Below are 144,179 nucleotides of genomic sequence, written 5' to 3' on the forward strand. Positions count from 1 at the left end.
AGACATTTTTAGGTGTCTACAGTGTGTTAAATTTATTTGAGTGGGTGGGGGTAAATTTATGGTGGTTGGAGTGGATAATTGGGGCTAAGTGTGTGATCAAATGCAATGACTAGGAGAATTAAGCTAAGTGTCGTGCAAAGATACCATGAGGAAGAGGAAAGCCAGAAATAGAGGTATCCAAAAAAAAAAGTTCCTTTGCAAGAACTGGTGCTTCAGAAATGAAAACTTGAGAAGAGAAGGTTCCTCTCAAGGAATAGAAGCTTCACCAGAGAAGAGAAGTTCCTTCCAAGGAACAGAAGACTCGGCGTAGAAGCTTCATTAGAGAACATGAAGACTAAATGTATTTTTATATTTTAGGATTTATGTAAATTTGAGATATTAAGTTACACTCAAAAATAGTTGTGTTGAATTGGTCTAAAAGATTAAATTATGCATGCTAGTTGTGAGGTAAACTGTTTTTCTCTAACGACTATCTTTCCAAACAAAAAGGATTTTATTTTACTCTGATTTTCAAAATATCTTTTTAAAAAATAAAATCTTCCATGTTTTCCAAAACTTGCGGCCAACTCCCCATGATCACTTTCATGTCATGGTCAAGCACATTAAGGAGTTCATGTTTCCTTGAATTTAGGAACATGATCTTCTTAGTGGGTTAGAGCAGTGGCGTAATGGAGTTGCTGCACATTAGAGGATTTTCCAAAGCGTTTGTTGCTCTATAAATAGTTCTTGATTTCTGTTGGAAAACTCACCCTTGCTCACATAAATTTTCAAGCTTTTGCTTTCTTAATTTGAGTTACGAGTCTAATTCCACATTAGTGAAATAATTGTTCTTATGTTCTTATACTAGAGTTATTTTCTTTCGAGTTGTAGTTTGGGGAATGGGGAAGTTTGAGTGAACTTCTGTTTGTGAGTAAGAGAAGTGAGAAAGAGAAGAGAAAGAGAAGAGACAAGTGAGAAGAGAGAAAGAGAAAGAGAAGAAAAGAGTAACAAGTTGGGTGACTTGTTCCTCGGGGATTTAAGTTTGTTGAGGAACCTGAAATAAGAGTCTTTAGTTTGTAATAGGATTTATTGCCCTATTCTAGTGAAAATTCTTTTCCTAAAATTCGAAGTGGTCGTGGTTTTTCTCCTTGATTAGGGCCAAGGAGTTTTCCACGTAAAATTCTCTCTTGCACTTTTAGTTCCTTCAGATTATCTTTTGTTCCTTTAGCTTAGTTAGTTTTAATTCCGCAAAAAGTTTACCTAAACAGTCATACTACCCCCCTTCTTATAGTATTCATTGAAACAACAGATAGGTCTTCAAGTAGGTGGTCTGGATATATGGAGGTGGGGGTGGGGGTGATGGATATTCTAGAGTGGTGGTGCACATAACTGAAAAAAAACATTAAAAAAAAAAAAAAAGAAATCAATGCCTGAAAATGATAGTCAAAGACGGAATAATACCAACGGTTTCATCTTACCAAAAAATGTAAGTTGGTGGTTTTTGTTTACAAGAAATTTTAAAAAGTTTTTCTTTTTATTTTTGGAGGGAGGACATATGCTACATTGCCGACAATTACTAGTTTAGGAATTTGCTCTCTCGTTTCTAGTATTAGAATTTTCAAATGAACTTTTCAAGAAAGTATCCATGACATTTACATCTATTCGAATTCTGAATTATTCAAGGAAGTCTCCTACCACATCTTAAAAGTCGTCTTTCATAAATGGTGAATCAAATCATTAAACGATTTACTTTTTGTTAGATACTCCCACCGTCACTTTTAATCTTTACGCTTGATGATTTGTCTCTCATAAATTAGGAAATTTTGTCAACAATTATCAATTATAGCCTCTGTTTTGAAAACAACTACCTTTGAAATTTTTTTTTTAAAAACAACTACTACAAAATTTTAAAAGTTAGAGTAGCACTGCCACATTAGTATTTTCGGCTAGATTCTCCGGTGAGAGAGGCCCACAAAAATTAATTGATTCTAAATGTAAAAATAAAAACACTGAGGGAATACCAATACTTGTGATAATAATATCTTTTGTATTATTTTAATATTGTATTGGAGACTTGGAGTACGTGAATACAAATGGACATTGAATTCAAACAGTAGGTTGTTTTTTAAAAAATAAATATTTTTTTCTTTTTTTTTTGAGGGAAAATTCAAACTGTACTCTCTCTCTCTCAAAAAAAATTGTCACTTCTTTGTGGAGTATCTAAAAATTAAAACTAAGTACTTCGTGATTTTTTACGACACTCTTTGTTCTCCAATGGTCATTTTAATTTTCATGTGCTAAAAAAATTTATCATGAATAGCACTTCCAGTCGGATTCAAACTACTCAACTATTGATGTATAGAATAAAATTAGGATTCGTCTAAAAAAACAAAAACTCTATGAATAGTAAGACCCGTTCTATCACCTATTGCCTTTTGTATATATGTGTCAATTATTGTAATTTTCCTAGTGAAAATAAACGAAATTACAAATTCTTATTGCATTAAGATTTGACTTATAGAAATTAGAACCGCGGCCGTAAAATTAAAATTAGATAACCAATTGCATAGATTGACTAAAAATTCTACAATGTCATTCTTCAAAAAAGGCACCACAATATGATGACGTGGCGAAATCTAATTGGCCTGTATTTAGTATTTTGATTTTCATTTTGAATTAGTTTAATGTCTATAATGTATTAAATTTGTGTTTATATTATGTATTATTTTTTTAATATATGTATTTTTTTTTTTTTGCAAATACAATTTTAAATTATAATTTTTTTTTATAATACCAATTAATTGTAAATTGAACACCGTAAATTGACGCAACAATTGTAAAAATTCAATCAAAACACACAACTCCATTAAAATATCACCAACTAAAAAAACCCTAGAAAAAAATTAAATGAAAATGATGAACCAAATCAAATCAACTTCCAGATCAAAACATCTGAAATCCTTGGAAAACCCCAAATTAAAATTTAAAAAAAAATCGAACAAATATAAAGTGGAACTACAATTTTAACAGTAGCTTTCTCTCTGGCTCGATTAACCTTGCCATTACTCCATATATGGCGGGCAATGCTATCTTCTTCTTCTTCTCCCCCCCTATAGTTGCTTCCATTTTTTAAAAAATTAAAATTATCGAAAATTGTATACCAATTAGATTTGAAAACCCAATAAAAATCCAATCTTTAATTGGACGACTTGTTGATTGGAATTTCAGTTTGAGTTCCGACTACATTATACAAGATTTTGGGATGGTTAATTAAGAACCTCATTTACGATGATGAACTGACGAAACGATAATAAACTATGATGAATATTTGATTTTCTAAATTTTAATTACTCGTATAATTTAAATTTCGAAAATGATTTTAAAAAATAAAAATAGATTTTCAATTACTATAATTATGTATTTTCTACAATTATACATGTATTTACAATTATAAATACTTTATAGTAAATTTTAGCCTTTTAAAATAAATGAAAAATTGACCAACCATAACATGCCACGTCAGCATGTTATGGTGTCATTTTTTGAAAAATGACATAGTAGAAACATCCATAGATTGATACTTTATTTGGTACGAAATAGTCTAGTCTTAGCTTTAAACTTTTCAAACGTTAACGCAATGAAAATGTCAAATGTTTACCTAAGAGGCTAAGATCAATAATTAAAAAAGACAAAGTACGCGTCAAATATCAACAAATTTAAATCGATCATACATAATTTTTCAATATAGTTTTCAGAGGGTAATTCCAAGTTTCTCTTCTTGATAAACATGATAAGTATCTCAAAGGGATATTTATGTCATTTTGGGTATGTAAGTGGGGCTAATTATGTAAATTGCTTTTAAATTGACATTCTTTTCCTCAGTCCTTTCTCCTTCGTTCCTCCATCTGTTCTCCATTCTATCACCTACTTTATGAAATTCAATGGAGAAATCAGAATGCATGAACATTTTCGATGAAGGTAGAAGTCGAACTGTGCCCTAAAGGGTTAACCAAGTCCCAATTTCTCTATTTTTATTAGGGTTTTTCGTTTAATTTGGTGGCGAAGCCACCGGATAGGTATGGAGGTTGAAGAAAATATGGGACGACGAAGATGATGATGGATTATGAGCAATACGATGATGGTAGTTTATGGTTTATAGTGGTTTGATGCCATTAATGGAGTACACCGGTGATTTGGTGAAGGTGAGGGGACGAAAGATTAGAAACAAAAAAGTATAATAAAATAAAATAAAATATTAAAAAAGTTGCTTCTACTTACCAATATGCCATTTTGAGATACAATGATGTTTATCAATAAGAGAAACTGGGGCATCCTCGTTTTCAGATAAACGCTGGATGATAGTAACATGCGGAATAATAATAATAATAATAATAATAATAATAATAATAATAAACAATGTTCCTTATTTTTAAAATGTTAGGTTGAATTTATTACTTCACATCCTTTTTATGTTCAAATAAAAATTTCACGGTTTTGTCACCTTCATATATCTATATCAATCATCAAAACCTTAATCCCATAAGTAGGGTCGATTAACATGAACCAAATTTGATTATTCCATTTAGTCATTGATATAAATCTTCCTCCTCCATCCCATATTAGCAGACTTGTGGGTTTTCCCACTGCCAGTCCCAAACCTGGATAACTTCGCCAGTGAGTTTTTCCACTGCCAGTCCCATGCTTAGATAACTCCACCAGTGGATTTTTCCGCTGCGAGTCCCACACCTGGATAATTCCGCCTGTGGGTTTTCCTGCTGTCAGTCCTAAGCTTGGATAATAGAGAAGGGTTTCGTTAGGCCAATGACAGCCTGTGTAAAACTTTGTCACATCCCATGACATGAGCCGAATTGAGATATCTCCATGTATATAATTCAAATCAGTATAACGACAAATTGATATATTTTGTATCTAATGACCTTAAAAAATGCAAAAAAATAAATAAAGGACAAAATGATCTTGTTAACAAACCCCCCCCCCTCCCCTGTGGATTTTGGACTAGTATTTAAAATATTTTTTTAAAGTGGTATTAATTGAAAATACATGATAAAATCACGTGTTAATTGGTGTAATTAATGTCATTTTTAATTTGATATTTATAATTGTTATCGAATGCCCCGGGGCATTAGTTAGCTAATAATCAGAAGAGTAATGCAACTAGTTTGTTTGTTTGTTTATTTATTTATATATTTATTTATTGAAAATGTGGTTTACTAATCCAAAACAACTTTTACAAGTCAATCTAATCCGACTTACTGGTAAAGGTTAAGGACCCATGAGAATGGAAAGAAGGATAAGGACACCTCATTCCACATATGCCCTTAAGGAAGATGTTATTTCACAACCTTGATGGCACGACTATTCTATAAGTTAATTATTTATTTTTTGTAAAATTTAAATGTGATTGACTGCGGTCCCAGTCTTTGAGGTCACAATAGGCTATAAATATAAGTTCAATCCTTGAACTTGTATCACCCAAAAACAAGTTGTAATGGCTTCTTCAAAGATCTTTGTTATTACCATTATATTTGCTGTTCTTTTTCTAGTCCCAAGCGAAATTTCTGCTCGTCAGCTAGCAGAACCTTTCTCAACTAAAAAGACACGTAAGCTTCTGATTCTTTGCAATGTCATATAAGTTCTAAATCAATTAGTTTATTTGATTTTCTTTTTTTCTTAATTGATTCAAGTATATATATATATATATATATATATATATATATATATATATATATATATATATATATATATATTACCTTGCATTTATTTAAATATTTTCTTTTCTTTTCTTATTTTTTTTTTTACTCTAAAGTAGATAAGAAAAATTGCCCAACCAATTCTTATAGAAATTACTCCAAACTCGATCTTTTGACACCTAATTATAGGAGGAGGGGACCAATTGAGTGTTTATGTAGTGGTGATTGGGACTACACTTAGTAGGGAGGACTCGTGTTCGATCCCCCGCAACAATAATTGGGTGGGGACTGGAACCTAACCACCCAAAACTGATCCCCGAATCCGGATTAGCCCAAAGAGTGAATCGGGTGAAACACCAAAAAAAAAAAAATTATAGGAGGAGGGGGATATATAATGAGATCACCACCTTTAAAGTACCTCTAGTCGGATTGATTCCACCTTTAAAGGTATTAGAAGGGCCTTTTTTTTTTTTTTTTTTTTTTTTTTTTTTTTTTTTGATCTTGTAAAATTAGGCATGCACTCAATTAATGAGTAGATTATTAAAATGATAAATATGTGAAGGATTTGTTATGCATATGTTTTATATTGAATGCGCATATAATTTAAACTAAATTTGCAAAAAATATTGACTCAAATTAGCTGTGCAAATTATTTTATGTTTAGTACAATGCGCATAATATTAGTTTTCCACAATTCCACATAAATAGTTTGAATGTTTGATTTTTGAGCTTGTAAATAAACAGGGGTGGAATCAAAGGGGATGTAGCAGGCCATGGAATAAAATAAATAAACAGATGGAATAAAAAGGTGAACGATGTTTTTTCTGTGTAGTTGGCTATACCCTCTGGTCGGCGGTACTTATTCAGAGGTTAATTACTTATTTAGGGGCTACTTAATTAGACTGTCAAAGGTTACATAACTTGGGGTTACTCAGCCGATTAACGTGTTTTCTGTGTGAAAGTAACCCATGACCAAGTAACCTCTAGTTGATAAAATAACAAGTGACCAACTGAGTAACCCCTGAATAAGTAATCCTTAACCGATTAACCCCTTATTGACCGAGTAACCCCAAAAGAAGTAACTCATGAACAAGTAATCCTGGCCACACGGTGTGACCAGTCACATATAAAAATTTGTGAAAGGCGAATGGAAATAATAAATACTGTTAGGTAAGAACGACCAATATTATGTAAAGTTTACTGAAAATATAATTTTGACTTTTACCACCTCCATAAATCTACTTATTGACTTTTACTACCTACATAATTTTAAGTTTTATTACTTTACCACCACATAAAAAATAAAGTTGGCTTTTCCCACCAAAACCCAATTTTCAGCGATGGAAAAGTGTTGTGGGGAAAAACCAACTAACCTTCCAAAAATAGAATAAATGACTGGTAACCTGTTTCATAGGATATGGAAAACACGTGTCGAATTGTGATTGATAAGGATTTTTTTAATTTTGTTTTTAACATATTTCTAATAAAAAAAATGATATATACAAAATTTTAAAAAACTTAATTAACAAAAAAATAATTCCTTCCCTCCCTCTCCAACCCTTTTCCCCGATCTCAGCCTCCCTTGCAACAGCCAACCAACCCCTTTGCACGCTCGCAGCGTCACCGTTCCCCTTCATGCCGCAACCCCGCCCTTGCCATACCATGCAACAATCCCCCTTTCCGACCCCAACCCTCTTTCCAATTCTCACTAGTACGCCCAAGCATCCCCTACTCTGACCCTCAACCCCAACCCTGACCTTTGCTATATCCTAAACCACCATGCCTTGACCCTCCCCAAAACCCAAATCTCCTTGCCCTAACCCTCTCTTTTTGAGGGGTTCAGATTATGGTGAAGGTTGGTGTAGGGTTTCGAGCTGGTGGTGGAGTAGGGGGTTTTAATAAGCGGGTGGGCGTAGGGTAATGTGGCCGGAGAAAGGGTGCCTGGCTGGTGGGGTGGGGCCGGAGAAGGGGTCCCTTCTTATTTATAGATTACAAAGCAATCTACCAATTACAAAGTCACATATGTCACACTTAACCTATTAATTAAACAGGTTACTAACTGGTTTCGTTCTATTTATAGAAGATGCATGTCAAACATCATATTAATGGAGTATAATCAAAAGGTCGTTTAATTTTTGGAGCACTAGGCAAGGGTCGTATTATTATTCGTGACAATATTTTCATAAACTTAATAGAATAATAATTGTATTTTATCTCAATTTATTTGATCTTATTTGAACTTGTTATACCCAAAACTTATTTTTGTAAGGTTAACATAACATAACTTAACTTAAGGAACATGCTTAATAGTCAAACTCCCTTCGTTTTTAAGTATATATACCTCTTCCACTTTTCATTTTCGGCCGTTTTAAATACTTACTCCATTTTCTTTTTTTGGAAAGCTTTTACAATATTTAATCAATTTCTCTCACTAGTGGGCTTAACATAAATCATATTTTACTCAATTTCTCTTACTTAGTAGTATTAATTTCATATTCTCTCTCTTCCAATTCTCTCCACTACTTTAGTTTTATACAATTTTTTATTTTTCTACCCACCCTGCTACTTTCATATTTATTACTTTTTTAAATTTCTCCTAAAACTTCGCGCATAAAAAAATAAAGCAAGTATTGAAAACAGAGGGAGTATTCGTGTACTTTAAGAATATTGAACTTTTATGTTTGGATTATTCTACTTATATAAATTTTCAGAACCATTTATCGTAAAAAATGTGCATTATATTGCAGATCATTATTCCGTATGTATGTACTTTTCCTGTTTTGACTATCTAGTTTTGTTTGTTTTTTATTTTACCAGATTTTGTGAGCCACGTTGGTTCTCCTGCTGTTATTTACTACCCTAATCCACCAATTCCTGATGAGTATCCAACTACTCCGCCATGTGCAGGGTGTATTCCCCCTAATAATTAATGCAACCTCAGTTTCCTACTGTTCTAAATTTAGCAATTTCCGATTTCATACATGTTATGTAATTTGTACTAGAATGTAATAAGACAAATAAAGAAGCGATACGTATAGTATCATACTATCATTTTAATTCATGTTCGTTTCTCCTTCAAAGTTGTATGTCTTGGGTATATCATATTATCATGTAATGTTTCTTAGTTGTGTAATGATCTCTATTTTGTTTATTTTGCATCATAAATAACATACAAACTTCTCCATTTATGCTAGTATATAAACTTGTAACATCAGTTATGTAAAGAGTAGGGAACGTATATCAGTATATTAACTAAAAGAAGTTTAATTTATGGATCTAGTATACCTTTAAACTTTAAAGAATCTAGTATAACACTGAATGTACACACCTTTTGAAAGAAAAAGTAATAGTTTGTATAAAAATATTATAGCAATGAATTGAATATGGACGAAATATTCTTCGAGATACCTATCCTAATGAACGGCGTACCATCTTGCACGTATAATACACAAAGTTACACACTGCTAATAGTTGAGACTATTTTAAGCAAATTTTTCTATAAAATATTACTAATATTACCATGTAAAGGGATACAACCCCTTATGTGCATTTATTGTGCTATATATATGCTCTAGGCTTATTATTAATGAAATTGTTTTTTTCATTCGAAAAAAAAAAAAAATTTATGCATTATTCATAAAATTTCATAGAAGATTATACAAGACCATTTAAAAAATATCCAAATAATTGAGGGGGCTCTAAACTTTAAAAATATGTTTTAAAAGTTGTGAAGAAGACGCAAATGTTGTACTCCCTCCGTTTTTTTTATTTGCATCATTTTATTATTATGGTTTTTTTTTTTTTTTTTTTTTTTTTTTTTTTTTTTTTTTTTTGTATCACTTGTACATATAGTAACTATACACTACACATTATTATTTCTCTCTCTTACTTTAATCCCCACTCAAATTAATTTATCATTTCTCTATCTCATGGTCCCCACTATTTTCTCACATACTTTCACTTTCATGGTCCTTATATTACTTTTACCATTATTGGTAATGCTATATGTAGCCCTAAGGGCTATATAAGCATTAACTATACTCTTGTAAATTGTACTTCCTCCGTTTTCTTTTAGATGCAACACACACTTTTTCACGGTATTTAAGAAATGTGGGGTTCACATGATATAATACACTTTAAAATAGGATGAGTGGTTGTTAGGAGTGTAATTTAGTGGCCTATGTGCTTTAAATAAGGGAAATAATATAGATTTTCCTTAAAGTAACTTTCCCTTTATAGTGTGTTGCAAGTATTGTGACATTTTCTTTTTAGGGAAGTGTTGCAAGTAAAAGAAAACGGAGGAAGTATAAAATTAGGAATTTATGACAAAAACATGAGTAAATCAGTGTAATTAGTGTTTATATTATGATGATTTCTTAACCTTTTACGATTTTTAAGTGTAAATTTAATGCTTATATGTAGCCCTAAGGGCTATGTATATCATTTTCCATAAATTATTCATCCACTCACCTTATTAATTCATTCTCCTAAAACTCCATGCACTTGCAAGTGCGTGATGCAAATAAAAAAACGGAGGAAGTAATAACAATAATTATCAAAAATATTGAAAAACCCCCTTAATACACAAGCTCATGCATCAGGTGCATATAAGATCAGTTACATACATACCCAATCAACTGGCATGGACACTATTTAACTTGTATATAAAAAAAAAACAAGTCTCTTATCGCTGGTCCCACATAAATTTCACAAAATGTGCTTAACACTATTATATATAGTTGTAAGTAAAGTTGTTAAAACCGACCCAACTTGAGAATTCGAAAGACCATCCGTTTGAAACTTTAACTGATTTGATTCGACTCAAGGTATTCATTTACGACTCTAACCCGATCTGTGATTGACCTAAATTCAATCTAAATTCGAAATTTACCTGATCTAAAGTTAATCTGACACCGATTTTACCCGACCTTAACTCAACCAAACTCGAAATTGACCTGACAAACGACCTTAACTCAACCAAACTCGAAACTGACTTGACAAATACCCAACCTAATTTGATGTATTTCGCCCCGAATTAATGTCAGACATATTTTAATTTGATCTAATTTTTACCAGACATGCTTTCAAACAAAACATATTTTAATTTGATCTAATTTGATCTTTTTTTTTTTTTTTTTGTGTTTTCTTAATTATAATGACTTTGATTCATGTTGTTTAGGGTAAAATTACCCCATAAATGTGGTCCGATCCCATAGTGACTCGTGACCCAGTCGGAGGGCGACACGTGTCACCATGGGAAGATGACGCGTGTCAAATGCCTTAAAGGGGCACCTGAAATCAGCAAAGAGAAAAGACCCTCATTACATCAAGGTCCAAATCCCGAGAAATGTCAAGCCGCAAAACGGCGCCCCCAAGTGACACATGACACTCTTAGATTGCGCAGCCAATCACGTCACAGAATTTTTGAGTACAAACCCCTATAAATACCCCAATTATTTATGATGGTGTAAGGAGAGTGTTCCCATCGTAGGGGGTCCTTCTCCTTAGATGTACATGGCCCTTTAAAGCCTAGGATTTTACACTTATTAGGGTGTATTAGGATTTGAATTTCTAACTGTTTGGGAGACCTTGAATTAGAGATGATTCTATCATACACGTTTTTTTGTAAAAAACAAGTAGGAGTCGCCAATGAGTTTTAGGAAAACCCATAAACCTCGTTCATGCCTTTCTCCCAAGTAGAGTTTAAGGGATATTTAGCATGAATCATAAGTTTACCCATGCCCAAATTACTCTATATAAACCAGAAATGAGTTCGGGAGCGAGGGTACCAAGATAACGTTCCTTTTAGAGGGGAACCGCGATCCTATCCCTAGTGCGACCTCTACTAGCTCATCCTTTGCACAATTTCATCACCAAACAATATATGCAACGCGATACCTAAAACTATGTTAGTTGATTTTATTTACACGCGTTGATCATGTAGGAATTACATTGCAAAAGTCGTTATTCTTATTTAATCAAATTTGTGAAAATAACAAGAAATAAACAATATTCGCCTGGTCTTAGGTGATAAAACAACAATTAATTATCAAATTCTAGTCTTGATTAATGAACGAATACTATGCGAATAAATTAATTAAAAGTTTGTTCAAAGTGATCAAACAATACTAATTAATCAATTAAAGTTATTTAAACAATAAAATAAAAGTGATTTATCTAAGTGCTTAGGAAACTAACCGTTCTTCTTTTATATTAAATCTCCGTTAAATACGTTTATGGACTTTCTTTCTTCTTCGTACAGCTTCAATGGATGGATTAGGGTTGAAGAGTAGATGGGAAGAAAGAGGGAAAAGTAGCATGGTAGTAAGAGGGTTTGAGAGATTAGGGGTGTAGGGAATATTTCAAGCATTATGACCCCAAGCTTAAACCCCACTGTGATCATATACTAAAGTATGGTGACGTTCCAAAGGGAAGAAAGCTAGAGCAAAAGAGTCGCCAACAAGTTTTAGGAACTTATAAACCCAAAACGATCCAAGAGATCGTCAACTACATAAGGTCTTGAACCAAATAGGGTTCGGGGATGACGGTACGAATCCAATCTACAAAAGAAGGGACCCGCCCTATAAAATAGGCCTCTACTTTGTTCTAATCGTATTCATGTGCGCTTTCTGACTAGCATGCAAACATTAGGTTTAATCCTAACCTGTTTATCTATGTTGGTTGAATATTAATGCACAAATAAATCTATTGTTGGCGATCACTTGAATTAACATCATATTAGCCTAAAACAAATTATTAATTATCTTATTAAGCGTGATTTCAAGTACAAAATCCCTTAAACAAGTATAAAAGGTGTGATCAAGCAATAACAATAATAAATATCAAGCAACATAAGAATAATCAAAATCATAATAATAATCAAAATATAATCATAATAAGGCATAATAAAGCTTAATAATAATAACAAGATCCTAGGCATGATACTAACAAGATTAATAACAAATCCTAGCATGTCACTAAACAATAAACATCAAAGCTTTTAACCTAACATGGTACTAACTTGATATTAGAAATAATAAAGATACCCTAAACATGATACTAGAAAGCAATAAAAAACATCCTAACATGATACTAGGAAGCAATAAAAACATCCTAACATGATACTAGGAAGCATTAAACAATAATAAACATGCTTTCTACATTGTGAAAGAAATAGAGAGTAAGCTAAATCTACTTACTTTGAAGCCTCGTACCTCTTTCTAGTAAAAAAATACACGAGTTAGTAAACTTCAATGACAATAATAAATCAAAGAATTAAATTAAATGAAGTTTTGACTAGATTTGGACCACACCCTCATAAAATATTAAACCTTGCACGTCTAGGAAGAAGGCAACTTCGAACTTGGCTAGATGATTCTAAATCTTGTGAATGCGGAATATTGTTTGTAAAAGCTAGTTTAGAAAGAGAGAGAGAAAGAAAGCATATATTGCTTAATAGAGAATAAAGAGAATTGGGTGATTTTAAATGAGAGTTGATTAATAAAAACAGAGGCCGAGGACTCTATTTATAGGAAAATAGTCCAGAAAAGTATGGAATTTGATAAGGAATAAAATTATACGCTGTCGCCAGAAATTCACGCTGTCGCGAGGCGATAGACTTGTCGTTTGGCAACAGTCTGACTTGGATGCGCTTTTCCACGCGGAATCCGATCTTTAATCAACTTGATCTACGGAATCCGTACAGAAGATAAAAACGTGTTTAATAACACTACTAGAAAAAGGGTCATTTCCGACGGAAAAATTCCGTCGAAACCACCCCAAAATCCGTCGGAAAACACCTTTCCGACGGAATTCCGTCGTAACCGGTTGTCGGAAAAGCCTTTGTAGGAAATTTGTCTTTTTCCGACGAAAATTCCGTCGGAAACACTTTTCCGACAGAATTTCCGACGGAATTTTCCGTCGAAAAAGATTTTTCAGCACCAGGAAAATCCATCGGAAATTTTCGACGGAATTTATAATTCGGTCGGAAATTTCCGACGGAAATTCCGTCGGAAACGCTTTTTAAGAAATTAAAAAAAAAACGCCGCGCCACCACGGCACGGCGTATCAACCACCACCAATCACCAAATACACCCTTACCCAAACATCGAACCACCGCCGCTACCACCCACATCGAACCACCGCCGCTACCACCCACATCGAACCACCGCCGCTACACCAGCCTACACCACAAACCCCCTAACCCACAATCGCCACTACACCAGCCTACACCACAAACCCCCTAACCTATATCCTTAGCCCTCCTAACTCGTCCTGTTCCACCACCCACACCACCAAAACCCCTATCCACCTAACCCTAACCCCACAAACGAGCCAGATCTACCACCCCACCTAAGAAAACCACCCCCCCACGCACCTAAAACCACCACCACCACCAAAACAAAGTATCACAACCCAAAAATTAAAAAAAAAAAGAAAAGAAAAAACGTCAAAATCCCAACCCAACAACCAAAACAAAGTCGAAACAAGTAGATCGAACATATCGAATTTCAGTAAAAAGAAAAATAAAATTAACAACAAAAATTAAAAGAAATCAAATAAATATACAATTATCCTCAAAAATTTTTAAACTAATATTACAATTACTTGAAAAATTAACCATAATCAGAAATTTATTAAAAAATACAACTAGATCTACAATCTAAACTAAAGTAAAACAAGATCTATAATACTTGAGCAGTTGACGATTCTCGCGACGGTGGTTGTGCAGTTGGTGTTGTTGCGCGTTGCTGGTGTTATTGTGGTCGCCGACTCGCCGTTGTTGTTGCACGGTTGTTAGGTGTCGATTGTTGTTGGTAGTAGGTATTGGCGGTGGTGTTCGGAGAGAAGAAACAGGCGGACATAGAAGTAGAAAGAAGAGGGCGAACAGAGAAAAGGAAAAAAGGAGAAGAAAAGAGAAGAGGAAAGAAGGAGAAGGAAGGAGAAGAGGCGGATCAGAGATTCAGAGGGAAGAAGGAGAGGAGAGAGAAAGAGAAGAGAGGAAGGAGAGGACAGAGAAGATCGAGAAATGGAGAGGAAGGAGAATGAAGAGGAGAGAGAAGGAGAGGACAGAGAAGAGAGAATAGGAAAGAAAGAGAAAGTGAGAAGGTGGGAAAAGAAGCGGCGCACATAAGGGTAGATTTAGGGTTTTGTTTATGTCACTTTAAAAAAGTTTTATTTTTTAAAAAACAATATGTTCCGACGGAAATTTCCGTCGGAAATTTCCGACGGATTTTAATTTCGTCGGAAATGTTACTTTACGACGGAGAAATCCGTCAGAAAGTACATATATTCCGACGGATTTATATTCCGTCGTAAATTTCCGACGAATTTAACAATTCAGTCGGAAATATCCGACGGAATAAAAATCCGTCGGAAATTTAGAATTTTCCGACGGAATTATGGGTCCGTCGGAACTCGTCCGTCGGAATTAGGCTGTTTTCTAGTAGTATAATAATATAATTTTATTCCAAATAAAAACCATTTTAAAATAATAATTATTAAATATAATAATATTAGAATTAAAAGAAACCTTTCTAGAAACCTCTAGAAAGTTATAATTAATCCTAATAATTTTTTTATAATATATTGTTGGAAAGGTCTCTTCGAGCCCCATCCAACTACACTATTATTGGACCTTAATTATGGACCAAACTTAACTGGTTTGGCTATTTTTATTATATAGAGTTATTTTCGAAAACAGAGAGAAAAGAAAAAAACTAAACCGCAACACTTGACTTTTCCTCACTTTCACCACATTCGATTATGGTTCGACGTGAAAGACATTCATCACTGGGTTTGGTTTTAGGGAGACACAAATGGGTGTCTACGAAAGCCCCCACTTTGACTGAATTTGGAGAAACGAATGTTTCGAAAACAAAAGTCAAAGTAGCGATAGGGATGAAGAATGATTCAGAAAGTTCTGCGATCCCAAATCATTTTTATAACGTCGATACCTGCAAACTAATCATTAGTTAAAACGGATAAAAGAGTTAAGAAACGCGTATCTTGAACCGTCGAGCACGCGCTGGAGGTAACCATCTTGTTGTTGCATTTTCGTCTTGACAACCTTCTACAAGACAGAGAACGCCATCTTTGAAGGTAACATTGCGTCGTCATCTTCAATATTTCTTGGTGACAATCCTCCACGGTATCTTGGGAACATCGTCGAAAATATCTGTACGTTGTTATCTTTAAGGTTGTGGCAGTATGTTGCCACGGCAGTGCATCGCCGCTATAGACAATCTTTTCTTTATCTTGAGGGACCGTCGAAGGTGACCATATCTCGCCATCTTCTGAATTTGTGACAACTCTTCACATCCTGGGGAACATTGTCTATCATTGCTGCTACATCTCAAGCTTTTCCTTGAATCATGGTGACAACCTTCCCAATCATAGCGAATGTTGTCGAAGACCGCCTCATCACAAACCGCTCTTCTCAAATATAGGTGACAACTTCCACAATCTTAGCGAATGTCGTCGAAGACCGCCTCATCACGAACCGCTCTTCTCAAATATAGGTGACAACTTCCACAATCTTAGTGAATGTCGTCGAAGATCGCCCATCTCGTGCTATCTTCTCAAATATAGGATACAACTTCCACAATCATAGCGAAGGTCGTCGAAGATATCCCATCTCGTGCTATCTTCTCCAAATCAAGTGATAACTTCCACAATCTTAGCGAAAAGCAATCAAAGACCGCTTCATCTTGAATCGTTCTTCTCAAATCTAATAATAACCTCCCCAATCATAGTGAAAGCTATTGAAAGTCGCTTCATCTCAAACCGTCCTTTTGAAATCCAAGTGAAACCCTTTAAATTTTAAAGCCCCCCCTGTTGAAAGCTTTGTCTTCTTGATTCTTCAAATCTTTCCATCCTAGGAAATCGTTGTGAACTGTTACTTCGGTGCTTGCGATGAGCCAATGCTTAGGCACTTTAAGCTAAGTGAGACGATCTTTTGTCAGGTCGATCACCCATTGTGATTGTAATCGAGCCGATCACTAAATCATGTTAAATTGATTAGAGGGGCTAACTGGCGTACCAAGGAACCCAAACTTGTGCACTAGGTCCATATGACCATATCATGAAGCCACGTGACTTGTCGCCACGCACGCGCATGCCAGAACTTCTTGTCGCCGCGATATCATTCTGTCGCCAAGCGGCAACCTTGTCGTTTGGCGACAGATTTCTTTTTCAATTCTACTGCCTGATTTCACTCCGAACTTTCAATTTAGTCGTTTCTTTAAAACCAAATCCGCTCAAATCATTTGCAAATTAAAGCTCTTCATCTCTAATTTACTGATCTATAAAATTTTGCTCAAACTTCTCTCATCTTGTAAAAGTTTCATACATCTATATTTGCGGTTTTTCGAAAAAATCCGGAAATATTCTTGCTCGCTGGAATGTACCTGCATCTATATTTCGGACTATAGGACTTTGCTAATCTTTTATTATTTTTTAGTTATCTCAGGTTGACCTAAGGCTTAGTGTTGCTTGACTCATAAATTTGACATGACTCGACTCTTATGTGTTAGACTCAACTCGATGTGATATGACACGATATGACTCAATGTACATGACTCGTGTGTGATGTGCGACTCGAAAATGCAAAAAAGGTAAAAATTTTCCGTCATTTTTGTGGAGGGTATCGACTTTCTCCCAAAAAAGAAAGACGCAAAAAAAAAGAATCGAAGTGTTTTATGGTGCATGTTGAATGAACTTAATCAAATATATGCATTTGATGCTATCTCTCAAGGTGCAAGGATTAATTCATCCTAAACTATCTTAGTTGACTCGTTTATGAAAGGATTTAGGTATCTTAGGCATGGAGGCTATGCACTTCATACTTCCTGATACAATGATGATTATGAGTGATGTTGATGTATGATTTTGACAAAGCATGCTTCAACGTTATGTTAAGACTTCATGACAAAGGGTTCCTAATTAGAAGTCTATTTGGTCATGTATCTGTGCAGTATGTGAAAGTGACACTAAAGTTAGGCTGCAAAGGCTAACGGTATGGAAAAGTATTATTTGGTAAGAGTCAAATAATGATGACTCTTAGGCTAGGTAGGCTAATGATGTAAGGATCAAGCCCCCAAGTCTAGCTCTAAGTGAATAGGGATGAGCATTGGAGATCCCTTGATATGATCACGGTGTAAGTGTGTGAATGTGAATATGAATGCATTTTTATTATGGCCGCACCTCAATATGAGGTTGCCTACGTATCCCTTAAGAATCAGGCCAAACGTAGCTCTAGCCGAACCTCGCACAAGTGTATGTATACCTCAAAAAGGTCTTTTTAAGGGTTGTAACGTGGTTAGGCTAAAGGTTGAAGAAGAAGGGGATAAAGGCTCAAGACCCTAGATAAGCCCTCAAGGTGTGCAACCTTGCTTTTGAATCTTTTTTATTTTTATGCTTGAGTTTTCTCACTTTTGAGCTTTCTTTCTTTTTTCTTTTATTTTTGCTCTCTATTTATTTTGCTTATGCATTTTTATTTTGATAAGTGTGGGCAATCCCGATCATGCGGTCTATCACTCACTTGGCATTCATGTTTCTCAGGCACGGTACCGAGCACTCGATAAGAGACGCAATCTGAGACGTGTTCTTATCAAAGATATTTTCATATCATAGACATTGGAACACTTGCCCTTTTGTACACTTTTATTTATTTTTATATTTTTATTTTATTCTTTTGAGATCACTCAAGCTTTTGTATTTTGAAAATTGCATAAGTTACACACCATCCCTATCCCAAGGTTAAGTAGATATGGGTTGAAAAATGAAAGGTCTATCGTTAGAGGAGGCTCAAAGTGGAGTATCAAAAAAAAGTGATTGTATTTTTGAAGGGTGAAAGGTATGATATGGCTACAAGAGGTGCCTCTAATCATGGGTATACCTTGTGCTTAGTTTGACCTTGATTTTTTTTTTTTTTTTTTTTTTTTTTTTTTTTTTTTTTTTTTTTTTTTTTTTTTTTGCAATGCAATGATCATATGTGAGGGAAGAAACACTCATTTCATTAAAGGGGAACAAAATAAAAAACCTATGTAATAAATCTAAAGAAAATGCAAGGTGTCTATGCTAGACTTATGGGGGAAAGGTTTGAAAAAAGAAGAAGAAAGCATGAAATCTTAGTGAGAAGCTTGCCTTGTGTTTTGTCTCATCATTACCTTTTTTTCTTGTCAATCATATGACTCAAACTCGATTCAACATGCATAGATGGGAAGAGATCATGAAAGAATGAAAGAAATGATAGGTGTGGAGAAAGTATGTGGAAAGTGGAAAGATGATGTAGATGAAGAAATATGAAGAAAGTATGTGGAGAGTAGGAAGAAGATGTAGATGAAGAAATATGGAAGAAAGTATGTGGAGAGTAGGAAGAAGATGTAGATGAAGAAATATGGAAGAATTAGGAATAGAATGGACCCCCCAACTCAAATGACGGAAAAATCGACTCACCTAAGATATGGTCATGATGACATATACAAAGTGTGTGCTAAGACTAGTGAGTGTAGGTGACATGTTAAGACTTGCGTCATGACCATGTGGCTAGACTATGTGACTAGACTCAAGCAAAGACTAAGTTAGGACCTCACGTGTATGCATTAAACTGGATAGGCTGTGGTATTTTATTCATAACTTTTGATCTGTGACTCTGATTGGGACGAAACTAACGCCAAATTAAAGATAAAACTCAAGGCTACACCTCCATAGGTTGTACAACTCATATTTCTTCCTAGAACTCCGGCTACGACCAAAAAAAGTTGACGCAAGTGCAGTATACTGGAAAAAAAATCCGGGTTGACTTAAAGGAACTATGACTCGACTTAAGACATATTCATTAGTTCAAATTAATTAATTAATTAATCAAACAAAGTCCTTTATTCATTAATTAATTTATTTAAGTGTACTTACAAACACAAGTCAAACCAAACGGTTAACACATATATAGTATGCACAAGCAAGGATGCACAAGTAGTTCATATAGTCACAATATGATGCAATGAGTTTGCAACCTAACCATGGCTCTAGTTCTCTAAAGTTCAATGATATGGGTTAAGTCAAAGAGGGTAGATGGTTATGAGTCCGGATGTATCGTGCGGAAGCCTAACCGTGAAGGGTTGGCGCGTATGGATGGGACCCCGCAAGTTAAAAACTTGCTTCCATGGTTAGGTGGATTCACAAACTTGCATGTACCCGTCGTTGCCAGGAGCGTTCGATTGGGTAGATGAAGAGTGAACCCCCAGAGGGTTATGTCCATATGTAGAACACATCTGGGTTTCAGAAAAGTGAGAAAAGCTCAATCAGGAAGTATAATCGAGCCAACATTACTAGAAATGGTCAAAACAAGAAGGCAGAGTTCTGGGTCGGTATTGGAAGAACTTGGCGCCAGACTACAGGACTGTCGCCGCAAAAGAACCCCTGTCGCAAAGCGAAAGAAGCTCTTTACAGGCGACAAGCCCTGTTTTCTAGACGCTAGTTCCTACATGCCTCAGCAGGTATCTGCGTTCTTAGAATTTTCCAGATTTCGCAGCATTATTTCGATTCTAGTTGTGAAAGAAATTTCTCAAATTTCCTACGTGTAAAAATCCTATGTTTTTGACTCATTGGTCTATCCAACGATGACCTTTTTATGCATATGACAATAATGTTAATCAAAATTACGCACATGAAATACTTAGAATTTTTCGAGTCTCATCCCCTCATTCTAAATAATTGCCAAAATAAATTTTAGGAATATAAATAGAAATCTTCCCCAATAGAGTCACCAAAAAACTGTAGGGAATATTTCAAGCATTATGAACCCAAGCTTGAACCCCACTGTGATCATACACTAAAGTATGACGGCGTTCCAAAGGGAAGAAAGCTAGAGCAAAAGAGTCGCCAACAAGTTTTAGGAACTTGTAAACCCAAAACGATCCAGGAGATCGTCAACTCCATAAGGTCTTGAACCAAATAGGGTTCGGGGATGAGGGTACGAATCCAATCTACAAAAGAAGGGACCCGCCCTATAAAATAGGCCTCTATTTTGTTCTACTCGTATTCATGTGCGCTTTCTGACTAACATGCAAACATTAGGTTTAATCCTAACCTGTTTATCTATGTTGGTTGAATATTAATGCACAAATAAATCTATTATTGGCGATAACTTGAATTAATTAAATCATATTAGCCTAAACCAAATTATTAATTATCTTATTAAGTGTGATTTCAAGTACAAAATCCCTTTAAACAAGCTTAAAAGGTGTGATCAAGCAATAACAATAATAAATATCAAGCAACATAAGAATAATCAAAATCATAATAATAATCAAAATATAATCATAATAAGGCATAATAAAGCTTAATAATAATAACAAGATCCTAGGCATGATACTAACAAGATTAATAACAAATCCTAGCATGTCACTAAACAATAAAGATCAAAGCTTTAAACCTAACATAGTACTAACATGATATTAGAAATAATAAAGACACCCTAAACATAATACTAGAAAGCAATAAAAAAACATCCTAACATGATACTAGGAAGCAATGAAAACATCCTAACATGATACTAGGAAGCATTAAACAATAATAAACATGCTTTCTACATTGTGAAAGAAATAGAGAGTAAGTTAAATCTACTTACTTTGAAGCCTCGTACCTCTTTCTAATAACAAAATACACGAGTTAGCAAACTTCAATGACAATAATAAATCAAAGAATTAAATTAAATGAAGTTTTGACTAGATTTGGACCAAACCCTCAGAAAATATTAAACCTTGCACGTCTAGGGAGAAGGCAACTTCGAACTTGGCTAGATGATTCTAAATCTTGTGAATGCGGAATATTGTTTGTAAAAGCTAGTTTAGAAAGAGAGAGAGAAAGAAAGCATATATTGCTTAATAGAGAATAGAGAGAATTGGGTGATTTTAAATAAGAGTTGATTAATAAAAACAGAGGCCGAGGACTCTATTTATAGGAAAATAGTCCAGAAAAGTATGGAATTTGATAAGGAATAAAACTATACGCTGTCGCCAGAAATTCACGCTGTCGTGAGGCGATAGACTTGTCGTTTGGCGACAGTCTGACTTGGACGCGCTTTTCCACGCGGAATCCGATCTTTAATCAACTTGATCTACGGAATCCGTACAGAAGAAAAAAACGTGTTTAATAATAATAAAATAATAATAATAAAATTTTACTCCAAATAAAAAAACCATTTAAAAATAATTATTAAATCTAATAATATTAGAATTAGAAGAAACGTTTCTAGAAACCTCTAGAAAGTTATAATTAATCCTAATAATTTTAGGAATAATAATTAACATTGGGCCCTCCTCTAGATCATTGGGCCGTAAATAATTAACCGGGCCCAGTTTAGTATTTTGGCCATAACTTCCTCAATATTCATTGGAATTGGGCTTATAATATATCGTTGGAAAGGTCTCTTCGAACCCCATCCAACTACACTATTATTGGACCTTAATTATGGAGCAAACTAAACTGGTTTGGCTATTTTTAATAAATAGAGTTATTTTCGAAAATAGAGAGAAGAGAATAAAACTAAACCGCAACACTTGACTTTTCCTCAATTTCACCTCATTTGATTATGGTTCGACGTGAAAGGCATTCATCACTGGGTTTGGTTTTGGGGAGACAAAAATGGGTGTCTACAAGGGGTTTTAGAAATTTAGGGTTTTTCAATTTTGATTTTTTGTGTGTTTAGAGCTGTGCGAATACCCCTTTTTATAGACATAGGAATCTCAGTTTAGGGTTTTAGAGCCGCACCGTCAAGTGGCGCGCGCAACTCAGAGAGACGCGCTCGAGTGCCGCTTATAAGTTGTTATTTGATATGATTTTAGAGTGATTTTGAGCCTAGTTTACTCGATATATTGGCATTATGGTTCACTTCTATCCTATTTTCGTTCAATTTTTGTGTATCCCTTGCTTCACGGGTTGTTAGTGTTTTTGTTGAGATTTTAGGTCCAAAATCGATCATTTGAGGCATATGGATGATAAACCAAGGTTAGAAGCCGTGACAATGGAGCAAAACCGAAGAAAATGTGAAGAGAAGGGCCTAGAAGACCGTGCACGGCCGTGCCATGTCCTGCACGACCGTGCAGGAGTGCCCCAGCCAAACCAAGCTACTGCCTGATTTGGCACGGGCATGCAAGGCTTCAGCACGTCCATGCAGCTCAGCCAGCACATCCGTGCCATAAGCTGCACGCCCGTGCAGTTCACCTGGCCAAAGTTTAAGCTACTGCCCAAATCTGCACAGCCGTGCTTAGGGTGGCACGTCCGTGCCACTTAGGCTGCATGTCCGTGCCACCTCTGGCACGTCTGTGCGCACTTGCAGAAGTTCCCGACTTTTGTTTTGTCCGTCCTTTTTATTTGAGGGCCATATAAATACCCCCTTTGGGCTCAATTGTACGGCATCTAAGTTTTTAGTGCTTCCTCTTAGTTTGTAATTGTAGAAACACAAATACTCTAAAATCATTAGTTAGATTTTAATTATTAGCTTGGAATTTTCAATCTCAATCATTGTAGAAGACAAGCTCCACCATTGTTATTCAAGTTCAAGCTTCTAGTAATATTTTTCTTACTCTTTTCCCCTATTTCTTCTTGCTTTGTTGTTATTTATTTGCTTGATTCTTGTATGTTTAGATTGTTAATTAGCTTAGTTCTTAGTTTAATTATGCTCATGAGTTGTTTGAAATCCTTAATTGCTTTAATCTCCATGGATTGTGAGTAGTCTAATTTTCTAGGGATTGGGTAAAACCCTAAATGTAGTCACTAATTACTTGTTGCATGTGCTAATTTCGTACTTGTTGGGTGTTAATTACTTGAGCTTAAGTGGTTTAATTGCTTAGTTCTTGTATATGGCCATTGCTAGAACTATTATCCAAGCTTTCTCAATGAAGGACGAGAGATGAACTTGAGTTAGCTCCCTTATGCTTGATTGACTTGAAATGCCATGAGAATAGGAATTTCTAGTCAAGGGAATGTTTGTGTCATCGTGATTATGCTTTAACACTTGTTTTATGCTTTGTAACCACGGGAAGGTTGTATTCATGATTTAAGTAATCCCTCTTGCTTGAGAGAGTAGTTGGGTGCTTTAGATGACTTCCCCTATTATACCCCTTATTTTACCTTGTTTGTGCATGCTAATCGTGATTTGTAATGAAGTTGAGTGGTATAACCAGCTCCCTTATGCTTGATTGACTTGAAATTGAGAATAGGAATTTCTAGTCAAGGGAATGTTTATGTCATCGTGATTATGCTTTAACACTTGTTTTATGCTTTGTAACCACGGGAGTAGGTTGTATTCATGATTCAAGTAATCCCTCTAGCTTGAGAGAGTAGTTGGGTGCTTTAGATGACTTCCCCTATTATACCCCTTATTTTACCTTGTTTGTGCATGCTAATCGTGATTTGTGATGAAGTTGAGTGGTATAACCCGAGCCCTAGAATCCTCTAAATATTGTTAATTTCCCCTTGCTTTAGTTAACTGGAACTAGTACTTGTTACAGAAAACCAAACCAACTTCGAATTCACTTAGCTTATTTATGCGGTAGTATTTTGGTGGTTGATTCAATGCCTCTCTTGAGTTCGACTCTTTCTTACCCTTGCTATTAGCTAGTGAGACCAAGATAGGACTTATTCTTTGGTAGGCTCAACGATGGCCTATCAAATTTTAGGCGTCGTTGCCGGGGAGGCAGAGTCACATTGAATATATTATTGTTGAATGAGTCTAAGTGTGTGAATTTTTGTATCATAATTTTTCTTATTTGTTTTTGTATATATGTGTTTTCATCTTGTGATAGTCATTGCTAATGTTTTTCTTAGCTTTGTTTGACTTTGCATGACACGAAAGAGTAAGCCTTCACCGCTTATTCCCGTTGATCCGGAGCTAAATAGGACTTTGAGAAACGTCAGGAGACTTTGGAAGGCACACCCGAGTTCTCCATTGTGTATTCGGATTCGGATCCGGAAGAAATCTTTTCAACCAACGAAGAAGAGAACATGGGTGACGGCAATCCTCCTCCACCATTGCTACGAGATTATGACCACCCCAATGCCTTCACACTTCGGAGTGGCATACGTCTCCCCACCACTAATGCAAACAATTTTGAGCTATCGCCTCAACTCATCAGTATGATACAGGGTGATCAATTTCGTGGGAGTTCTCATGAGTGTCCTTTTGCTCATTTGGACAACTTTCTCGAATTGTGCACCACCATCAAGCAAAACAACATTACGGAAGAGTTCATCCGTATTCACATGTTTCAATTCTCCCTCCGTGACAAGGCAAAGCATTGGTTGAGAAGGGTAGAAGAGGGATCATTGACAACATGGGATGAAGTCACTAGAGCTTTCCTTGGAAAGTATTGTCCACCCGAAAAGACCGCCGAACTAAGGAGGAAAATCACCAATTTCAACCAAGAGATTGATGAGACTTTGAGTGAAGCTTGGGAGCGTTTCAAGGACTACACTAGAAAATGCCCACACCATGGTTTCACATCATGGATCATTGTTCAAAGCTTTTATAATGGTCTTACTCCTACTTCAAGAGCTAATCTTGATAACGGGGCCAATGGTAGCCTTAAAACGCTATCGGTGGATGAAGCATACAAAATGATTGAAGAAGTGGCTAAGCACTACGCATATGGAGGTGATAGAAGGCAACCTCAAGTAAAGAAGGCCAGAATCCACGATCTTAGTGCAATAGTTCTATTGCATCAAAGTTTGACATGCTAGCTCATAAGCTAGATCAAGCCACTCTTACATCTCCAAGCTCTTCCACGCAACAAGTCCTCTTATTGCAACTCAACTAACCAAGAGCAAGCGGCGGCAATTGGGCAAAGAAATGAGCCATACCCCCAATCCTACAATCATGGTTGGAAACCCCAACAAAGTACGGGATGGAAGCAACAAAACCAAGGGCCCTCACAAAATAGCTACAATAAAAACCAAAACCAACCCCAAAACCACTACAACCAACCTCACTCTCAAAACCAACAAGCTCCATATCGCCATCCCAACCAAGACCAACAAAGGAAACAATATAACCAACCCGCTCCCCCACCACCTCAAAAGTCTACCCTTGAAGCCGCACTTGAGACCTTCATTGCACAACAAGGAAGAAGCAATGCGGATATGCAAGCGAACATCCAACAACTTCAAGCACACAACAAGATAATTGGGAATCAATTGGCACAAATAGCCCAACAAGTTGGGAGTTCATCCTCAAATCCTAGCGGTCACTTCCCAAGCTCAAAGGTGGTAAACCCAAAGGAGCAAGCTAAGGCCATTACTTTGAAGTCGGGAAGAGGTTATGAGGGGCCAGTCATGAGAGAAGAGGAGCCTCAAAAGGGTGATGAGGGAGTAGTGGTGAAAAATGAGGATGATTTTGAAAATGAATTAGTTGATGTTGAGAAAAAGAAGCAACAAATATAATGACGAGGGAGTCATAAAAGAAAGTGAGGGAGATTGGAAAAGAGTAGAAAAGCCCCCAATGAGAGTATACAAGCCTCCAATTCCATTCCCTCATAGGATTGTAGAAAAGAAATTGAATGAGAAGTTTTCAAATTTCTTGAAGTCATGAAAGGACTTCAAGTGAACATCCCCTTTCTTCATGCCATGTCACAAATGCCTACGTATGCAAAGTTTTTGAAGGATCTTCTATCCAATAAGAGTAGGCTTGAAGAGAGTGCAACCATCTCCCTTCTTAAGGAGGTGAGTGCATTCATTCAAAACAAGCTTCCTCAAAAGCTTGGTGACCCGGGAAGCTATGCAATACCGGTGAAGATTGGAGATATGGAAGCTATGGATGCTTTATGTGATCTTGGGGCAAGTGTGAGCTTGATGCCCTACTCAATTGCTAAGAGTTTGGGTTGGAGACTTAAAGCCAACTATAATGTCCTTACAATTGGCCGACCGCACGGTTAGGCTACCTTTGGGAATTCTTGAAGATGTGCCGGTTCAAGTTGGAAGAGTGTTTGTGCCATGTGATTTTGTGGTAATGGAAATGGAAGAAGATACTACGATGCCCCTAATCTTGGGAAGACCGTTTTTGAACACCGCAGGAGTGGTGATTGATATGAAGCAAGGAAGATTGACCTTGAACGTGGGAGATGAGAAAATATCATTTTCATTCCCACAAGCATTAAAAAAGCCATTGTATGATGAAGTTCATAGAGTTGATACTTTAAAAAGGGACTTAGAGAAGTTCCAAGAGAATTTTTTTGAAGGAGATCCTTTACAAGCTATCCTAACGGGAGGCTTAGTTGAGGAAGGTGAAGAAACAAGGGGGTATGATCTTTTGCTCAACCAACCTTTAGTCCACAACGAAATGAAAGTGGAAGTGCTTAATGTGGAGGTAAAAGAGGAGAGGACTACGCCTCCTCATAAGGTTGAACTTAAACCCCTTCCTCCTTTACTTAAAATATGCTTTTCTTGATGATAGTGAGAGTTATCCCGTTATTGTCAATGCTAAGCTTGATCACACCTCTCTTGGGAAACTCCTAAATGTTTTAAGGGAGTATAGAGGTGTCATTGGTTATAAAATTGATGACATTAAGGGGATAAGTTCTACTATATGCATGCATAAGATTTTACTTGATGATGATTATGCTTCCTCGATTGAGCACCAAAGAAGGCTCAATCCAAATATGAAGGAAGTTGTGAAAAAGAAGTTTTAAAACTTCTTGAGGCAGGCATAATCTACCCTATCTCCGATAGTAAGTGGGTTAACCCGGTTCAAGTTGTGCCTAAAAAGGGAGGCATGACCATCATCAAGAATGATAAGGGTGAGACCAAATCTACGAGGTCGGTCACCGGGTGGAGGATGTGTATTGATTACCGGAAATTGAATAAGTCCACCCAGAAAGACCACTTTCCACTCCCCTTCATTGATCAAATTTTGGAAAGACTAGCATCACATAGTCACTATTATTTCTTGGATGGATACTCGGGATTCTTCCAAATCCCAATCCAACCCGAGGATCAAGAGAAGACTACATTCACATGCCCTTTTGGCACCTTTGCTTTGGGCTTTGTAATGCACCTTCCACATTTCAAAGGTGTATGATGTCTATTTTTTCCGACATGCTTGAATCATCAATTGAAGTATTTATGGATAAGTTTTCTGTTTTTGGTTCATCTTTTGACATATGCCTTTTGAATTTGATTAAAGTGTTGCAAAGATATCAAGAGGTGAACTTAATTTTGAATTAAGAGAAATGCCATTTCATGGTAGAGGAGGGCATTGTTCTTGGTAATGTGATTTCTAGTAGGGGCATTAAAGTTGATCGTGCCAAAATTGACGTTATTGAGCGCCTCCCAAACCCCACAAATGTGAAGGGGATAAGGAGATTTCTTGGACACGCGGGTTTTTACCGCCGGTTCATAAAGGATTTTTCAAAAATCGCAAAGCCGCTCCCTCAATTGTTGGTAAAGGATTCCCCTTTTGTGTTTACTAATGAATGTTTGCTAGCATTTGATAGGTTGAAGGAGGCATTGATTTCGGCTCCTATTATTCAACCCCCTAATAGGGAGCTTTCTTTTGAGCTCATGTGTGGGTCCGTTTTTGGACAAAGGAAGGATAAGAAGCTCCATGCTATCTACTACACTACCAAAACACTAGATGATGCACAAAGGAATTACACTACCACAGAAAAAGAGTTTCTAGCTATTGTTCATGCAATCGAGAAGTTTAGATCTTACTTGTTGGGGTCTAAAGTCATAGTCTTCACCGACCATTCGGCCTTGAAGTACCTCTTGTCAAAGAAAGAACCGAAGCCAAGGTTGATACGGTCGGTCTTACTCTTACAAGACTATGATATTGAGATTAGAGACAAGAAGTGTGCCGAAAATGTTGTGGCCGATCATCTTTCACGGTTGCCTATCTTTGTAGGTGATCTTGATAACTTGCCAATTGACGATTCTTTCCCGGATGATCAACTATTTGCTATTCTCCAAGCACCGGCACCATAGTTTGCAGACATTACAAACTACTTGTCTTGCTCTATTCTTCTTCCCGACCTCTCTTATCAACAAAAAAGGAAGTTTCTTCATGATGTTCGCTAATACTTTTGGGACGACCCCTTGCTTTTCAAACAAGGTGTTGATGGCCTTTTTAGGTGTGTCCCGGATAACGGAATTGAAGACGTTATCACAATGTGGCACTCCTCACCTTGTGGAGGATATATGAGTGCTAACAAGACCTTGGCAAAAATATTGCAATGCGGTTTCTTTTTGCCAACAATGTTCAAAGATGTGTGGTGTGTGGTGAAAGCTTGTGACCGGTGTCAAAGAACCGGTAATATTTCAAAAAGGAATGAAATGCCTTTTAACAACATCCTTGAACTTGAAATTTTTGATGTATTGGGCATCGATTTCATGGGGCCTTTCCCGAGCTCTTTTGGGAACAAGTTCATTCTAGTGGCCGTCAATTACGTGTCAAAGTAGGTGAAAGCAGTTGCATCTCCTACTAATGATGCTAAGGTTGTGGTCAAGCTCTTCAAAAGAGTAATTTTCCCAAGATTTGGAGTGCCCCGGGCTGTGATTAGTGATGGAGGTTCACACTTTGCAAAGCGATCCTTTTAAGCTCTCCTTGAGAAATATGGTGTGAGGCACAAGGTGTCATTAGCTTACCACCCCCAAACAAGTGGTCAAGCTGAAATTTCAAACCGGGAGGTAAAAATGATTCTTGAGAAAACGGTGGATAGGTCTAGGAAAGATTGGTCTATGAAGCTTGATGATGCTCTATGGGCCTACCGCACTGCGTTCAAAACTCCTATCGGCACCACACCATACAACCTTGTTTATGGAAAGTCATGCCACTTGCTGGTAGAACTTGAGCATCGGGCTCATTAGGCTATCAAAACATTGAATTTTGACCTTCAAAGCGCCGGTGAGAAGAGGTTGCTTGACCTCCATGCCTTGGAAGAATTAAGGTTGGATGCATACGAGAATGCAAGGATCTACAAAGAAAAGACCAAGGCTTGGCATGACAAGCATATTATCAAAAGGGAGTTTAAGGAAGGTGACAAGGTCCTACTATTCAATTCCCGGTTGAAGTTGTTTCCGGGTAAGCTCAAGTCAAGATGGAATGGACCTTTCACCGTTAAGAAGGTATTTCCATATGGAGCCATAGAAATCTCAAATGACAATGGTGAACCGTTCATAGTGAATGGCCAAAGGCTTAAGGCATACTTTGACGGTTTTGTGCATGAGGAAGCCAAGGTTGTTCACCTTGATGAGTTTGATGTTCCCTACTCTCATTGATCCCGCAATGTCGTCAAGCTAGTGACGTTAAAAGAGCGCTTCCGGGAGGCAACCCGAGTTTCTCAACTCTCTCTCTCTCATAACTATTACTTAATTTCCATCACTCTTACTATTACCAATTTTTCTCAATGTTCCCTACTCTCAATGTCTTTTGTTGGTGTTGATGAAAAGAGAAGTAAGAAAAGGTTTTGTGAAAGTAAAGTAATAAGGATTTTAAAAATAATAATAATAATAATAATAATAATAATAATAATAATAATAATAATAATAATAATAATAATAATAATAATAATAATAATAATAATAATGGTGATAATAATAATTTTATTATTATTATGCCTTACTATTATTACAAAAAAAAAAAAAAACAGAATAAAGTGCAACATCAGGTCTACACGGACGTGCAGAACGTGCAGAATCAGGCAGGATTAACAAAGTGCTTCGAAGTTCAGCACGGACGTGCCAAAATAAGCACGTCCGTGCGTGTTATTAAGCAAGGACGTGCACAACCCCGGCACGTCCGTGCCAAATAAGGTAGGAACTTCCCTAAATTCTGCTCGAATCTGCACGTCGTGCCAAATTTGGCAAGTCCGTGCGTCCCCAGAAACAACTGATAACAACACGGTTTTAATAAATAAAAAAAAATTCTCACTTCTCCTCTTCATACTCACAATTTCCTCTCTCTCTCTCTAAAAAAACTCATCTTCCCCTCCTCCTTACTCACTCCAATCTTCATTCTCACTCAAATTTTCACCCAAATTCAACTCTTTTTCACAAAAATCTTCACTCCTTTTCACCAAATTCAGAAACTACTACCCCTTTTATCACATCTAACCCCAAAAATCACCCAAAAACTCAAACCCTTGAAAAAAATTGATTTGGGGGTTTTCTTTGGGAGTAAATTTTGGAGCAATTGGTTGAAGGTGGGTTCTCAAGCAAGCAAAAGGAAGGCAAGAGAGGTTCATTTGCGGGTTTTACACCCACGATAAGTTCGGTATAATTGTTCCTCCCTTTTACTAATTTTATGCTTGAATTCTTGGATTTTTGCATGAAATAGCTTGAGAAAGTTTGTTGTTATGAGTGATTGATAATTGATAATTGTCAAGATTTATTGAGTTTGAATGAATTTGGTGTGTTTTGAGGATTGAAATTTTTGTAAGTATGGAATTAAAGGGGTGATTTTGGTGAAGGAAGAACATGCTTGTTTGAGTAAATTGTTGTGTTGAATTATTTGATTCTAGTGCGTGAAATTAATGAAAAATTGTTGTGGATGCACTATTGAAATGATCTTTGTGGCTTGGTGATTTACTTGTTTTAGGTGGGAGACTTAGAGCTTAGCTTGATTGTGTAGTAATTGTTGGCCTTGTTTGAGCTTTGGTTGTGTATTAGTGGACTTAGTGCCTATTGTGTGTTTATTGTGTTGATTATTTGGTTGTGGTTTGTTTGATTGCATTGCATAAATCCGACCATGTCTAGAAGAAATTGACCTAGAAACACAGACGCTAGGTACCGCAACCCTTCTCCTCCTCCTCCCGTTGATCCACCACAAGTGGATATAATGGGAATAATTTTCAATGACCAAACTTTTTCGAACAATTTTCTAAGAAATAGTAGGAGGAGAATTAGGCCGACCAAATTCTACAGCGAGGATGTAGCCGAGTCCCTAGGGGTGGGGGAGGACACAAGAATGTTATTCGAGGGATGTGGACTAGGTAGTTGGCTAGACTTACATGCCTTGACCTACAAGAGATTAACTCTTGAGTTCCTCTCCACCCTCCAAGTCCAACGGGACACAAACAGGAACCCCCGACGTATTACCTTCCAACTCATGAACACCCAACAAAACATGACCATCAATAGGGTGAACTAAGCATTTGGGTGGCCTACGAACGGAACCATTGGGGCAAAGGATAGGCCACCCCGTAGCTATAACGCGGGTGAGTTTTGGAGGATGATCACCGGCCTCTTTAACTATAACCCAAGGACCGATAAGGCCACGGCCATCATCCACCCCGCATTTAGGATGTCACTGCGCACCATAGCGAACACGACGTTCGCTAGAGGTGACAGTTCGGGGGTAGTGTCCACTAGGGAGCTTCACTTCCTATGGCACTTGAGTGAGGGTAGTTTGGCCTTAGATGTAGGGTCTTGGTTTGTGGACCACCTAGAGGATGTTGCCACCAGGTCTGGTAACATCACCATAGGTGGTATGATCACTATTATTGCTGCTGCTCTTATCCTTAATTTTGCAGATCAAGAGGTTTGCCCAGGTGCGACGCGGATTGATATGCAGTCGCTGAGGATAATGAGGTGGATAGAGGACGTAGAGGGGCCGCACCCCTACCAGTGACACATGAGTGGCCGGTCCTACGCCTACCTCCCCGACCCGGAGCGGACCTTCATCTACGACGAGACCAACTGGATCTTTGAGAGGGACCACGATTGGGCTCCCGGCGATGAGGACGAAGAAGAGGAGCAAGAGCAAGGAGAGCAGCAACAACCACGACAACAACCTCCACAACAAAAATTCCAACAGCAACAACAACAATACAAGCACCAACAAGGGTACCAAGGTCAAGGCATGGGTGAGGGCAACCCATCCCTCACCTTCGAGCAGCAAATGCAGATGATGAACAAAGGGTTCAATCGGATGACTACCGAGTTCGAGACTATGAGAAAGTCTAACGAAGATATGAGGTCCTCCTACAACAACATGAGGACAAGCTTCGAGGGTCTTCGGTCGGAATTGGGTGAGTTCTGAAATGTCTACCGACATTGGTACCCCAGGGGCTCAAGCTCCCAAGGAGGCCCGAGCCAATGAGTTAGTCTCTTTCTCCCCTTTCTTATGCTTTAATTATTTTAACATTGGGGACATGTTTATGATAGCTTGGGGGGGGAGTCTTTATCTTTGGTTTTTATGTTGGTTCTTGTATGTGCTTGATTGGTGATTACCTTGCATGTTGTTTGTTCCTTCCCCTAACATCCAAACCCCTTAACACACAAATTTGCTCCCTTTGAAATCCAATACCCTAAATCCAAATCTCTTAATGTGTGAATACCTCTCTTCTTTCCTCTCTTTATTTAGTTGTACAATTGTGTCTTATTTTTATGCTTAGCTTAGTTCTCCTAACTTTCTATCTTTTCTTGCTTTCTAGTAACCTAAAAAAAAAATCGAAAAAGCCCAAGGATGAGACTCAAGTGATGATGCTTATATGTTTTGCTTGCTTGACTCTTGAGTGATGAGTAAAAGTTCTTTTAGAAGGGTGTGTGCGAGAGTTGGGGTCATTTAGAGGCTTATTAATCTTGATTGCACTAGTGTATATGAAATGAAAACCGATGAATGCTCAATAGCACGTCTAGCATAGGATATTGTCAAATTTGCCCAAAGTAGGATATGTTTGAATCAAATTGCGGTCCCTTGTGCCTTTGGTGTGTCTCCCTTCCTCCCCAAAACAAAACTCTACTAGGGAATTAGTTTTATGTATATCTTGTGTAACAAGTGGCATAATAAGCCACATGTTTTGAATAAAAGAAAGAGCCGCTCACAGTTTAAAGAGGCGAGGGCAACGAATGAAAAAAAAATAGAAAAAGAATGAGGAAGTAAAAGACTCCTCCAAAATTCTCAAAGTTTTCACCTTTTCTATTCTAGAGGTCAATTTGTGGATGCCTCCCACACACTTTCTATTTTGATGTTTCTTGTGTAAATTCCCGCATTAGAGCGTAATTGAAAGGGCTTGGGAGTGCAATTTGGGAGGTGGACTTGCATTTTGAGATTTTATAACCGAAAGAGGGCTTTGCAACTTTGGAATATCTAGACGTGCTCTAATGAACTAGTAAAAGGTATAACGAAGTATCCTAGTGTAATCTTGCTTAGTTCGCCTTTCTACCCCCAACTCCTGTGCACATTTGTATGAATGGTAATTCTTGAAAGTTGATCACTTGTCTTGCTTGTGATTTGTATCCCGATGAGTTGACTTAGGCAATAAAAACATTGGTTTTGTGTGTTTTGACCACTTTGAGAACAACGATGTGCTATGATAGTTGGTGTGGTTTGTGTGAGTTGTGGGTTAAGCTCAAGGGAAACCCTCACGAGATAAAAACTCGTCCTCTTAGGTGACTTAGGGGTCTAAATTGCTTTCACTTGTGCTAAAAGTGTTTATGGTTCTTGCCATGCGGATTTGTGTTTGTGTTTTCTCTTCTTGGTTTGATCATTAGCAAGTAATCTTCCTTCTTGATTTGACATGTTTGTTTTGCTCGAGGACTAGCAAAAACTTAGCTTGGGGGGATTTGATAACTTGCTATTTTATATGATTTTAGGGTGATTTTGAACCTTGTTTATTCGATATATTGGCATTTTGGTTCACTTCTATCCTATTTTTGTTCAATTTTTGTGTATCCCTTGCTTCACGGGTTGTTAGTATTTTTGTTGAGATTTTAGGTCCAAAGACAATCATTTGAGGCATATGGATGAAAAACCGAGGTTAGAAGCCGTGAGAATGGAGCAAAACCGAAGAAAATGTGAAGAGAAGGGCCTAGAAAATGTGAAAAGTGTTTATGGTTCTCCATCTTTTTTATTTGAGGGTCATATAAATACCCCCCTTGGGCTCAATTGTAGGGCATCTAAGTTTTTAGCGCTTCTTCTTAGTTTGTAATTGTAGAAACACAAATACTCTCAAATAATTAGTTAGATTTTAATTATTAGCTTGGAATTTTCAATCTCAATCATTGTAGAAGACAAGCTCCACCATTGTTATTCAAGTTCAAGCTTCTAGTAATATTTTTCTTACTCTTTTCCCCTATTTCTTCTTGCTTTGTTGTAGGATTCTTTTATGTTTAGATTGTTAATTAGCTTAATTCTTAGTTTAATTATGCTCATGAGTTGTTTGAAATCCTTAATTGCCTTAATCTCCATGGATTGTGAGTGGTCTAATTTTGGGTAAAACCCTCAATGTAGTAGCTAATTACTTGTTGCATGTGCTAATTTGGTACTTGTTGGGTGTTAATTATTAGTTGAGCTTAAGTGGTTTAATTGATTATTTCTTGTATATGGCCATTGCTAGAACTATTATCCAAGCAATCTCAACGAAGGATCGAGAGATGAACTTGAGTTAGCTCTCTTATGCTTGATTGACTTGAAATGCCATGAGAATAGGAATTTCTAGTCAAGGGAATGTTTATGTCATCGTGATTATGCTTTAACACTTGTTTTATGCTTTGTAACCACGAGAGTAGGTTGTATTCATGATTCAAGTAATCCCTCTAGCTTGAGAGAGTAGTTGGGTGCTTTAGATGATTTCCCCCATTATACCCCTTATTTTACCTTGCTTGTGCATGCTAATCATGATTTGTGATGAAGTTGAGTGGTATAACCCATGCCCTAGAATCCTCTAAATATTGTTAATTTCCCCTAGCTTTAGTTAACTGGAACAAGTACTTGTTGCACAAAACCAAACTAACTTCGACTTCACTTAGCTTATTTATGCGGTAGTATTTCGGTGGTTGATTCAACGCCTCTCTTGGGTTTGACCCTTTCTTACCCTTGCTATTAGCTAGTGAGACCAAGATAGGACTTATTCTTTGGTAGGCTCAGCGACGGCCTATCAGCCACGTGCATCTCAATGAGTCACGCACGCCAGGCTCGCGCAACTTATTTAGTTGCGATGGTTTGCGGTTTGCCTTATACGAAAATGCGTTTTTAAACTTCCGTTGATTGCGATATCAAATTTAGGCGTGTGAGATATCATTGGAAAGATCTAGATGTCTACTTTCTAATGCCATTAGAATTAGGTTAAAATATGTTATGGATCAAAATTTATGGCCGTTGGAGTGCAAGGGTGTCGGTTTTGGGCCCGATTTAGTGTTTTGATCATAACTTCTTCGTTTTGGCTTGGAATTGGGCTTATAATATACCGTTGGAAATCTCTTTGAAAGGGCTATCCATCTGTATAAATATTGCACGGAAATTTTATGGTTGGTTTGTCTGTTTGGCTCGTTTTTCAACAATGTATGTTCCATTGGATCCAATCATTGCATTTGACGCATTTGGGTCCGTTATTAATCAAGCTTAAACATGTACGAACATATTTTAGGCTTAATTAGTAATCGGACAAGGCTCTAAGATAACTTGGTCTCAAATATGAGTTTTAACTTACTTCATAATGCTTTTCGTAGTCCATAAACACTTCAACTTTGATCTAGCATGAAGAACGGGTTTTTGTAACATCATCGCACTTTCTTTTCGGGACAAGAGGCCAAAAGTAGGTGTCTACAGTTAGCCCCCACTTTGATTGAGGCTAGAATAGACGATGATCAAAGTAGTCAAGGAAATAAATTCGAGACTCATTCTGCGAAGTTCTCTAAGGATAGAGAATCTTTCAGTTTTGTTTAAGGTTGTCGAAACAATCCTTGGTTCGCTAAGTGTTTGAAACAAGTAGCTATTAAGGCTAGAAAAACTTTTCTCTAGTCTTAATGCGCTAAAGAATCTAGATTGATCCTTTGCAACTATAGAACACTTTTACAAGTAAAGGTATTCTGGGTGATGTCAAGTCATGAAAAGAGATCAGTTTTGAAAAAGAATAAAAGGGGATGATTTCCTCTCAATTATTTCATCGTTGGTCTAAAGTCCCTCGATATGTCATTAAAACTTTAGCCTGACTTTAACAAAGTAAAAAGAATGAAAATGGGTTTTCGATATTCGAATCGAAAAGGGGTCCGGTATTCGAGCCAGATGTCTATAAGATAGAAATACATGTCTCAAAACTGGAGGCATATATCCAAATCTAGTGAGAGAGAAGAAAGTCAGCAACTCTCTCAGCAGTTTTGTCCACAAGATGAGTACACGTGTCTCAGGACTGGGGGCACGTTACTACATGGGTGCGACATCATCTCGTCGCTCTTTATACAGGGGGTGGACAGACACCCTAACTGTCTGGTAAGCTGGTAAGCTCACTAACTACCGTATTTGATTCCATTCATGAAATGCCAGTTCCAGAAGGTTTGGCGCGCCTATCGACTCGTGAGCTAACGTCTACAGTAATGAGTCTACCTTTTTATTCCGAGAGGTAGATCTCGCAAAGCTTGGGTTGAGGTGAAATTTTACGCAACACCTACGCCGTACAATTTTACACTGTACGCTACGCCATTTGCATTTTTATGCTGCATGAAAACGCCTTCCTTTTGCTTCGTACGTGAAAAAGAAGAAAACTTGGACACTTATAACGTCAGCACAGTAAAATGACAAACCTGTCTATTGGTGCTTTTACGTAAAGCACCACCACGGAACTTCTTAAGGCACGCGTACAAAAAACGTTCAAAACGTATGCTTGGGGAAGGCACAAAGCACGGTGTGCATGCAAAGATGATGCAAAAATCTATGAAAGAAGAAAATAAACTACAAATGCAAAGAAATTAAAAAGGAATTTGATAATTTGCGAGCCATTACGTCTAATAACGAGCAAAAACCGTTTAAAAATGATCAAATGGATCAAAATCCGGATACCGGTCATTTTAGTGATCGGTATTCGCGCGCAACTCAGTAGGTCGCGCTGGCCAGGCGCCCGCATCATTCTGAGTTGCGCTGGTCTGTCACGCGCAACTGATTCAGTTGCGCGCGACACTTAGTGCAGCAAAAAGAAAATCGCGGAGCGCGATTTTTCATTTTGTTTTCTCTCTCCTTCCTTCACGATTTTCGGTTCTTTCTTTCTCAAAAGAGCTCGGATTTTCTTTCTTTTTTTATTCAAAGCTAAAGGAAGTAGATCTCGTCCCTTATTCATTTTTTCCACAATCTAATGTAAATTTTTTTGCTAAACTCGTTTGTTCTTGGCTGAATTTGGGCGATTTTCGAACCATTAAACCCCAAATTTTTAATTTGGGGGTTTTTGATTCGGTCTATTACCCTTGAAATTGTTTGCTCCATGTTGTTATGCTATGTTTAAGGAGTGTTTTGGAACAAATTTCATGAAGAACAGTTAAGTATTGAACCTTGCATGAGCATTTCTTCGTTTAAGTATGTTCTTGCTTTTTTCTTTCAAATTTAGTTTGAATCTGTTGTTTTACTTGCTCAGTTTGGTTATACTTGTTTTTTATGAAGTGATTATAGTATTGGAACTAATAATACTTTCATAAATTATGTTTTGAAAGTTTTGAAAATGGCGCGAAATGTACTTATAGTTTTTTGCCATGTTCAAACTTCAAAATTGGTTGGTAGGCGATGACTGTATTGGTGTTACTATTATTCGTCTAAGAGTAGCTAATTCTTTGAGATTTTAGTAAATCCCTTGAATGCTTAGTTGAAACTGGTATAGGATGGTTCTTGCGGGTGTTAGAAGCCCCCGTTTACTAAGTTTAATAGCAGGTATCGTAGCCCCCAATTATGGGTGGCATTCGACTTGTTTTCATGAATTTGTTTATTTGTCGTTATTTATATTGCAACAAATTTCATGCAAAGTTGTAAAGTATTGATCTTGTATGAGCATGTGAAGCATATATGTGTTTTCTTTTGTTCTAATTTTGACTTTGTGCTTGAACTTTATTTCTCTTTTGTCTTGCTCACATAGACTATACTTGTTAATTTTAATGTAAACTGAAGTGTTTAGAACAACAATTATGCATTAAAATCATAAATGAAATTTTGAACTTTTATAATAGCATGAATTTGTTCTTGCGACTCGTGTTTATTTTTCTCATGCGTAAGTTTCAAAATTGGTTTATCAATGATAAAAATAACCGGTGGTTATTATATTCACTTATAAAATTGTGATCTCAAGATTTGCACAAAACTAGTTAGTTTAGGAAATTCTTGAAGACATCATCAAACTAGAGTAGTTTTGCTATATTTCGGGCTTTTGAGCCTCCATTTTATGTTATCGAATTTTGTAGCCCCCAATGTTGGTGACTTCGATGACTTGTTTGTTTTTAATAATTTATACCTTTTCATGTTGCTTGAAATGGGTCTAGAAATCCTATATTTCGTCTTATTATGATAACAACTAGGATCTTGAAAACGAATTAACTAGTGTGTTTAAACTGTTTCTTTACCATTCATAGTTTTATCAAAGAAATTTGCTAAGTCTAGTAATATTGGTCATTCATTAAAACAAGTAAGAGGAAAAATGAAATGTTGTTCAAATATTTCGTCTATTCTTGTTATTTTTGAATTCTTTCTTTTGAGTTCAAATTTTGTCACTGTTTTGAAGCTCGAGAAAGTAGATGTTATCCTTCTTGCGAAATTCCAATGGAGAATAATTTAGAATGAAGACTCCTTAACTTAGAATTTAGGAGTCATTTGTTTACATTCTAACTCATGAAATTGTTTGTCTTATGTTAATTATGTGTCTTGATACAATTTTCATGATGATTGATTGAGTACTAAACTTTCGTATGAGCAAGTATTTTTTTTATGTATCATGATTTTGTTTCTTTGCTCTTACTAGTCATACTCTATAATCTCTAGAGTAAATTGAGGTATTGAAACAACAATTATGCACTAAGATTAGTTTTTGAAGTTGAACTTGAAAATGACTCGAATATGTAACTTGTTTCATGGCCAAGTTCAAATGTAAACTTAGTTTTCAAAGGAGCAAAATGATTATTAAATCATTGTGATGCATTTGAAAATTATAAGGCTCGAGTTCTACATAAACCATTAGTAGTTTAGGCGATTCTCAAAAGTAGCTCGAATGGCATGAATATCTCATTTTGTTTTTTTGTTGATATCGGAGCCCCCATGAGTTGGGTTATGCGCATTCTTTGCTATTTCACAAGTCTTGGAGCCCCCACTTTGGGGTAGTTCTAATGACTTGCTATTGTTTAGGCCATTCATATAATCATGATATTGGGATGGACTTATGTATGTATCCAATTTTTGTTTTTTAGATACTTAGAACAATGACATGGCTTCTGCATTTAAGTTAAAGTCATGTTCAAGAAAGCAAGTTAGTTCTTTGCTTGTTTACAAACCAAAAACAATTGTGTTTAAGGTTTACTAATCTTACCTAATGTCTAAACGTTTGTAAGGATCATTGTGGTGATTTTATTCTCAAAGTTGATTTAGAACGCACTACTAAAATTCGGACAAATTGCGACCGCCTCTAACGGTCGTTGAAAATATCAAAAAACGGTCGCTAAACTTAATTGCGACCAACGCTCGTAACGTGGTGGTCGTTATTACCTTGGTCGCAAAAAAACAAAATTACGACCGCTTGACGGTCGCAATTTTTTTGCGACCGTTTTTGATATTTTCAACAACCGTTTGAAAAACGGTCGCAAATAAATATAATTGCGACCGGTATAGTCAGCGGTCGCAAAATTGGATTTAGCGACCGCCTACAGCCGTCGCTAAAATTAAAAAAAAAAAAAACAAAAAAAAAAAGAAAATCACCCCACCCAGCATCCAGCCTCACCAACGTAACCCACCACCACTGCCAACCCTATTCACATCTACCCACCACCACCATCCACCCTAAGTACTATCAGCCACACCGAAAACACCTTTAACCACCACTAAAACACCTTCAACCACCACGAAAACACCTCCAGCCACCCCAACAACACCCTCAACCACCACAAAAACACCTCCATCCACCCTGAGTCACCACGAAAACACCTCCAGCCACCCCGAATCACCTTGAAAAGAACTCCAGCCCACCCTGGATTCACACCCCTTTCCCACAAAAACCTAAATCAGCCACCAAAAAAGCCACCCATAAACCAAATGAACCAAAAATCAAACAAAATAACATGAAAACCTAAAATTTAGCGAAAATCAAATCAAAAAAATATCAAAAATCAAACAATTTCACTTTGAATATCAAACGCTAAAATTAACGAAAATTAATCCACAAAATTATCCAATTAAAATGTACTCAAAAATAAAACCCAAAATTCAACAAAAAAACAAAATCAAATAAAAAAGAAATGAAAATCAACCAAAAACAAAATGAAAATAAACCAAAAACATGAAAACATACCTCAAACTTCTAATTTTATCTCAAATTTGGTTTAATAAGGCCAAATTCGACCATGAAAAGTGTAGATCTAGACTTTTCATGGTCGAATTCGACCTTAAAAACCATGAACTAGTTAACACCACAAAGATAAGCATCAAACCAACACACCACCAACGCTGTCGGAGAATAAGAGAACGGAAAAGGAGGGGAGCGTAACTTGGAACGAAAATGGAGATGTGAAAATGAAGAATAAAAATGAGGAGGAAGGAGAAAGGAAAGAGAAGAAGATGGAACCATGGAGAAAGAAAAAAGAAGTGGAGGAGAGAGAAAAGAAAGAGGCGGAGGCTAAGAGCTGAGAAACTCTTAGGGTTTGGCTCATTTTATACCGCATAATTTTTTTAAAAAAAAAAATCCCTTTGCGACCGTTAAAGCGGTCGCAAATTATGACATTTACGACCATCCTTTTGACGGTCGCAAATTATGACATTTACGACCGCCTTTAACGGTCGCAGATTTTAAAATTTATGACCGTCTTTGTGACGGTCGCAGATTATGACATTTACGACTGTCTTTGACGGTCGCAGATTTTGAAATTTACGACCGTCTCTGTGACGGACGTAGATTATGACATTTACGACCGTCTTTGACGGTCGCAAACGATCTATTTTAATTTAGAATTATTTTTAATTGTTCAAACATCCCAGCGACCGTCTAAAAGATAAAAACGGTCGCAAAGTCGTAATATTGCGACCGCTTAAAAAACGGTCACAAATTTCGTCGTTTGCGACCGTTTTTCAGACTGTCTGAAAAACGGTCGCAATTTAACCGAATTTTCGTAGTAAACATCAGATATTTTTTTTTTGTTCTTATCAATATTTGATTTTGGTCTTGTAGGTGGTTCATTTACCATCCTTTAGCCAATATTCGTAGGAGAACTAAGCGAGAACAAGTTCGAGTCAAGAAGAAGTCGAATCTTGATTCATTCCTTTTGGAAATATTTATGTATATACATGTATTATCCAAATGGTTATTGAGAATCTGAAAATTTATTTCTTTGAGAAAACAAAATTTCAGAAAGAAAATTTTGAATACTATTTTTATTAGAAACATGTTGTTTCGAATTAGAATTCATAATTTGAAAAGGGTCCAATAATTTAAATGAAAGTTTGTTTTGAAAAGTAACTTTTTCTAGTAGGCAAAATACTCCAAGTGGAAGTTTGTTTTGCATCGAGGATATAAAACCATGATCTAGTTGTTAGGTCCAATGAAAGAGGAAAAGTACATGTATATAGACTTTTCTCTACCTCTTTTATGATGCTATGAATCCAATAAAGCTCATTAAGTGAGAACTAGGATTGTCCATAATCATAAAGGTTGGTAAATCCGTAGTCAAGAACATTTTTAGAAGAGTCTTGCCACTAGGTTGTGGTTCAAGCCATAATTGAAGGAATTAGTCCCTGAGCTAGCTCGAAGGATAAGTTTCTCCAAGGCCTCTAGTCTTTCGGCTCTTGCATTTTCTTGTAGAACTTTGTTTTTTTTCTCTGCTTTTATTTTAGCCTAGTCTGCTTTTTTATGAGCCTTTAATTGGGCTTCTTCTTCTCGTAGGGCCTTCAGGTTTTGGAGCTCTTGTCTAAGTTTCTCCAATGCTGCTTTGCCACCCATGATTGGATTAGTACGCGAATGTGGAATATGACCTAGTAATTTGTGTAACGAGAAATTGGGTGCGTTCACTTAAACCTTTTATACCAAGCATTCAAACAATGAACTAGAGTCAAAATGATTGTTTTACCTTTTCTTTTTTTTTTCTTGTAATACGAATTCACTTTAAGCAAGTTTGTTGATGAAGAATGTCAAAAAATTCACGAACAATCATTAATGGAATGTCATGATTTGTGTTGACTTCAACAGCGTAATCATCTAAGGATTTTGCTTTAAATGAATTGTTTTCAAAAAAGGTAGAAGAGAAAGAGAAGAAAGTTGGATTGAAAGTGTGTATCAAATTTTTAGAAATATTAATCGACCCGAACACATTCCTGAATTAGTTCTAAAATTAATTTAGAATTAATAATTTGTCACGCAAAATTGGGATTGAAATCCCGAGGCTATGGCACGCAAATCGAGGCAAAGCCTCCCTTGGCTAGCTGGTTGCATAGCACCCCGCATGTGGCTGCCAAAGTAGATGCTCGAGGGTTGCGTGCGGCCATGTGCGTGAGGTGTGCGAGCATCTTTGAGTGCATTGCTTTATTGGCAAGCGTGTGAGCTATAATGCTTGGTGTTGCGGGGAGTGTGTGTGGGTGTGCTACGTGCTTGGAGCACGATGTGCACAACCTTACACTTGGCCCTTTATCCCCGGGTTTTAAGGCAATGCTATTTTGCAAATTTTTGCCTTTATTTTAATTAATTTTGTTTATTTTAATTATAATTTTTGGAGGCTAGGTCTCGGTTTTGAGCGGCATTGGCAAAATTTTATTTTGACAAATTTGGGTTCTACCAGCTTAATTAATTGGATTATTTAAGATGGATGCGGAATTTAGTGGGAGCTTCATTTATTGATTACATAATTTACATAATCGGTTAAACAATTTTGACTAGTTTTAATAAGGCGTGTTAATCGGATTAACCACCTAGATTAGTTACTAGTGCGCGCGTTTGTTTGATGCAATTTTACTTGCTTGTTGTTGTAAAATGCATGGGCCATTCACATATAGTGAATGGATGAATGGAATGTATATTCTCTCACGGATTTTATGAAATGGCAACTAGTGGGACCTGATTAGGATAGAAAATACGGACTACGTGCCGTTATGTATTTTTGTAAATCTAAATTCGGTCTACGCACCGTTGAGTATTTTTGTGCCTTAATTTTGTAGATTAGTCCTAATCATAGATACTAGTATTTTCATAGTTTGGTTAAGTCTTGAAGACGAAGTTTCTTGGAAGACGAAGCCTTGAAATTGCAAGTGAAGACCTTTTGAAGACTTGAAGATTTCAAGGGGTCATGCTAGTTGCCAATATGCATCTAATAATTTTTCTTTATATATTTATTCTTATTCTTATATATGTGAATGATATGATTAGATGCATGTGTAGGCTTTCAATATGTTGTGATGATTAGTTAAGTTCAGTTAAATCAACCAACATAGAAATCCTAGGTTCCTAAAAATATTGAGTAAAACTTGTCTTTCCAAAACAACACTTACTAACCGGAAGAGGTGATGGTGGGCTACGCCAAAGCGAGGTACCATCGCTTCTCTAAGGAGGTAAGGCACACTGGGTGTGCATGTAGGTTTAGGTTGAGCTCAACGATATGAGTGATGGAGTCCATACATGTCGTGGCAAAAGAGATAAATTCTCAAGAAAGCATTGGATGCGACGATTATCTAACCAAGAATGGCTTAGATCCATTAGCAAGGAGCACAGCTGTATCTGGGGCAGGGTAACCGGGGCACCAGCCCAGGGCCACAGATTTGAAGCCCAATTTGCTGCTAAATTAATAAGGCCTAAATTATTTAAGGTATAAAAATTAATTTCCATATATCTTTGACTAATTAACGATGTGGTTCACTAGTTAAGGATTGTTTTGTTTTTCCTAGAATTTAGTAACACGGTTTCGAAACCCATTAGCCAAATTTTTTCCCCGTTAAGAGTTCTTTCCTTTTTATTTTACAAATTTTTTTTGTACTACATTTTTGAGCATTTATATGTCTAATACTTTCATATTGTCGTATGACTTTATTTTTATCAAGTTATGATTTATTTTTTGTAAACAAGATTTTAAGACTAATATTTTAAAATTATATCATGTTCACAATAATATTAGAGTATTATGAAGTATTCTTTGTATGAAATTGATTATTAATTTTTAATTTCTTAGTTCATTTTTAATCACAATATTTGGCAAGGTTGGGGATTTCACGTTTTTCATGCCAATGCACATGTTATAACTTACATAACTCAAGATGTATTTTATATAAAAGGTTAATATTATGAAAGCATATTTAGAAGAAAACCTTACAAGATGTCACATGTACAATATAATTTTTCCAACCTATAAATCAAAAAAGATGATCAAAAGAGTGTACGTGAATGAGATTGAAATTGAAATGTTGGAATTAAAAAAAAAAAAAAAAAAGATGAATATAATGTAAATAGCCTAATAAAAAAGTACTCTTCATATGCAATCAATTTTTAGTGCATATGTAAATATGATTAAATTTATAGGGCCCCTAATTTTTATATTGCCCATAGGCCTCACAAAAGTCAGAAACGGCCATGGCAAGGAGTTGCTTACCTTAGAAGATTGAGTGTTGTTAAGACAAGCCAAAGCATGCTTAACCATTCTTTGTTTCTTTGGATCTTGGAATCGCCTTATTTTCGCCAAATAGGGACAATTTTATGCGTAAATAAGATGTTAAATAAGATTGAAGTTTGCATGAATGCTCTTAAATTTCAAACTTATTATGTTTTTAATAAATAGTTATATTTTGCACTTATATTTATAGTATTCTAAATCAAATAATATGGTTTCCAAGATTGGTAAAGGAAATCCTTGAGAATAGTTCTCAAAGAAAGGAAAAGCATTTCTAAAATACATTTCTCATAAATGACTTTTATAACAAAGTCCGAAAGGACGATTGGACATCATGTATTCAAAATATTAGGTAGTTTTGATAAAACATGAAGTATTGAGTTGCAAACTCAAATTGTCAATGTTTGACAACCAACATATCTTTTCGCCTCATACATAAATGAGTAGGACTCATTGATGTAGTAATTCGAGCATGAATTAATGGAAAAGATAGAACTTTTTTCTACGGCGCACTAGGTGCTTGATTATGCCTAACAAAGTATAAAAGTCAAAGGAACTTAAAGAAATTATTCTTAAAGTAAGATTATGAGATATTATATGATAAGAAATATAGGAAAGAAGGAACAAAGAAAAGGAATTAGATTTCATTTCAATCCATGAGTTCATGTTATTATAGTTAACTTAGCAATTCGTTATCTTCACAAGTATCGGATACTCCTTGAGTGTTCCACTTTGAATCTGACCTCAAACTATTGAAGTTAAGCTAAGTTATCGACTTACAAGCTTAGGATGAAGCAACAAGAGCTACATCAGTTGTAAGGTCGTATGCTTTGTTTAAAGACCTTTTGAACTAAAGGCTGGAACATATAAATGATTATTATTATTATGTTCCACAATCAGCAATTGATCCGTTTACACACGAAAAGACTCACATTCAAAAGTAATGAGCAATAGTTGCGAGATTTATTTGAATGGCATGGTTAACCAATCCATGAGTCATGAATGCTTGATTATAAACAAATATTTCCCTCACATGATAAACTCACTAAGTTCAAGTCATGGGCTTGATTTGCATTCCGAACATCTTTAGCAATATCACATCGACAAGAACGTACTCAACGCTATATTAGATAGGCTCTTGATAATTGCTCGATTTGGAATCATGTTGAGACAAGCAAGTCTTACTTATTGAAACTGACAAAGCAGAAAGCTATTGTTCTTGGTATAGACAATTGACTCCGAAGGCTAAAGAGGATTCAATTACTTCAACGTTTCACAAAGAATTTGAAAGGATATGGATATATTCATCAAATGTGAACAAACTTGCTCGAACGATGATGGTTCACAACTCTTCCTATAAAGCTTTTAAAGATTTGCACAAATGACTAATGTTACACTAAATGAAAAGTCGAAGCTAAGAAAGGACGCCATATTCAGTTATGGATAGAAATAACTTCTAAAAGTCTTTTGAAGTATATGTCTAAGGCTCTTAGTCTTAGTGGGAGTTTACTGGATCAGTGGGAGCTAAGTGGCTCTGTGGGAGTTTACCGGCTTAGTGAAAGCTAGTTGGCTCATTGAGAGCTGAATGGCTCAATAAAGACTAAGATAGCTCAAGTGGGAGCTAATTAACTGTTTGTTTCACAACAAACTTTTATCCAAAGACAATATACATGTCTCTTTGTAAGCATTAAAGTGAGACTACGGGCATTACCTCCACAACCTAATTGAGAACATAATGTTTATTGCTCTAAATGGTGTCTTTTTGGAAAGTAACACATTTCCAAAACGACAAGTAGGAGAATAATGAACTTGATGACCATTGAGCTTAGTAACAAACTTGAATTGAGAAATCTCGGAAGACCTTAAAAGGACTTCGTGAGAATGCTTGATCAAGAATACTCAAAAGGACTTTACAAGTGCCTTAAAAGAGAATTTATTACTCACAAAACATTAGAAATGTTAGAGTAAGATCATCATAATAAAAGGGCTTTGGAAGAACCTAAAGACTCAGTGTTTGATAAAATTTCCCCGTATAGGTATCTAATTCACCAAAGGCTTGGCTTGGATTGAATCCTATAAATTTTCTATTAAGTTAGAAATAAACCTAAGACTTACAAGCATACTATTAGATAGTAAAGGAATAATGTCTCGTAAGATAGCTACGACAAATCCAAATTTCGAATAAAGGTTTGAGGCCATGAAAATCCGAAACAGACCCCATGTTTGAAAATCATGTTTGAAACTTGATTAATTTACATGAAGGGTGAAAGACCCATCCATTACAAAATAAGTTTTCAAGGAGAAAACTAACATATGTAGAAATGTATATGCATATATAGCTAGATTGGTTGAAAAAGGATATAATTAAATTCACGGTATTGATTTTAATTAAAACCCATTCACCAATCAGAATGCTTAAGTCTTTTCGTGATTAATCCAGCAAAATTGCACATATGAAATATGGCAAAATAGATACAAAAACCGCCTTTCTAAAATAGGATTTTTGAAGTGATTATGGAATTGTCTAAGGGTTTTGAAAATCTAAATAATGCTAGATTTGAATGCAAGCTCAAGAAATCCGTCGTGGGATTGAAGGAAGCATTGCATATAGGAATTGGAACGTGTTTTCTCATGAAGTTAATAAGAGGATTGGCTTATGGAGAAACATAGAAATTCTGATGAATAAGAAGTTTAGTAGGAGAAAAAGTAAAGGTCCAACGAGAAGTTTGCGAACTCGATCTATTGTGAAACAATTATCAAATGCTAAATGTTTAGATTTGAAAGTATTTTCGACAATGAACCAAGCTAAAGACGATACTGAATACATGTTGGGAATTAAGTTCTATAGTATATACTTAATTAAATGTTTAAATAAGTAAAGGAATTTACCATGATAAACTTGAAGGACTTTGAATAGCCTTTCGACCCATATGTATAAAGCTAAGTAAATGTTTGAACTAAGTATAAGCTAGGCTAAGTACTAAGTCAAACAAGAAAGACTCTAGTAAGAGACTTTCAACCATATCACATAGCGAACAATTTGGAAAGACTCAGTTTAACTGAATGAGCTAAATGTTACATAGATCGAATAAAATTGAGAATCATTCTAGAATCAAATCCATCATGTAAAGCTATGATATGGAATCGTCACACGACTTACTTGCTTAAAGTATGTGAAGTACGTATATAGTACCAATCAACTTGAATCTAAGTATTACATCATTAGATTATAGTCAAGAACATCCAAAGCACTTGGATGAGCTAGAGGATGAGTTCTTGACGCATGGAAACAAATATATTTGAGTTTTGATGTTGCAAGCTGTAGGCGTCGCTCGAAGTGCGCCTACGTTAAAGCATAGTGGTGAATATGCTTGGCACTCATAGGAAGTGGGAATTGACATATACGATTAGGGACACGATTAGGGACAAGGAAAGTAGGGAGCCGCCAACAAGTTTTTAAGGAACTTGTAAACCGTTCACGGATCATAAAAGGCAACCACGAAAAGGGACAACGACAGGCAACAACGATTGACCCGTGAAGGTTACACCCCATTCATAATCCATGAGATTACTAACTCCATATGGTTCGGAACCACGAAAGGAGGATCGGGGATGATGGTACGAAGTGAGTCATGGAGTCACATTCGCCCATATTGGCCTCTACTCGATTCTTATTATGAAAAGTATTCATGCGATCTCAAAGGCATGCAAACAAAGATTCAATTTGCTCCAAACTATTATTAAGCTAAATTGGTTGAATATTAATGCAACACATAATTCTAATATATTGGTGATCACTTGATTAAATAATAAGATTAAAAAGGAACCTAAACCGGTTGTCCAAATTATCTTATTAGGCGTTATATTCAATTACATATTCCCTTTAAACATGCAATATGGTGATCATAATAACAATAGAATAAACATTAATATTGGAAGCAATTCAACAATAATAGCGTTAGTCAAATCAAATACTAATCCTCATCATGATATTAGCAATAAGAAATAATAAAAAGAGTAATTAAGTGATTAATTACTCACTTTCCGCGTTTCCTTGAATTGCTACATCATAAATAAACTGTTAGTAACTTCAATAAATAATAAATCAAATGTAAATTAAATTAAATAAAAGGTAGAGTTGATTTGGTCCAAACCCTCAGTTAATTCTACCTTTCACGCCTTAGTTTAAGTATAGAACTTCGGGTATTGTATGGACTCCTTAGAGTGCTTAAGGGATATAAAATGAGAGAATAGGGTGGCTAGAGTTTAGGCTAGAGCAAGAGAGAGAGGAGAGAATATTTTTGGTGTAGGGAGAGGGAATGATTTTATTTTGATGATCAAGCTTGTTGATGATTGAAAAAGGGGAGATATGACCTCTATTTATAGCGAAAAAAGAGAGGTCGAATCAAGAAAAGATAAGAATTCGAATCGGATAAAACTCTTGCGATAGACAGCAGTTTTTGCGGTTTTTGTTTTTATCATATCTTTTGATCCAAAAATCGGAATAAGATGAATAATATATCTTTGGAAAGCTCTTGAAGTCTACTTTCTAACTCAATTAGAATCAGATTAAAATATTATGTATGATAAAAGATATAACCGAAATAGTTGGACGGTGTCAGTTTTGAATAGAGTTTCGTATTTCTTTTATATCTTTTTCGTTATAGCTCGGAATTAATATTATAATATATCATTGGAAAGATAATTTCAAGAGCTATCCAACCATTTAAGAATAATATAAAAACAGTGAGGAACCAAAATAATATCTGTCAATCTTTGAACGTCTTTCAATTCGAATTAAATTACTAGAGGAGTTTTATTCTATTTCTAACTCTTTAATCTTATCTTTTCAAAAAGGATAATTAAGATATTTTAGAAGCTTATAGAAGCTTCCAATTAATCCTAATTGGATTAGGAATGGGATTTAATCCTTTGGACCCTACACATGATCATTGGGTCGTAGGTAAGGTGGGCTTAGGTTCGATTTAGACTCAGTTTAGTATTTTGGCCATAACTTATTCGTTACAACTCGGATTTGGGCGTATAATATATCATTGGAAAGATCTTTTAAAGCCCTATCCAAATATTTAATCATTGGACCCATATTATGGACCAAAATAAACTGGTCTAAACGTTTTTATAAAAAAGACACGAAATGAATGATTTTAATGGACACGAAATGAATTATTTGGGCTTAAAGGCACGAAAAGAGGAACATAAGTTATGGTTTGGTAAAATGGGCTAGGAATGTATTGGTAATGAACATGGATTTAAGCACTCCAAATATTAAATACTCAACCCGACCAATAACAGCGGTGAAAGGTGTTCATCATCGGGTTTGGTTTTGGAGAGACATTTTTAGGTGTCTACACAAGCACAAACCTTAACAAGGATCAGATCCTTAACAAGGAAACCATTTGTAAGCACGAGGCAAGAAGCGTCGTGGATTAAGAATGGTAACATGGATGTGCATCCATGTATAATGTGCGGAAATTTAAGGAAAATTTCCATGATCACAAGTGATTAGGGTATCCCAAATCGTTGTGAGTCGCTTAGAGTAAAACCCAAGCAAGGCATCATCGGGCTGTCTTCTAAAATATATATTGAGAATATTGTTGCCTTAAATGCAATAATAAGGAAAGATGTTAAATAAGAAAAGTTCGTTGTTGAACGTTGATGATTGTAGGTTGTCAAGTAGAAGGTCTCAAATCATGAAAATGAGTGGGAACCATTGCTTGAACAATAAATCCTGAATCACATGTAATCCATTAACACTCTCAAAATTTTATTATCTTATTATGGAAATGGTGGATAATGAAGATGCTAAGATCCATTAACACCCTCACACACGGGCTTGTACTTGAAAGCTCTAGCTCCGATAATACATGAGCCTCCCACGGTAATTCACCCACAATGGACGAACACCGACTTTTTAGGTCCGCTACCTCGGATTTAGCAAGGTCCGACCAAAACCCGAGTGTTAATAGAGTTTAAGAGTTTTTGCCAAAATGCAATGCTTTATTTAACTCCCACTCAAGCACTCTTCTCCAAATCCCAAGGTGGGTATTTAAAGAGGAGAATGAGAGTGGAAATTTCTATCCCATCAATGTGGGATCATGAAATTCCACAATTTATTTTAAAGTTAAATTAAAATAGAAATGCAAACTAATAATAAATCTACAAGTGGCACTATCATATGTAAAGGGTGGTGAGGACCAAATGGAAAGTATGGGACCTTACTTGCTCCCTACTCAATACTCTCCTTATGCCACATGTCCCTCACCCCACTTGCTTCCCATGTGCTCCCACTTGCTTCCCCAAGTACTCGGCCCTAAGGCCCAGCCGCAGCCTATTGGAAAGCCAAGCCCCGCACTTGATGTTGCGGGCTGCTGCTATGGCTAGCACGCCACACATACAAGTGCGGGCTGCTGACCATGCGTGCGCTGCTAGCTGCTGCTAGCACGCGCAACTTGCGGCTGCTAGCACGCGTTGCTTGCGTCTACTAGCTGTTGCTAACATGCAACGCTTGCGGCTGCTAGCTGCTGCTAGCTATGGTGCACTGGCTAGCACCAACCAGCCATGCATGGCACGGCTTGGTGCGCATGCTAGCCACCTATGCCATGACATTTTTGCCCCTAGCACTCGGATGATCGGGGCACTCCGATGCTAAGGGTATTTTGGGAACATGGTCGATTTATTATTATTTGTGCGTCTTGTCACTTATTATTTTTGACTCGACTTCAAACGCTCGGTTTCGACGCTCTAAGCTCGAATTACCGACGTCTAAATATTTAACACTCGAGCGACGAATTAATTTCTTCCGAATTAATTCGTCGAGCCGGTTCGTTAATTTGCTTGGGTGTGACCCCGAAGGGTTCAGTCAAAATTAAGTTGTAATATTAATTATACATTAATATTACTTATCGGAAGTGGCCATTACCCAGGCATTCCGATCACTTGACCTTACTGAATATTTTAGCTTTCTAATAATTCTGACCCACTATTAGAATAATACACTTGTCCGAAGGACACCATTCCTTTCAATGTGCACAAGATCTCGCCAAGAAAACTGAGATCGCTCTCCTCTGCCCACGAGAGACACCAACCTAGTCAGATGTAACATCGACTTCGGGGGAGGCAATGGTACTACACAATGGTCGGTACTATGCTGACGGGCTACGCGCTCTCCATGGTACCAAATAGGCTGTAATTAACCGAAGAAGACAGTACGATATGTCGAAAGCTCTATAGCCTCGGGAAGGTCAGTGAAACCAGCCCAAGGTCGATAACGGACATCAGCAGAGACCTGAAAACCATAAACAAAGTTATAGTGAATACCGCGAGGTAACATCATAATTAGAAAGAATATTTTGGTTGAACCTTATGCCAACAGTAGTGGTGCCCCGACGCAGGGACCCTCGTAGACTCGGTACTGATTCCACTCGAGACTCGTCACACTCACGCCAACTAGCACCAATGGGAAAGTTGCGGGCTACTCCTCGACGCCGTCGAGGGGCTAATCCTAGAAAGTACTCATAAAACCAAAGTTGCAACAAGAATAATCTATCAGTACATGAGCCAAAGGACTAGGAGAAAAACTCGAAGTAATAAAATTATCACCTCTACAACTCTCCAAAGACCGAAGACAGAAACAGGGGACTGATCACTCAGCTGCTGACTACCATACTGTAGTGACAAAAGCAGATTAGCATACCCTAAACTGGCCCAGCTAAAGGACCCGATCTCACCAATCCTAGCCAAAGACGGCAACTAGCAAAGAAGCGTGCGAGAACTCCTATCATGAGAAAGAGTCCTGGAAATGAGAATCAATATAAACACCGTACTCGCTGCTCAGGAGTCCTATAAGCAATGTCGAAGGCATGAGCAAGGATGGAGGCCAGCTCAGATCGCCGGCTCCGAAAACCACCCCGGGCTACCGGCTGACTCCTGATATAAGGAACGATATGACCCAACAACTCTAATACATGGCTCGAATCCCAAGTAAGATTAGACATCTGCCCAACGGCCTAAGTAGTGAATCGCAAGCCGCTAATCATGCTGAAATCTAGAGGGGTCACCGTCATCTCCCCTCAAGCAAAGTGGAAAGTGTTAGTAGTATCCCAGAAATACTCCAACAGCGCTCGAACAACTGTCAAACCACAACCGCTAAATAGAAATCTACCAAGCCAGCAGACTCCAACAAGGCGTTGGTGACAGGATCTCCTGTGATGATCCCGAATAGCCGGGGAATCAAGTCTCCAGCTCCCGATCTATGATGACGAATCACGACGTTGACTACGCTAATAAGTGGACGGTGAGAAATATGGTTCTCACAATAGAAAACCAACTGGTCTGCTGTCCACGGAGTTGGAGCCCACCTACCCCTCCCCGTAGAGGGCCGAGGCTTAGTCTCCAAGACATCGTCATCCATACCCTCGAGAACCGTGGGAGTGTCCTCTCAGAAGGCCTAAAGCCGACCACGAGTAGAAATGTATTGATCTTGTTGTTTAGGCATGCTATTATGTTTACACAAAATAAAAATCTAAATACATAGCATCATTTCCTAAGTTATTTGGTTATTTATTTTTTAAAAAAATTAAAAAAAACAGCTTAACAGTTATCTCAAGTTGCATTTTCTATTATGCGCTAATTTTTTTCCTCAAGCCTAAAAGATTAGCAAAATAATAGAATTATTGCTAATATTTAATTTCTCCATGACAAACTAATACTACAGTTCCCCTAGCCGCATGATATATACTAGGTTCTCTAAGACTATCGTAGATACATAAACAGAGCAAGTTTTGAAATTGCACAAAAACAATAGATCGACACATCATGGCATATTTTACAAGATCTACAACCAATATGTCATCAATTCAAGTGCAAAGGAACAACAAAAATAATGCACAATGTAGTACCAAAAATGGTGATTTGCTCAATTCTTTACCAAATCATACAATTTTTGTCTCAAGTTGCTCACAAACAAACATTCATTTACATACATGCAAATTCATGGCAATAATTTTGACTTAAAACCCTAAAATCAAAAATCCCCAATTTGATTTTTCAAGGGTTTTTACATGAAATTGTTCACTTGAAGCAAAATTCGAGACAAAAGGCAAGAACACTTACATGGATCTTCGTAGGAATTCGAAAATAAGTAAGATGGCAAGAAACTTGAGTGAATTTGGTGAAGACTTGAGCTCCAAAAGCTCGAAAAACCCCTGAAGGCAGTAGCAGAACCACCGCGACATGGTGATCCTAAACCGTGACACGATATCTCCTTCCGTGTCGCGGCAAACCTATGGTAGCAGTGGTGGAACTCTGACAGCAGCAGCGAGCTCGCACGAGAATCAGACCCGCCGTGACACGGTTGACCAATACTGCGGCACGGTATACAACCTCGTGTCGCGGTGAACTCCTGAGGGCATCGGGGACTGTCTCACAGCAGTAGCGGCGAACAAACGGCGGCAAAAATAAAAAAATTAATAATAACGAAGCAGTAACGCCGTGACACGAAGATAGACACCGTGACACGGTGGGGAACTTCGTGAGCCGATACTGAGGAACCGTGGCACGGTAGCCGGCGAAGTTTAAAAATAAAAATAATGGAGAAAAAAGAGAAAATGGAAATTGGGGAAATAAAAATGGCGAAGAAGAAGTGACAAAATGAGATGCAGCAGCTTGAATTTAAAGCCAAAAATATAGCTGTTACAAAGGACCGTTACCGCGTAACTGTAATGTTCATCGTGTCACGTTGGGATGCCACGCATCACGGCGAGAAGTCACTCAAAGTTCAGTCAGTCCAAGTCAAATTTGCGGAATTTCAGCTAAAAAAGTAATCCATGCCACGCAAAAGTGCCCCGTGCAACGGCATCTACCCACCGTGTCACGATAGTAACCCACGTGATGCAGCGCATTCACGTGTCTTGCACACTTGTTCCTAGAATATTTCAGGCATTTTGACTAGTTTGAATAACTCTCTGCAGCTTTTAAACGGTTATCTTCTCACCGGAAAATACGAGAAAAATTCTAACTAATATTCCGGCGTCACATGGTCAGATAGTTGACTTGATGGTGTGAAACATTTGCAGCCCACGTTCGGGGCCAATCAAACCACTATCATTCCGGCGCAAGGTTCTCGATACACAGAGACTTGTTATTTTAGTAGACAAATTTTTCCTCAAGCATGGAAAATTGTCGGTCGTTGTCACCTCTCAACACGAAGAAGTCATCAATTATATCATTTATTGACTTTCCTCAAGCATGGAAAGTATTCATTTATCGACTTTCCTCAGGCATGGAAAGTATTCATTCATCGACTTTCCTCAAGCATGCATGGAAAGTATTCTTCTGTCGACTTTCCTCAAGCATGGAAAGTATCATCCGGTAGATTTCTTCATGCATAGAAAGCTACCAAATTCATCAGTTGACTTTCCTCAGGCATGGAAAGCATTTCAGCGAAATGTCATTCGGTGGATTCCTTCAAGCACAGGAAGATACCAAGCATCGTTTGTTACCGATACACTGGTGTTACATATGTATTCTATCTCTTTACTCTTTTATCTGTGGAACTAACATTTTTTTGCAGGTATCGGCGTATAAAGAGTGATTTAGGATCGCAAATGTCTTAAATCATTCTCCGTCCCTATCGACTACTTTGACTATCGTTTTCAAAACTGATTTTTCTACAAACTCAATCAAAGTGGGGTTTCTGTAGACACCTAAAAATGTCCCCCCCGAATTGAAGCCAAACCCGATTATGAACAACCTTTCACCGCCATTATTGGTCGGGTGAGTATTTAATCCCGAGAGTGCTTAAAATTCATATTTAGTTCATCAAATAGTCCATGGATTAGTCCTGATGTTTAGTTAAAGCATAGTTTCTTTTTATTTTGGCCTAAACCCTTTTTTTTATTCATTTCACATTATTTATTATTTTAGCCCAATTAATAAATAGTAAGCCTAAATAGCCCGAAATTATGATGCGGCACTTGAAAATGCTGAAAATAATTAGGGTTAAAATGTTTTGGGCAGATAAATTGAAATAGAGGCCTCCGTGTCACGCGTTTTATCCCCCGTAGCCTAATTATACCCCCGTGTCACACAACATTCCCCGTGTCACACAAGTTTCCCCCTTGTCACGGTAGATTCTGCCGTGTCGCGGTAAGATCTGCCGTGTCACGGTAGGTTTTTATCCACATTTTAGGGTTCCGTGTGTTCCCCAACTCATTTTTCCAATAAATACTCCCTCATTTCTGAAATACGGGGCATCAATTAATTCTCTCTTCTATGCTCTAGCCTAAGCACTAGCCTACCCTATTCTCTCAAAATTCCTTTTTTAAGCACTCCAAGGAGTCCGTACTTTACCCGAGGTTCTGTCCTTAAACCACGACGTGAAAGGTAGAACTGTTTGAGGGTTTGGCCCCAAATCAACTCTATTAATTTCATTTTAATTATTGTTTAATTAATTTTCCTTGAAGTTACTATCGCATTTATTGTTTTTATAGTTGCAAGCAAACAAAATCAAAATAAGGAATCATGTTCCTATTATTTCTGTTATTTTTCTGACGATTATATATTGTTGGATTTATTGTTGAATTGCTTCCAATATTAATGTTTATTCTATTGTTATTTATTGATCACCATATTGCATGTAAAAAGGAATATGTAATTGAAAATCACGACTAATAAGATAATTTGGGTAACCGGTGTAGGTTCCTTTCATCATGTTATTTAATCAAGTAATAACCAATATTATAGAATAATGTGCTGCATTAATATTTAACCAATTTAGCATAATAATAGTTTGAAGCAAATTGTATATTTGTTTGCATGCCTTTGAGATTACAGGAATACTTTTCACAATAAGAATCGAGTAGAGGGCAATACGGGCAAATGTGACTCCATGACTCACTTCGTACCATCATCCCCGATCCTCCATTCGTGGTTCTGAACCATATAGAGTTACTAATCTCATGGATTATGAATGGGGTGTAACCTTCACGGGTCAATCGTTGTTGTCTATCGTTGTCCCTTAATCATTGTTACCTTTTATGATCCGTGAACGGATTACAAGTTCCTTAAAAGCTTATTAGTGGCTCCCTACTTTCCTTGTCCCTAATCGTTGTCCCTAATCGTAATGTATGTCATTCCCACTTCCTATGAGTGTCAAACATATTCACAACATGATTTAACATAGGCGCACTTCAAACGACGCCTACACACCTACACCACCATCTCCACCAACCAGCCACGCTACTTCCCCTTTCACTGCCGGCGACCTACTACCTGTAGACACCCATTTGTGTCTCCCCAAAACCAAACCCAGTGATTAATACCTTTCACGTCGAACCATAATCGAATAAGGTAAAAGTGTGGAAAAGTCAAGTGTTGCAGTTAGTTTTTATTAAAATCCTTCTTTCTGTTTTCGAAAACCCACTCTATTTTATGAAAACGTCCATTTCAGTTTATTTTGGTCCATGATAAGGGTCCAATAATGATGTAGTTGGATGGGGCTTTAAAAGACCTTTCCCACGATATATTATAAGCCCAATTCCGATGAATAATGAGGTAGTTATGGCCAAAATACTAAACTGGGCCCAAACCGGATTTTACCTACGACCCAATGATCATGAGGAGGGTCCAAAGGTTTAATCCTATTCCAAAACTATTTGGATTGATTAGAATCTTTTATAAGTTTCTAAAATATCTTAATTATCCTTTTTTGAAAAGATAAGATCATGGAATTTGATTTGAATGTAAACTTTCCTTTTTTAAAAAAACTTTTCTAATTCTATTTGGATTTAAACATGTTCAAAGATAGTCAGATATTATTTTCGTGCCTCATATTTTTTATCCAAATTTAATATGGTTGGATATATAGATCTTGAAATTATCTTTCCAATGATATATTATAATAATAAATCCGAGCTATAACGAAAAAGATATGAAAGATATACGAAACTCTATCCAAAATTGACACCGTCCTACTATTTCGTCCATATCTTTTTATCTACAAAAGATTTTAATCTGATTCTAATTGCATTAGAAAGTAGACTTCAAGAGCTTTCCAACGACATATTATATGACTTATTTGGACATTTAGATCAAAAGATATGATAGAAACAAAATCCGCAAAAAACTGTCTTGTCGCGAAACGACAGGATTGTCACCTCGCGACAGACTCTGTCGCCTGGCGACAAGATAAATATTTGGCGACAAGGTCAGTTTTCTGGCGACAGAGTGGAGTTTTATTCCTTATCAAATTCTATGATTTTTCGGACTTTTTCCTTATAAATAGGGTCCCGAACCCCTGTTTTTATTCATCAACTTTCATAATCTATCATCAATTCTCATCAATTCTTCCTTAATTCTCTCTATTCTCCCTTTAAGCAATATAGCTTATTCTTTCTCTCTCTTTTTCTAAACTAGCTTTTCACATACAATATTCCGCATTCACAAGACTTAGAGTCTCTTAACCAAGTTCGAAGTTGCCTTCGCCCTAGACGTGCAAGGTTTGATAATTTCTGAGGGTTTGGTCCAAAACTAGTCAAAGCTTTATTTAATTTGATTTCAATTTAATTCTTTAATTGTTCTTTATTATTTTCATTGAAGTTTACTAACTTGTGTATTTTGTTATTAGAAAGAGGTACGAGGCTTCAAAGTAAGTAAATTAGCTTACTCTCTATTTCTTTCACAATGTAGAAAGCATGCTTATTATTGTTTTATGATTCCTAGTATCATGTTAGGATGTTTTTTATGCTTTCGAGTATCATGTTTAGGGTGCCTTTATTCTTTCTAATATCATGTTAGTACCATGTTAGGTTTAAAGCTTTGATCTTTATTGCTTAGCGACATGCTAGGGATTTGTTATTAATATTGTTAGTATCATGCCTAGGATCTTGCTATTATATTTAAGCTTTATTATTCCTTAACATGATTTTGACTATTATTATCGTTATTATTATTATTATGATTATTTATTATTGTTTATTATTATGTTGCTTGATATATTTTTATTGTTATTGCTTGATCACGCCTTTTATGTAGGTTTAAAGGGAATTTGTACTTGAAATCACACTTAATAAGATAATTAATAATTTGGTTTAGGCTAATGTGATTTTAACTCAAGTGATCGCCAATAATAGTATTATTTGTGCATTAATTTCAACCAACATAGATTAAACAGGTTAGGTTCAATATAATGTTTGTATGTTATTCGAAAAGCGCACATGAATACGAGCAGAACAAAGTAGAGGCCTATTTTATAGGGCGGGTCCTTTCTTTTGTAGATTGGATTCGTGCCCTCATCCCCGGACCCTGTTTGGTTCAAGACCTTATGGAGTAGTTGATAGTCCTTTGGATTGTCTTTTGGGTTTACAAGTTCCTAAAACTTGTTGGCGACTCTTTTTGCTCTTTGTCTTTCCCTTTGGAACGCCACCGTACTTTAGTGTATGATCATAGTGGGGTTCAAGTTTGGGGTTATCATAATGCTTGAAATATTCCCTACACTACCCGACCACTTCAATCTAGCCTACCGAAACCAAACCTCCAACCGTCGAAGCTGAACCCAAACCCTCAGATAGTCGAACCCAAACCCCACGACCACTGAATGCCACAAAACCCGACCACCGAATCACCGATTCTTCCTCTCTCTCTTTCTCCACCGTCCTTTCCTTCGCCTTCTCTCTCTTTATCTTCCACCTCTTCCCCGCCCAGAATTGAACCTCAAACCATAGTTAACCTACCACCCTTCCTCGACCAAAACGACCTAGGTCGGAGAAAGAATGGCTACAGGAGAGAGAAGGTTGCGAGGTTAGGGTTTGGGTCTAGGCGGAGGAAATGGGGGAGGCAATTGTTCGGTGGTTCAGGTGGGTGATTCAGCGGTCTGGTAAGGGATTAGGCTGTTTGGTGGCTCCGATAAGGTCCCAGTGAGGTTGGAGGTGGGCTGGCTAGGTCTGGTAAGGGATGAGGGTGGAGGTGGTGGCTAGGTTGGTGTTGTTTATTTTTTTATTACAAAGCTAACCATAGTTAATTTTTTTTAACTACATAACACTCTAGTGTCATTACTCATAAGTGAGATGAAATTATTAATTAAGGTCATTTTGTATAATAAAAAAAAAAGGGGAGGTTACCATTAGTGCGTAGCAAATGTTGGGGGTTCCCTATATAAAACAATCACAACTTTGACTTGAACCATATGAATATTAAAATTAAAAAATAAAAAATTTATAAAAAAAAACTTTGAAATAGGATAAGAGTATTACCAACATGAAACCGTCCAGGTAGCCTGCTGTAGCTCAAAAAGTTTTCTCCTTTGATTACTTTGATTTTCTATCAGCTAGCTACTAATTAAGTGTCTCTGTAAAGGAAAAGAATGTAATGTAAAATCAAACAAGAGAACTTGTTAAAAAGACCTACTTTAATTAGAATAGTTTTCATCTTGGTTAATTTGAATTGCTATCAAATCTAGTGAATGAAACTTTTTTTAGATACATGGACGAATTTGCTATTTTCAAACATTGTAAAATACTACTTTTCTATAGTTAATCCCAAAATTTTGAATATGTGAGTTTATTTTACAGATATACATACGCATTTAAAATTTAATAATTAAAAGAAACCTCAATTCGACAATAACAAGACATACATGGGCTTAGTTCTACACTTCAACCTCTAAGCAAATACTGCACAAAAATTATTTACAAAAAAAAAAATAAGAATAAAGCCATCAAATTAAAAGTAATAGAAATTATCATTCAATGTAGTAAACAAGTAATCTATTAACTTTACAAACAATAATTAAATAGAAAGTTACTTTTGACATTTCTGTCAAATATGACAGTCATATAATCAACCCACCTTTTCTAAACTTTAGTAGTACCAGATCGAACCTAGTCGTTCATTAAAAAATTGTTCAATGAACTAATACATGCAAGATATCTAATAAATTATTTCAAAACTATAAGAAGAGTATCTACAGATGTTAACTATAATAGTAACATGTAATTTATACTCCAAATTATATCCCAAAAAATATGATAGAGACCACATTCAACTCCACAATAGTTTACCCCTAAACTCAGTTACTCAGGTTTACAAGTAAATAGCTTAATTTTTTCCACAAAAAGTTAAAAAAAGAGCAAATTTCTTAATTTACCGTGATTGTCATTTTTTTTTAAGGTCACAATTTAACATTATATGAAAAAAAAATCAATTTTTTATACAGAGTAAGAGTATGAGATTGTAGGACTACAAAATAAAAAATTAAAAGAAAGAACTAACCTCTTGTTACTTGCTACTACGTATTAGAGTAGTACCAAGAGGAAATCATCACAGCTAGCTAATGTCAAAATCCATACCCATGAGAATTTCCGTAATTTTACACAACCGTTAACTCCCAAAATTATAGCGCACCAAACGATTCAAGCAATTTGGGCTAAGAAGTAATTTATTTAGAATGTATAATTTTTTTGAGGTGTTATAATAGATAATTTTAGTACACAAACTTTTTTAGAAAAACCAGTTTACAATAACTAATTGTAAATCAGCTGTGAGTTTGGGCCGACACATGTAAGTAACTCAATTTTTAATATCAGCTTATGATAATTCCATTTTCTCTCCCCTTTCTTTTTCCCTCATCCCCTCCCAAATTAAACTGTACCCACTTTCAATAACTCTTTCTCCTGAATTTTTCCTATCTCCTCTCCATTGATGCGTACTTCTTTCTTCCATTTTCTTTTGCTGATTTTTTTTTTATAATCTTTTTGTTCATATATTTAAGGAAAATTTGACAATTAACACCTTCTGTTATGTCCATTTTAGCATTTACCACCTTCTATTTTTTTTTTTTTTTTTTTGAAACACTTCAATTCACTCCTCCAAATCAAAATTGACAAACAATTATTGGTGGTTTGGGGGAAAAAAAGTGAAATGGGAGATGAGAAATAGGGAAGGAAGGGAAAGAATGGGCCCAAAATGACGTCACGTGGTAGTTGGGGGGCAAGAAGGTGGTAACTTTTGATGTTTTTGAAAATAGAAGGTGGTAATTTTCAAAAAAAAAATAGAAGGTGGTAATTGCTAAAATGGAAATAACAGAAGGTGGTAATTGTCAAAATTTCCTATTTTTAATTAGTTTCGTCCTTTGAGAAACTATAAATCTGGGCTAGACTTTGACAAACCTTATCAACTTATAGTTATGTTGGCTTAGCTTCGATGATTTTGGCTGTGGAGGCTATCTATAAGTAATTTTTGTGACTCATAGGCCGGGTAACTTTTGTCGTCGCATTGCTCGGTGAGATGGTTAGAAATGATAGAACGGCGATGGTTTCATCGCTATTGGCGTCGCTAATAGTGGTTCCGGCGGCTACTTTTGATTTGTTTGAGTGATTGTATTGTTTTTTCATGACTATTGTTAATTTTGTGTTTATTTTTATTGATTTTGATACTCTGTTTTGCATATGTAACTTAATTACTTTTGTGAAAAAAAAGAGTCACTTTTGTGAAAAAAATGGTCACTTTTGTGAAGAAAAAAAAGGTCACTTTTGTAAAAAAAAAAAAATGGGTTATTTTTGTGAAACAAAAGGGTCATTTTTGTGAAAAAAAGTCACTTTTTGAACGAAAAAGGGTCACTTTTCGCAAAATGTTCGATGTATAATAAAATTATTGTAAACCCGGGGGCATACAAAAGTTTTTGATTTTAGTAAGCTTAATTTGCACTTCCTTTGTTTTTTTTACTTGACCTGTTTCTTTTAACACGCTTGCAGCCCCGTTCCTAGAAATTCATGGGCCCTAGGCATAATGTAAGAAAAGGGCTCCTTATGTAAATAAATTTTTTTACACGCAATAGCTTTAAATATAAGACAATGAAAATAACTTAAATTATTTGAATAATAAGTCTCCATACACAATACTGGAGTAATAACTTGCATAATATTTAGGTAATTGAATAAATATGAAACGGTGTAATTGAAAAGATTAATATTTTAAAACAGATACTCATAAAATCGGAAGATTAGAAGAAGAAGGGGAGGTTATATTGCATAATTATCTCCACCTAATTGACATCTAAGTAATTTAATATTAATTGCTAACTAAATGCACTTATTATCTTTTTTAAAAGTAGTTTATTTTTTAACGAGTAAAAACTACAGTTTAAATAGTTTAAATTTTACAGCTATGCAAATTGATTTTTTTTTTTGAATTTTTGGGCCCCTTTCTGGCGTGGGCCCTAGGCGGTCGCACTCGAGGCCTACCCCTCCGGGCCGGCCCTGCACGCTTGCCAATGCAAAACTTTAACGATCAATAACTTTAATTCTCCATAAGGAAAAAACGTAAAATTTACATATAATGATTGTACTTATTTAGATGAATTCAAAAACATCTTACATGAATATGTTTTTCCTTGCATATTATTCATAAAAGACGGTCAAAGGAGGGGTGATGAATAGTGTAAAAGTCAAAGCGGGTCAAGTAAAAAAGAACGGAGGAAGTAGTTGTTTTGGGTAATTTTGTAGTTGCTTTGAATTTTGGAGTGGCGAAAAATTGGGGTGACGGGATGAAATAAGGGTTAGGCACTTAGGCGGGGAAGAAGAAGGATAGAAGGTTCTAGGTTTGAGAAAGTAAAATATACATTACAACTTTCTTTTGTTTTATCAATTTTTTATTATTATTTTTGTACTTTTTAGATTTGTAGTCATAAATATCAACAACATTGTCGTTACAATTAAAAGTGGTATATTTAGGAACGATTAAAGTTGTTACCAATAATTATTAGGAAGATTTGCAACAAATATGGTCATTGTAAAAAATTAGGATATATTTTGCAACGACACTTATTGTTGTGGAAAATAGTCTCAAATTTCACAAGGTCCGAGGGAAATGAAAATGAATATATTGCAACGACAGTGTCATTGTTAAAATTATTATTAGCAACAATAATTAAGTCGTTGCTAAAGAGTTGTAGCCAAAAATGGGTTTTCTTGTAGTGTTGGTCATGGTTCTCTTCTATGGAACAACCATTCCTCTTTTTTCAACAACACAAAGTGAAAACCTAGTTCTAAATTTGGAGTTTTGCTCGACATTTCGCCCAAATTATTTAATAAAGTAAAAAATTGAAGTTTCTTCAAAAAAAAAAAAAAAAAAAAAAAAAAAAAAAAAAAAAAAAAGATAAAAAAAAAGTAAAAAATTGAAGTAATTTCCTATCAAATGAAGTTAACGAAAGCACAAAGTCACCGCCGCGCAACACCTTAGAATCGCCGGGATTGCTCGGCACAAAGAGAGAGAAAGAAAGCAAGGAGTGTGTGGTTATTTTGGGAAGCGGAAAGCGTGTTACAGTAATGAAAGAAGGAAATGACGGTTAGAGAGAGAGTGGAGAAGTTGAAGTAACTTCCCTGAAGATTGTGCCCACCAAGCGCAATGACAGAACTGCCCCGCCCCAAGTAATTTAATTATTGAAATTTAGCAATTTTCTCCTTAATTTTTTTTTCTTTTTATTTTTTTTATGTAATTGCAAAAAATGTATATGGGTATCCATATTTAGTAATTAGGGGCTCACTGTTATGGGTAAAATTCTGCGGGTCATAGTCAACGACGGTCAGTTGAAGTCAAAGACGAAATCAAACTCCGACGAAGACCAAGATTTGACGAAAGCCTGCCGGCTTCGACCAATGAAAGAGTCAACAACAGCTCTATTCTAGGAAATTATCTATAGTAATATATAAAGTGAAAGGGGGTTTTGGGTGATAAATTTCACTTTCCCAAAATACCCCTTTCATCTTTTATAATTTTTAAAAGAAAACTACCATAATTTAAAAAATATAACTACCAATTTTTTCTATAAAAAAAAAAACAAAAAAACTACCACCCTTGAATTTATTTTACTTTTATTTTTTTTTTAAAAGGAAATCATATTTTGCATGAAGATTATAATGTACTCATATCTTACCTTTTAACCTCTATGATTTCATCAATTTATGAACCCACTAATATTTTTTTTTTTTTATTAGAATAAGGTAGATAATATTTTAGGGAAAAAAAAGAGAATCAAGCCATGCATATTAATTTCTTATGTTGCACACGCAATTTGCGTGTGTCTCACAACTTGTAAATATAAAATACTAAGTCCATATTTAGCCACATACTACTGTTAATGGGTAAAACAGAAAAGATATTGATCAAATTAAACTCCGGAAATCAAGGAGCGAAGCTTATCACCTTGCAACGGCTAGGGTTTAACCCTAGAGACCATCTATATAAATAGAAGGCATCGTCAGACGAAGGACACATCGCAACTTAAATTAGCTACAAAGATACTCTAAGCATACATTGTGAACTGATCCCTTTGATATTTTGCATAGTGAAAGTTTGGTAGATCCTCATTCTACCCGCGATTTTTACCTTTAGTGGGTTTTCCGCGTCAACAATTCCTTGTAATATTACTTTATTTTCGCATTAGCTTTATTCACGGTTTTATTTAGTTGATCCATAGCTTAGATTTTGATATTCAATCCCACCTAACGAAAATTAGCATAAACAAGCATCAACCTGTGAAAAAAATTACCATTGACAAGATTAAACAAGTGGACATGGAACAAACTATATTGGACAAAATTAAATATCGTTTGCTATTATACGGAGTATTAATTACACAAAGATTTTCAAAGGCTGTTAGTTGCCACTATGCCGTGTTACACAGTTTTTGGTTTGTCTTTCCACTGTCATTAGTTTCACAACCGTTAAAGACAATTCAACATTACAAGACGAAGTAACTAACAATAATGGTAGTGAGAAGTAGGGGTGAGCGTAGCAGGGTGCCCTGTAAAAATATCGGAACCCGGAAGCGAAATCTGTTGCAACAGGTTCCTAAAAATAGGAACCGGAACCGGAACCTGTTGCAACAGGTTCCTAAGAATTGGGAACCGGAACCGAAACCTGCAGGTTCCGGTTCCTAAACAGGGTACCCTGTTTTTCAAAGTAAGCTTAATAGTTACTTGATAATTGTGACAATTCTATATTTTTAAAAATGGATGTTCACAATAAAAGCTTACAACTTTAATAAACTGTTTCAAATATAACAAACCAACACTAATTGTCTAGAATATTCAATACCATATAGGTTTCGGTTTCATGTATCCTATAGAGAACATGTACTAACAGGGTACCTTACAGGTTCTAGGTCCAAAATTTTACTACCCGGAACCGGAACCTGTTGCAACAGGTTCCTAATTTTATTATCCAGAACCGGAACCTGTTCAACAGGTTCCGGGTTTGAAACCCGCGGTTCCGAACAAGTTCCGGTTCCACATCAGGGTACCCTGAATTTTTGCTCACCCCTAGTGAGAAGTGAGTGATAACTCTCAAAACTTAAATCATACGTAGTAAAAGTACATAGTACTGACGCAGTCTACTTGGAGAAAAAAGTTTCGTAAATGAAGCACATGACTAGAATGGTACAATCCGTAAATCCGGTATGGATTGGAAACTTGATTTGGGGACTAATAAGAGTGTAAGACAATCTATGCCCAACATTATCCCATAAAACACGACTTACTATGATGAAGAAAATAGCATGAAATTATTGTGGAACCATTCTAAGCGGCTAATAGCCAGCCGCGTTTGAGGAGCTTAATAGGAATGAGAATGTCATTATGCTTGCAAATTTAGAGATGTCTTATTGGTCTGTTAAATAATACAACTAAAGTTTCAGTGGTACAATATAAAGTTTTCTTAGTGGCATAAAATGTACTCTACCTAATGTGCGGGGTTTTTCTCAAAGATTGGGTTGTTTATTTCGATTAATATTCCTCCAATCGAAATAAAAAGCCGTCTTTGTGAGGACATCATAGGAGTAGATGAATCTCTTACTTGCAATGTAGGTGGTTCAATTTGCTGGTTTTAATGTTCAAGACTTGGCCCACTTTCGCATCAAACAAAAAAAAATGTACTCTTAAGGGTACTTTAAAATACACTCTTAGGGGAAAGAGAGAAGTAGGTCATTAGCAGGGTGGAATAGTTTGGCACTATAATTAGGAGTTTATTCCCTTGTGTTTTATTAACTGCTACACTTTGATCGATACATAGTTTTGACGTTAGTGGACTTAAATAAAATAACAGTTAAGTGAGATAGTTGGAGTATGAAAAAATTGTAAGAGAAAGATAGTGAGGTCATTGTATTTAAAATCGCGATCTGGATTGTAGGATTGTGATCCAATTTTAACAAATGATCCAGATTCTTAACAAAATCGCAATTAAAGGGAGATCGTACGTAGTAGGATCAGGTAGGATCGTATAGGATTTGTAGGATCGTATAATCTCATTATCCTATCGGATCCCGCTAATCAAAAAAATGCTGAGTAATTTTAGCCCATGTTATGGCCGGTAGGATCTCGTCGTATGATCGTACGATCCTACTTTATCCTATCTAGTCCTACTAGATATTTAGATTATTAGGTATTCTAAATTTTATTTTTTTTGACTTGTACTGTGTTAAACATGGTTGATTATTTTAAAATTATTGGTTTTAGCATCAATTTTACCAGGAATAACATGTAATATTATCTTATTATTGTCGTTTATCACCCTTTTTATGAGCTTTCGCAGGATCTTACGATCATACGATCCGATTATAATGATATATCCTATCATCTCTTTCCAATCCAAATAGGATCTTGATAACGACAACACTGTGTGGGGTTAATAATTTATTATTGAAAAGTAATTAATATGAAAGAAAGTAAGTAATAATAATAAAAAAAACAGTAGATCAGATGCGGGTTTGGGTAGGGACTATCAAAGGAGAAATATATACTATAAAAAATTTAGTGTTTTGCCGGAAGTGTTACAGTTATTAAAACACAACATCATTTGGTAAGTGTAACATTCATTAAAACACAAATAGAGTAATAAAATAATCATTAATATTTTAAGTAACTTAAATAAAAATATAAGTGACCAATGATAATAATTGTTTTTACATTTTACCAAGATAAATTGTAGATAACAATTCCAAATTTGCTCAAATTTCTTTCAATAATCCCAACTTTATATTATTCTAGAATAATCCCAACTTTAAAGGTGTGTTTTCTTTCTTCAATCCCAATGACTAGCTACTGGTTGATTGGGGTTTTTTTTTTCTTTAAATATCACGTGGCGCAATTTTATTGGTTAAAATAATTTTTTTAACTTAAAAAACCCCACTCAGCCAAACCCCATGCCCAACCAATCAGCCACTAGAACATTGACGCTGGCCGACTGCCCCCAGCCCTGCAGCGCCACTATTCCCCCACCCTCTACAATGCCACTATTCCCCCCCCCACCCTATCGCCCGTTTCTGCTCTCCCTCCGCACGGGTGGTGCTACTCACAAACTACTCACTGCCTTCCCTCGTTTTTCGACGGTCGAAACACCAAGATAACACTTTCCCCACCATCAAATCTTCATTTAAACACTTTAAACGCCTTAAAACCACCTTCCCCACTTTTGAAAACCCCTAAACACCCCTCCCCCACCATCTAAAACCCTAGCTGTTAGGGTTCGCAGTGGTGGAGGAGCGGTTTGGAGTTTCTATGAGTGGGGAGGGGTTTGCTTGGTATTGCATGGAGTGTGTTTCGAGATAGGGGGAAACCCCGGCGGCGCTCTATGGCAAGGATTGCAACGACGGGCTGGGCGACGGTGGGGTTAAGTTGGGTTGGTGGTGGAAACGGAGGAAGATTAGTGGCGAGTCATCTGTTTTTTTTAAAATTTTTTGGACCAATTATTACTTGACACGTGTCAAGTGACCTGGTATAATAGGTCATTGACTTTTGTTTACCGGTTTGGGATTGAAGAAAGTAAATAGCCCCCAAAATTGAAATTGTTGCAGAATAATTTAAAGTTGAGATTATTAGAAGTAAATGGAGCAAAGTTGAGATTATTAATTACAATTTTTCCTTTTACCAAAGGAAATACGAGAAATAAAGATGGGTGTAGACAAAGATAACTTTTTAATTGAAATTAAAGCATATATTTAATTCTAAAGCTTCAACAAACAAAGATATTTTAAATCAACCACACTTGTTTTCTAGGTGGTTTTTGGTTGGGCTCAGGGTTTGGAGACAAAAACATGTGATTGGTTTGATTTCATAGGGGGGGGGGCAATTTTAGGGACGGTTTGGGGTAGGGGTTTGGGGCCGAGTTTGGGTAAATGGGTGGAGGGGTATGGTGGGGTGTCAAGTGGCGAAAATGAGAGGGTTGAGGTGTTAAGTGGTGGAAATGACAGGGAATGGGGGAAGAAAGGAGGTGGATCGGAGGTGAAGGCGGAGTTGGGGGGGGGGGGGCGTTGTCGATGGTCAGGATGTCTAATCAGAGGTAGGTCACCACCCCCTTACTAGCAGCCCCCTTCCCCACCCCGTGGATAAGGAGGAAGGGGGTCGGGTGGGGCAAATAAGATCAGAGAATGGGCGAGGAGTCACGTGGGGGAATGGGAGGGTTGTTCGGTGTGCGGTTTGAGGTTTGGAAATTGCGGCACACTTTATAAATATGACCAAACCGTGGTTTATTTTTGGTTTCTAAATTAACAATCAAAAAATATAACTAATTGTGCATTTTTTAAAAAAATATATTTGTTGATTTTACCGAATTGAGTTAAACTGCGAACTGTACCACACTTATAAACCATATTTTTTTAGTGCAATTTTTTGGTGATAAAGGCGGTTTGGTGTGGTTTGAGAAAATTGCAAACGGTATTTCACGATTTGTTATGGTTTGAGATCTAAACCACAATATGGTTTGACCGCGAACAACCCTCAAAAGTTTTATTGATTGTGACATAGGACTGACCCATATTTTAGTAATGAGTCAATTTTCTAATAAGACTGGTTAAGAAGCAAATTATTATCACCGTTGAAAAATAAAGATAAGTTCAAAGTATTGTAAAATTGAGAAAGTAGTGGATTGAATCATGGGTTAGGAATTTAGAGATTCACTGTGGAAACTTTTTTTATCAAAGTGCGGAAGTGACTTTTTTAAAGTTAGGAATTGACGTAACTTTTTTTTTTTTTTCTATCAGTTTTTTTGTTTGTTGAAACAAGTACCCACCTTGTATTATATATGAGCTAATAAATATGAATTAATGTTCTAGTCTCAAACAAGCCGAAAACTATAAACACAATACGGGTAATTATTAATCAGTGTGTTAATCAAATCATCATGGTGCTCATCATCTTAATACTAGTATTTTTACAATTTAATGTCTCAAATTCGTTTTATTTAGACTACACACACTTGAATTGCTCCAAAGCCTCGTCACAATCTTACACTTTTCAAGGCTTGTATAACACCAATCTCCGCCATCTACTATCTAATTTAGTCACCAAAATTTCTACTGCCAATGATGGTATTGTTACTCTAAAGCAAGGCTTAGAAAATGAATATCCTGTTTATGGCCTTGCCTTGTGCCGAGGTGACATTGATCGCGTTGATTGTAACGATTGTGTCAAGAAGGCTAGCGAAGCCCTAATCGCGTGTCAAACTCGGGAAGCAATAATTTGGAAGGAACAATGCACACTTCGATATTCAAACTTTTCTTTTTTTAATCTCCTACAAGTAAAACCAAACTATGTGCTATACAATGTTAACAATGTCACAGACCATGTCGAAGATTGGACTAAGTTGCTCAACGACACGTTGAGTGTTGTAACGTCTAAGGCGGCTTCGGACAAGTCCGGTAACAAGTATGCCACTACAAATACATGGTTTTTACCCTTAAAAAAGAATTTGTACACTTCGGCTCAATGTACTCCCAACTTGACTAGAGAAGATTGTACGGAGTGCTTCAGTGTAGCTGAAACTTATTTAAATAGCCTATTGTGGCAAGGGGGAATTGTGTCAACACCTAGTTGTAATCTAAGGTATGAATTATATGAGTTTATTAACTTAACAAAATTGAAGCCGTCAAGCTCACCAATATCAAGCATAGTGCCTTCTCCTACACATATTGCAAGAATGATTCCAGGTATGTAATTTACGATGTTTTTATATTGGTCATTCGAAATAATTAAATTATACGGATTGATTTATTAAATGTTATATTTAATGTGTTTTGTTATTTTCAACTTTTAAGTTTTTATAATGTAGCCGCTATGTTTATCCTTTTCCTCCCCAAACACGACGTATTCTATATATCTTAATTAACTTTCCTTACTAGTGAATAATATCCTTCAACATTATAGAACCTTTTAACTTTTTAAGTACTAATAATTAAACATTTAAACTAACAAGGCTAAGAAAAACCTCTTTAAGTGAAATGTAAAAAGTGGCAGTCCAAAATACCTAATACAATACCTAAATTTATAATTTGGATTATCATAATTCACATCATCATAAATAATGAAAATAAAAGATAGTGTAAGTTATTCTAAATGAAGGGAATACTGTTTTATAGGATACTTAACGTGCATTAATTCCGTATAAGATTATTGGGTGGGTCTATTATAATTGAAAATCTAGTGTGGAAATTAAGATGGAGATATCTTATTAATGTGAAAAAGCTATATTATTATTATGAAAAAATCTAGCTGTTATTCCTGCTGCTGCTGCAGCTGTTATTATTATTATTATTATTATTATTATTATTATTATATTTTATTATTATTATTATTATTATTATTATTATTATTATTATTATTATTATAAAAACTTACAAAATCAATCAATTTACAAGAAATTGGTGGGGAGCCGAGATACAATTTAGGCCCCCACCCCTCTAGCTATAGCGAACCCGATCCTGTTGAAGATGTGGGCAGCAACACGAGCACCAATATCCTGAGCCTTAGTGAACGCCTGAACTCGTTTTAGCAACGCAATAACATCCTTCTTTAATTCTCCCAATGAAGAAAAGGAGAAAGGAAGAAAACCATAGCCAATAGCCCTACAACGCACCCCATACTTGTCCCGCTTCCGCTGAGCCGCCGCCGACACAACACGACCAGGAACGAAGTCAGACAACCCCGATTGCATCAAAGCTGAAGACCCCGTCAAGTCAACACGTACATTAAGGCCTCTATCTCAGGAATAAAGCAACAAATCTGTTGGTCGAAGATCCCCGTCGATCCCCCAGTCAACCTAACGTTAATATCCTTTCGTGCAGAATTCTCATACCAAAAACAAATATCAACAAGGGTGTCACAACAACGTTGTGCCGATATTTAATACCCACCATCCCAACACAAGACATTTCCATGATCCCCATAATATCCCCATCAAAAACCCTTGAGCAAGCAGAACACGATGTTGAAACGGAGAACAAAGGAACACCCAACCGGTAGCAAAGAACACTACGGTAAGTCTTACCATTCATAGTCTGATCCAAACCCGATATCGGGACCGTCCGCAACCAGGCCGAAGAGTAATCTCCCTGTTGGGACTTCCATAAGGCAACCTAACGCGTAGATAAGGAGAAAGTGGAATATGCAGATGCGGTGACCTTCATGAAGTATATATCTGCCAATTTTTTCATGAGTCTGGGGGCAGCGATCTCACAAGGGTTACTCATAAGGTCAGTCTCCACAGTCCTGCTAAAAAGGCAAAGATCACCATCGAAGGCCGGACCCGGACCAACAATACTAGAATTGCTAAGAAACATAGCTTGAAGACCAGAAGACTGCAGACGCGAAGCAAGGAAAGCATAGTGCCAAACATCACCCGCCGAATAGACACCCAAACCACCATAAGGAAAAGGTAAGGTGGCAAGTCGCCATTGCCAATCACCAAAACCAGGCCCCGAATCATTTACAATGCGCTCCAAAGAAGCCCGAAGGGCCACATCGAAAGAAATATGTACCATTTCAAAAAGACGAGTAGGACAAGTGCGCATAACAAAGTACAGTTTCAAAACCCCAGTACACGCACGAAGAAGCAACAACTCGCATTGGGGATCATCGAGCTTATCAACAGCACCCATCAGCATAATGGTTTTCAATACTCTTTACGTAACAAGCTCACCACAGAAAGAGGAATCAGCACTGACAAGACCACCCAGCAACTTAACACCATGGACAAGACGACCAATATCAGGAGGAAAGAATCCCATGAGACGACTACGAGGGTCCTCCGAGAGCCAGAAAACTTTTGTTTTCTCGATAAGAAAACCTATAAAATAAGTGAGCAACAAAGATACAATCTGGCCCCCCACCCCTCTAGCTATAGCGAATTCGCGCCTATTGAAGATGCTAGCAGCTGCATGAGCACCAATATCCAAAGTCCTTGCGAACGGCTGAACCCTCTTCAGCAACGCAACAACATCTTTCTTTAATTCCCCCAATGAAGAAAAGGAGAAAGGAAGAAACCCATAGCCAATAACCCTGAAACGCGTACCATACTTTTCCCGCTTCTGCTGAGCCGTAACTAACACAACCCAACCAGGAAGGAAGTCAGACAACCTAGATTGAATCAAAGGAGAAGACTTTGTCAAGTCAACACATACATTAAGGCTTTTGTCCCAGGATTAAAGCAACAAATCTGCTAGTCGAAGAGCTCCATCGTTTCTCAAGTCAACCCAACATTAACCTCCCTTCTTACAAAAATTATAGACCGAAAACATATATCAACAAGGGTATCACAAACAACGTTGTGCTGATGATTAACACCCACCATCCCAGCACAGGACACTACATGATCTCCAAAATAATCCCCGACCCATTGAAAACCTTTTAGCAAGCGAAACACAGTGTCGAAACCGAGAACAAAGGAACGACTAATCTGTAGAAAATAACAGAATGGTAAGCCTTACCATTCATATTTTGACCCAACCCCAATATTGGGACGGCTTGCAATCAGGCCAAAGTGTGATCCCTCTGCTGGGACTTTCACTAGGCAACCTGACGCAAAAATAAGGAGAAAGTGGATATTCTAGAAGCAATAACTTTCGAGAAATATATATCTGTAAATTTCTTCATGGTTTGGGGGCAGCGATCTCACTAGGGTTACGCATAAGGTAAGTCTTTACAGTCTTATTAAAAAGACTTAGAGCATCATCGAAGGCCGGTTCCGAACTAACAATACCAAAATCGCGAAGAAAGGTAGCCTAAAGGCCAGTAGACTGTAAACGCAACACAAGGAAAGCATAGTGTTAAACATCACCCGCTGAATAAACACCCATTCCACCATAAGCAAAGGCAAGGTGGCCGTCGCCATTGCCAATCACCAAAACCATGCTTGAAGTAGTTGCAATGCGCTTTAAAGATGCTCGATAGGTCACATCAAAAGAAATTTGAGCTTTTGTAAAAAGACGAATGGGACAAGTACGCATAGCAAAGTAAAGTTTGGAAAACCAGTACACGCACAAAGAAGTAACAACTTAGATTGGGGATCAGCGAGCTTAGCAACATTTATTAGCACAATGGTTTTTTACACTCTCTTCGAAACAAGCTCACAACAGAAAGAGGAGTTCGCACTGACAAGACCACCAACCAACTTAACACCGTGCATAGGACGAAAAATATCTGCAGGAAAGGCACATACGAGATGGCTACGAGGGTCCTCCGAGGGCCAGAAAACTTTTATTTTCTCAACATTGACATGAAGGCCGAGACAAGGTCCTTCTGCCAAAGTCAACTCCATAATCTTTCCTACCACCAATGTGTCACCAATAATAGTATCGCCATCCAAATAGCAAGCCTGCAAAGATAAGTCTAAAGAATCCCTGATTTGGCATACTAGCAGATGGTGAATCAAAGCAAAAAGCAAAGGGCCAAGAGGATCACCCTGTTGCACTTCCTGACAAGACCATAAGATATGCTTCCCATAAAACAGTCTAGCCAGAGTCAAGTAACAGAATTCAACCCAACGTGAGAGAGCTAGACAACGGAGACAAACCTTATGTTGTTGTTGTTGTTATTATTATTATTATTATTATTATTATTATTATTAATGTAGCTCAAAAACAAACACAGACATAGAACAGGAAGTCGAGATTCAATCTAGGCACCCACTCCTTTATCTATAGCAAATCCTATCCTAGTAAATATATGAGCAACAGCTCGTGCCGCAATGTCTTGTGTTGTCGAGAATATCTAAACCCGCTTTAGCAATGCAACAACCTCATTGTCAAATTCCCTAGAAGAAAAGGAGATGGGAATGAAACCATAACTAATCGCCTGGCAAGTAGCTTGGATTTGTACTTAAAACTTCTTTCGATACGCCGCATTAGCCACAACTCGTCCAAGAATAAAATCAGATAGCCTAGACTATGTCAAAGGAGAAGACCCTGTCAAGTCAACACAAATATCGCGACCACGATTCCAGGTACAAAGTAACACATTTGCAGGTCTAAGGGGCCCGTCATTCCCACTAAATAATCCAATGTCAACCTCTTTTCTCGTTGAATCATAGATCAATAGCAAATATCAACAAGGGTATCCCAAACAACATTATACTGATGCTTAATACCCACCATACCAGCAGACGATACCGCGCGATATTCAACATATTACACAATGCCCGGACAACGATGACATATTTCACATAACATGATCGCACGATCAACTAGATTGAAGGCATTTTGGAAATCTACCAACAATAGACCTGGCAATCCTGACCTTGACCCGTTGATCCGACCCGAATGACCCGACCCGTAACCCGAAATTGACCCAAAATCATTGACCAAAAAATGACCCAAAACCCGAAATTGACCCGATCCGACCCATACCCAACCCGAAAATGGAGTTGACCCGATCCTGAGCCGAAACCCGAAATTGACCCGACCCAAAGTTGACCTGAACCGAAATTGACCCAAAGTGTTTGACCTGAATAGACCTGATACCTCAAAATTGACCCGAACAGACCCGATATTTACCCAAACAGACCCAATAATAGAAATGCCCCGAACTAAAATTGCCTTATAATTGAACAAAGAATTTCTTATGCCAAAAATAACTAAAATTGTTCATTTTCAATCGTAGCTATGCTCATAAACTAAATTATACTCTCTAAAAATTTATTGATTTGAGCTTGATCCACAAATGAAACAATCCGAACATAACCCAACCAGATTTGACCAAACCCAAATGTGACTTGAATATACCTGACCCAAAATTGACCCGACCTAAATATACCCGACCCGACCCGACCAACCCGGACTCGACCCGATATCTAACCTGACCCGACTCATACCCGACCTAAATGTTAGTAGACCCGAAATGACCCGACTCGAAAGTAACCCGACCTGAATGACCCATTTGCCAGGTCTAACAAACAACATTCAGAGGTCAACGTTAGAACTACGATCCTCAATCGACCGATTCACATCATGAAAAATTGTCTCACCACCTGAAGAAACCGCAACACAAAATTGAAAACCAACAAAGTAACTTCCCAAAGACTAGCCAACCTTAACAGCACCGACCTTTGAAACTAAACATCTCCAAATAGTACCCACATCTATAGGAAAAATTCCACCACCAGGCTTGATAAGGGGTGTGCGAGGAGCACTAGCTATATACTCTCATAATTCCATATGAAATCTTCTAGCCACCCCGGTAATAGTGTTAACCAAATCATTTAAGACTGCCACAACAATACCACTCAAGCAATCCATAAGGTGTTGAGCATGTAAACCTTCCCTACCACATGATGTTCCACGAGAAAGACTCTTAATCCAATCTAAACAACAACTGAAGTTTTAAAGAGATGAAGGTGATCAATAGGTATATCAGGCAAGAATAGAGATAGAGGAGAGGGTTTTTGGTAATTTTTGCTCAAAAATGGGGGTTTAGGCTTCGATTCGATGGGGGTTTTTTGGTTAGTGGTTGAATGTGTTGATTTTAGGTTGAATTCCAGTAAAGTTGGTTGAATTTTCGAAGGTTTTGCACTATTACTGTTTAATTTTTGGGGGTTTATTGTAGAATTTGCTAGGGTTTTGAAGTTCAAATAGCGGCAAGGCGGCAAGAGTTTTTTAACACTTAAGGGGAGGAAGCGTTAAGTGGGTCAAATAGAGTAGTCATTTGCATCACTCAATAAAGAAAGAAGTGACGCAATTTACCCACGAAGTTATTTGCGTCACTTGTTAATAAATGAGTGACGCAAATAACATTATCATTTGTGTCGTTTCTTTTCATGAAAGAGACGCAAATATAAGTAAGAAGAAATATATCAGACATTTGCTTCGCTTTATAACTAATGTCCGACGCAAATGACTTATAATGAAGCCAAACTATATCATTTACGTCATTCGTTTTTATTTGAGACGCAAATGAGGCGATGCAAATAAGCATTTTTCTACTAGTGAGCAAAACCTGAGAAAGAAAGAACCTGGACTACAACGGTGTAATGGCCATTGCAAATCCTCATATGACGCTGCTTGATATTACGCCCTTCCAAATCAACATCCTCATCATCAACCACCAACAAAAAAGGAGAATCCTCTGCCAAAGTTTTCCTCACAAGTTGTAAACTACCACCTAGTGCACTCGAAGAACAAATAGCACGAGAAATACTCTCTTCCTGATATTGACATTATACCGAAAACCGAGACTTACGACTGTTCCGCAGACGGAAGGTTTTTAGGGTGCAAAGAGGAAACACCAACAAAGAGACTCAACTAGAAATGTCGTCAAGTTTAGAGATCACCTTATCCCGAGCGCCTTTCAGAACCTGAGTAAACCCCCTTGTTATTATTGTTACTGTTATTGTTATTGTTATAAAAATAATAATAATAATAATAATAATAATAATAATAATAATTATGATGATTATTATTATTATTATTATTATTATTATTATTATTATTATTATTATTATTATTATTATTATTATTATATCTCAAAAACAAAAGTCATACAACATACAATAAATTAGTGGGAAGCCGAGATATAATCTGGACCCCCACTCCTCTAGCTATTGCAAATCCTACCCTAGTGAAGATATGAGCTGCAGTATGAGCCCCAATGTCTTGCGTCGTCGAGAACCTCTGAATCCCGCTTTGATAACGCAACAACCTCCTTCTCTAATTCTCCAAGCGAAGAAAAGAAGAAGGGAATGAAACCATATCTAACCACCTGACATCGAGCTTCATACTTAACCCACTTCCAATGAGCAGCATCAGCCACAACCCGCCCAAGAATAAAGTCAGATAGCCCTGAATGTGTCAAAGGAGAAGACCCTGTCAAATCAACACAGTAATCGCAACCACAATCCCATTAATAAAGTAACACATCCGCAGGTCTGAGGGCCTCGTCGTTTCCTCCAGCCAACCCAATGTCAACCTCTTTTCTCGCTGAAATCCCAGAACTATTATTATTATTATTACTGTATTACAATTATATAACAAATTTTATGGTAAACTTTCCTAAACAATTTACATGTTCGGATAACAACCAAAGTTTGGTGGAGTTGGTAGGAACTCACCTTGTGACGTTCAGATATGAGTTCAAGCCTGACCAACTACATGTACTTGATAGTGGGGGATTCCCTTATCTACTTCCTTTATTATTAGACGTTAACCTACGGAGCTGGCTGACCTTAACCTGTGAGAGGTGTCGGTTCAGTAGTTCTCTTTAATGAAATCTAAAGATTTATATGCTCGGATTCCAAAGCTAATTAATCCAACACTAAACGTTATTTCAAAAAAAAAAAAAAAAAAAAAAAAAAAAAAAAAATAAAAAAAATAAATTTTACAATTATAAAATTTAAAGACACACCCATTAAAACTTATTTATCGTGTTTCGTATGTATGTTAATGATCACTACGTACGTCCTTAGTTTTTGCATTGCAGTCAGCAATTTTGTACTTTACTACTATTAACATATTTACATAAAAATCATTAATTGATTCATTAACCCTCAAGATTTTTTTAATTTATTATTTATGGCCAGACTTTAGGAAGTAGAGGAGAGAGTAAGGGAAACTCTACCCCCAAGGACCTAACTAACTTCACTTGGTAGAATTCACACCCGAAATCTCTAGGATTTGGCTTGGGGGTAAGAAACTTATTAGGCTAGACAAATATTAATCTATTATAAGGAATATAAGTAAATGTTTAGCATGCCACATATTCTCATATACGTGGCTGGTGACATCATATGACAAGTTATTGTATGAGTTATTTCGTTAGTGTAAAAGGGGTTACTTGATCAGTGTTAAAGGGGTTACTTCGTCAGTGTTATAGGATTACCTAGTCTATATTATATGGAAACTCGATCAGTATTACAAAGGTTACTTGGTCAGTGCTATAGGGGTTACTTTGTACTTTTATAAGTGGTCAGACGATATAATTAGCCACACATAAGATAGATTATGTGGTATTTTAATTTTGTTAACTTCTATGAATAATTAAGAGTATTTTTTTTGAAAATTCATTTATAACAATGCCTCTGCAGGAAACACAAAGGCAAATACCAAGAAAATAATTGTAGCAACCATAGTGCCTTCAGCTCTCTTGGTGCTGCTAATTACAGGCATTTGTCTCTGTAGAAAGAAAGTAAAGAAGCACCCTTCTATAGACGCTAAAAATGGTACTTGTCCCTTTTTCAATCTAAATTACTTTAGAACTTTGAAGGTAGGTTAGTAGGTTACATGCTGCAGCTGGCTCATGCTTTAATTTATTTTGCTACAGTGCTTGATGATTTGGTAACCGCGGAGTCCTTGATGTTCGATTTGAGGACACTTGAAGCTGCCACGAATAACTTTTCCGATGACAACAAGCTTGGTCAAGGCGGATTTGGCAGTGTTTATAAGGTAACCAATGGGTCTTTCCTATTAATTCGAACATGGAATTAGCTATGGATTACATATTCACATTACTAGCATGAACTAAGATACTGCATGACTGCATCTGTTTCTTTGAAGGGATCACTTGCAAACGTAAGGAGTTTGTTTTAATGTTATACAAAGTATTGTATAAGTAAAAATAGGCAATAATTTAATATTACCTCCGTGAAATGTTATGTGTAACTTTGATGTATTATTTGTGAGATATAAAATATTCTAAAGTTGCAAATAATATTTAACGAAGGTAGTATACAGTAAAATAATTTTTCTTTTTTTTTTAAAAAAAAAAAAAAATAAATAAATAAAAAAAAAACCTGCTACTATAGCCTTTTGACAATACACGAGTTGCACTAAGTAAACTCCGGTTAAAATTAATATTTTTTTCTACAATTATACAATTTTTGTACGACAAAAAAGAAATAGTTAGGGAGAGGATATTAATTCCGGCGAGAGAGGCACATTTATTATTGGACATTTTGTAAAAAACTACCTTATATAACATTTTTTTTTTGTTAGAAAATACCTAATAAAAAAAATGTTACCTAATAAAAAAATATTTTAAGAAACTACTTTATAAAAGGGTAAATGTTGTAAGAGACTACCCATGGTCAAAAAGTCATCGTTGACTTTCATTTTCTGGCTTTGATCACGGGACGTGCCAATTAAGAACAATGGAGGGAAAGGGTGAATTAAAAGTCACGTGATCGGCATGTGATGTGGTCAATGCCGGAAATTGAAAGTCAACGGTGACTTTCCGACCAATGGTAGTCTCTTACAACATTTACTCTTTTATAAGGTAGTTTCTTACAACATTTTTTTTTGTTAGGTAGTTTCTCGCTAAAAAAATGCTTTATAAGGTAGTTTTTCACAAAATGTCCTTTATTATTTTACCTCCAAAAAAACATGCACACCCTCATATATATTAACCAATCCTCCTCGTTTTTGCCAAAACTCAACATAAAAAACCAAATCATTTTTCATTCTTTAATTGGCAATTTTTACAAAGATTTAGTTTTTTAGAATGAATTTTTGCTAAGAAGAGGAGGGTTGGTTAATATATACGAGGGTGATGATGTTTTTTGGAGAAAAAATAACAAATTGGGCCCACTCGCCGGATTTAGTTGTCGAAAAATGATAAAGCTAAGTGTTGTGCTACCAAAACTTTTTAAATTTCAAGGGTAGTTTTTAAAATGCTTTTTAGCGAATAGTTGTTCATAAATTGACTTGTTAAGCAAGTAGATCTTGATACTTTTTCCTACGAACAAATGTTGAACTTATTTGTTCATATATATAAGGCTCTCATGAGAATTTTTCTTATCTGAGAACACTTTTTATGTTCTAATTAAATTTTTATTTTTATGCTCTAAATTTTAAATGTAGTGTTCTAAACTTTTCCTTAAATGTTCTAAATTAAATCAAATATTCTAATTTAGTACTAACATGTTCTAACCCAAAATTAGTTAAGTTTGATGTCATAAATTATTAAATTTTAAATGACTTGTTCCAAAACTTTAACTTATATGTTCTAAATCTTGAAACGTGTGTTCTAAGATTTTTATTTATATGTTCCAGATTTTAAAGCGCATATTTTATTTTTTTTTTACTCGTATGTTCTAAATTCTTTACTCACACTTTCTATATTAGTTTGTTCTATATTTTTATTTACATGTTCATAATATTAAATCAGATGTTTTAAATTTTACTCATATGTTTAAAATTTCATAAAACAAATTTTATTAATTTTTTTATTACTTGTTCTAATTCTTAAATCAGATGTTCTAAACATATTACTCACACAAATGTTCTAAATTATTACTCATATGTTCAAAATTTTAATTTTAGTCACATGTTCAAAATTTTTACTCACATGTTTTAAATTTTTACTCATGTGTTTTAAATTTTAAATCAGTTCTCATATAAGGCCCAGTTCTTTTCACCTTACAAAAATAATATTAAGTAAAATTAATTTCAGTTCAGTAAAAATAAGTTCAGTTCAGTAAAGTTAATTTCAGTTCAGTAAAAATAATTTCAGTTCAGTAAAAATAAGTTCAGTTTAGTAAAATTCAGTTTTCTTAAAGAAGAATTATAATAGAAAATCAGTAAAAATAATTTCAGTTCAGTAAAAATAATTTCAGTTCAGTAAAATTAAGTTCAGTTCAGTAAAAATGAGTTCAGTTTAGTAAATATAATTTCAGTTCAGCAAAATTAAGGTGAATCGATCAAACAGGGCCTAAGTATGAATTCTTACAGACATATTCTCACCGGGTCTCTTAATATTCTCTATTGTGTATAGTTCAGTATTAATATCATTTAATATCTACTAAAATATTTTTCTAAGCCTCGTAATTGCACGCCTTCATATCATAGGGAACTCTGGAAAATGGACAAGAGATAGCAGTTAAAAGGCTATCAAAGATATCTAGCCAAGGAGCAGAAGAATTCAAGAATGAAGTTGTATTAATAGCCAATCTTCAACATAGAAATTTGGTTAAGCTATTGGGATTTTGCTTTGAAGGAAAAGAGAAGTTACTCGTGTTTGAATTTGTTCCCAACAAAAGCCTCGATTACTTTCTATTCGGTATGTTCCGTGACAAACTCTAATCTCACAATACTTCATTTGTCCCGTATAATACACAAATTTTTAAAAAAATCGGGTGTACATTAATTATTGTACATCTATTATAAAGATAGGCTAAAGTAATCCAAAGTTACTCCTGAAATGAATAAAAGTTACCTTTAAAATGAATAAAAGTTACCCCAATATGTACAAAAGCAACCAATGCAAATAAAAATTATCTATGCTTTATTAGTAAAGAATCACATTTTAAATGACTAATAATCAATTATTAGTGATTGAATGTAATTAAATTACCATTATAAAACTTTTCTTGTTGTCTATTTATATAAAAATCGTATTATGTTTAAAGTTACCTAAAAAAAGGCAAAAAGTTACCTCAAAATAGGTAAAAGTTACCCTTATACTGCTCGATGTACAATAATATTATTATAAACCGGGTGTATACAAAAGTTTTTCCATATAATAATTGACATTTTGGACTTTTTATACTATTTATATATCAATATTGACTATAACTTTTGTTTTTAAATGTAATAAATATGGCCTGTTCTCAATGACTGAACTCAGCTGAACTAAACTAAACTGAACTGAATATTTTATAAGAGAAGGAAATAAGGAGCTAAATTGAACTGAACTGAACTGAAATGAGCTGAAATGAGCTGAACTGAACTGAACTAACTCGGCTGAACTAAACTGAACTGAATTTCAACGTAAGAGAACAGGCCCTATATATTTTATCATCAAATGTGCTGTTAAATGGATTTTAACATACAACTTCACAAATTACTTATTAAAATTGTTTTATTATATTTACATTAGATAAAAATAAGGTCAAACTAGTAAATCGCCATGTGAAAAAAGTTTGAGCGTGTCAAACAGTCAATTATTTTGTAACTAGGCTAGTTCCTGTGCCATGCACGGTAATATTAATATTCATTATTAAAGTATCATTATATTTAGTTTATTATAAACAAAATAAATATCTAAAAACATTGTTGACAAAATTTGATGAAAATAAAGGATTTCGAAAGATTTATTAGACATAAAATGATGTATATAATGATCAATGTGCTATAAAATACAAATTTTGTGAAATAATATATAAATATTGAAATGTGTGAGAGGTAGATTTTATTGGTTTGCGTATGACAGATTTGTATTATTAGTCAATAGGAAGATGTGTAAAATATTTTGGAGATTTTTTTTTTCTATAAGAAGCATTGATAGAACGAAAAAGATTGAGAACGAATGAGGAAGAAGATATTAATAATAAGAAGTTAACAACTCTGCTGTAGTTAAATTTTACAAAATAGTGGTTTGTTTTTAGGAAAAATTGTTAGTATCTACATGCTTAATATGGGTATTTGGAAACAACTACCCACTAAGAAAATTTATAAAAAAAACTACCCCCTAAATTTAAAAACTTAGAGTAGCACTACCCATTTGCATTTTCTAGCGAGAAAGTCCGGTGTGTGGGGCCCACTTTTTCAATTTTTCTTCTGAAAATCCCTAATTGAAGAAGTGAAAACAAGTAAGGTATGCAATTCATAGTTAATTCTTCTCTTTTAATCCGTTAATTATGAATTTTGATGTTAAGGTGTCACAATTAGAAAAATTAGGGTTCTTAGAAATTGGGGATAATTTGAAATTTGTTGAATTTGTTGCTTTTAATTCAAATTGGTTATCCTAGGGTTACGAATTAAGGTCAAATTTGTCATTGCATCGTGTTTTTTCAGAGAAAAATTGAAAAAGTGGGCCCACACGCCGCACATTCTTGCCGGAAAATGCAAATGGGTAGTGCTACTCTAACTTTTTAAATTAATGGGGTAGTTTTTTTGATAAAATTTTTTTGTGGGTAGTTGTTTCCAAATACCCTTATTAATTAAGTGTGTAGTTCCTGACAATTTTTCCTTGTTTTTTAATAGTATAGCATATGTTTAATTTGGAGGTATTTTCATATCAACATATTAATATTTTAGTATTTTAATAGATTTGAGTATAATAATTTAAATGTAGTAGAATTATTATGGTGACTAATCAATGACTATGTAGAAAAAGATTTTTAGGTAAAATAATGAATATTTTCGTTTTTTACAATGTATTGCAAATTATGTTCATAATATTTTAATTTTATAGCTATAAAGATTTGTCCTAAAGGTGTCAATTTTTTGATTTTAAGTAATCTTATTGTAAAAGATAACGAAATTACTTTTGTATAAGATTTTGTTTCTTTAGTAGAATTTTATTAAGCAAAATTAAATAAAAATAAAAAATAAAACTAAGGACACATCAGGATATGACATGTGTTATTGGTGGTGTGTCTTTTAGTATATAGTTAGTGATTGATTGATTGAGGGAGTACTAACTTAACTAACTTAATGCCCGTGCCATGCGCAGTAAGCCTAATTTTTGTAAGAATATTAATTATATCAAATAAATAAAATTTGATAAAACATACAAATCAAATATAGAGAATTATAATGTCATAATATATATTAATAGACAAAATAACAAATTATCTAAAAAATGAATTTTTTTTATGTCTGTCCGAAATCGAGAAATTTTTCAGGCGGGCTTTGATCAGGTCTCGTGGTCAAATTAGTAAATACTTATTTATAAATGAATTTTTAATAAAAATTAAAAACCAATCAAACAACAAACTAAAATTTCCACTAAAATTATTAGCAAAAGTGAAAACATACACAAAATTACAAATAATATATCACCTTTATATCTAAACAATCATTTGCTAAACACAACATTTATTTTATAGCTACTCCCTCCGTATTTTAATAAGTGTTACAGTTTGACTGGCACATAGTTTTAGGCAATTTAACTGACTTAAATAAAATAAAAGGTAAGTGGGGTAGTTGAAGTATTAAAAAATTGTAAAAGAAATTATAGATAATGGGACTAATAGTTTATTGAAAAGTAATAAATATGAGAGAAAATATATAATAAAAAAGTATTAGTGGATTTTAGTGGGGACCATGAGAGGAGAAGATATAATATTATAATGTAGTTTTTTGCTAAAAAGGGAAGTATAACACTTATTAAAACACAGCCGGATTTAATAAGTGTAACACTTATTGAAACACGGAGGGTGTATACTATATACTATAAATCAATTTATGATAATATGTATGTATAGTATTAAAATTTCATAAACAAAATTGTAATTAACTTGAATATATAGTTATATCGAATTGAAATTGAAATAATATATTAGCTAATAAAGGTATTTGAAAAAAAAGTAATTGATATTTTAAAGTATTTTCTTAAACATCTATTACATAATCAGTTTATTATAAGTTTATTGGCAAAATTTAATGATACTCCATTTAAAAGATAGTTAGAAAGTAGTTGAAATATATATTTTTTTTCGAAAGAAGTTGAAATAATTATTTAGGTAAATGTATATAGAATAATTATGAACACCAAATAAAAAGGAGTATACATATTTGTTATAAAAATAATATAAACTATTTGGAATGAGATTATTATAGAAACAAATATTAACAAAAAAAAAAGGTTAAAAAGAGAAGGGGAGTTTTGGAGGGGAAAAACAACACCAGAATATGACACGTGTCAATCGCAGTGTCTGTTTTAGTATTAAGTTATTGATTGATATATGTTTTAAAATACCTATATCAATATCAATGTTCATAACTCTCTTCGTTTATGTAAGTTTATGTAAATCAAACACGTTTTGACTTTTTTCAGAATGTTGTTTACTCATATCGTTAAATATGTATTCGTAAAAATTATAGAAATTTGAAATTCCAATAATATACATTGATGAATCCAACATGTTAGTTTTTTCCCCTTTATTTGAAAGGATCCAACATCTTCTTTATTTTTTATTTATTTATTTTTTTTCCCGTAAAAAAAAGGATTCAAACATCTCCCTCCGTGTTTTAATAAGTGTTACGCTTACCAAATCTGGCCGTATTTTAATAAGTGTTACATTTCTCATTTGGCAAAAAACTACCTTTAAATATTATATTTCTCTCCTCTCATGTTCCCCACCAAAACTCAGTACTACTTTTTTTTTTGTTATGTATTTAATCTCACATTCATTACTTTTCAATAAACTATTAACCCCATTATCTTTCTTTTACAATTTTTTAATACTTCATCAACTACCTCGCTAAAATTTCCTAAAATTATATGCCAGTCAAACTATAACACTCATTAAAAAACGGAGGGAATAATATTTTACTGGAAAATTTGTCAAGAGTAAGCCAATCTATGCGTGGTTACCTTAAAATAAACCAACTTTTCAATTAACTCGAGATAAGTCGACTTTAAAAGAGTATTTTCTTTTAATAAGCTAAATGACCTACAACCTACCAAACATATCATTTTTTTAATCAAAAATAATTTATTATATATAATTATATGTTTAACTCTGAACAAATTTTTAAAAATAAAAAGAAAACCAGCCATCCTTTCCCCCCACCTACTGCCAATGGCCAGCCCCCGGCCTTCCCTCTGTCGGCGGTCGGCAACCACCTCCATCCCCTAGCATCGGCGTCCCCAGCCCCTTTCCTTTATCCCACCCCTCCTTTTCTCCATTCCCCTCCCTAAACCTAATCCCCAAGTTCTCTATTGAAACAAAATTCATTTGAAGGGAATCAAAGTTGGAGGATCATGTTAAACTCAAGAAATATTGGAGAAAACGGCTTAGCCTTCTGTATTCTATTAATCACAAATATATACCCATATACAATAGAATACCTAACTTGCCTAAAACTCCTAAACAAGATAAACTTTCCAAATATACAATATTAACAAATATAACAAACCAAACTCTAATACTCCCCCTCAAGTTGGAGCATGTAAATCACGAATGCCCAACTTGCGTAAAAGAAAACCAAACTGTTGCCGTCCAAGAGCCTTAGTAAGAATATCTGCCAACTGATTACCTGTCGAAACATATGAGGTAGAAATATTACCGTTGATCAACTCATCACGAACAAAGTGACAGTCTACCTCTATATGTTTCGTACGCTCATGAAACACCGGATTCTTAGCGATATGCAAAGCCGACTAATTATCACAAAACAACTGTATAGGCTTTGAATGCTTAACACCTAGAACAAACAACAACATTTTCAACCACTTCAACTCACGGGAAGTAAAAGCCATAGACCTGTATTCAGCTTCAGAAGAGGATGTGGCCACAGTGGGCTGTTTCTTAGTCTTCCAAGAAACAGGAGAACGACCTAGGAAAACAAAATAACCTGACAAAGAACGCCGACTCAAGGGGCATGCCGCCCAATCACTATCACAAAACGCTGTCAAACGTAAATCCTTCGTAGGTCGCAACAAAATACCTTGTCCCGGGCTACCCTTAAGATAGCGCAAGACACGAATGGCCGCATCCCAATGAGAAACCTGTGGAACACTCAAAAACTGTGCCAAAACATGCACTGAATAACTCAACTCTGGTCGAGTGACCGATAAATACACCAAACGACCAACCAAATGACGATACTATTCCGGTTGAGCAAACGGCTCACCGGAAGCATGTGCAAGACGATGATTCTGCTCCATCGGTGTGTCAATGGGTTTGCAACCCAACATTCCTGCCTCAGTCAAAATATCAAGAGCATACTTTCGTTGTGAAAGAAAGATGCCCTCAGGACTCCGAGCAACTTCAATGCCTAAGAAATATTTAAGCAAACCCAAATCCTTCATATAGAAGCACTTGCTCAAATAGGCTTTAAAACGAACAATGGCATCATGAGAGTTGCGTGCAATTATCAAATCATCGACATAGACAAGAACATGTAAAGAGACACTGCCCTGTACATAGCTAAATAGAGAGTAATCAGCATATGAGTTTTTAAACCCAAAACCTCGCAGAGCACTAGACAGTTTTGCAAACCACTGTCTCGGGGCTTGTTTCAAGCCGTACAAAGATTTATCCAATCTACAAACTTTGCCAGGTGTCGAAGTACCGTACCCTGGAGGCAATTGCATATATACCTCTTCTTCCAAATCACCATGAAGAAAAGCATTATGGACATCCATCTGATGTAACTCCCAATTCAAAGAAACTGCAACAGACAACAAAACACGTACCGTAGTCATCTTTGCAACTGGAGCGAACGTCTCATTATAATCAACACCTTCAACCTGACGGTTGCCACGAACAACCAAACGAGCCTTGAGACGTTCGACCTTTGACTTGTCGGTGTATTTGATTTTATACACCCAACCACAACCAAAGGCCCTCTTTCCTGGAGGAAGATCCACAATGGTCCATGTGCCATTGCGTTCTAGAGCATCAATCTCATCTTGCATAGCCTTACGCCAACCGATGTCTTTAACCACCTCTTTGAATGAAGACGGTTCCTTTCCCTTAGTGATTGTTGCCAGAAAACACCTGTGTCTGTTAGAAAAACGATTATATTCAACATGACAAGCTATAAGGAAAGGTTTACCTGAGGAATGTGATTGAGGAGGGTCGATTTTCGATGCAGAAGGGTCTATATTTTCAGTGATGATAGTATGAGTGACATAGTTCCGATGCCACGAAGGAACACGCTTTTCACGATGACCACGGCCCAAATTATTTTCCGACGAACTCCCCCTCAAATAATCCGGGTTAATAAAAATATTCTCATCCACAATTTCGCGCTCAACAACATTAGACGGTTGCTCGTCACTAATTAAACCACCAAATTCCGGCGAACAACCACCTTCGGCCACCACTGGCTGACTGTCAACCACCGTGGAGGGGGGTGGCTGACCAGCGCCGGCGGCCTGTACGGACTGCCCAGCAGAGGACTGCACAGCAGGCTGCACAATGGCGCCACGCTGCTGTGCAGTTTGGTCCGCGGCCAGGCTGCGGGTTGGAGCAGTTTGCCGCAACCTGGTCGCGGACTCTGCTGCCTGCTGCTTCGAGGGAGGGGGCTGGGCAGGGGGTCGGTGAACGGCTCATACTTAGAAGGAGGATTAGGAGGAGGAGGAGGTGTGTCACTGTTACCCGACATCGCACCAAATTAAGAGTGAAAATAAATCGAAAGCACAACACCACGACACACACACCGCACTGCCTTGCGACCTTGCTGTTGCAACACACACACCACACTGCCGCAATGCACAACACCACACTCCAAACCACGACACACTGCTGCAGCACACTCCACAAGCACGCCACACACCACAACAGCACAGCGCACCACACTCACACGCAGCACACACCAAAGAATCAGCAGCACGCCAAGCAGCGCACCATACACAGATTCAAGCACCACAAATCGTAGCACCCAAACAAACCAAGAACAAAATTGAATTAGGGATGACTGAAACCCTAAAAAAAATCGTTCTAAAAAAAAACGAAATTGAAATTGAAGAAACAATTTCAATATGAAAAAAAAATCGGAAGCCAAATCTCACAAAAAAACTAAATTTGCGGAATTTAGAAATAAACCAAGGATCGAAAAAAAAATCTCTAGAAATTAGAGAGGCTGTGATACCATGTTAAACTCAAGAAATATTGGAGAAAACGGCTTAGCCTTCTGTATTATATTAATCACAAATATATACCCATATACAATAGAATACCTAACTTGCCTAAAACTCCTAAACAAGATAAACTTTCCAAATATACAATATTAACAAATATAACAAACCAAACTCTAATAGATCACATCCACCATAGACATACGACAGGTAGCTCAGAATATCTACGATTCAAGGGTCGGTGATTAACTCAAATTCTTCGACATTGATGGAGGAGGTCTTGGTGATTGGCGGTGCTACTAACCGATCGTTGCCGAAGTATAATATCTTTAGGAGCTTCAATCCTTCTTCTACCGCCTCCATAAAAGCTTCCTCTACTGCTACAATAGTTGAGATTAGTGGATTTCTAGGGTTAGGTACTTACGTTTAAGGGATGGAAATAGGGAAAAGGGTGAAGTGGGGTGTCGTGGGTGGGCGAAAGGGAGTAGGGTGGGGGAGGTGTAGTGGACGACGAGGAAGAAAGGTGATCCATAGTCGCTGGCCACCGGCAACCTGGCGGGGAGGGGAGGGGCTAGCAATTCTAGCAGTGGGTGGTGGCTGATATTTATTCAATTTTTTTAGTTTGTTTTTTATTTTATTTATCTGATTTAATATTTTAATTGATTTATTTTCCAAATAATAAAAAAATAAATCTTAATTAATTTACTTTACAAAAGACCAACCACATAATGACACATGTCATACTTTACCTTAATAACCGGTTACATCCTAATCTAAGTTTCTAAATTAAGCATAATTTATTTTGAAATAACTTATATTGAACAAATGCATATGCTTAATCTAGGATTATAAATCATAAACATGAGAAATAATTAAATTTAAGAAACTCAAAATACATATTAACCATAATTCTTCAATAATAATAAGTACTATGTTTTCAAAAAAAAAAAAAAAAAATTAATAAGTACTAATTTCTAAACAAAATATCAATTTTATGTTACATGAAGTTGATGCAAACTAGTCCTAATTTTGTAAATTAATCACTAATTAACAAACCCCCAATTTCGTTCTAAAACCCTAAAGGATGAACATCATCTGATAATTACCCCCAAGTTCGTAATTTAGGTACCTAATTTTATGGTTTGCTTGCATTATTTGGATTGTTACAATTAAAAAGACTAAAGAACATAAGGTAGATAGAGGAAAAAATGATAAAAATCCGTCAGTGAGCCCTCTAATGATGTCATATAGGAGGCTTTAGGCAAAAATTTCATGTATTTGGATCTAGTAAGTGCTAAAATACAATAAATAAATAAAAAAAAAAAAATTTCATTGTTGGTTATTACTAAAACGATGACAACATTTTGTCGTTATTTTAAAATTTCTTAACATAAATAAATTTTATTGACTTACTTTTATGTTTTTTGGGATACTTTATACGGAGTATCATTTTAGGACAACATTAGAATAGATGTAATTTTAAACTTGATTTTGTCAATACTTTGTAATTACTTCACATTCCAAGAAAATATAAAAGCCAAAATCATCAATCATCAATAAATCAATCAATAAATCAATCAATCATCAATCAATAACAATATACTAAAAGACAGACCAGCAATGGCACGTGTCATCTTCTGGTGTGTCCTTAATATATTTTTAAAAAAAAATTAAAATTGATACAAAATATACGCAAAATATTTACTTCCAAAATTTAGTGGAAAAAAAATCGTAGAATAATATATTTATAAACTTAAATATTTAAACATATCTTTGTATAAATAAATTCCTATATTAGTAATTACTTTTTAATGCATAATGACAATTTAGAGTTAAAAATAAAAAATAAAATCATGAATATACATTTTTGCAACTTAACGTAGTTGGTGAATGAAAATATTTGAAAAAAATATGTCATCAAGGTTTAAAATAGAAGAAAGCAATATACGAGTATAATTTTTTAAAAGATTAAACAATATATTTTAAGTAGTGTGATTTGAAATTAAAAAAATAAAAAAAAAATAAATAAATTGATACTTCGTGACAAAGATTGAAAAACTTAAATTGATACTCCGTGACAAAAATTGAAAACCGTGCATGACACGGGATCTAACCTAGTTATGTTAAAAGTCAATGTGTGTCAGATATTCAAGGTTTACGTGATGATCCAGTTCTAATTAAAATTTCATTACTAATAAGACAAGTTGTGATCAACGATATTTATTTTACGGCTCGTATAATGTCATCCGAATAAGTTTCAAGATCGAATAGCATATTGAAATTGATTGACCTTGCTGATTTTAAGTACTCCTTATGTAACATTATACCTCGTATGTAGATGCACGGAAGCAAGGACAGTTGAAATGGAGTACGCGTTACGAAATAATAAAAGGCATTGCTAGGGGATTACTTTACCTTCATCAAGACTCTCAACCAACGATCATTCATCGTGATCTTAAGTCTGGAAATATTTTACTTGATGCAAATATGAACCCAAAGATTGCTGATTTTGGTTTGGCAAGAATCTCCGAGGTTGAACAAAATGGCAATGCCACTTCAAGAATCGTTGGAACATTGTAAGTTATTTATTTATTTATTTATTTATTTTTGTGCGGAAAAGTTTTGTTTTCCCTTTTAAAAAAGTTTCCTTTTCACATACTTAAGTAAATGAAATTAATAGTTTTCATATTGGAGTTATTTCGTATTACATAAGTTTTTGTTTAGGTATTACATAAGTTGAAAAGTGATAGATTATAAAAAAAATTGTCAAAATAATGCGACGTTATTGTGCCCAAACCCGCAAAACAATAGCGGGTTTTTTAGGCCACAAAGGGTTTTTCAGGCTTTTTCGGTCAGGTTCCGGCTTAAACAAAATATGGGTTTCAAGGCTTGCACAAATCCGCCATATTTATGGGTCAGATGGGGCCAGGCTAATGTTGATCACCTTTATCCAAAACCCAACCCTATCCATCAAAACCCGTGTCCTCATCCACCCTGAATGGTCAAGAGTGTGGCTGTAGAAGGGAATGTTCGAAAAATTATAATTCAGAAAATAAAACTAAATAAATAAGAACAATAATCAAACTAAAATAGAACGATTTATCTATGTCCTTAAGATTATATTAGCCCTCTAATATATACGTTGTTGAGATCAACAATGCTAATTTACCCCAAAATTCTCTCAAAATAATTGTCATTCAATTAAATCTGAAAATTATTAATTTAATTAAAAAACTGAAAATTAAATTGACTGACAATCTTCATACCGTACACGTTGCTAACTCTTGATTATTAGTAAACTAGGTTAGAACCCATGCGATGCAAGGTTTATATAAAACCTATTTTTAATTGGAACATTTTAAAAATAAATTGCTATTATACATGAATATAAATAAGAATTACATACATTTTTGTAATTTTAGAATTTTTTATTTTCATCAAACTTATGATATAGTGATCAACGTTGTCTGATTCATAGTTCAATGTAGGAGATTATATATTAGTGTGCTATTTAAAATTGTTTAAATTTCTTACGATAAACTGATAGGTTTTAGTTATAATGTAGAAGTTTCTAATATTTAAATTTCAAAAATGTAAAATATGATAGCAAAAAAAAAATAAATAAATAAATAAAAAGATGACATCATCATTGCATTTAGGCGGAAATTTTAATTGAGAGAGAGACACATGGGCAATGATGACGTCAGTAACTTCTGTTTTAGTAATAGTTAATAGAATAGATATATTGGTAAATATACTACTTCCTCTATTTTTTTCCTTGACCTCACTACAAAACAAAGTCAATATAGCATCAACTAAAATTTGTTGCTATTCACTAAAAATTCGTTGCCAACTTTATTTAGCAACGGGTTGGAAACAAAAACTTGTTGTTGCTAAAACGCTTGTTGCTATGTGATTTTGGCTACTAGTTGCAAAACAATTTTGTTGCAATATTGCATCAATTTAAATATAGTTTCCATGATGGTTGCTGTTTTTGGTGCAGTCGTTGCCAACTTTGGGAACAGATTACCATTGGTTGTTGCTAAAAGTAGCAACAAACAATTAATGTTGGTTTCTAATATAGCAACAAACTATAAATGTTGGTTCCTAAAAATAGCAACAAATTATAAAGTTGGTTCATAAATTTAGCAACAAATCATAAATATTGGTTGCTATCATAACTACGAGACAAAAAACCCAATTTCTATTTGGTTCAACCCGATCACGACCTTTACCAATCCGAAACCTCACTCAGGTCAACTCGACTCGACTTTGCATGTAAGGCTCTTTGAGTCCCCAGTCTCAAGAATCGCAGTTGGTAGAAGTTGAACTTGTGACCTCAAAGTCACATTGTGAAACTCTTACCAACTATACCAAGTACTATTTATTTACTTCTATGTATATATAATTTATAATAAGTGAATGAAATATTAGAGACAAAATTGAAAACTTTGTCTCTAAATTAGGGACGAAATCAAGAATTCATTTCTAAATTAGAGACGATACTGAAATCCGTCTCTATTTGATGTCATTATAGCAACAAATAATAAGAAGAGTGTCTTCAGATAATTTTATACGTAACACAACTTGTTTTCAATGGCAACAAATAAAAAATTATGTTATCATCTAGCAACAATAGTTTAGACGACTTGTTTCTAATGGCAACAACTCCAAAATTCATTGCCTTTGTTTGTTTCTAAATCAATACAAATAAAATATTTGTTCCTATAGTTTGTTACTATATGGCAACAAGAGAAAAATATGATGTCATCTAGAAACAACTAATAAGACAATTTGTTTTAAACAACAACAAATCAAAAACATGTAGCCATTAATTATTAAAAAACTAAAGCATAAAATTCAATTTTAATTAGGCAATGAAAAAAATTATAATAGTTGCTATTTAGCAACCTTTTATAAATCAGTTGCCAGACTTAGATGCTAAAAAGCTTTTATTTTTTTAGTGCCTATTTTTGTAGCATGTTTGTTGATGCACAATTTAATATTAATAACTTTATTTCTCTTTAATTGAAAATTTAAAAAGTTATAAAAATGTGATAGTTTTTATTGAGACGATTCTTACAAGATCCCACATGAATATGTTTTTCCTTGCATATTATTTACAAAGCACGGTCAAAGGAAGGGTAATGAATAGTGTAAAAGTCAAAGCGGTCAAGAAAAAAAAACGAAAAAAGTACTAAACAACTAGTAGCATAGTCATGACCAAGCCTAATTCAATTCCATAGGCCCAAAAACTTTAAAATCACATTGCACACACACAAGTTAATAAACATATCCGAGCATTTATTATATACTTCCTCCGTTAACTATTATTTGCAACAAATACTATAAGTGGATGCTAATTATTATGTGCAACAAATGTTTTCTTTCCTTTTTAGGTTATCATTTCTTTCTATCTCTCTCCTCATCACATGCACCCAACTTTTTCTCTCTCCATTTTACACTCACAAACAAATTTTTTCTAGGATTCCGCAAACACCCCCTTTGTTGCAAATAATACTTAACAGAGGAAGTATTTCAAAGTGAGAGAATTTTTCCCATTACAATAGGGAAGGGACGGAGAAAGTGGGGTAGTGGTGGGCAGATATGATGGTTGGGGTGCGGTGAAGAAGGGGGTTGGTGTTGGGGTATAGGGTGGGGGAATTTTGGGCGTGGAGACCACCCTTAGAGGGGGCTAGATCTGCACAGCCAAAGGAGGAGGGCTGAGTCGAAGTTGCTAGTGGCCGAAAAGGGGGTTGTTATGGCGAACGATTATGAGGGGATATTTTTTTAAAAAAGTAAATTAATACTTCCTCCGTTTCTTTTTACTTACAACACAGCCTTGTGGCACGTGTTTTGAGGTCGGGTTTATGTAATGTAAACAGAGGAAGTATATTTTATTGTTAAACTATATAAAAATAAATCTAACAAATTACGATAAAACACATATTTACTTTAATTTGCTAAACAAGTTATCAATTTTTTATTCTGTTTTGAGCCATCTGCTAACTGTTATTTAATTTTTCTAATAATCAAACGTTTGTTTTATTTTTGGAATACCAACTACCATAGGCTGCATTATACTTCACAATAATTTTTCCGATGGTTACTACTTCCAACATACCAAAATAACTGACACAATCAAAATACTCAAAGGCAACTCCTAACGTTGGAAACTATTGTGTTGGTGGTTGTGGAACCGCCTTTGAGGCGACTGGTTAGGTCATTTACAGGCGACTCGATAGGGGTTTTTTGTAGTATTGTTCTAATACAATAATTTGAACTTAATAACAACATGTTTCATGATAAAATTATTTTGTAATTCGTTATAGAAAAATATGGTGGAAATTAATATATGAATTTAAAAAAAAGTATATTGTGTAAATTACTGTATATATGACAGAGGAAGTACAAATGTTATTTACTCAAGTATATAGCTGTGGGTGTTAACTAGTTTAGTTGGTTATAATTTTGAGTCATAAGATTATCTTCTAATAGTTACCTTACAATTTTTGTTAGGATTTTAGGATCAACTTAATTAACTGAGCTTAGAATTGATTAGTTTCCACATCTTTGTCAATGATAGTGTCATCTTTCACGGCATTTGAAGCAAAACTAGTGTGTGGTCTTAACGTTGCACCGGATAGCGACTTTAAAACATACATGTTAGTAAAAAAAAAATTTTAAGAGAATAACCATAAATTGTCTTGGAATTGTTAAGGCTATTCTTCTTTATTTATTTTTTCTAGACTACATAATTATTTTTTATTCTGTTTTTTAAGCTTACTTAAAGATATAAACTTTTATGTCTATATACAAAAAACATAAATTACTATTGACTAAGGTAGCAAGTAGTGTGATTTTATATCAATCAGGTTTAGTATTCAAAACCTGTTAACTAATAATGACATTGAATAATTGTTGCTATGCTAGCAGTGACATGACATAATGCTAATTAAATAGTGACATGTCACAATGCTAGTGCTTTTTTTTTTTTTTTTTTTTTTTTTTTTTTTTTTTTTTGAGGCAATTCTAGTGCATATTTATGTGACACATAAAAGTTTTTTGGCATGCTTTTTATTATATAAAAGTATATATTAGTTAGTTAGTTATTGAGAAATTTTTTTTTTAGTTATTATTATTGAATAGCTAGAAACTAAAGTTCCAATTCAACCAAAAAATAAAAGGTACCAAAAAAGACTTCTTATCTTCAAGCTTCCAAGCTAGCACTATATTTCCCACTAAAGACACTTTGAGCAGGGTTGGAATTTGGTTAACCTTCACCTACTCTCAAAGTATCTAACTAGCTAACGTGACCGAGTTAACCCATAGAAGATTATATGATGGTAGGATAGTTCATCTTACTTATCAATATCATGTATGGGTTTGATTTAGTATTTTGGTTGTTTAAATTTATTAGATTAAATATATCAACTCTATGAAAACAACCATTATAAATAAGAGTTGCATTTTAATAAAGAAAGCAATGGCCCTCAACAACCAATGTATGTTTTATTTTGTTCTAAATATACATACAAGACACACAACTTACATTTCTGTGTTATTATTGTTTTAACTTTTAAGTGAAGTAATTGTTTGCCTTGTAGCGGTTACATGGCTCCAGAATATGCAATGCATGGACAATTTTCCGTAAAATCAGATGTTTATAGTTTTGGCGTTTTAGTTTTGGAGATTGTTTCCGGTAAGAAGATTAGTGCAAGATTCCATCCATCCACAGGAGACCTCTTGACCTGTGTAAGTATAAGCCATTTCATCAATCATATGGTATTTGATTCAGTTTAAAGATAATTAGAAGATCAAAATTTAAATGCATTCTTTTTTATAGGCTTGGAGATGTTTAACTAAGGATAAACCATTGGAATTCTTGGACCCAACTTTGAAAGATTCATACTCGAGCGCTGAAGTATTGAGATCCATCCATTTAGGCTTATGGTGTGTGCAAGAGGACATAGAAGCGAGACCAACCATGTGCAAAGTTGTCGTCATGCTCAATACTGATTCTGCCATCGACACAATGCCTTTACCTCAACGCCCTCAATCTTTTTATTATAGTAGTAATGAATCATCTCTTGTGTCGAGGTTTTATCAACCTTCAACGACGACATCAAGCAGTGCTAATAATAAGCCAACATTGTTTTCTGAAAATCAAGTTACAATTAGTGAGTTGCATCCAAGGTAATTGTGTAACTCTGTTGAAGAAAATTATTCAAAACTAGATTTTCAATCCAATTACACTGTTAACTTTTAAGAATCTAAGATACATATAAACACTTTAATTTCCTTGTATATTTTACGCAGCGTCCATCAGCATTTAACAAATATTGTTTGGTTGTATTGTGTATTGTCTAATGTTCGTATAATTATAGTTATATTAAAGACATCATTTGTTTGTATCTCGTAAGCTTTGTGTTTGTAACGAACAAACATGGTGTGTTCTTTAGTAATTATATAATATATATTGATGCCCTTTAGTGCAAACACTTTGAAATTAAAGGCCTAGAAGACATGTGCTATAATTCTATAACTTTAGCTAGAGAACGGTTAAGTTTTAAACCTATTGTTAATCTCTTTGGGAAGTGATAATAAATGAATAAGAATCAAATTTTCACAATCCTTTTTGTCTTTGCTTTTACATTCCATAAATACATATTGTTGTAACGGATGTGAGAAAGTATAAATGAAAAATGGATGATTCTACTGTGTCCTTATTCAAAAAAATGACACCATAACATGTTGACGTGACATATTATGGTTAGTCAATTTTTCATTTAGTTTTAAAAGCAAATTATACTATACATGTATGTATTATTATAAATCACACTAGAAAATTATGTGTCACCAAAAAGCGTGGTGAATCTAGACGCTTTATTTTGTCTAAATTTTTATACGAAGCGTCGAAATAGGTTGTAGTTAGCGCACTTACTCAACTTTTTCGACACTTTTTTGTGTCTAAAATCTTAAAATTGGTGACGCTCTATTGTGTCTAGAGTTTCATATATTTAATATTTGATACTTTTGCGACGCTTTATTTTGTCTATATTTTCTATGTTGGGGACTCTTTTTCTTGTTCATATTCTTTCAAAAAATACCTAGAATATATATACCAATCCAAAACATATATTTAACAATGGAAAATTATTACTAGCTTAGTATTACAAAATATAAATTTATACCAATATATTAGGCCAAACTTTTTTTTTTATTGCATATAAATATATTATAGTTTATGTACAATATCTCATAGTAATGAGCTTTATATTACATTATGTATCTTTAAATTAGGAGTTACGTTAGATGGATGTTCATAATTCTTTTCTTCATGGTGATTTTGGTTGAGAAGTATATATGCAGTTTTCTCTAGAATACGATACTCAAACATCTGGAAAAGTTTGCAGGTTGCGGATGTAGGAATTTAGATACTATAAGCGGAATTGCATGAATCACATTCATAAGCATCTATTAACCAAGATCAACACACAACACATAAAGAACATATATTTCTACCTTTGATGCATGAATTCAAGTTTGATCGAGCAAGAACAATAGGAGAACAAGAACCCCAAGTGTGATTCATCTACTTGGTACACGGGCACAAATTAAACCTCCAATGATGCTAGTTAGTCATGATTGAACGCTTCAATCAACCTTCTACGAAGAGGACACATACGAACTAACTACGAACCACCACGACGAAAACCACGAGCTACCACAAGAGGCTGGCCGTACAGAGTGAGATAGAAGAGGGGGGGTGTGAGTGAGGAGAGAGAGAGGAGGGATTAAGGTTTACGATTTGGTTGTCTTGTTTCACAATACATCGACTATATTATTAATTGTGACTTATGTCAACCCTAGCTAGGCATGAATTTTATTTATAGACATATCTCTAAATAAGAGTCCATAACAAGCCCAAACTCCTCATCCTAATCAAACTACTCTAGCCCAATTATTTTCATTTGTCTTAGTCTCATGAAGCCCATTAATGAGCCTCATACTTATTTGACCCAATAACCTTAGCTTGTGTGTGACCTCATAGGATCCATTCTATTGGTCTTTAGACTATTTAACTAGCCCAAAGATCATTTGCCATATCTAGCATTAGATAATGATAACCTAAAATAATGAACTAATTACCTCCATAATAGCAACCCTTGATATATCTAGTAATTTCACTTATTGAAGACATAATTCCTTCAGCGGAAATCTCTATATGGCTTGAAACAAGCCTTGAGGGAACGATCCTCAAAATTGTTTAGTGCTCTAATCTGCGAGATTTTGGGTTTAAGAACTCTAATGCTAAATACTCTCTGTTTTACGGGAAGTATTTCATTGCATGTTTTTGTCTATGTCGAAGATCTAATTATTTCAAGGTCCTCTCATGATGCCATTGTTCGATTTAAAGCTTATTTGTGCAACTACTTCTATATGAAAGATTTAGGTGTGCTTAAGTATTTCTTAGGCATTGAGGTTGCTCATTGTAACACCCTCAAGTCTTCCTCTATGAAAATACCATTATAATACGTATAATTATATCAAAATTATAATACCATTACCGCTACATGATTAAGCAAGTCTACCAAAATTACTTAACCAAAACCAATATTTTACAGCGGAAAACTTCAATACTTCTTTATTAATAACTATAAATAGTAACCATAATCATGAGTACTCATGATTAAAAACAAGGACCAACTTCCTAATTTAGTTGAAGACATTCTGATGACTACATATGCTCATATATTGATTCCACCAAAAATTAGTCATCACTGCTCACCTTTAAGGTAAATAGGGCAAACAAAAACAAATAAGAAAGTATGGTTTAGCAAAATATGCTAAGTACGATAAATGCAAGATAAGTAAACTAAATTTATTGCAAACATATTTTAAATCCAATTCCAATAATTAACCCAATAATTCCAAACTCATTATTCCAGACCAATTCCAATGATTCAATATTTAAATAATAATTAATAAAACAAATTCCTTTTTAAATCCAATTCCTCACCTAAATGTGCACCCCCAAGCTGGTCTCCTTATACTGCAAGGCTATTCTTGAGAAAAGACTCGGTCATTGAAAATCCAAATTAAGTCTTATCAACCAAATCCGCATGTGGGATTACTAATAATGTAAAGCTTCAATAATAATAATAATAATAATAATAATAATAATAATAATACTAATAATAATAATAACAATAATAATAATAATAATAAAATAATAATAATAATAATAATAATAATAATAATAATAATAAAAGTTCATTAAATCCTTTTCAATCCAATAATTCCATTATAATTTATTTATTTCCATATGGTTTTAAAATCAAACCTTTTAAACATGAATAATAAATTTAATTATTCAAACATGATATGAAAATCAATACTCCAATTTATTTGTCAAAACAAGTTATTTAAACATGCTTTTATTTCATAAATCATAATATAATTCAATCATCATAAAATCATGTAAAACATGCTCATTCAATCTAATCACTTTCAAAGGTATCTAGCCACCTAAACGTACCTTTGATCCTTGTTTAGCAATCACACAAACAAACTTCAAGAACCTTGATTGAACACAACCTACTAATAAATATAATTTTAATCAATATAAGGTTAACAAATAAACACAACGATTAATTAAAAACCCCCAACTATTTGTACATGAATCTTGTAAATTATTTTCCAATATACATAATTTAAATCTATTTGTATTTAATTGAAACCACTCATAATAAGTTTTATAGATCCCCCATAATAATAATAATAATAATAATAATAATAATAATAAGTAATTAAATAAGAGAAGAGAAGAATAAAAGGTAGAAAACCAAGGAAAAGAGAAGAAGAAGGTGGCGACAAAGGGGCGGCAGGGCCAAGGCATTTATCCGATAGGTGGCTGCTGTGGTGGCAAAGATGGCTGGTGCCGGCAGTCGGTGGTGGTGGTGGTGCTCGGTGGTGGTTGACACAAGAAAGGGAGAAGAAAGGAGAAGAATTAAGAGAAATTTAAGGGAATTGGTGTGAGTGTATGTTTGGCAGGAATCAATGGGTATTTATAGACTATCTCATGTGTGAATTATGGTAGAAAAATGTAGAAATTGAAGAATTATGGTAAAAAGAATTAAGGAATTACTTGGAGAAGAGGATAAGGAAATATGGAAAGTTTTGATATAAAGGTGGTTAAGAATAATGGAATTAAGGACCATGTGCTGTCATGAAAAATAATATGACAAAAGAGATTACTTGGGGAATAATCAGGGAAGATATAAGGTAGGAAAAAAAAGATGATCAAATATTTAGGTGATGGAGAAATAAAATTAAGGAAAATAAGAGATTTTAAGCAGAAAATTAAAAATACAATTTACCAAAATAAATCACCCAAAAACCCATCATGGTGGCCAAAAATTTTAGCTTTCCTAAGCTCATGTTTTCGAACCTCCCTTTAGATATTTAAGGAATTAAAAATAACTGTGTAAATAATATTTATTGTATAAATAATCAATTAATAAAATACCAATTATTCACTAAATAAAATAACTAAGAATTAGACTTTCTATTTATAGAAAATCTGAAAATCACTGTCATTATGTTAGGAATTTTCTGCCATCTATTAAAAATAAAATATAATTTTATTTATTAAAATACAGACAATATATATATATATATATATATATATATATATATATATATATATATATATATATATATATATATATATATATATATATATATATATATATATATATATAAATAACCCTATTTTTTATATAGAATAAATGATAATAAATGTTATCCAAAATCTAAAAATAATAATTAGGTTTTCAACTTTGGAAACAAAATTCAAATATCATTTTGGCTCTAAAAATTAAATAGTAAATGACATTACTAAAAATATCTTTTATGAAATAATAATTAATTAATTTAGAAAACACGTATCAAAATATAGGGTATTACACTCATAGTCCCAAGGCTATATTTCTTCATTAGCAAAAGTAATCTTTGGATATCTTCATAACGCATGTTTGAATGTTTGCAAATCGATTGATAATCCGATGGAGTGAAATCATCACCTTGCACATGCTGTGGGTGAGCCGTTTGCTCATCCAAATAAATATCATTGGGTGGTTAGACGATTGGTTTATTTATCAGTCACTCGCCTAGAGTTAAGTTATTCAGTGCATGTTGTGGCATAGTTTTTGGAGTGATCCCCAGGTTGCTCATTGGTATACGACTCTTTGTGCCTTGCGCTATAAGGGTAGTCTCGGACAAGGCATTTTGTTACAACTTAAGAAAAATTTGTGGTTCAAGGATTTTTGTTATAGTGATTGAGCCACGTGTCTATTAACTTGGTGTTCCTTGACATGTTATGTTGTCTTTTTGGGATCATTCGCTTATTTCTTGGAAGATTAAGAAACAATATATCGTATCTCACTCTTTGGTCGAAGTCGGGTATTGTTTTATGGAAGTTACTACTTGTGAGTTGAAGTGGTTGAAAGCGTTGTTGCTTTCTCTTGGGGTCGGTCATTCAAATTAAAGTCTATGGAATGGCTTTGTGATGATAATCAGTCGGCTTTGCACATCGTAAGAAACCAATGTTTCATGATAGATCGTACGAAGCATATTGAGATAGATTGTCATTCTGTTCGTGATGAGTTGTTGAAGGGTAAAATTTTTACCTCATATGCCTGAAAAATCATCAGTGGGTAAATATTCTTACAAAGGCTCTTAGATGACACTAGTTTGGTTTTTTAATCTGTTATACAAGTTGGTCATTCGTGATCTGCTTGCACCTTAAGGGGGAGTATTAAAAGTTGGTGGGTTATGCTAATATTATAATTGTATCGTTATATTTGACATGTATCCCTACCTTATAAAAAGTACAAAAGAACTCGTATGAATAGTGTGATGACTTTTTTACCCTAAAAATATTTATTTACCCATATACCCATTATATCATATTAACTCTTATGCTTCCCTTATTAATATCTCTTAGCTTCTTTAGTCTTCTTTCCCTTCCAACTTCCAACGCTTAAAGTTATTTTTCTTCTATCTAACGTTAGAAAGCAAACCTATCTAACCTGATAATAGTCCTCGTCAAGGGGTGGGGGAATAGGTTGGATATAATCCACTTTGTTAATATTTTCATTAAAAAGAAAAAAGAAAAAATAACACACATACACACAAACCCACCGAATTTAATTTCCTCATCGCCTAATTAGACATTTTTCTTTGAAACTTTCTCCGTTAGCTTTTAGTTGTAACATTTTAACTTTCACGCTTGTCAATACATAATTTCAATCTTTTGTATCTCTGATTATAGATATGTAAAAAAACTCTAAAGATTAAATATTTAAAACATATATATATATCGAGATGAACCTAATAAAATCCCACATGACTATTATGCCCAACAAAAAAAGGAAAAAAAAAATAAAAATCAATTATAACGAAAAATGAAAAATGTATATATATATTCAAGAATTGCAACTAAAAGTGACGAATGATGTATATTATAATTCACAACAAAAGCCATATTGCACCTTAAAAAGCTTACAACTAAAAAGTGAATAGTGTATATATATATTCAAGTGTTACATTTCCGTACCTACGCAATGATACAATTGTCAACAATTTATTTCTTAGTTTATGCGTGCAAAAGCCTAGCCGGTAAGTTGCGGGTGTCATGAGAAGCTATTAGTCAATTACAACTCGACCATAAACATCAAACATATCGCATGCAACCCGTGCGTAGCCTCCCCTAGTATATTTTAAGAGTTTTAGGCAAGTTAGGTTTTCCTTGTATTGTACTTAGAGGTGAACATGGTCTGGCTTGGTGCGGTTTGAGTCTAAACCAAACCAAACCGCAAAGTACAGTTTGGTCAATTTTCCAAACCAAACCAAACCATATTAGTATTGAAACCAAACCAAACAAAACCGTAATAATGCGGTTTGGTGCGGTTCGGTTTGCGGTTTATGATGACTCGACATTTTTTTCCTAAAAAATTGTCAAATATTAATAAATTTATAATAAAGTTTAAATAATTAGCCCAAAGGGATTAAGTTTTACTACAAAGTTTTAATAAAAATAACAGCCAACTAATCAAGTGCTAAGTGCTAACACAATAAGAGCAATATGAGTTATATGACCTATTGAATTTTAAGTATTGATATTAGAGAATGAGTATAGAGTATAGTAGTATACTGACCGTATAGTCTTCTAATGATTTTTCATGTTATTTTTTTTAAAATTTTTTTATAATATATAATAACTATTTTAATTTAATTAAAAATTATATGAATACTAAAATGCGGTTTACGGTTTGGTTATAATTTTCGCAAAACCAAACCAAACCGCAAACCATATTTCCCCAAAAATCGAAACCAAACCATATTTTTCCAAACCGTAAACCAAACCAAACCGCTAAAATGCGGTTTGGTCTGATTTGGTTACGGTTGGGACCAAACTGTGTACAACCCTAATTGCACTATATTTATCTTTAATTCTTTATGAATACCAACACAAAGCTAAGTCGTTTTTTAGCATTATTATTAAGTTTAACAATAGGTGTATGTATCAAGTTTGTGTATCATAGTTATTTGAAACAGAAGGAGTAGATCATGATTCAACAAGTGCATAATAGCCTTATACAGTGGTCTAGTAGCTATTTCTCACATATAAAAAAATATGCAGTGGTTTATAATCTAGTTACATGTTGCTTAAAAAAAACCAAATTACATGTGTAAAATAAAATAAATCGTATAGGTACCTCGATTTTTTCAAAGTATTTGTTGGAGGAGTCAGAATGCTTAAAGATGAATTTGAACTATGGAAAAATGGGAGGAAGTCCAAACGGATGGTTCCAATCTCGTGTCTCACAAGGGTAGTTTAGGAAATTCGCTATATTTGGGTACTTCTGTAAAACACTTGGGTACCACTAGAGGTTACAATGATCAGTGCCTTTTTGGTGCAGCAAGCCATATGGTGTGGCCTGCTGCCAAGTCAGCAAAAATAATGGGAGTTACTGGTATTGCTAGGGTTACTTTTATTTTTCAGGTTTTTTTTTTTTTTTTTTTTTTTTTTTTTTTTTTTTTTTTTTTTTCAGGAGTTACTTGTATGATTATTTGTTTAGGGGTTACTTATATTTTTTTTTTTCAAGAGTTACTTGTATGAATTACTTATTCAGGGGTTACTTGTATCATTCAGGGGTTACTTGTTTTATTTTTTTCAAGAGTTACTGATTACTTGTATTTTTTAGGGGTTACTTGTTTTTTTTAAGGGATTACTTGTATGGATTACTTATTCAGGGGTTATTTGTATGATTAATTATTCAAGGGTTACTTATATGAGTTACGTTACTAGCTTATATAAGTGTTACTTGTATGAGTTACTTATTCAAGGTTACTTGTATGAGTTACTTGTTCAAGGGTTGCTTGTACGTATGCCCTATACCAAACTAGTAACACCCTACAAGTAACCCCGACCAAAATTAGTAACACTCTACAAGTAACCCCTGACCAAAACCAGTAACATCGTACAAGTAACTCTTTAAAAAAAAAATTGTATTCTGGGTTACTTGTTTCTGGAGTTACTTGTAGGTGTTACTTGTAGAATGTTACTTGTATTCTGGGGTTACTTGTATGGAACACTTGAATGGGTTGAGTAACCGCCCCAGACCAAAATCTCGTACCAAACCAATAACACCCTACAAGTAACCCCTGACCAAAACTAGTAACACCAATACAAGTAACCCCATAATACAAGTAATACCTACAAGTAACCTCTGACCAAAGCCAGTAACACCCATACAAGTAACCCCGGAATACAGATAACACCTACAAGTAACCCCCGACAAAACCAGTAACACCCATACAAGTAACCCCATAAACAAGTAACACCATACAAGTAACCCTTGCCGCACCATGTGGCCAGCCGCATACAAAAATTTGTGCAAAATGATATATTTTTAACGCCTAGTAGTACATTATTATTATCGGGTAAATTCAAGTTGATCTCTGAGATAAATGATGTGAATAAATCTCATCTCACAATTTATTCATTTTCTTTTATTTTTTAAATGATAAAAGTAAAATAATAAAGTGGCACAGATTTCAACACATAAAGCTGTGAGAGGAGATAAATTAGATTGTTAATATCTGAGATCAACTGGGGCTCCCTCATTATTATCCAGTAATATAAATTTATTCATCAGCAGTCAACGATTAATTTAGACCTAAAAGTAATAAAAAATTTATGTTAGTTTTTAAAAGCCTTAACCTCTCAGTAGTATTCATACGAATCTCAATAGCTCTTGTCTAGTGATATGAAATAAGTACCAGTGGCTTATCTTATAAAGATTGGATGCTTCTAAAACGAGTTTACTAGTTACTTTATTTACCTCTATAAAATCATCTATTAGTATTAAGTGCTGCGTCGGTTTGGTATCAGAGCCATACGATTAAGTTTAATAAAAATAGTTAATTGTATTAATAATTAAGAAAAGTTAGAGAATACTAGGCCTTCTACTGAGTGTAAGAAACCTGAATTTAAGCACTATTATCAAATTCCGGAAAACACTAATAATTTTGGCACCGTCCTTAATTACATTGTAGATCAAATTGGTAGCATACATTGTTGTTGCATGAGCAGTGAACATAAGCTATTAACAACAATACCAGCGATTAATAAAAACTTAAGTGAGTGAAGAACAAGTTAAGCAAGTACAACTTGCTTTAACAAACGAAGTAAGACATCAGTTTAACAAAGAAATATTTCCTAATAAGGAAAATATTGTCCCTTATAAATATAAATATCCTTTTAAAAATCTAGATAAAAATAAGAGATTTACGGAAACACTCCCTAAAAGACCAATTAATAACCAAGAGAAGAACAAAGAAACTAAAGATGAGCCATCATCTTCTGAAGAAAACGCTTGATGAGTTACAAACGTTATTTGATGAGGAAGAATGAAGTCCCGAAAAAGTTAAAAGAATTAATGAATATAATTTTTGAAAAAGGGATTGCTTTTGAGGAAGAAGAAAATAATTACTTATCTTTAGAAAAAGACTTATATCAACAAATGGGATCAATGAAGCTAGATGATCTAGAGTTTTTACCCATAGAAGTTGTTCAACAAAAGATTGAAAATAAACTAGGTAAAAAATTAGTAGTGGATAATAATGATGTTGGAAAAGAAATTATTAATGAAAATATAAATGTAAACAATGTTATCCAAAGACCTAGGTACTAGGGAGAAGGAAGTTGCACACGATCAAGATACATACCAGGAAAGACTACCCGGTTTAGTGTCAAGCTTATGCCTAACCAAATACCTAAACAAGAAGAAGTGACTCTTAAACCTATAAGTCAAACTGGTTATAAGCTTAAATTGGATGGTGTAAGAGATAGACAAGATGTTTTAGATCAGTGGAAAAAGAGCATGAGTAGTGTACTCAATTAAACACTGAATGGACATCTGAAAATTTCTTAAATTACATCAAACATAGTTTATACGGCTGTGTAGAAGACTGGTATGATGGTATAGATAAAGAAGTCAAAACTACATTAAGAACTAGTGACTCGCCTACTAGAATGTTTAATTTAGGCAGTTATATCAATACATTGAGTTAGAATCATTGGTCTTGGAGCTGATCCTAATGAAAAACGAATGGAATATCAAAGAAAATTAAGCAATTTGTCCATTTGTAATATGAAATTTGTCGAGAGTTAGATTATGGAATTTGAAACTTATTAATATAAAATTGGTGAAAATGAAACAAATCTTGGAATGTTCTACGATAAATTACCAAGTCCTCTTAATAAAGAGATTAGTGAAAAAAATCTAGAATGGAGAGAAAAACTCTTAGCTAGGGATGCCCTACGAAACAGAATTGCTTTTCTAAGAAAATGGGTTGAAAAGAAATGTAGAGAGGTTGTAGGAACTCAACAAATGAAGAGACAATTCCTTACTTTTGGGAATTTCCAAATAACTATGGATGTGAAATAAAAAACTATAATAAGAGAAGGAATTATAAGAAAAATAAATTTGATAGATCAAGAGGAGAAGCCTATAAGAAGAAGTACTCTAAACACAAATATAGAAAACCAAGTAGGTTTTTCAGAAAGGCAACATATTGTCCTGATAAAAAGAAAAACTGCAAGTGTTGGTCTTGTGGAGAATCAAGACATTATGCTAATGAATGTAAGAATGTTAATCATAAATTAATAGAAGCCTTAGGTAGTTGGGATTACATAGAAATACAAGAAGATGAGACTTTAGAATTGGCTTTAAGTAATTAATAATAAAGGAATAGTAGAAATAATGGAGGAAGAAAATGAGTATAATGAATGAAGAACTTGAAGATAGTGAATTTGAAGATGAAAATTATGATGAAATAAATAATATGATGGAAGGAGAAGAGTAAGAAAATTCAGAATCAGATGATAATGATGAGGATAAAAGTAAAATGACTATATGTCAACTAAAATGAGCTGAGTATTCATTTAAAGATTATGACCTATATCAAATAAACAAAGAAAGTTGGAATTTTCCCCAGATTACTAAGGATAAAATATTTAAAACTTCTTTCTTTAAAACTTGAACCAAATGTGTATGTGAAGAAATGGAGGGAAGTATAGAAATCAAAGATAGATTGTGAACAAAAAGCAACTGAAATTAATATCAAAAACTGGAAAAGTATTAAAAAAACATAGAGAAAAAAGAAATTATAATTATATTTGTTTTGGTACAGTACAAATATACATAACTCGTTTACAAGATTTTGGCAAGGATGTAAAATGCTTGAGTTTTATTTGTGATATTAGACATAAAGAGTTTCTTCTAGGATTCTTTGTGGATCTTGAAAAATACTCTCTTATATGTCGAAATTGCTTATCCAACGACTCAAATCAGTGCTTCTTTCCCCGGTCTTGATAATTATTTTTCCTTTCACCCTTTAATTTTCTTTCAAATCTTTTCCTTCATCATAGCAAAAATCCCTTTTTTTATATCTTCCAATGATAGTAGGAAACCCTATGTATTTCTCTTGCTTTATTATTCAGGCTTCTTTATTGAAGCACGCATTTGTTTAATTTTAATTTATTGCTAATTTGAATAAATTCTTTTTTGCTATCTCACTACTAGTATAATACTCATTTTCTAATATTTAATTGTATCAATGTTGCTTGAATTCCACTATAATAATACTGCTTAATCAAATACTATATAGACGCTTAAAAATGTCTCCCCAACCAAAGACTAATGACAAAAACAATCTTTATTTCCTAATTTGGCCTCAATTGCATAATGGATCTAAGAGTTATTTGAATAATCCTTTTGTTCTATCACGCTATCATTTTCTAAGCCATTCTAGCCACTTTAATAGCCAAAATCCTTTTCTTCGCCTAAAATCCATAGAATTTTACCCAATTTTCTCATTACATAATTACAGCCAAAAGTAGAGCAAATATAATTTTTGTGCCTATAAGTAGTATCCAAATCCTAAATATTTTTAAATAGTGCTCGAAATAAGCTTTCCAATAATATATTATAAACCCAATTTGTTTTGAAATGAATAATATATAATTAAAATACAAAAGTCGGTAGAAAATTGACACCGTTGCACTATTTTAATCATATTTTCTAATTAAACAAAATATATTAATGTGATTCCAACTGAGATGGAAAGTATACTTCTAATGCTTTACAATGATATATTATTAACATATTATTATCAAGCCTAATATCGTATTAATATTTTACGTAGTATCATGTTTAGGATGGTTTTATATGTTTCTTTAATTATTATTTCTAGTTGCTTCATATTTTTCTGCATTCGTATTCAATTTATTCTGTTAAGTTTTTATTGTCCATATTGCATGTTTTGATGGATTTGTAATTGAAAATCACGCCCAATAAGATAATTTAGACAATTGGTTTTTGTTCACAATAATATTGTTGCTAAATTCAAGTGATCACAATAATTGAATTTAAGTGTGAATTATATATTCAATTGAATTAGGTGAATTAGTTTTTTTTTTTTTTTTTTTTTTTTTTTTTTTTTGAAGAAGAAGAAGAAGAAGAATAGGTGAATTAGTTTATGTCGCGATCATTATATGTCAAATCTGACTTCCTATGATTGTTAAGTATATTCAGAATGTAGGCACACTTTGAGTGAAATTGTTATAGGTGATGGAGGGGAACGAATGGATTTTTCTAATAAAAAATTACTTTTGTTACCGTAAAATTGAAATAAAAAATGTCTTACCAATAAAAAAATTTGTATAAGGTAGACTTAAGTTAATTTTATTGTAAGATGGTCAATTTGAGAGTAACTATACAATTTTTATGTTAACTTTAATTCCTTCAAGGAAAATTTTTAATTTGTAATGAGTTTTTTTTAGAGGGAAGAGAGAAAGAGAGGGTGGTACCAATGCTTGATCCTTGGACCTAGACTTCAGAGGTTTCATTCCCTTACCACTAGTCCACAAGGGAAGCTGATGATTTGTAACGAGTTTGATCATATTATAATGTGTATTTTTTATGTATAAGATTAATATGATTAATTTAATAGTGTTTTTTAAGGAGAAATTTCTGTTTGAAAATTGGTAACTTTTGTATTATACAAATTTTGAATTATGCAATAATAAATTTAAATATTATAGGGGTAACTTTAACCCATCTTACAATAAGGCCCTGTTCACTTCACCTTAAAAAATAATATATATTCAGTAAAAATAATTTCAGTTCAGTAAAAATAATTTCTGTTTAGCAAAAATAAGTTAAGTGCATTTCAGTAAAATTAAGTTCAATTTTGTAAAAAAAATTTCAGTTCAGTAAAAATAATAACCTTAAAGAAGATATATAATTAAAAATCAATAAAAATAGCTTCAGTTCAGCAAAAATAATTTCAATTCAGTAAAAATAATTTCATTCCAGCAAAAATAAGATGAAGCAAACGGGATTTGTGTTTAACTTATCAAAACTAGTTGCCAAGAGGTTATAATCAATTCGATTTTAGGCCAATAACTTGGAAAGGTTAATGCGTAGTTATGACATTTGACTACCACAATTTTTTATAATGGATGGTTGAGATTTTTTTTTTTTTTAGGTTTTTTGAACTAGTAGATTTAATTATTTTAAATATATTTTCATCTTTCAGAAATCATTTTTTAATTTGTTTGAAATTCTGGAAATAAAAAATATATACAATAATTTAAAAATAATTTTTAATTTAAATTAATTGTAAAAAAATCTAAAAGGAAATAACCTCAGCCGTCCATTTATAGAAAAAAATTGTGGCAGTTAAAAGTCATAAGACTACATTGAAATTTTCACTAAGATAAAAAACTCGTTTTACTTTTAGAAAATCACTAGATGAAGCCGGTGCGATGCACGGTTTGTTTGTTTGTTTTTTTCTTTTTTTTTTTTTTTTTTTTTTTTGTTTTTAAAGTAACCCCACTTAAGTAACCCTCCAAGTAACCCCTCTAGTAACCCCACTTAATTAACCCTCCAAGTAACCCCTCGGTAACCCCTCTACTAACCCCACTCAAGTAACCCCCCAAGTAACCCCTCGGTATCCCCTCAAGTAACCCCACTTAAGTAACCCCGACCTAGTTGTAGGAGTTTATAGGTACTACGCAGCGGAAATAAACATGAATCATATTCATACAGTACTTAATCCAAGGATCTAATGCATAACACATAAAGAACAAATAATTGTACCTTTGAAGCGTGATTCCACGTGCGATCGAGCAAGAACAAAGGGAGATAAAGAACCCCAAGCGTGATTCCTCTACTTGGTCCACGGGCACAAGTTAAACCTCCACTAATGCTAGTTAGTCGTGACTGAACGCATCAATCAACCTTCAACGGAGAGGAGAGGAGACAAACGAGCCACGAACCACCACCACCACCACGAGCAACCTCCTTGCTAGGGTAGTCCGTACAGTTGTACGGATGAGGGGAAGGAGAGAGGCGTGTGAGAGAGAGTTCTAGAGTGTTTGGTTGCTTGTTTCATAATTCACTGTATGAGTAAGTTATGACTTGATGCAACCCTAGGCATGGCCTCTATTTATATATCACATATATAATTAGAGTCCATGTGAAGCCCAAACACTTAGCCCACTTCTAACTACACTAGCTCTATTCCTTACATGGCTTGTTATATCCTCATGAGGCCCATTAATGGGCCTCTTACTTGTTTAACCCAATACCCTTGTGTGTGACCAATATAGGATCCATTCTAAAGGGCTTTGGACCATTTGACTAGCCCAAAGATCATCTCTCATAGTCTAGCAACAGAGGATGACGCCCCAATAGAATGAACTTATTATCTCCATAATAGTGATCCTTGATATATCTAGTAATTGCACTTATCGAAGACATAACTCCTTCAATCTCCCACTTGTCTGAGACAAGTGCGCAATATTCAAATTCCTTAAGTCAATGTGTGTCGATTTGATAATATGATTGCATCTTATGTCGTGATCATATTAGTCTACAAATCTTTCTTGAAATCTGAGTTAGAATTACAAAACAAATGGTTACAATGTAATCCATTTGAGCACGGCCATGCATTTTCTGAATTCTCTCTACTCAAGGGGCCAAGACACATTCCTAATTAAATAGGTAGACTCAATCCAATCTTATGGCAACCAAAGCTCCCACTCAACTTCTGAAATAACCGGGAAACACCCTTTATAATCTCCAGTTATGGGAAGACGTTTGAATGTACCACAGTTATAACATCCATTGAATGAGATCAATGTTCCACTCATGTCAAAGGAATCCACTAATATATCCAGAAGCTCTATACTTGAACTTCAAAGTAGGTCAATAGTTCGATCATGCATCATTCATGCATATCCATGTGATTGACCGAGCATCACTACGCTCCTATAGCCCATGAAACTGCACTATCCAATCAATCTTAACATGCTAGTCCATTATTGGAAATCATTTATGTCCAGTTTAATGATTCCGAACTAGGAACTTAAATAATATATGAATTTAGTTCACCTGTGGGGTTTCATTCAAAAGGTCATTAACCTAGTGAGCCCATCAATTCATAACTATTTTAGACATTTTATTTAATCTTGAAACCACGATTAAATAAGATTGAAACTTTGTTTCAATTGATAAACATAATTCTGCAAGCTAATGTATTTACTTTTGTAATATGCTTTCTCAAAACATACACAACTAAAATTACATAACTTGCTTCAATCCAAGAACCTTAGTATGACTCTCATACCTTGGTCATGGAAGGGGTTTAGAAAGTAGAGTTCATGAGACATTCTCATAAACATGAATTTTTGCAATTTCTAAATTTTATAATCATTTTCATCTCCATACACTAAGAATTTTCGTTCGCCCTTTTGCAAGGAATGAACTTAGGTTTCTAATTTGTATTCCAACATCAAATTGGATTTCGATTGAAATCTATCATCACTTGGTCTTTAAAACACGTGAATCAAATAGACGAGTATAGTCCATGGCATGCATGATGCATCCTTTGCGAATTGCACAAGGATCATCACTCAAAGTCTTAATTTCATCAACCTTTCTCAAGGCATTGAATCATTAAGCAACGTGCCATGTCACATGGGATTGAAACTCTTTTCAATATAATGTTGAATCTTATAAGAATCTTATCAATATAAGCTTCTTAACCAAAATTCAAACATCCTTCGAGACCTATCTATATAGATCTTGAATCCCAAATGTACTCATCATCTTCTTCAAGATTTTCATATAAAATACATTACCCACCACTTGACTCTTCAAGCAATGAATAATTGCTCTTTATACTAGACCAAGAAGACTTCATAGCTCCCACTAAACATCTTATACATACAAGACCTTTTCTTTATTTTACGAGAACATCAAACGATTTGATTAACTCACAAAATTAAGAACATTAACTCCCTGATGCTAACTTCAATCCATTATGGATCTTTTATGCATCCCTAGGATTATTGGATCTCAAAACTTTTGATTGTATCATATACAAATCTTATTTCATGAACAATTTCAAGAAAGTGTTTTGAAATCCATCTACCAAATCCTATAAGGTAGAAATCACTAAAGTATCTTTAATAGATCTTTGCAACATGACTAATGTAAAGGTTTCATCGTAATCATAGTCATACTATGAATTAGTTGAATCCTTTAACAAGATAAGTCTTTGCTTTAGTTAGAAAACATTTTTCTTTCTTGTCTGTTTTGCTTATATTGGGTTTCACCCAACTTAGGCAAATTATTCAAGTGTCATACGCTTGCTTATATACTTAGAATCTATTTCAGATTTCATGGTTTTAAACCACTTGGAGTCATAACTTGTCAAATCATCTTTATTACTTGCATAATCATAATGTTCCAAAATAAATATTTTAGAACTCTTAGTCAATATAAAATCATATTTCTTTGACTAAGTTTTACATATGCTAGTCATCATTGTGGGCTCTTATGCAACAATTGAAACTCATACAACAACTTTGTTTAGTTTTCAATGAGAAACGACAATAGAGGATGTGCACTTGGAATGTACTACCTTCGACACATGGTTATTAATCCCATTACACTTAATGAGACCACGCGTTGTCATTTGTAACATGAGGTGAATCATGCTCATATTGTTGCTTTTATTCGATAACTTCTCGAATTTCTTCAAGATTTTCGAATTCACTTTTCTTGAACTCTTTCAAGGCTCTCGAACTTTTCAAGATTCTTATACTCCCACTTGCCTTTTGAGGAGGCATATTTAGCATAGGGTGAACCAATCATGGTTTGAACCACGTTTTTTTTGTTGCTTTTCTCAAACTCGTTTGAGATTTACACTACTCCCACTTGACCTTTTGGAACAATTTCCATAAGGGCACCTACTTGAGCAACAAACATTTTGTGCTAAGTATGGTTGTGTAGTAGTACCCCGTGCTCTATATAGGAATCGAACGTGCATCAAACGGTTTAATACATGTTTTATTCCTTGCTTTGTAGAAAGACTTAAAATATATCTCATATAGATTGATAACTTCCTTCATAAACACTTCACAAGGTTTTTCGGAGTTTGTTGTCAAACATTTTCACAACTCTTGGATGTTTATCAAGGTCTTGGCTTAAATTCTCATTATTACGATCATATCGCAATATTTCGAATGTGTTGCCAAGTACATGTCTTGACTTTAAATTTTCACAATTACAATCATATTGTAATGTAATCATTTTCTTGTCAAGTTGATACTGAACTTCATACTGAACATTTTGAACTTTTCAAAATCTTAACTTCCATGCTTCAATTAAGCATAAGTGGTGATCGTATCACAAATGAAATTTCGTTGTCCGTCTCTAGCCTTTGAACCTTTGGTTTTCTTACATCAATATGTATTCGACCTTGAGTTCACATCATCATTTCTCTAAATGGTGACCTAGTCATAATTTCAAATTAGAATGATAATTACATATATCAATAGATTCATAATCCAATGATATTGAAAGTCCATCCCTTTGGATCTTCCGCATGCAATTTTCATTTTCATTTGAATTAATTGACATATTAGAGACAATTTATTTATATAGAAATTGTTTAATTATTTCTATCATATAGAATTTTAAACCTATTTAGCAATTCAAAACGCATTATGACTCAAAGAAGCATAGAATAACATTTATTCCACGTTTTTTGAATCTTCGATGCTTAGTCATTACAACATTGAATGGTGTTTTGATAATGGCAAGAATGAATAACATTTATTTAATTCTAGCCAATTATTAGTGGTGAAAAACTGGTTCTACTTGTAAAGTTGCAACTTTTGCTTCCAAACTTATAGATTCTACTTGTGAAGTAGCAACATTTTCTTCTAAACTTGTAGATTTATTTCTCTTTTAGCAATAAATTCTTCCTTTAGTTCAATCACATTGTGCAATGAATGATCTAAACAAGATATCATATGTCTAAGAAGTAGCAATATGCCAAATCAATTTCTATAATATAATTCTTAAATTGGAACATTTCCATTCTTTTACCTTCCAACTATATGAGGTAGTATCTAATCAATTGGAATTGGTCCATTTAATTTGAAACATTTGTTGTTCATAACAACTTTTAGCATGTAAGTAGTTTTAGGTTTGAGAAGTAGCAACTTGTTTGCAATTCTTGGCCTATAACATCTTAATGCAATCCTCATATATTACTAAACCTTTCCCTTTGAGCCACTTAGAACATTTCTCTTAGGTTCAAAATGATACCTTGCTCAATTACTTTAAGCATTTTTCATGATCTTGCTAAGTCTATTCTATCATTATTTATATTTGAGTTTAATCAAGTATTAAACTCTATATAAAGTAGATGTAGAATACCGTTATTTGATCAACTTTTTGATCACAGAGATTTCCAATCACTTTCTTATATTCAATCATTTTGAAGATGAGAGATTTTATTGGACTTGTACACTTGTCTTTTGAGAGATTGTACCTCTCATCTCATTATTTCCCTTGAAACATTTTTCAAAATGAAGATGTGTTGGTATTTTACTCAAACATTTTGAATAAAACCAACCTTAGACACGTGACATGAATTTCTAAAACTTGCCTTTTAGAACAATCTTAGCAAAATTGGACTATAGGTTTATGGATTATCTTTTGAACTTTTGAGAACGTTTCTCAACTTTATTTTCAATCGAGGAAATTATATATAATAATAAAATTAGAACGACATGTTACTTATAAGTAAACACAAAATTCAATTATGTTTATTAAAATTTAAAGTACCATAAGCGAATTAAATTGGTAACTTTAAAACACTCTATTCAATTTAAGTGATAGATCCCAACTTGAATTAAGTGATTCCAAGATCCTTTATTCGTGCAATAATTAACCAGAGTGAGGCTCTGCAATCAACCATTACATTTTCAAGGTGAGTAAACTCTTTACTGATTACAACTCTTGTAATTCTTGGTTGAATAATTAACCATCGCATGTTTAATTATTACTCTTAGCTTCAAGGTTCTAAACGGTTTAGGTAACCTTGTTGAATATAACCAATTAAAAGTGTAGTTATGCGGTCCTACCCCCACTTCCCCAAGATATATTATGATGCTCTGCTGAGGGCTGACCCATCACAAACGATCAAGGTTTTCGTCGGGTTTTAAATTGGAAAAGCTGCATCAATATTATTGGGATCTAGATTTATTATGTTGTGATTAAATAGTGAACTCTAGCGCATCATCACAAAACATCAATAAAATCTAATATGCATAAAATACTGAATGCATAAATAAGACATAGCATGCATGGCCCCTAATCCTAAGAAAACTAATAAAGTAAATGCTCCTACTTGAATCATCATGGATCGCATCCATCTTGCTCCTTTGGGCCTTCACTTCATGGGCTTCTTGGATTAACTGCAACTTGTAATTCTACTCTATTCTATCTACTACTTAAATAAAATAAAATAAAATTACAAAATACTTTATCGGTACGTAGACCGTACTAAGATTACAAAAATACATCACGATGCGCAGATCGTATTTAGCAATCTACTGGGCCATACTAGTCATTATATAGCAATAAACAACATCATATATTATAAAATTGCCACATAATAAATCACTCATCATGCTTTCCTAAACTATAACATCGAATGATCATAATTAAGGAAACATGACATCTAAATATCTCATATTTTAATTAATGTAATTAGATAATATCATATATTATTCATGATCATCAATAAAATATCATATATTCTAAATTAGTCATGAGATAGAATCAAATCTTATTTTAATCTTAAAAGATAAATCATATTTATCCTCAAAGATTATCCTAACAAAGTTAGAAAATTCTATCCTAATTACTAGCCAATCACAATATTTTAAATCAATTATATCCAAAAATAATTATGGGATAATTACATTATTTAAATCAATTATTATCCTTTTGGAATATGCTCAGAATATCCTAACAAATCTTATCCAAAATTAACCACTTTAATTATGGATAATTACTAGTTTAACAACTTAAATATGGATAATATCAAATATAACAACTTTTGAATATTTGATTTTATCTTAAAATAAAAGATTTTATCCAAATAAAACCAATTTTATCTTTTAAAATAAAAGATCATAATTTCAAAATATTTTAACTTATCCAAAATAAAACTGATTTTATCCCAAAATAATTCATAATTATCCTGAAATAAATTTTCAAAAACTGAATTTTTTTTTTTTTTTGAAAAACCGTGCACCAGCGACCGTGGTGTGGCCAGCCTAAGCCGGCCACGGTGGCCGTACACCTTGCGGTGTACGCTGCCAAAGCAGCGGTGCAGCACAGTAGCAGCGGTGTCGCGCAACCCTTGCACGGTGCTGCTGTTGCTGCCATTGCTGACCCGACCTGCTGCCCCACCCCACCCCTCCCTCCGGACCACCTGCAGCGGCAGCCGCCGTGGCTGCGCCACCCAGCCGCGGTTGCCGCTGCTAAAATTCCTTTTTTTTTTTTTTTTTTTGTTTTGTATCAATTTTTATTAACAACTTTTGCTAAATAAAATTCATGTGGTCCATGGTAAATTAAAACATAACTTTTATGATAATTTATCCAATTAAAATTAAATTCACAATTTAATTTTGAAAACTAGGGTTCTTCATGAAAATAATCCCCAATATAATTTAACTTTTAAATTAAATCATTGATCAATGAAAATTCATAATTTATCATGAAATCAAACAGATTAAAATCATTAATCACATAGTAAACGAATTAAATCAAAACCAAAACACAAAATTCATAATTTAGGGTTAGGGTTTCGAAATTTTTGAAAAATTAGGGTTAGGGTTCGAAAAAATTCGAATAAACTAGGGCAAAATTCGGATCTCTTCGTGGCTATTTTGAGCATTATTAAATCACATTTAATCAATTCCAAGAGTTAAATCACATTTAATATAATAATTGACCCATAATTAAATTATTCTCCCTCCTAATTGAATTAAAATTGTGGATTATCAAAGAATTATTGGCAATATGCGTAAATGCAATAGGCTAACTGATACCACTGTAGGAGTTTATAGGTACTACGCAGCGGAAATAAACATGAATCATATTCATACAGTACTTAATCCAAGGATCTAATGCATAACACATAAAGAACAAATAATTGTACCTTTGAAGCGTGATTCCACGTGCGATCGAGCAAGAACAAAGGGAGATAAAGAACCCCAAGCGTGATTCCTCTACTTGGTCCACGGGCACAAGTTAAACCTCCACTAATGCTAGTTAGTCGTGACTGAACGCATCAATCAACCTTCAACGGAGAGGAGAGGAGACAAACGAGCCACGAACCACCACCACCACCACGAGCAACCTCCTTGCTAGGGTAGTCCGTACAGTTGTACGGATGAGGGGAAGGAGAGAGGCGTGTGAGAGAGAGTTCTAGAGTGTTTGGTTGCTTGTTTCATAATTCACTGTATGAGTAAGTTATGACTTGATGCAACCCTAGGCATGGCCTCTATTTATATATCACATATATAATTAGAGTCCATGTGAAGCCCAAACACTTAGCCCACTTCTAACTACACTAGCTCTATTCCTTACATGGCTTGTTATATCCTCATGAGGCCCATTAATGGGCCTCTTACTTGTTTAACCCAATACCCTTGTGTGTGACCAATATAGGATCCATTCTAAAGGGCTTTGGACCATTTGACTAGCCCAAAGATCATCTCTCATAGTCTAGCAACAGAGGATGACGCCCCAATAGAATGAACTTATTATCTCCATAATAGTGATCCTTGATATATCTAGTAATTGCACTTATCGATTACATAACTCCTTCACTAGTAACCCTACCTTCCCTTGAGTACCCTAACCCACTCTAACCAAGATCCAACCAAAACAGCAACAACACTAGCAGTGTCGCAAGTAGTACGTAGTAGTGTCCCCTGCTCCTCGCACTACTCACCGCATAGCAGCCAACGGTTGGTGGTTTCGGGTCGACGCCATGGTTGAACAAGCATCACTCTAACAATTTGTGGCTAATTGCTCAAATTCGAACAATAAAGAATGAAATTGAAAGAACCCTAGAATTTAGGGAAAATCCAAGAATCGAGAAATCGATCAATCCAATTTGTTTTGAACAAAATCAGTATGAATATAAGAGTCAAAATTGGCTCAAAAAATGAATTAAACTGTTGATAAACTCAGCAATTCCATAAGAAGAAAAGAGGAAAGAGAGATGGGAGAGAGAGAGCATAGAGAAGCAAGATTTTATTTTTTTTTCAAAAAAAAAATATTGTTGCTGGTCGTACGGTGTGGCCGGCCACATATAAAACATTGTGATTTAGATAAAATTCATAATCTCAAAATATAATATTTTGTATATAATTAATTTTAACTTATAAATCTCATTCGTCAATTTTGCTTACGTGACATTTGAATTATTTAATCATAAAAAAATTAATAATCTCTTATTTAATTGGATAAAACTAAAATTTATAATCTTACATGACACGCTGAGAAAATTACATCCTACGTGGCTCTCTAAAAACTCGGGAAAAAAACTCCCCTTCAAATATATATATTAGATTAGATTTAATGGTTGTATTATTTTTGAGAAATTTTCATCTATTACCAAAAAAAAAAAAAAAAAAAAAAAAAAAAAAAAAAAAAAAACCGTTGATGGATAGTTTGAAGGTGGTTCATGTATAGAGTTAGAGAACACACGCCCGGACCTACTCTGATTTAGGCTGAAAATTCAGCTTTTAATTTTTATGAGCATTGATTTTTGTAAGGACCTTACTGAGTTCTGTGTGTTGGAATATTTGCTTCAAATTGTGAGTGGTTAGTTAACTCCTAATGTTAGTGGAATCATAATAGTAGTGGGTTAGTTTAGTGGTGGTTAATGTTAACATGATCAATGATCATGAGATTATGTTCCTTATTTTTAGTTATATTTTTGCATTATATATATGTTGCAATGTAGTACAATTTTAAGGGGGCTGCCCAGTTAATCTATTGGATTGCTTTAATTTGTCAATCTTCCTCGCCAACTCAGCAATTTTTATTATGTTTCGATGAGTCGGCTGCTGACGGTTGCGTCGACAAAGCATATTTGTCTTAAAGCTGTTTATGTCCGTCTGTAAACATAGTTTGTTACTGTTCATTAACTTATTCAATAAGCTAGAAGTTGTATGTATGAATTATTTGGTAGGTAGTAGTTGGCTGTTTGGAGAGTGTTATAGCTTTTGGGTCTGGTACATCTTTCTTGCGTAACAAGTTCGAACTAGATCCCAAATAAACAAAGTGACTGAGAATCGTTGAAGGATGTGTTTGCATTAAGGATCGACCGTCTGCAAAGAATGGTTTAGAGATTTAAGCATGTACATGTCGGTTCATTGTGCCTCCCGCATAGAATTATTTGGTAAGTGCTATTTAAACATAATCTTATATACAAATGTTCATAGTAGTTTTATAATATTATGTAATTAGTGTTATGTCTCTATTTTTAAGCTGGTAATATTCGTTGCATGTTACTTTTAAAAAAACTATTGTGAATTTGTGATTCATAATTTAAATATAAAAGGATTACAATTTCTATTTGCAATTTTAGGGATAGAAGATAAAAATTTGAATGACTCTATTGTAGACGTAAAATATATAGATCCGGCCAAAAATATAGAGGAGATGTACAAATGTCGTTAGAAGGTTTATATTTTGAAAATAGGATTGAATATAGAAATTTGAGGTACCTTTTTTAATACCCATATTATAGATATGGCCAAATGTATAGATTTAGCGAAAATTATATATTGTAGATCTAAAAAAGTGTAAAAGTCTGCATAAAAGGGTATTATTATACATAATACCAAACAAGTATCGAGTTATATTTCGTGTAACAAAAATATTTTGTTATTTTAACCGAAATCTGCTATAATCATAGGATCCTATGATAGATGCGTATAGAGTTATAGATCTTGTAATAACATCACAATACGATTGATAGTACAAGGTCAACATGCTTACAATATCTCAATGATTAAATAAATTGATAGGCCTTGTTTTTTTAATTTTAAAATCCATTGTGTGAATTTAATATTACTGTTGAAGATACCAAATTAAAGGAAGAAAAATATTTATTTACTTGTGAATTAATAAATATGTGTATATATATAACATGTTGATGTCCTATAGTGACTAATAGCTAAATCTTTGCTGTTGAATTACACTCTACAAATAGTAATTCGGTTAATTTATTTTAAATTTAAGACAATATAATAAATTAAATATATACTACTTTCATGTTTTGTATCAGGTACTAAAAGTGAAACCATTGTGATTAAGAAGGATTGAAACCATGGAGGATAAGGGACTTGAAGAGCTGGATATTCATGATACTGTGAGGGAAGTCGTTTGTGGAGAAGATCCTGACATTGGTGAATCTGTTAGTCGTTGCACCCCGGTAAGTGAGGGACAAACCACACCAATGAACATGGTGATGGAAGATCAAATTGGGATGCAATTTCAGTCTCCAACTCTAACTAATGAGACAGTAGGCACGGTGGTGGGTAGCAATAATGTGCGCATATCAGCCTCTATAGAACCTCCTATGGTGGGAATGGTTTTTAAAACGTGGCAAGATGTGGAGTCCTACTACAAAGAATATGCAGAGCAAGTAGGATTTGGAGTAACAAGGGCTCAAGGTGTGTATTCTAAAGGTGATGGGAGAGACCGTATAACAACAACATGGAGGTGTGAGTGTTGGGGAAGACCTAATATGAGGGCGCGGAGGGAAGCGAAGAAAAGGGCTAAGGCTATGGATGTGTCCGGTTCAGGAGGCGCTGTTGGTGGCGTCGTGTGTGTGGATGAATTAAGCCAACGGAAGAGGAAGTCAAAAAAATGTGAGTGTAATGCAAAGATATATGCAGGGCTTAATCACGAGCGGGAATGGGTGTTGAAGAAAGTGGTATTAAATCACGATAATCACACCCCCACACCAGGAATGTCTAAGCTAGTCAAAGAGTATCGTATGAAGAGCTTTAGTAATAGAGATAGGAAGAGGGCTTTGAACTTCTACGAGGAAGGAGTGCCCATGTCACAAATTCATGGATGTTTGGCCGCAGAAGTAGACGGGAAAGAAAACGTGGAATACACTGTTAAAGATTTGGCACATGAGGTCTATAAGGAAAGAAGGATGAAAATGGTTGGAGGAGATACATCCGCAATGATGTCGAATTTTTTGAAATTTAAGGATATGAACGAAAATTTTTTCCATGCACATCGCGTTGACGAGGAAGGGAGGTTGAAAGATATACTTTGGGTTGATGCGCGAAGTCGTGCGGCATACGAAGAATTTGGTGACGTTGTATGCTTCGATGCCACATATCTTACAAATGATTATAAATTACCATTTGTTAATTTCGTGGGGGTCAACCACCATGGTCAGTCTATATTGTTAGGGTGTGGATTGATTTCTCACGAGGATTGTGATACTTTTAACTGGGTATTCAAGGAGTGGTTGTCTTGCATGAATTATTTGGCACCTAAAGCCATATTGACAGAGCAGGCAGTGGCTATGAGGAAGCCCATAGAGGAGGTCATGCCTCAAAGTCGACATCGATGGTGCATTTGGCACATTATGAGAAAGATTCCAGAAAAATTAGGGAAATGCGAGCGGTTAGTATAGCAACAACATTTTAGTTTTGGCTTTTTTTTTTTAAAACAAGCATTTGCGTCTATTATATTTAATTTTAAGTCATATGATTTGTAGGTATGGTGAGTTCAAGGGCTTGTTAAAGGCTATAGTTTATGAAAGTCTAAATGTTGAAGAGTTTGAGAGCCATTGGAATGCGTTTATTGCTAAATACAACCTGGGGAGTAATGAATGGTTGGCAAGCCTATACAATGAGAGGCATATGTGGATTCCAGCTTACATGAAAGAATATTTCTGGGCCGGGATGAAGACTACGCAACGGGTTGAGAGCATAAACAGTTTCTTTGATGGGTTTGTGAATCGAAACACCAAGCTTTTTGAATTCCCCCTCAAATATGCTAAGGCTATGGATAAACGCATTCGGGATGAGATGGCAGCTGATGCAAACTGTGCAAAATATGTGAGGAGACTTGTGACAAGGTTCACAGCTGAAAAGGTATTTCAGAAATTGTATACCGATACAAAGTTTCAGGAGATACAATCAGAATGTGTGAAATTGATGTACTGCTACTGTAGTGAGGTGAAGCCGTTGAATGAAAACACTTTTCAATATGTACTTGAAGACCGTGTATGGGTTGTTCCAGAAGGACAGAGTGTGGAAGTTGTAACCAATCGCAGAAGGTTTTATTCTGCCATGTACGACAACACAACGACGGAGGTAATATGTGAATGCCGGAAATTCGTAACGGATGGGATTATGTGCAGGCATATGATGCGGATTCTGGATCAAAATCGCGTGGTTGAGATACCAGATAAGTATATACTAAATCGTTGGCGAAAGGATGTCCTTAGGAAACACACCGCCATTCGTGTTTCGTATCATGATCCAAGTAAAAGTGTTGCAGCTAGACGGTACAATAAGTTGATGATTGAGTTCGAATCCTTGTGTGAGGAAGCTGCTGCTTTGGATGACGCTGCTGTGGAAATGGTGAGCTTAGGTTTAGCTAAATTAAAGTCACAACTCGACCAGTGCAGGGGTGACACGGTTCAAGAAAGTGTTGACATGTCTTATCCAGGAGAGGCAATTCAATCATCCTCATTTAGGAATGTAAATGGAAATACCATGTCAAGTGCTCGACGGCCTAGTGAACAACACGACAGGAATTGTGACTTGGACAATGGATTATCTGATGTATCCATTCGCGGTTCTGATGTCCCTGTCATAAAGGATCCAGTGCTTAATAAAAGGCCCCGAGGTAGGCCCAAGGGCTCACGAAACAAGACTCCAGCCGAGTTGTTGTTCAAAAAACCATATTCTAAAACCAAGAAATCAGCAGAGCACAACGACAATAAGGCCACAGGTAGTAGCAAGAAGGTACAGAAGAAAAAAGGCAAATGTTCGACCAAAAAAGCAAATTCCATCAACAAGGAAGCAAGACACGCATAGTTGTACCGAAGAAAAAAGTCAATTGCACCAACAACATAGGAAAATCGGACACCACCAAAGGAAAAGCTGCCACCAAGAGCAACAAAGGTACCAAGAAAGGCAAAGTTGTTGAGAACAATGGCAAAACTGGTACCATCAACTGCAAGAAAAGCTCAAACAAAGGCAAGGCTGTGCAGCTTAAAATAGGGAAGGAACTCTTCTTTAATGACTCCGCCGACGAGTTCAAAATCACTGAAAACATCCCCACGGATACGCACCTCAAAGTGACATCTTCAACATGCAAATACAAGGTATTATTGACCACTAATTTAATTTTATTTCACTTTATGTACTTCACGGTCCTAACAATATCTCCTTAGGTACCAAAGGTGAAACTACTTAATCAGCTAGAGCCCCAACCCGTTGCTACAAAAGTTCGGAAGAACGTAAGAATTTTGTGAGTGTTGGTTAGATTTACTAGTCTCGATTATAGTTTGGATGCTGACACAATTTGTATGTGTTGTACACAGTTCAAGCGCAAAGATGATACTCAACTACAGAAACCGGGTGCTCGTAAGGCAACAAAAGTCAAACATTGAAGCTGTTGTCATTTCATTTGAAGATTTGTTGTCGTATGATATCATTGACAGCAGGGGACTTTATCCCTGTTTAGTTCGTTTATCTTTAAAAATGTGGTTTTTGTTCTTGTCGTGGACAAAAGGGTTTGTTTTTAAGGACTCCTTAATGATTGCTAAGAAATTGTTGTCTTACCCATGATCATTTTTAGTATTATAAATTATCATTATTCGCGCTATAATTTAAGTAAAGCAAAAATTAGCTTCTAATGTATATGCTACCTCATCTAGTCCTAAAATCATTACACAAATCACAATAGCTTATATAAATTACATATATTGATATATAATACACATTCCCGACATCCAAAAAAAAAAAAAAATTTATAAACATTTAAACTAAAAAAAATAAATAAATGAAACACAGATGATCAATGGGCCGGATTTTGGTAGGTCTGCCCTTATATAAATAGGGTGGGTAGGAGGTGGACTCACGCTCTTATGTATTGGCCCATCTGTGGTAAAGTCCAATTTGGTCCAGCAGCAACTACGTTTTATAAAAAATTACAGTAAAAATTTTTTAAAAACATATAGTTTGTCAATGGGCCGGATATTGGTAGGTATGAAAGGCTACTATTATGTGGCCCAGTCATTCAACATACAAGTTCGGTCCAGCAACTATTATGCTTATTTTAATAACATAAAACGAGTGACAAATAAAACTATTCCGCTTATTATAACGACTATATTTAGAACCAGGTTACAGTAATTGAAATGGGATCACAGGAACCGAACTGAACAGATTGGACCTGCACTGAACCGAAAATATTGGAGCTGAAATGAACTTAGCTGGCTAGCTGCACTTATTTAAAATATTTTTAGGCCCTAAAGCGTATTTATTGTATTCTTTATTAGTACTTATTTGTAACCAGTTTATGGTCCCAATGCACGGATTTGAAAAAAATGTTTTGCAACAATTTTTTTGTTAATTTTTTTTTCTGTATAAAAAGTATGACCAAGGTCAATTTTTTTTTACTACAAAAATACTTCTTATTACATTTTAGGTTGTTTATACTACCCGTATGATACATATATTAAAATAAATATTACGTACAAATTTATATTAGATATTATGCATATATATATCTTTTTAATAATAATAATAATATTACGCTTAATTTTTCTATAATTTTTTGCAAAAATGTATTTATTGAATTTGTTAGGAGGGAAATAACGTATTAGTAAAGTAGGGAAAACAAATTATAATGAGTAAATATTTCCTTAATTAATATGACAAAAAATTAATAAAAAAAGGGCGGGAAATTATTTAACCAGATTTCGACAAGTGTCATGTTTTATTCGCATTTAGTATAATGTAATTGATGTCTAACTACCATATACACCACGTTCGGATATGGTTATCGGCTACCAATTCTGGTAAAATGATAATAGTGGCAAAAAATTATATATTATTGCATTTTGAGCAATTTTTAACTCATACTTCTATTTTATTTTTGAATTTTGGGGAATTTACTGGTTATAAGTTGAAGGTTATTTGGGTAATATATTTCATTCCCTTCATTGCCCCTTTATTATTGTTATACAAACATAGTGTTGAAGTAGTAAATTATATTATAAATGTCTTTTACACACCATAAAAGCCCGGTGTAGCCTTGTTATTTGGTTAATTATTTAAGAACCTAGCCCATTCATTGAATGAACTCGCCTAAACCTTATACCATACTGTCTTGACTTTTATGGGGGTCCCACATAAATTATAACAAAGTAATAAGTCCCTACAATCAGAATGTACAAATGGTTCAATACATCCATTTGATAATTACCAACAGCAGTACAAGCACATAAGTTCATGACAATTTCTCCAGATATAAGATTAATTAATACTAAATTTAAACATCCACCTTTCGACAACTTAACATCCTAATCCTAATACGTAGCCATAAATATCAGATCCATAGTTGTTTTGTCCTCCGGTTCTATTATTACCCTTGCGTCCTGAAAAGATGACCAAGTTGTCACTCGTCGTCCATATAAGATCCCTGCATTGAATATGGTAAGGAACACATTAAAATACATCTTAGTATTAAGATATCCGTGTTTCTAAAACGAATAATTTGATCAAAACAAATGTAACTTATGAAGATGTTATCTGTTAATCAATTTTTACTAGTACAAAGATGTGGGCCGTAATCACTACATACGTTGTCTTTTTCTTGTAAACATCATCTTCCAAATTAGTCCAATTGTGTTCCAGGCCCAACATATATGGATCGGCATGAACCACTTTGTTATATATATTTTTTTTAGGGAAGAACCACTTTGTTATTAAAAGCGGCCCAAATAATCTATGTGATTTATATGGGCTGTAACTAATACTGGTACATTCATTGTAGTCTAACTTTATTATACTTATTGAATTGTCTCACATGGGAGTAACTTATAACTTATCTTTCTTTGAATTCAAACCTTGTATATGCCAAATTGGATTAAAAGTATATAATATGATTTAATTCTACACCCCTAATTTTCATGGCTGACCAATACAAAACGTGATTTTAATAAGCATTTCGAATTTAGCACAATTTTATTTCTCATAATATTTGGCTTCGTCATTAAATAAACTTTGTGACAATAAAAGTTTGGAACAACATATCATAAACATACGTATTTCATTAAGATAGTTAGGTAAAATAAATTTCTCCCTAGTTAAATAAACAATTTCAACATGTGTTTATATGTGCCCTTTTCTAAATAAACATACTGAGATTAACTAGTAGTCAACACAATTGAAAATGGTTTTTAACATCAATTAATTACCATATGAGTGATTACGCACACACAACACTATTACTAATTCATTGCAACCAATCATGATTTATTACACATTCACGTTTAAATTACATAATAACATTCACGTAGACATGTATAGTCATACGGGTTGAGTTAAGTCTTATACCTGAATAACAGCATCAATTTCGTTCAAGGTAATTGTTATTGGTTCAAAGTTGATGTACCTTGCTTTCCACATGACCACGATACCTCCTGCAAATCCACATGGCGTGGACATTGTCCATTCATCAAATGGCAAGTTCCTTATGATCTCCCATGTACCCTGCACGCTTACCCTGACCTCGGACAACACCATCATATGAGGTTGATGTTGTTCATTCAGCATCCGGATATTTCTAGCGAATGATTTTCGTCCTATTCCCCTTGCATTCCAGTACAATATTGACATATTACTCTTTGTTGGTAGATGGGGAAAATTGTCTGGATTTCCCCCAATTTGACCCACAAATTCTCTTTCTATGCCCGAAATTGGATTGATGAGAACATTTGTCCTCGGAGTCAAACTTATCTCAATCTTCCTACCTTGATCAGGTGACCCTTGTTCCTCCCACCCAGCTGTAAACTGCAGTTGCCGATGACTAACACGACATGCCACTTCTTTTAAAGTGTTTGACCAGCTCATTGTTTTTAAGGAGAGTGGTAAGTTTTCGACTACAATTTGCTGCCTAATATGAGGTATTTTAGGAGGTGGGTCAACTAAGTTTACAAATATTTCTGGTATGACTAAAAGAGATTTTTGCTGTTCTAACTTCTCCATACACCAGAGGAATAAACGTTTAACATGATTCGGGAGAAATATTAGATCACCAATATCTGGGCGATGTGCAGGATAGAGATCCCCTTCGTTTGACAACATTTTTAGATCCTTCCATTCTGTAGGAACATCCATCGGGTTCATAATGAACTTTCTAAGTAGATCCGCTTCCGCGATCTCCACACAATCTACCATCTTAGTCTCTAGCATGTACTGAATTTTGTTTGGATTGAGGTCAGATATCCCGGATTCGGGATGATCTAGGGCTACTATTTCAGAATCTGTAGTTGAATATATTTCTGGGGGAGGACGAGGAGTGCATGGAGGAGATGGTGTAGGGCTAAGTGACCTTGGTGGTGTTATGGAACGTGATGGGCTTGGGGATGGTGATGACAGATATATCTCCCTCGCCGGAGACGGCTGGTATGTCTGCTTGTTTGACACCATTTTGTGTTAGTATTAACGAATATGGAAACATAAATTAAGTTAAGGGTGGTGGATGCGAAGATGGCAGAACTTCGGCATTAGGGTTTTATAGTGAAGAACATCTCCAATTAGGGTTGCACATCTCTTGTACAATCTCACAGTTAAAGGCATGAGACCACGTGTACGGCTGTCGGTAAACCACGTTTCAAATATTACATAACCTTATTGTTTATTTGGACCTCCCTTACTTTGCAAGTTTGTATGGAATAAGAAATTGCACTAAAACTGGTCAATTATATAATTTAAAAAAAATTCATTTCCAGGATAATTAGAAATGTAATTCATAATTTTTCATATGAATAAAATTTTTAATAGTTAATAGGTTATATAATTATATTATACAATTAATACAGAAATACGTGTTTTGTGAATATGTATATCCAAATGGTTTATGGTTAAATAAAATTATATGCATGCTAATTATGGCTATTTTAATGATACACATGAATAATTTAGGATTTATTGAATACAATGTTAATTTTTGTTAGAATTCAGATAATTAACTCTAGGTTCTCGAACCAATAATTAATTAATTACAATGAACAAACATAAGCTGCAAAAATTACTTACACCATTTAGCTCAAGACCCCAAGTTATGTACCTTAAATAAAATTTATAAGTTCACTAGAATTAATAAGCAATAATACCATATTAAGAATTCACTCTACTTCGATTGTACGCATATCGCGAAACATAACTAAACTTATTCAAAAGTTAATACAGCCATACTCATTAGTCCGTATTATTATAACAGTGGATTCGCCCCATTTCATGATGTCCTATTACAATAATACGACAGCTCTAACACTGCTTACAATTCCTTTTCACTACATCAAAGTCAATTCACCCTATCCATTTGACAAAGTATTCCATGACCAGTCTTCCCATCGTTTACTTTACTTACATTTCTCTCACTAAATGAATGAGGCATTAGGACTACACGTTTAGTCCTTGGAGCGTTGACTTCACATCCTCACTCACATGTTAATACCACAATATAGATACAGTGTGACTATTTCATATACATCTTTCTGAATTTTTTTTTTTTTGTCATAAAGTAAGGTTGACATAATACATAGACAATTGGGGTGTATAAAGTCAAAATTGTATAATAATGTCAGTTATTTGTGCATAAAAGTCTATTGTATTTCTGATCCAACCTAACTTGTACCTTACGAGTTTAGGAGTAAAAAGACGACACAATATTATAAGTCATTTAACTTTAACAATTAACAGTTAGTAACTTTGACAGCTGTACCTAAGTTACCCACAAAATCTTTTGCCTTTTACACAGGATGGTGTATTTAATTAGGGATCAACTAGCTTGTTGTTGAGTCTTTTTTCCAAGTTGCTACATTCATTTAATGAAATCATTTCATATCCTCAGACAAATCTCACTTAAGGTCTAAAATATGTCAATGACGAGAATTTAGGTAAAAACTCAAAAACATGTATCCTACTCATGGCCAATAAAATAAATGCCCACAAGTAAGATTAATAATGCCAATGTACGTGACATTTTTTTAATGCTACAGCATCAAACTTACCCATTAATTATATATAAAAATAGGTATTTTTACCTTTTTAAGTAATGTAACAACTAAATTAAAATTTTTCAATTTGTATAATATATTTTCATTTATACATGGAGACCCATTTTGTTGTATTTTTATATAATCTGAAAAATCACATCATTCTGCTTAATTTGCACTACCTTTAAATGTCACTATTGTGTCAGGATTATTTTATTCCACCAGTGTGTGAGGAATTGTATTAAAAAACGCCCGAAAAAGGTGAACAAGAGGGGAGATAAAGTGGGGAAAAAAGAATGGCAATTTTTTGTTTGTACCATAACCGAGCGTGTTCTTAGGTATAAAATGGTGGGTATTTTTCATTTGACGCTTAAACAAGTTTTGTGATAGCTATTTACTTTAAGGAGTGTGGTTGAAAACTCGTATTAAACTAACTTACGCATCGAAATAAGAAATTTTATAAAAAAACTATGTATGAGGAGTTCTTTCATGAACCATTATCATTCATTTACAGTGAAGCGACAATTTCCCTATGTATTAAAAATTTATATTGAGAGCTATCCATCACAACAATGACATCTTGGTAATTATACACCCTCTATTAACTTCATGCACTCAAATAATTACACATTAATATTACACATCCAGTTAATAAATTTAATTACTCAATTGCAGTTTTGTAGATACAAGCAATTTCATCTTTTACCCTTAAACTATTGTTATGTATTGTTCTCATACATTTTTATTGTATCCTAGTAGTCATTACGTCTCTTTCTGTTTAATACATTTTATACATGTATAGGTGTAGTTCATTTAGGAACTTAGTTATTCTTCAAAAATCTCTACGTAAAATTTGTTTCCTACATCAGGTAACAAATTGACTTGTACGTTATATATGGAACATTAGCCTATGATGCAAAAAAATAAGTTTCTTCACATGATACACATTTAATAAATATTAGCTCCGGATCTTAAATTATGCATGTTTTGCTGTAGTTTGCGATTTATAACCATTCAGAATTTCATATACTACGGAGGTAGTCAATGATTTCCAATAAACAAACGTCGATTTGTGACTATACTTATTGGAGTCATGTTACACTTAGTGAAAGTAAATTATTAAACTTAATAATGGGGGCACTTCATTAAATGTACACAACTAAAACATACATAAGACATATTATAAAATACTAATAATAACCATTAATACATTCATAATCTTAGTACAACATTAACTTCAAAATCCTCTCAGTGAGAGTCAAGTTGTTACAATATTGCATACAATCGCCACAAATTATAATTTATATAATGCATTTTGTCTAAATCATGCAAGTTGAATCTTAAAATAACTATTCCGCAGCTAGATACATCCTTCATAACCAAATTTTACAAAATATTTAATAAATTATTACTACCATTTGTATTCAGACTTAGATTACCGATGTGCACCTACATGGGCTAAATCTTTACCAAAGGAGCACTGCAAATTTGCAATGAAGGATAGCATGACTTACTAATTTTATATTAATCAGACATTTGATTAAATCTTCAGATTAACGATAAAATTCTTCAAGGGAACACGAAAAAGTTCAAATACAGACCTATCTTCCACAAAATGCCCACCTTTTTCTTCCTCCTCTTTGCAACCTCCACGGCTTTGCCAAGCTCCGGCGCACTGACCTTAATTTGCCCCTTCCCATACTCTTCAAACTCGTTGCTTGAGCGCATTTCGAATTCCTGCATTTTGCGGGAGTATAGCAAATCTCCAAATGTAACCATTTTCACAACTTTGCTAGATCCACACCTTGAGTTTGGGGGTGTACGTTCTGGTTCACGCAAACCTGGTGTTGTGTACACATTTGGTGACAGGATAGGGAAGGAGAAACTGTTTTTCCTTTCCACAACCATATTTGCGTCCTGTCTACGTCCATCCTCCAAGTTTGGTTTTGTTTCCACCACTTCTTGCTCATGGTCCTTAACAAGTGACTTGAAATTTTCACCCCTTAGCTGGAACTCAATCATTTCGTCGAAATCCATAGAAGTCGGATTTGAACCCCACCTCACGCCATATCTGCAAAAACTTAGTAGGGGATCGTATAACTCTACCACTGCTACAAATAGCCGATCCCTAGGCCCAAGGTTAAACATGTTTTTTTCATCTTTAAATAGTTTTGTTCTTGGTAATTGTATTTTTTCTTCATCATCCATTTTTTAAGCTTCTATTGTGTCACGAATAAGAAATTTTTTTAAAATTTTTTGGTATTATAATTGAATATTTTGAGAAGGTTAAAAGGGGGAGAGGAAGTTCAGAATGTTTTGATTGTTCATATCTTTATATCAGTAGTTCTTTACTGGTTTAAAATTTGTAATAAATAAACAAGACGAAGGTAGTTGGTGGCAGAAAATGTCCATAAATAGGGGCTGCCAATCAAATTAAAGGAGGTAGAGTTTAAATTGGGTTTAACAGGGAAAGGTCAGTGATAAAGTGTTAGTTCTATCAACAGGAATCCCTACTTGGCTATCCATCAATTCGTATATACAAATAAAATAATTAAACTAGGGCTGTCAACCAATCACAGGACATGTTCATGCAACACGAACCCGACATGAAATTAGTTCTTTTGTGTCAATAAGTCTCACGCCGCTTACAAAATTGGGTAAACACGCACACGACACTTTCATAAAGGGTTAGGTTTGGGTTTCAAATTTTAATCATAAACCAACACGCGTAACTAGATTACTTAAATGGGCTTTATTACAAGCCGGCAACTAACATACGTCTCTCATAAAATATTCACTGCAGCTCTTTTTACTTAAGTTCATTACAACTCTAAACGTTTCAGTTCAGTGTGGTTCAAGTCCATTCATTTAAATTTAGCACACTAAATTTTATGTGAACATGTCCTAAATTTATTAAATTATTAAAACTAAGTGGATTAACATAAGTGACACCTGGGGTATGTACTATTACCATTACAAACTTATAACAGTAGTAATATTTTGAATGATTACATTTTTAATTTTTTAAAGCATATTAATCAGATTACTTAAATCTAAACATTTTAAATGGTACACGGGTAACCAGATGAAAAGCAAGGTAGACGGCTGTAGGGTTTTCAAACAGTTTAGTAACCTGGTTAAATTTAGGCCAAGGATTATTCTACCCGTTTACTAATTACATGAACACGAACTAGACACGACACGACCCGTTTCACAGCCCCATTTCAAATATTTGACATTAAACTAACTCCTCTTCAATATAAGTGGATCCTGTAGGGTCCACTTTTGATACGCGGAAATTCAATTCAATAAATTTAATTGTATTGCAGTGTAGCTAAATTTAGTGCCATCCATTACATCTTATGTACATTTATATTGCTATTGTTATAAAGTCAGTTTTGACTCTTTTAACCTCTTATTATAAACCTGGTGAACTATATGTTCAGCTTCGTTATGTTCCAATCATCTAAATACATTTAATAATTAATATTCATATCATCTAGAAGTATTAATGTGACAATAATTGAAAATTTACCATATGCTTTGTAAATGACTTTAGGTCTTACTAAAATTGGTATAAATTTCAGTAATTACATGAATATATACTTTCACAAACATAAACATTACTACTTATTTATCCTACCTAGAACAATTTGGGTATTTACATTGCTAGTTCTGAGATAATTGAAGATTCATGTAATTGAGTGTTTTTTAGAATTCGTGGCAAGACTTCGCACGTATAGTTACAACTAGCAACCTCACCAACCAAAAATGGTTTTAACTACGATTTCATAAATGCGTCATTATGTATCAATTAATTAAATGTAATCTACATGTACAAAAGTATTTAAATATAATTCCTACATTACTTTTCACTTGCAACACATCCTTCAGGCACGTTTTTTGAGGTAGGGTTTATGTAATGTAACGAATAAATTATTCATTATACTTTTTACATGTGATACTTAACCTATTCTAATCTTCTCGTAAAAATTATATTGATAAAATCGCTCTTTTAACGTCACTAATCATCTCATAAAACTGCGTGCCTAAAAGGTGTGTTGCAAGTAAAAGAAAACGGATGACGTATATCGCAATGTCTTAATTGTTTATTTTTTTTTACGTATATGGAGTTCAAGACATACTGACTAGTGACTACTGAGCTGTAGTAAGAAGGCTTTAAAAGATTTAGAGGTGTCGTGACAAAACTAATCATATCCCGATAACATGCCTTACATCAATAATTCTATGAGTTGATTTGCTCGGTTGGTTCATTATGCATATAATAATATCGAAAATGTAACATTGTCATTAATATACTCGGATGTACAACATGTTAAACCCAATTAGGTCGGATGTACAACAAGTTAAGCCCATGGCTAGTCATTTTTAGGTACAGGATTGTGTTACAAATTATCTACATATCATTAACTTAGATTTAAACAATATTTATATAATACTCTTATATTTTTTATGTGTACAGTTATATTTTAGAGTTTAATTTTAATTAATGGAGACTAAGATAACCAAATGGACCGTCTACGATGAATTAAGGCTTAAACCCATGTTATTTTCAAATCAGGGACATTTTTTTCATCTTCTTCCTCCATGTACATAATGGCCTTAGCACGGGATTTTTTAAGGCGAGCTAGTGATCGACTAAGAACAGACCCCGACTTTTTAGTGGCCCTGAGTCGCTCTATGTAAGTGCGACGGGAAAGGTAGTTAGTGGGTTGATGAGTTTTGGGGGAAGGCGATTTTTGGACATTACCAAGAGGACTAGAGACTGAAGGGATCGGAGTGAAGAAGAGGAAGACATAATTTCAGGGGAGGTGTAAGGAAGGAAGCAATTGGAGAGGATACAATATTAATGATACTAAGTTTTGTGAGTGAATGCACAAAAGTGGTGTTCCTACCACACTTATTTATAATCATAAATGTATGTCAATTATGTACCCAAATTTGTAGTGTCCCCTCTAATTGTTGCAAATAAACTATGTAGAGACTATTTCCTCCTTTCCCTATTAACAAGGTAGTTAATAGGTGATAAGGTATTAAGTAGGTATTTGTGATGTTCGATTTTGATTAAGGTAAATCCTGCTTACCGATTCGTGGTTAAAGGCAACAACCTTTATGTTCATGTACAACAAATTCATGGTTCAACCTACAAATGGGGGAGGCTTACAAACATGATTTAGATCATTTAAGGTATATGCCAAGTTATCTTTTCTTATCTTAGCGTTTCCTTCTACTTACACGCATTGTATGTAAACCAACATACTAATAAAAATGCTAGTCATTACCCTTCTGTTTATACTTTTATAAAATTAACAACAAAACTATCTTATGTGTAATTAACTTTTATCTTTTTTTACTACTACTAACAACTTCCCTTTTCCTACTGAACACATATGACTTTTTTAAAATAATAATACTATTTTAATCATATATTTGATATAATCATTCCTTTAATTAAAGATAGAACATTTATAATGAATCACAATCTCACCGTGTAATCAGTAATTCATTATTGTTTTAAATTTTTAATTATATTCATACAACTTCTGCCTAGAATTTGTGTGTAGTTGCAAGTTTTGATAAGCTTATCTAGTCAATAATTTTATTTTTCAATGCAAAGTAGTGAATCTTTTTTTAGTAATACAATCTATAACATAACTTCATTGACTTAAAGATTAAGTCCAAATATGATCAGTTGACCAAAACCTTATGTGTGGAATACTTACCATATTTTAGCCCCTTACAATGATCTACAATAAAAGTTTATAAAAAACGTATATAATATGTGATGGATATTAATTAATCAGCAACTTTTAACAATTAAACATCAATTAAATACTACTAAAAGCGAATATAAAGACAAACTTGTAAAAAAAAATTAGTGTTATGTAAGGAAAAAATCAATTATATATAAATTTTGACATAATTTGTTTTATATAAAATATAAATCTTTTCAAGATTAAAATATCCATTATAAATTTATAATTATTTCATGTATGTTGAATATTTTCTCTTACATGCTTTTATTTTTAATATACTCTATAATTTTCAATATTTAACAACCGTGCATTGGACGGGATTTAGGGCCTCTTCACATTTACTTAATTTCAGTTCAGTTCAGCACTAATCAGTTCAGTTCAGTTCAGTTCAGTTCCAATCATTTCAGTTCAGTTCAGCTCTAAAATTCCCTCTCACATAAAATATGCAGTTCTTCTCAATTCAGTTCAATTCATTTCCAATCAGTTCAGTTCAATTCAGTTCAGATCCAATCAATTCAGTTCAGCTCTGTTCAGCTCAATTCAGTAATTATGAAAAGGCCCTTAAACTAGTGCTAAACTAAAATTTAGTCTCTAACACTTTATAAATATTGAATTCATTAAATGCATTAATATTAATGAAATCAATATAAACTATAATTTCATCATTTTCCTCATAGATTTCATAATATTATCTTTACAAGTTTCTTTTTTTAACCAAATACCATAGATATTATTGGTAATTGCGATCAAGTTTAAGTTGCTACAATGATGTAACGGTTATTAATATACGACGTTAATTAATGTATACATTTATTGTATTTTTACCTAAATCCACGTGACCATTTTATTCATTATTACATTTTATTGGTCAAATTATAAATTGGAACCCATGTTTAGTGGATATTGATTAAGGCTTAAACCCATGTTATTTTCAAAAATACATTTTAATTAAGGCAAATTATAATTTGGAACCCATGTTTAGTGGTTATTGATTAAGGACTAAATATAAGTTTTTTTAAATGGTTAATTGTTGTTCCTTGAAATAACGCTTTTATTTTTTAATTATACACAAAAAATACATTAACCTCTAACAAACTACCATCACCTCATAGATTAAATACTACAAATTCATTAGAACAATAATCACGGGATCAAGTAATCTTTCATTTTAGCATATTTAACAACAATTACTGTGTCAATAAGGTTATGATTTCCTTGATTTATTCTGCTTCACCAGCACCTTCACCCCTAACGCCAAACTAGCTTTCTTATAACTTGTATCTACATAAAAAAAAGGATGAACTTGCCAACCACCCTATTTATAACTGACATATGATTTGATACACTTCCTTTGGCAAAGTTACGGTTGAAGCAGAGACATAGATGTATTGGAAAAGCAACTAGGCAGTGCTATAAACTTGACTAATCAGGAACAAACACCCATTATAGGGGAACAAATCCTTACAACTCTTGGTACGATAAGAATGGTGAAGGAAAGATAATGCATTTGTCAACGACTAAATAATCTTGCACTATAAGCAATCTTGTGCTCTCGCTTGTACTTCGTGGTTAAAAATTATTTTGCTATTAATTAAGACATGTAAATTTCTTTTTGAATATCAGTTTGATGTGTGGATTTACTTGCACAAATAAATACGGTAAGAGTGCCTTCAACTAATTTTGATACAAAGTCAAATTGCCTAAATGTAGGGATATTTTTAATTGATATAGCCCTTATAGGGGTATATATTTAGTAATTTGATGTCAAAAGTTATAAATATCTCAATTTTGAATTTAATGAAGCATTCCAGTAATATGGAGCATTATCAATTTTTTAAAACAAGTACGTTGTTAGTTTCCCTTCTATTTCACATAATTGCTTGGAGGTGGGTAACTTCATGTATTGTTCGGTGAAATTATGTTACATTCTACAATTCGTATAATTCGTTTTTTTACATATTAGGACGTTGGAAAAACCTCTAAGGTTAAGTATGTTACATTGACAAATAACCAGGCTAAGCAAAACTGAATTACCTAGCACCAACTCTACAACTTCTCAAATTTGGACTTTGAAATAAAATTAGCAAATATTTTCAATTAAGTCATTACATATCCAATGTCGGAGTTATTATCCTTACATGTATCAGTCTGAGAAGCAAGATTTCAAGGAAAAATAAGTAAACTTACAGTGCCCTTCACATTATTACCTAACATTATTGCAGTGGTCAAATGCCTACGCCTAAGTTGTAGATCTTACATACATCAGCTATCAATTTATTGTACGTTGCAAGCTTGCAACCAATCACTTTATTCAATATAAATGAAAAGTAAGTCTCACTTACTTAAGACTAGTTATCTTCAACATGTATTATTGAATTCACTCTACCGTAAATTATTCAGATCAAAGCATACTAGATCAGATATGATCAAATCACAGTAGGCTTTAAATTTTTCTATACAATTATTTATTATTTAATATAGGTAAATGCGAGTATAAATATTTATAATCAATTTATGATTATTGTAACAACAAAAAATTTATTATTTTTTTAATTAGTAAAATCGTATAAAAATGCATTAACAGTTAAGTGACAATGTTTAATAACATGATACCGGACCAGATCATGCTTTACTTTCTAGGTCAACACTTAGGTACAACAATTACAATACTACTTTTCTAAGCTATCTGGATCTCACATGCTTTACTTTCTAAAGAACTATTAACCCCGCTATCTTTTTTGTAACAATTCTTGAATACTCCGCAACTCCACTTACGAATTATTATATGTAAGTTAATTAAATTGACTAAAACTATTTGCCGGTCAATACGTATCAATAAAAGAAGCGTGGGCGTATTTGTTTTACGTTTAGCCTTATAGAGAACTCATTCATGGGCAAATTAAATAAAAAATTGCAATTATCTCTCTACCCACTTTCTCACGCCTCTTTTCCACTTTTTCTTATGTGCATTTTTTTTCTACAACTGCTCACTCGCCACACCATTCTCTCTCTTATTTTTTCTCTCTCCCAAAATATTACTATCATCACATTATTAATTTTTTAAAATTTTAGTTTTTTTATGATGTGGTACCATGGTCCACACTACTGTGGCAATTAGTTTCTGCCATTGCTATGGCCATGTGAAGATTTCCCCATGGCCATTTTTTCTAGTGCTCATGAGTGGGAAGCCAAAATTTCATTGTTTTCATTAAAATTTCCTCATGGACAAAATAAATGCAGTGAGAGTGCTCTTACAACTCTATCATCCAATATGCAACCATAAATTTGGTATCAATGTAATCGTCACATACTTGACCCTATACAGCTAGTTATCAACTGCCACATTTTACACCTTATTTATGGTACGTGAGGCATTGACAAAACTGACCATTGCCTCAGATACGATTACTATATAATATCCTCAATTTTCAATTTCTTTAAATATTTATGTGCAAATATTATAATGAAGTGGCTATTATAATCAATGTTATAAGAAGTAAATGACCTCAAACAAAGACAAATGTTTATGAACAATAAAATAAAATAAACGGTATTAATTTTGATTGTTACAATCATAACAATTAAGGCTTATATTAACAAGTTATTTCAATTTAAAAGTAAATATTGTAGGTATAATTATGTATATAGTTAATTACATTATGATATTTTCATAAATAATACAGAAATGTCTAATGTATACTTCAATATTTGACGAATTTGGCTAAATAACGGAAAAATCATGCGCCAAGAATAAAATTGGTCTATCGCAAGTTAGTCATAATAGGTCCAACCAGATGTAACCACCTTATGGTGTTGTAGACATACTTAGGGCATGCTCTCTTACGTTTAAATGCAGTTCAGTTCAGTTGAGTTCAGCTTAATTCAGTTCAGTTCAGCTAAGTTTAGTGCAGTTCAGTTCATTTCAGTTCAGTTCAGTTCAGCTGAGTTCAGTTCAGTTCAGCTGAGTTCAGTTCAATTCAGTTCATTTCAGTTTAGTGCAACTGATTTCATTCAATGAGAACAGGCCCTTAATAGTATTTCACAAGAATTGTGAGTTTAGACAAAGTCGAATGTTTAACAAGATTTGACCGAATCGAGTCGATCACGAGTTGCTTGGAATTTTAACGTTGTTTAGTAAAACTGAACTAAATTCACTTGAACTGAACATAACTTTAACTTTCTTAACAATTTTGATTTGAATTGAAATGAATAATACATGAGAAAAGGAAAATAGGAACTGAACTGAAGAACTGTACGTAACTAAACTTCGCATAATTGAAGTTATTTGAAACGTTAGCGAACAAGCCCTTAATAATCTTAACTATAATTTTATGTAATCGCAACAATGCCTTTTTATGTAAACATTATAATATAAGAAGGATTTTTAGCAATTCGACTGAATCCCGATTATCAGTCAAGCTCAATATAGTCGAGTTAGGACAGATTTAAATCGAGTAATACTCGAGTAACCCGCATATTATCTCGTTCCAAAATCACCCCGTAGTCATAGATACATGTAGGTGGGCGGGAGGGGGTTAATCAATTAGGCATGACTACTCTGTAATATCCCAAATTACATTTTACGTAGCGCGTGTTGTTTTGTTATAGTAAGTTGCAGTGTATGTTTAATAGATACATTACGGTTGTTGATTCGGGTTTAATGTAAAGTAATTACATCGACTTGATCGTGTACGGTAAAATTGATGATCACTGCATGTATAATATGCGTATATGGAGATGGAAGTGATTTCACTGGATGAACTTAAAGGTAGCTCATCATTAGTATGGTTTCTTTATGGTTCTGTAGGTTTAGGTTGGGATTATGTCATTTATTAGGGTAAGTCCGCTTAGATTAAGTTTGATAAAGTTTTGAGTTAAATTATAACCTAACCTAGTTCAAATAATTTCAAATTGGCTAATATGCGTCATTTGTTGGGACACAGTCATATCATGCACAAATTCAATCGGACAATCACATTAAGTCAATCAGGTATGAGTTCAATTGAAGGCAAATCGTGTTCATGTAGCGATGAAGCCGAATCATATTATTAGACAATGTCAAGTTATTGTAGCATGAATTTTTTGTGCTCGTCAAGGAATGGGTTTAGGTGTCCAATTAATTTAATATGATCGTTAAACATATTAAGGGCCACTTCTCTTTCTCTTTGACTGAACTCACCTGAACTGAACTTAACTGAGATGGACTGAACTGGACTCAACTGAACTGAACTGAACTAAACGCAACTGAACTGAACTGAACTGAACTGAACTTAGCTGAACTGAACTGAAATGAATATTTTATAAGAGATGGAAATTAGGAGCTGAACTGAACTGAACTCAACTGAACTGAACTGAACTCAACTGAACTCAACTGAACTGAACTGAACTGAATTCAACTGAACTGAACTGAACTCAGCTGAGCTGATCTGAAATGAACTTAATTTGAACGTAGTAGAACAGACCCTTAGTATAGTTTATAAATAAATTGTAGTTCCAATTGGATACAATCGTACAAGGAACATAATTTAAAATTTATATACATCGCCACATTTTATTAAACTTATGTAAGACATGTCAACACAAAATAGTGACGTAATGAAAGTGTATTGAACAACCTTCCCCAAGCAATTAATTTACCTCACCTTCCTCAATCAATTAATTTACCTCACCTTATCCTTCATTATTGACTTTCATTTCATATTTTTAAGAATTAAACATAAACACCACTCAGAGCTATGAACATATAATTCACCTTCATTTCCTTCAACATACTGATGGATGTTCATCACCAAACGAACTGACGCTTCCTTGAGCCTCTGTAACTTAGTCAATTAGTTGCCTAAGGTAAAATAGTCCTGAATTTGTCTTTACATACTTCGTGGTTTTTTATTTTCATATGTTCTACAACAAATACATATTAGCACAGCAATACACTAGGTAATTAAAAGCATAATTTTGAAATTTGTATAGCAAGTTTTTTAATCATCGGTTAAATGGGTAGTTTAACTGTTCTTCAAAGAACATATTCCGATAACTTTAAAAACTAAGCTAATCATGTGAAATACTCTTTTAAAAACAAATCAGAA

General features: G+C 34.5%; 3 protein-coding genes, 1 long non-coding RNA gene and 1 other non-coding gene across 5 annotated transcripts; 4 read left to right on the forward strand and 1 right to left on the reverse strand.

Moving 5' to 3' along the window:
• Positions 1-5,422: 5,422 nt before the first annotated feature.
• Positions 5,423-8,823, forward strand: LOC145610356 (uncharacterized). Its single transcript, XR_014106271.1, has 2 exons — positions 5,423-5,600; positions 8,508-8,823. It is a non-coding gene; the product is annotated as an uncharacterized LOC145610356 (long non-coding RNA).
• A 16,262-nt stretch (positions 8,824-25,085) lies between these two features.
• On the reverse strand, positions 25,086-25,192 carry LOC145612859 (small nucleolar RNA R71). Its single transcript, XR_014106770.1, has one exon. It is a non-coding gene; the product is annotated as a small nucleolar RNA R71 (small nucleolar RNA).
• Positions 25,193-29,378: 4,186 nt separating this feature from the next.
• On the forward strand, positions 29,379-29,963 carry LOC145610788 (uncharacterized). The gene is made up of 2 exons (XM_081666080.1): positions 29,379-29,509; positions 29,585-29,963. Exons 1-2 carry the CDS (start codon positions 29,379-29,381, stop codon positions 29,961-29,963), a joined length of 510 nt encoding a protein of 169 aa, XP_081522206.1.
• Positions 29,964-32,316: 2,353 nt separating this feature from the next.
• On the forward strand, positions 32,317-98,216 carry LOC145610789 (cysteine-rich receptor-like protein kinase 5). Its single transcript, XM_081666082.1, has 10 exons — positions 32,317-32,713; positions 70,471-71,149; positions 79,236-79,257; positions 79,420-79,429; positions 79,572-79,706; positions 79,808-79,929; positions 82,330-82,540; positions 92,355-92,592; positions 97,624-97,771; positions 97,863-98,216. The coding sequence occupies exons 1-10, from the start codon at positions 32,317-32,319 to the stop codon at positions 98,214-98,216; spliced, it is 2,316 nt and encodes a 771-aa protein (XP_081522208.1).
• A 25,160-nt stretch (positions 98,217-123,376) lies between these two features.
• On the forward strand, positions 123,377-126,697 carry LOC145610790 (protein FAR1-RELATED SEQUENCE 6-like). Its single transcript, XM_081666083.1, has 4 exons — positions 123,377-124,695; positions 124,790-126,047; positions 126,479-126,544; positions 126,629-126,697. Exons 1-4 carry the CDS (start codon positions 123,377-123,379, stop codon positions 126,695-126,697), a joined length of 2,712 nt encoding a protein of 903 aa, XP_081522209.1.
• The last annotated feature ends 17,482 nt before the right edge of the window (positions 126,698-144,179 follow it).

Source organism: Chenopodium album, chromosome 24 (assembly GCF_948465745.1).
Source record: "Chenopodium album chromosome 24, dcCheAlbu1.1, whole genome shotgun sequence".
NCBI lineage: Eukaryota > Viridiplantae > Streptophyta > Magnoliopsida > Caryophyllales > Amaranthaceae > Chenopodium > Chenopodium album.

What these genes read in the sequence shown, in the direction of transcription:
- LOC145610788 (XM_081666080.1), top strand. Translation starts at nt 29,379, where the DNA reads ATGATTCTTGAGAAAACGGTGGATAGGTCTAGGAAAGATTGGTCTATG. An exon ending in TACAACCTTGTTTATGGAAA is followed by an intron (nt 29,510 to 29,584) that starts GTCATGCCACTT and finishes TGACCTTCAAAG; the next exon opens with CGCCGGTGAGAAGAGGTTGC.
- LOC145610789 (XM_081666082.1), top strand. Translation starts at nt 32,317, where the DNA reads ATGAGTGGCCGGTCCTACGCCTACCTCCCCGACCCGGAGCGGACCTTC. An exon ending in TTCTATAGACGCTAAAAATG is followed by an intron (nt 79,707 to 79,807) that starts GTACTTGTCCCT and finishes ATTTTGCTACAG; the next exon opens with TGCTTGATGATTTGGTAACC. An exon ending in TCAAGAATCGTTGGAACATT is followed by an intron (nt 92,593 to 97,623) that starts GTAAGTTATTTA and finishes TTTGCCTTGTAG; the next exon opens with CGGTTACATGGCTCCAGAAT.
- LOC145610790 (XM_081666083.1), top strand. Translation starts at nt 123,377, where the DNA reads ATGGAGGATAAGGGACTTGAAGAGCTGGATATTCATGATACTGTGAGG. An exon ending in CCACAGGTAGTAGCAAGAAG is followed by an intron (nt 126,048 to 126,478) that starts GTACAGAAGAAA and finishes ATATCTCCTTAG; the next exon opens with GTACCAAAGGTGAAACTACT. An exon ending in CTACAAAAGTTCGGAAGAAC is followed by an intron (nt 126,545 to 126,628) that starts GTAAGAATTTTG and finishes TGTTGTACACAG; the next exon opens with TTCAAGCGCAAAGATGATAC.